This window comes from Dicentrarchus labrax, unplaced genomic scaffold (genome assembly GCF_905237075.1).
Source record: "Dicentrarchus labrax unplaced genomic scaffold, dlabrax2021, whole genome shotgun sequence".
NCBI lineage: Eukaryota > Metazoa > Chordata > Actinopteri > Moronidae > Dicentrarchus > Dicentrarchus labrax.
Genome location: NW_026136711.1, coordinates 25,499,747 through 25,642,456, shown reverse-complemented (window position 1 = coordinate 25,642,456; position 142,710 = coordinate 25,499,747). Strand labels below are relative to the sequence as shown.

At 40.0% G+C, this 142,710-nt stretch overlaps 10 protein-coding genes across 20 annotated transcripts; 3 read left to right on the top strand and 7 right to left on the bottom strand.

The window, feature by feature from the left end:
• Positions 1-8,233: 8,233 nt before the first annotated feature.
• LOC127371549 (ras-related protein Rap-1A) lies at positions 8,234-30,656 on the bottom strand. Of its 9 annotated transcripts, none has more exons than XM_051414412.1 (8): positions 30,513-30,656; positions 23,720-23,808; positions 22,685-22,753; positions 22,278-22,334; positions 21,508-21,648; positions 17,045-17,188; positions 16,552-16,683; positions 8,234-9,342 (listed from the first exon to the last, which is right to left on the bottom strand). In XM_051414412.1, exons 2-7 carry the CDS (start codon positions 23,774-23,776, stop codon positions 16,594-16,596), a joined length of 558 nt encoding a protein of 185 aa, XP_051270372.1. In that variant the 5' UTR covers positions 23,777-23,808; positions 30,513-30,656; the 3' UTR covers positions 8,234-9,342; positions 16,552-16,593. The 9 variants fall into 9 exon arrangements, with proteins under 9 accessions (XP_051270372.1, XP_051270371.1, XP_051270375.1 ...); XM_051414411.1 differs by having other exon boundaries at positions 23,720-23,813; positions 30,513-30,622; XM_051414415.1 differs by lacking the exon at positions 30,513-30,656 and adding an exon at positions 30,245-30,449 and having other exon boundaries at positions 23,720-23,813.
• Positions 30,657-32,142: 1,486 nt separating this feature from the next.
• timm17a (translocase of inner mitochondrial membrane 17 homolog A (yeast)) lies at positions 32,143-36,725 on the bottom strand. Its single transcript, XM_051414420.1, has 6 exons — positions 36,565-36,725; positions 35,185-35,284; positions 34,728-34,791; positions 33,764-33,892; positions 33,260-33,370; positions 32,143-33,087 (listed from the first exon to the last, which is right to left on the bottom strand). Exons 1-6 carry the CDS (start codon positions 36,588-36,590, stop codon positions 33,011-33,013), a joined length of 507 nt encoding a protein of 168 aa, XP_051270380.1. The 5' UTR covers positions 36,591-36,725; the 3' UTR covers positions 32,143-33,010.
• Positions 36,726-38,775: 2,050 nt separating this feature from the next.
• Positions 38,776-43,560, bottom strand: lmod1b (leiomodin 1b (smooth muscle)). The gene is made up of 3 exons (XM_051414385.1): positions 42,949-43,560; positions 40,023-41,792; positions 38,776-39,939 (listed from the first exon to the last, which is right to left on the bottom strand). Exons 1-3 carry the CDS (start codon positions 43,234-43,236, stop codon positions 39,913-39,915), a joined length of 2,085 nt encoding a protein of 694 aa, XP_051270345.1. The 5' UTR covers positions 43,237-43,560; the 3' UTR covers positions 38,776-39,912.
• Positions 43,561-44,786: 1,226 nt separating this feature from the next.
• Positions 44,787-53,855, bottom strand: shisa4 (shisa family member 4). Its single transcript, XM_051414409.1, has 6 exons — positions 53,736-53,855; positions 53,502-53,597; positions 50,434-50,611; positions 48,805-48,941; positions 48,520-48,711; positions 44,787-47,509 (listed from the first exon to the last, which is right to left on the bottom strand). The coding sequence occupies exons 2-6, from the start codon at positions 53,587-53,589 to the stop codon at positions 47,469-47,471; spliced, it is 636 nt and encodes a 211-aa protein (XP_051270369.1). The 5' UTR covers positions 53,590-53,597; positions 53,736-53,855; the 3' UTR covers positions 44,787-47,468.
• A 2,521-nt stretch (positions 53,856-56,376) lies between these two features.
• On the bottom strand, positions 56,377-72,673 carry ipo9 (importin 9). Its single transcript, XM_051414384.1, has 24 exons — positions 72,397-72,673; positions 70,161-70,222; positions 69,973-70,059; positions 69,618-69,819; positions 68,800-68,888; positions 68,480-68,566; positions 68,108-68,227; positions 67,782-67,882; positions 67,225-67,283; positions 66,983-67,134; positions 66,762-66,860; positions 66,054-66,160; positions 65,759-65,898; positions 65,241-65,403; positions 64,061-64,287; positions 63,621-63,769; positions 62,619-62,747; positions 62,208-62,483; positions 61,944-62,110; positions 60,554-60,687; positions 60,229-60,348; positions 59,540-59,653; positions 59,378-59,454; positions 56,377-57,301 (listed from the first exon to the last, which is right to left on the bottom strand). The coding sequence occupies exons 1-24, from the start codon at positions 72,554-72,556 to the stop codon at positions 57,191-57,193; spliced, it is 3,132 nt and encodes a 1,043-aa protein (XP_051270344.1). The 5' UTR covers positions 72,557-72,673; the 3' UTR covers positions 56,377-57,190.
• Positions 72,674-75,143: 2,470 nt separating this feature from the next.
• LOC127371544 (guanine nucleotide-binding protein G(s) subunit alpha) lies at positions 75,144-109,099 on the bottom strand. Of its 3 annotated transcripts, XM_051414406.1 has the most exons (14): positions 107,531-109,099; positions 107,135-107,323; positions 105,161-105,233; positions 101,760-101,814; positions 101,166-101,285; positions 100,223-100,348; positions 95,367-95,464; positions 83,144-83,198; positions 82,617-82,690; positions 82,292-82,350; positions 82,019-82,139; positions 80,328-80,458; positions 79,327-79,394; positions 75,144-78,421 (listed from the first exon to the last, which is right to left on the bottom strand). In XM_051414406.1, the coding sequence occupies exons 2-14, from the start codon at positions 107,271-107,273 to the stop codon at positions 78,275-78,277; spliced, it is 1,266 nt and encodes a 421-aa protein (XP_051270366.1). In that variant the 5' UTR covers positions 107,274-107,323; positions 107,531-109,099; the 3' UTR covers positions 75,144-78,274. The 3 variants fall into 3 exon arrangements, with proteins under 3 accessions (XP_051270366.1, XP_051270365.1, XP_051270367.1); XM_051414405.1 differs by having other exon boundaries at positions 107,135-109,099; XM_051414407.1 differs by lacking the exon at positions 100,223-100,348 and having other exon boundaries at positions 107,135-109,098.
• Positions 109,100-116,206: 7,107 nt separating this feature from the next.
• On the top strand, positions 116,207-120,103 carry tubb1 (tubulin, beta 1 class VI). Its single transcript, XM_051414401.1, has 4 exons — positions 116,207-116,336; positions 117,278-117,386; positions 117,570-117,680; positions 118,503-120,103. The coding sequence occupies exons 1-4, from the start codon at positions 116,280-116,282 to the stop codon at positions 119,639-119,641; spliced, it is 1,416 nt and encodes a 471-aa protein (XP_051270361.1). The 5' UTR covers positions 116,207-116,279; the 3' UTR covers positions 119,642-120,103.
• A 1,256-nt stretch (positions 120,104-121,359) lies between these two features.
• Positions 121,360-127,362, top strand: prelid3b (PRELI domain containing 3). Its single transcript, XM_051414410.1, has 6 exons — positions 121,360-121,528; positions 122,687-122,855; positions 124,543-124,632; positions 125,039-125,109; positions 125,210-125,312; positions 125,844-127,362. Exons 1-6 carry the CDS (start codon positions 121,497-121,499, stop codon positions 125,958-125,960), a joined length of 582 nt encoding a protein of 193 aa, XP_051270370.1. The 5' UTR covers positions 121,360-121,496; the 3' UTR covers positions 125,961-127,362.
• Positions 127,363-128,743: 1,381 nt separating this feature from the next.
• On the top strand, positions 128,744-133,806 carry aurka (aurora kinase A). The gene is made up of 9 exons (XM_051414404.1): positions 128,744-129,064; positions 129,483-129,548; positions 129,902-130,235; positions 130,323-130,365; positions 130,456-130,647; positions 131,344-131,482; positions 132,015-132,163; positions 132,443-132,617; positions 132,980-133,806. The coding sequence occupies exons 2-9, from the start codon at positions 129,486-129,488 to the stop codon at positions 133,160-133,162; spliced, it is 1,278 nt and encodes a 425-aa protein (XP_051270364.1). The 5' UTR covers positions 128,744-129,064; positions 129,483-129,485; the 3' UTR covers positions 133,163-133,806.
• Positions 133,807-135,397: 1,591 nt separating this feature from the next.
• slc32a1 (solute carrier family 32 member 1) lies at positions 135,398-140,122 on the bottom strand. The gene is made up of 2 exons (XM_051414399.1): positions 139,163-140,122; positions 135,398-137,979 (listed from the first exon to the last, which is right to left on the bottom strand). Exons 1-2 carry the CDS (start codon positions 139,553-139,555, stop codon positions 136,792-136,794), a joined length of 1,581 nt encoding a protein of 526 aa, XP_051270359.1. The 5' UTR covers positions 139,556-140,122; the 3' UTR covers positions 135,398-136,791.
• Between the last annotated feature and the right edge of the window lie 2,588 nt (positions 140,123-142,710).

The window sequence follows — 142,710 nt, the reverse complement described above, 5'->3', positions numbered from 1 at the left end:
CACAGTGTATCACCAAGTCTCGTTTTTTTAAACATGGAATAAATAACTTCCAACGTCACAAAAACAAAAATACACACAGACTTATGGATGACCAACCAACAGCTAATGATCCTTTTTTACCCCTTTTGTTGCTTTCTTTACAGATCTGATCCCAATTCATCCCACTGACTAGTAAAGATACAACCATTTTTAAAAGAAAGAAAAAGAAAAGAAAAACACTACTGATTAAATCTCTGAATAAATGTGGTGACAGAGGATCTAGATTAAGGTTCCTCACCCCTTCCTCCACCACCATCATGAATAACTATGCAGGCCAATGACCTGCTACTATATCACAGAGGACAAGGTTAGATTGGCAAAGAGGAGGAGCAGCAGAGAGTCAGGCCTTGAATTGATATTGAAACATCAGTAACCCCACTGCAGCCATCAACTCCTCTCTAATGAGCACGCACATAGACACACACACACACTCACACACACACACACACACACACACACACACACACACACACAATCATTGTGGTGTGTGACAGACATGTGGGAGTTAGTGACCAGGAGGGAGAATGAGGTAATGATGAAAAAAGCCTGTAGCAGACACACAGACAACGAGTGAGGAGAGCCTCTTCTAATGAGCTATCGACATTTTTGGAGGAGTTGGAGGAGACATGCTTAGCTGATGGATTGAAAAAACCTCATGTCTCATCTGCTAGAGAAAGATTTGCATTTAAAACTAAACTGCATTTAAAAGAGGCTCCAAACATTGCCATGCAATAACAGCAGAAAAAATCTGATTAGGTTTTACCTGACAAAAGAAGGTAGGACGTCACAGACGAACCAGGGAGATGAGAGATTAAAAAGATCACAGTGGAAAACAAAAGCAGGAGATCAGGTTGCAATAATCCAATGATGGATGAAGAAATAATTTAATCATGCATCATGAAGGAGGAAAGGCTTGATCAGATGTGATTTGAAATGCTTCAAAACATCCGAAATAACTGCACAGGGTTTAGAATTCCCGCAAAGACATTTTTTATGCCTCTATAATACCCTTATTGTAATGTCTTGAATAACCATACAAAACACTGTGCGTGCTGTATAATCAATCAATGATGTTGTTTGAAGTCCTCTTATTTAATGCTGAAGAAGAAAGAGCTCTGCGCTCTGTGTGTATTACGGAGTGAGAGCTGCTGGTAACTGCTGAATGTCAATAATACTATCAGCGAAAACATTTTAATTATTAGTACAATTTGTGTTGTTAATGCCTGATCACCAACATTAGAGACATTAGTAATACATTGATTTGCTTTCTTTCTTTAAGCCATCGGAGAAGTCTGTTGAGTTGCTCAGCAATAGATGTTGTTTGTGGCAATGTTAATGTCAGGTTTTTGGTCATATACTGGTTTTATATATGGTTTTGTGGTCATGCTAGCAGTGTGGCTCTAGGGATGGCAGGTCTGTTCGTCCACTTTGGTCCAGACTTGAAGTATCTCAACAATTACTTGATAAATTGCCATGAAACTGAGATATTCATGGTCCCAGAGGATAACTTAAAGGTCCAGTGTGTAACATTTAGGAGGATCTATTGGCAGAAATGTTTTCATTCATGTTTTTGTTACCTTAGAATGAGACATTTTCATCTACAGGGTCCTCTTCTACGGAATCCGCCATGTTGGACTGACATGTTTCTACAGTAGCCCAGAACAGACAAACCAAACACTTTTTTAATTTTTTTAGAGTTTTATGGCCACCATTTCTGCTACGCATTTGGAAGGCGAGCAGTATGCACTTGGTTGCAATCCTCAACTTCACCACTAGATGCCACTAAATCTTACACACTGGTCCTTTAAGTGATCCCTTGACTTTTAATCTAGCTGCATAATCAGGTCAATTTATTTTTGTGTCTAATACGTTGGTTTAGGACCAAATACCTGCTCTACCGTCAGCCTCAGTTGCACTGTATTTAGTGCAAATTGGCTAATGTTATAATGCTACATACTAAACTCAGATGGTGAAACATAGTAAACATTATACTTGCTAAACATCATGTTAGTATGCTGACATTCATTAATATTTAGCTTAAAAAGCACGGCTGCTCTTAAGTACAGCCTCACAGAGATGGTAGTGTGGCTGTGTCTTTTATTCTTGTTATGGGTTGAGCATGTAGTCATTACCACAGACATTTGTGGTTAGTTTTTTTTTTTTCTGTTCAGTGCTGTAATTTAATCTTTTGGTCTTTTCTCAGAATAACCATCTGGAAATGTTTCCTAACTCAAGTTTCAATTAGCCCTACTTGCTTTTTCCAGAGCTTTACATCACATGATGGCCTTCATCAATCTTAGAAGTCTCAAACCAAAATTAATTTCAAAAAGTCCTAAAAAAGTGTTATGGATGAAATCATGACAGTTAAAGAACAGCAGATACAAGTGAGCAAACTCCATCAGCTGATAAAGACTGTGTGATATGATTAAAAGCTTTGTAAAAAAAAAAAAAGCTAATACATGATATATGTACTCGATACAATACAAGATCAAGAATGAACTCTTGCTTGTCAAAATTACCTTATTACAGAAATATCACATTATTATTATTACAGTCATATAGGTGGAAGGAAGCTATAGGGATACACATGTTAAGGTATGAGTGAGAGGGTTGTTAAGATAGTGTTAAAGACTTAATTCAAAACACAGCAGGTATACATATATATACATATATACACATGCATACATGCATACATACATACATACATACATGTATGTACATTTTGATGGACTTCAGTCTGCTTGTTGACTATCTCTACAAAACACATAGTCTTGAAATATTCATGGGGTGGATATTCTGATATTTGTTTTGTCTCAACTGAACACACTCTTTTTAAAATGGCCTTCTCCATAAACAATAACTGCATCTGTCTGTCTGATGAATGTGATGAAGCCTCTCCACGAAGGTGAGATGATGGGAGCCATTTTTCATTCACTGTCATTCACATTCAGAGGCTGTGATGCATTAGTTCAGTCTCTAGACAGACTCGCAGTGATGCTGAGATATATCGCTAAGAGTAATTGACTGGAACTCAAGCCAACAGACACAGGATGATCCCTGAATAGTGGCTGCCACTTTGGTTCTTAAACACATTACCACTGATTTTTGTGTGTTCTCTTGTCATCACACACTGTACAGGCCATAGATCAGGAAGCCATACTGGATCAGCTTCCTGTACAAAGACAGGCGAAATACTATCTAAAAGACTACTTCAGGTGGGTATCATTTCAAATAGTAAAGGTTTCTGACCAAATTATCACTAAGGAGTACAATAATAATGAGCACTTATTATTATATAGTATACTTTTATTTAATTTAGTAGTCTCACTGACATGAAGATCTCTTTTTTTTATAGAAGACCTGAGAGCAAGAAACATTCATAATCACCAAATCACAACCAACCCACACACCCAACACAACATCATTTCTTGTACAGAGTACCTGAAACCAGTTTTGCCAAGGTCAGAACATGCAAGGTTTGGATCATGTACTGTACTTACAGGACTTAAATGAGAGAAGAGATGGTAGTTAGAAGTTTTAACAGTAGAGTTTTATAGTTAAATATCTAAAGATGATTATTCATTCTTGTCATTTAATAAGTCCAATAATAAGTTTAATAAGTAATGAGTCTGAAATTTGTCAAAGCAAATTGAAGTAATAACAGGGTGACAATTCAGATTATGTAAAAATCAAGTACAGATATAATAATCTTTATGGTTTAGAAAACAGACAGGCTTTTATGTTATACATACAATATTTTTTATTTTGGGTAAAATGCTGAATAAGACTCTTGAATCATCATCTGCTTTCAAGCCTTATTCCTGAGTATTTGTATGACTCTAAGATGATGGGTACTAAGCAGATGTTGAGAACACCACAGTTTAGTTTTATTGGCAAGTAAGTCTATGATTAAAAAGGGATATCTGGAAATCATCAAAGGATGACAGATGATGAGTCAGAACAAAATTTGGACTTTGAGGTAGGAAGAATATTTTTATTTGCGTAAAATGTAAACAATAATGGAACAAGAATAGATCCTTGCGGTACTCCATTACTGATGGAGAGTTTGATTCAGCAGCATCAGCCACGACAGTGTCAGTCCTCCCTAAATACTGTAGTTTGTTAAGAAGAAATTTAATAATATCAAATGCAGCAATAAAGACAGCAGCACAACACTTCTTCAGCCAGTGTAGACAATGACAAAACTACAGCTGTTATAATTCATTACTACATAAAAGCCTGTTGACTGACAACAGACTATCAAGACTGAACTGCAGTGCCTCCAATTTTCTGCCGTGGACTAAAAGTCCAAAAGAGGCTGTCAAAAATAGTCTCACTGCTGTCTAAACAGTCAAGCCACAGCCATATATGTGAGTGTAAACAAAGACACAGACTGTGCTGCATGGCTGCCTGTGTAAATAAAGGTGGAATTTGCTGTGGAGAAATTGCCTCTTGTTTTCTTAAGTAAACATAAAGAAATACGAGACAGGAAAACATCATCCATTTTCAATTAGGTGCCTCTAATGAGAACTTAAGCCCTTCAGTTTAATTACAAAACTGTGCAATCACAATTGAAGGTAATATTACAGCCATGTACACAAAAATCAACACTAGAAAAGGCACGAATTAAAGAGAATGTAAGAAATACACTGTGCAGCAAACATATATAAAGTAGGAATCTGAAATTCCTGCTAGCAAAGACGAAACCTATGGAAAATTAAAGAATTACCTGTGCATCAATACAGTATCAGTGTACATCACAAAAATAAATAAATTACAGACAGGAAATGGCAGATGATGAATCCTCTGAGGGCAAACGTAACCTTGCACTCCAAACTGTCAATATTCCCCCGACAGTGAAGCTCATGTTCACTCCCTCTCCAGAAAATGCATTAGACACAGATGATATCCTGGGCCCGGACCTTCAATCTATCCCACACAACCACTAATCTGTTAATTGATCTGGCGAGGGAAAGGAGAGAAAGGGTGTATGTGTGTGTGTGTGTGTGTGTGTAGGGGGGTAAAAGATGGAGGGATGACATTACTGAAGAAATATATAATCTTTTATAATGAGTTCAGGGACCTTGAGTGGATGAAAGTGTACAGTTGTTTGGAGGCCCTCTTTAAGAATTCATCCCAGTTTATTGTCTGCAATCTCTGACAGTGTCTTATGCTGTTCTTGTACAATTAAGATCTGAAACTGTGTTGAACCTGTAATTTAGCGGCTTAAATGGGGCATTTTTTGACAGATAATACCCAGAAAATGTTAATATTCAAACAAAAGTTGATTTGTATGATTTAAAGTTATCAATCAAATAATAATTATGTACAGGACTGTGTTAGATCGGATATTTTACACAAAAAAATCAAATTCAGAAAGTTCACAACCATGATAGTGGCTCTGTACTTAGGCACACAGGTGGTTTGAGCTAAAAGCTAATGTTAATAGCATATATAATGTTTACTATGTCCACCAACCTGATTTAGCGAGTTAGGATGCTAACATTTGCTGATTAGCCCAACACAAAGTGCAGCTGAGGCTGATGGTAACGCCATTATTGTGTCAAGTATTGGACAAATTTAAATTTTCATCCTGAGGGGGACAAGAATATTCTATCCAACAGCTGTTGAGACATTTCACTCTGTATAATGTTGGGTTGTTCTTTAAGATTTATCCTCTTGGAACCATGAATGTCTTTCCATGGTTAACCATCCAATAGTTGTTGAGATAATTCATACATGTATGTGATTGATGAACATCTCATTCCAAAACCACAGACATAAATATGCAATTATGACAGCCTCCATTCTTCTGGGAATCTCGGGGCCTGACACGAGGCTCATGGTAGGCGTCCCAGTTCTTCCCAAAGGTGTTTGATGGGCTTGAGGTCAGGGTTCTGTGGAGGCCAGTCAGCAGATAGAAGTGTCAGGAAACAACAACCAGTACACACCAGCTGATCGCTCAGTATTTACTTTACTGAATTATTTCTGCGCTTTTGTGTATTTGCCCATTGATGAGTGTTTTTCCCATGATGATGTCTGTTAGAACAAGGTTGGTGGCCTTTATGAGCTGTTGTTTCTTGACACATCTGCCTGCTCCAGATGAGGGTTTAAAACTAAAAACAAAAGCTTCAAACTGCAACAATAACTCTACTGTTACAGTTTAGCCCTTCTGTTTGTCTATGAAACTCTCTTTGTGCATTGTCTACCAGGTAGCAGTCTCACCCAAACTGTTGCCACAACACTGGAAGAGCACTGTTGTCTAAAATATGATTTGCTGTAGCAGTAAGATTTCTAAGGAGCTGGCCCAAATCCTGAAGAATAGCCTGACACTTAAAACACACAAAGGTTTGATGTCAGTGATGTCCACTTACTTTTGGCCATTTTAAGTAACCCACTGTTTAAAAGAGCAACATATAAGCTCATTGTACCCTGTTTATAGTAAAGGAGGATCACATTTTGTAAGACTCAGAAAAAAAGAGAGCTTTGATTTGACTCAAGCCCACCTGGTACCAAACAGTCTTCCCACTTTTCCGAGGGGACCTGAAGAAACCTCAGACCGGGGGAGTCTGGAGGATGACAGCAGGCATTATTTCACAGAAAGGATAATGAATGCAAAAGTGTTTTGGTATTACTCTGCTTCCCAACCACTAAAGGGATTAAGGGCCCGATCAAGGCTGCAGTGTAGGTGATAAGAGTGAAAAACAAGAAGAAGAAGTGAGTCACTTGCTCTAATCCTTTCCCCACCGTTCTCACCAGTAGACATTTAGCATCCTCCTCTGCTTGACGCGTTCCTCCTCTGAGACATAAGGAGCTTAGATGATCCAGCATTTTTTTTTTCTCTCACTCCAGTAGAAAATGTGAACTACTTGTGGTCAAGTCCTGCCTGGCGACTCTGACTCCTGACCAAGCAGAATGTAACATGTGGTAGGGTTGTTACGATATATAGAGTTAATACTAAGGAAGCTATCACTTTAATATCTACAGCTGTATAATATTATTGGGGGCAAAGTTATGAATCAATGAGCACTGTGGTACTGCTTTTCTATATTTTGTATTAATACTTTTTTGTATTAAAGGTATTTGATTTGCTAGATCAGCAAAAAAAAAAGTATTCTTGTTTGTTTTTTCATCCATAAACAGATTTTCAATTGATTTGACAATATAAGAGCTGAAAACAATTGTTGATTTAGGAATTATTTTGATAATCGACAAATTATTTAAGTCATTTTTGAAAGCTAAAATGCTGTTTCAGCTTCTAAATAGTGAGGATTTCCATTACCGTAAGGTCATACCAGTAAGGCTGTAGCAGCAAACCTCGGAGTGGATACAAGTGATTTACTGCTTATCAACTGGATTTTCATTTGTAAGAGGAACTATATTTTTTATCTTCTTTCATTGGTTACAAGTCTAATCACATTTGCACCTCCTGTTAAGGTGTGTTAAGTAATTATGTAATATAACACTCATAATAACAATGTATTTTCAACATGCAGCTTAAGATGACATTAAATCCATCACTGGTCACTGATGTTTATGCGGAACAAGCGAATTCATTTATTTAAATCTGCTATTTCACCAAATAAAAATCATGTTTCATTCACTTCATATTCAATGTAGCTTTCAACCTTTCATCTATTGCTATTTTTAAATCCTTCAACTTTCCTTTGCATCAGTGAGAGAAGATTACAGAAAATCCTGTCTTTTAGGTGAGAAACTAGAATTAATCCAGGCTGTGGGTGCTCAGTGTGCAAAGGTACCAGAAACACTGTGAGGTTTTCAGCACATATACAAGACCCACAGTGTTTTTGTAAAAAAGCATTATCATGGAAAATATGCACTATTTCGTGACTGATTGTCGCATTAAGCCACATTATATAATTTACTGCAGGGAGGAAGGATTTGAATCAGTACACTGTGACAGCTTCTCTCTGAAACTGTGAAACATTTCTGTTCATATACTGACACCTAGTGGTCAATAAAAGTAGGGCAAATATAACTACAGGTCCTCTCTATGCTATCTACTGATCAATGAGCAGATTGGGTTCACTGCATTGAATAAATACTTAATTAACTAGAGCTCATGAAAATGTCCACATGCAATTCTGATTTTTGTTCCATGTAAAGTTTCCAAGCCTTTAAAAAAAAAAAAAACACCTTTTAATTTCACTCTTCTCAAATAAGTCAAATCCACTTTGGATAAAAGTTTAATTCACAAAAATACATTGACCAATATAATGAAAATGTACTAAAATGTACTTTAATAATCCATAAAAGCTGGAACATCATTGACAGAAAAACACAAGAAGCATTATTAGAGTTGGTTTAGTATAATATATTTCAGCTTCAAGAGACATAGAAATCAATCCTTATTTTTCCCCATATTTCTTCTATAAAAGACCCATTTTTTCTGAAGCATTATTATGCAAAAAATGGCATTAGAATATATTATGGGAGCTATGAAATCCCAGTGACTGAGTATAAAATTAAGTCACATCAGAGAGAGATATTTGCAGAAGAGAAGTCCATGATGAACAACAGGGCGAACAAAGAAAAAAATATAATAAAAATAATAATACATATTATAGACCTTGATCTATCATCACTGACATGACAGGCATGGAGAATAGGTGTATGGCTATAAAAGAATTCTCACTTTTCCACTTGATTTCACTTGAAAACATCTACACTTAACTGATGCATTTTTTTCATGCTCATTTTTGAAGAATATTTATAATCATACAACTAAAAAGAGGTCAACTTCCATGTCTTTCAAATACAATATTGATATTGAAAAAGATGTAAAATACTGAATCCAAGTTCTAACTTTGTTTTCCTTCTTTAACGCTGTTATTTTTCTTTTTGTTAAACTGTCAAAAACTAAAAAATAAGGGGGGGTGCTCTCTGGCCGTGTAGGTGGCTCATGGACACTTTTTTTATACGCTCAGAGGCTTTTATCATCATCAACATAAGTTTGTGGTGTTGTTTGTTGGTGCAGAAATGGAGACTGTCCATTCAGGGTTCACACACTGAAACTGAGACACAGAGGAAGGTCCTCGGAGGCGAGAGACCAGAGTTCTCTCTCTCTCACTACTCTCTCTCTCTCTCTACTCTCTCTCTCTCTCTCTCTCTCTCTCTACTCTCTCCATCTCTCTCTCTCTCTCGTGTAGATCATCCTGGTCTTTGATAGGAGCAGTTCAGTCAGCTGATTCACCATTTATGGCTGATGGAGGGAGGGGAGGGTGGGGCTGTTGGAATGCTGGCACGTTCCAATCAGGGCAACAGTTCTTCATTACAGCATTTCTGCAAGACAGCACAGTGGTTAAAGAGGTCATATTATGCTCATTTTCATACTTATATTGAGGGAAGGGGGTCTATTATAAGAGCTTTTACTGTTCACAGTTTAAAAAAAAAAAAACACACATTATTTTCCTAATACTGGCCATTTCAGCAGCACCTCTATTCACTCTCTGTCTGACATACTCTGTTTTCTTTAAGCCCCCCGCCCCCCTCCCAAGAAGCCCAGTCTGCTATGATTAAGATAAGATAAGATGTTTCTTTATTGATCTCCCGTAGGGGAAATTCAAATTGGGCAGAGCAGCACAGGGGAATGTAGTGCAAAGACAGAAGAAATAATACAAAAAATACAAAATTTTAATATTTACACTATATGCAATAAAGTGGAATATGATAAGTGAAAATATTTAAGACTGTACATGCGAAATTTTTCAAGGTATTTGAGCCCCCCCCAAAAAAAAGAGTTGTGGTCATAGGTTAATAGTTTACAGTCAACAGTCTCAATCAGCAGAGGTGGGAGGTACTAGGTGCTGTGGCGTTGTGGAGTCGGATGGCTGATGATTAGTCAGGTACCCATTATTTGAGAAGAAAGCTGTGGAGATTCACTGGGTTTAAGTGGGTGGGACTGGTCACCTAGCCTATAGGTACTGTCTGTTATGTGATGTAATGTTGTAATGGGACAAAAGGCTAAATACAACAAGGTGTGTCAGGTAGCACAGTGTGTTTTCTGTGGGAGACAGACACTCTCTTTGGCGTGGACTTTTGGGTTTTGTTACTTTTACAAGCAAACAAATATATATAAACACAGTAAAGAACAGGGAAAACTCCAAAAAGCATAGTATGGCCTCTTTAACTCCTATTACATATCTGGATTAGTTTCCATAACACCATATACAAGTTGTCAGTGCCCTCTAGTGGCAGGTCAGTGACATTACATGTGTAGGAAGAAAAGAAAAGGAAAAAACAGAAATCAGGGTCATTATATATAAAGTTATATCGAATAATGCCATAATTTCTTATAACAATGATGCATTTTTGCTCTTATTCCTAGAATTAAGATTGAGTGTCATGCATAAATGTAAAGCCTTGGTCTCAGCAGGGGTCTCCTGAGTCAACTGCCAGCAGAGGTAGCTGTATCCCCTCCATATTTCTGTCAGTCCCAAATACCCACACTACCTATACAACATTAAAAAGTTAATGACATGATGGATTCAGCATGTATACATATTAGTTTGTTTAAATTACTGTATTAGCTGCACATATGAGAATTCATAAAAATAACTGATTAAACTGATTTTAAACACATAAACTGTTTTTAAAGAAAATGCACCAATAGTTCCCTCTTTTGGTGAAAAACATAATCCACCAAACATGAACTCAATACCAACATTTTAAAAAGGACCTCCACAGATGAGAGTCACTTTAAATGTTTACTTAACCCTTCAACTCATTTAATTTTTTCATTAATAATATCCCAAACAGCATATATTGATATTGTCAACATAAACGTGACCTTATATAAGCTTTCCTCTTGCATATTTCAATACATTGAAGAATTTAAGCATTGAATAAAATGAGTAATAGTCTTTATCATCACAAGGGGTGTATAAAACTATGTTGATGACTGAAGTGCTGCCACCCTGACACAGTAACCTTATTACTCACTGCAGTCAACATTTAAAAATCATTGTTAAAGGTTATTCTGAGTATTTATATACCAAGCACCATGTCCTACTTAAGCTTCAGCTCAGAAGTCAAGCTTTAGGACCTATTTTAAGACCATTTCTTAGAGGTTTTATACATAACAACCTTGAAAACAGATCTAATGTTTGATTTTTCTTCTATTTCATTCTAAATGCTGCTTCCCCATTTCTCACCAACTGCCTCTTACTGTCTAGTCTGAGAACAGAAAGTGTGGCCAGCAGTGAATGGAGGAGACAAGAATGGGGGAGAAACCCTGTCCTGTGTTATTTTGCTCATAACTTCTGACCTGCTGCATTGGGTCATAGTCCATGCATCCCTCCCTCTGACTATTTTTTTAAAAAAGCCATACGAGGCGGTGTGCTGATTATTGCTGTGTACAGGTGCAACGGCGGAAGATATCTGTCTGGTTCTTTTGTGGAAGTTCAGTCAGGTCTCACGGTTGCGACTTCCTGCTCTGTGGTTTATTCTGTGCTTACGCTCACATCGTACAGGATAGATGGTAAAGATTGCATTTCAACAACTCATCATACGAAGCATCAGTATACTTGTAGGATTACACAGTTTGCCATGTGAGGATTTTAATACTGTCCACAGACAATATAACATCATATCCATTTAATTTGGGTTTGATTACATTAATTAACAGTCTCTGGCTGATGTAGGAAGGAGTACTTCCCTATTAGTAAGTCCCAAGAGGAATATACTATGAATACAATATGAACATGGCTTTAGCTCAGCTACTGCTGCTGCCCTCTTTGTTCAGATTGACAGACCTGTGCTGCTTTAAGCTGGAATTAAAACAATGTTTGTGTGCTTGGACATTGAGAGCCCGAATAGTTCTGTGTTGTCTGGTCAAACCAGCCTCAAGTTTTAACAAAAGCAAGGCTGAGGGCAGAGCACAGGCAAAATAGAAATAGAAGAGAGCACACACATAGTCCTGTAAATGCATGCCCAGCTGGCCTGCCATCCAGCTGGACGGTGAGAGCAGTTGAATGGTCTCAGTGGGGAGCCTAGTAGGGGTAGACCTTTTTCACAGCAGATATTTGACTGATACTTACAGAACACTGATGTTATAAACCAGATTAACTATGGCTCCATTCCATTTAGATGTTCCAGGTCCAGGTCTATGCTATTATGCATGCTACTGCAACTCACTGTCATTTAAATGCAATGTAGCCATCGTTAATGTCAATGTTTATGTGCTTTTGCTAATGTGATGTGTCAAAATGTCTCCTTTGCTCATTGTGAAGTCTGTTAGACACAAAACTCCCAGCTGGAGTCACATTCAGGTTAACATCTAGATTTCGTAAAGGTTTAAAAGACAACCCAAAGCTCAATTACCAAGTCTATAAACTCTATTGGCAAAGTTGGTAAAACAACATGTGGGCACATCTGACTCAACACTGTGCAGAGTTAAACACTGAGGGGAAAAAAGGTCACCTGTGGCTTACACCTGCCCAAAAGAATCTGAAAAAAAATAAGGTCTGTCCAAACGTCTCTGAAATGCAAAGTTACACTTAGTACTGTATGTAACTATGTCCTGCAGTGCGGGTTTTAAGGAATTTAACCCAAATTATTGAAAAAAATGCAAATACTAATTCCTTCAGAATCAATTCACCATCATAACAGGTCTCCGCTTCCTGCCACTTCCTGTCCCAGTAAAATCACAGACGGGTGGATCATGAGGTCAGCAAACTGGAAAACGGCCATGTTGTACAAAGTGAAATGTCCGATTAACTCTCTCTGTCTTGTCTGAGGCTGGCACTGTTCTCTCTCTCTCTCTCTCTCTCTCTCTCTCTCTCTCTCTCTCTCTCTCTCTCTCTCTCTCTCTCTCTCTCTCTCTCTCTCTCTCTCTCTCTCTCTCTCTCTCTCTCTCTCTCTCTCTCTCTCTCTCTCTCTCTCTCTCTCTCTCTCTCTCTCTCTCTCTCTCTCTCTCTCTCTCGCAGTGTATGAGCTGGTGTGTTGTGAACAGTGGAACAGTGGGGCTGTAATCCCATTAGTGCTGGTTCATTGGGCTGGCCAGCGTGTGAAAGGGGGGAGTGGGGGGCAGACACCGCCCTGGGGCATGCTGACAGAGGTCTCACTCTCACACACACACACTGGAGCACAAACTGACCAACACAGATGGATTCAGACGAGGAACGCGGTGGGTGGTTTAGCGACCCTGATGTCTGGGCTGGGCACAATGGCACTGTCTGTATCGCTAATCCAGTGTTATCGGTAATATCACAGTTTTGTGAAAATGTGTTAACAGTCACTGTAAGGCCTTCTGAAAAACTCTTGTAAACTGCGGGTTGTCCAGCTACACCCATTTTAATTTCCAAACAACAAAGAGTTCCTACTATTGACACCAGACATGCACTTTTTATGTTACATCTGTACAGTTTTAATGAGTACAATAACGTCTGCATATTTGACTGCACTAACTCTCAGTGCAACTACACTGTTGTATTCTTGCACAATGTCATTTTGCAGTTTTATTTTGCTCATTCTTCAATGCTAGCCGACAGCACAAAGATCCCACAGTCCAGCAGAGAATTTTATTATTCATCTGTTTTGATATGATCTGCCCTGGATGCTGTATGGATGCTGATGCAAGATCTTAGGGGATGAATAAAGTGATCACACCAGAGGCAATAGTTTCTCTCCTGCAGTAGTAACTAAGTTCTGATCCTGATACATCATGATTGGATGCTGGAAGGACAAAGTCTCCCTACTCATTTTGCCACCCTGCTGCAAGAGTGAGAGAGTTCAGGCAGCGTCATGCTCCTGAATCATCAACAAACTGACAAAATAAAGTGTTGAAGCCTTAGCTACAATATTTGTAACTTTCCAAAAGAAAATCCAAAATTCACACCCTCCAGGCACAAACTTCTTCAATCTCTTTTCTTTAATGCTAAAAAACAACTACTTACTGCTCGTAGTGTGTACATAGGAGTGCAAAACCATGAATGCCTTTGAGGAGACACTGTCCAGTCTTTTATAGTGGCCATGGGGAACAGCTATGAACACGTGCCTAAAGACGTGTTTAGACGACATCCAACAACTTGGTATGTTCATAGCACAGTGAACTCTTTATTCTTTATTCTTGGATGCCCATTAGCCGCCACCACGGTAGCAGCTACTCTTCAGGCCTATATCTTCAAAGTTTAGGGTTATACCTTCATGTTTGGAAACACTGAGGCCCTACTTAGTAATCTCCATGTGAGGCTGGATGCATATCATGAGATCTCACAAGATTTGCTCAACTGACTGAACCTCAACTCATCTTTCAAAGGAAACTTTCCACATCAGGGTGGAAACATATTTACTGTGGACTTTGTAAGTCAGTGACGGATGGGTTATCGAGGGTTAAATCTTATCTGGAGCTCATACTGACCTGACGTACGGTGGGGTCAATTAGTAGCTACAATTAGAAGTCGGTACTATGATAATGTATACTGTGAGATGATAGAGCTTCGTCTCCCTGCGGAGATTTTGCTTCACCACTTATACCAAGGTTGCTCTGCCTTTACTATTTCTGGCTGCTTAAAAAGGCCATTACCGGCATGGATGCAAATCAATAAGCATGACTGCTTTGTGGTAATTTTGCACACTGTGTGGACACGCTGCCTACCTCTACCTGTGCGTGACGGCTACCTTGTTGAACTGCTGCGGCTCGCACACATGTGCCATTCACACAGAGCGCTGCTGCTGCTGCCAGCCCTATCTTTCCATATTGAGTTTGCCTTTGATAAATACAATACAATTAAAGCATTTAATTGTACGCTACAGGGCATTTGAACTGAAAATATTTATATCTTTTCATGTCTGTGAGATATTCTGCAGATATAAACAATGAAACTGTGGTGAAAGGGGTAACATTGCTGGTATGACTCAACACTATCAACACTGTCTATTTTTGTACAGCATATGTCACAAAATAGGCAATAGGCAGAATATTATTTATTCTTGATATTTACCATATGTGATGCAATAAAGGGTACTGTGAAATGAATAGACTAGCTTTTCAAATTAGAAGGACTGACAGTAATAATAAGCAGTCTGGTTTACTGTGCGTGTCTGTTTTCAGACTTCCTCATTACCAGTATCCGGCCAAACTGTTAAAAAACTGAAAAAATTAAAAAAGAAGAAGCGATTCTGCTTTTCCTGGGAAACAACGTTTTGAGATGAGGATTTCCTCCTTTAACCAGCTGCTGCAGTGTGCTGAGTATCAAATTTAAATCTAGCCATCATACAGTGACTCACTCACTCATTCATTCAGCAGCAGTAAAGATAAAAAAAAGAAAACGCTAATGAAAAAAACTTCACAATTTTTAAGGCTGACTCAGAGGATGTTGGCCTGTCCAGAAACATTTACTGGATCTGGAATTCAGCAGTATCAAAGAAAAGTTATTACTGTCACAGGATATCAACTGCAGTCACTTAATGAAAGTGACAAGACACAAATAAACCTGAAAGAAACTGATCTGTTGTCACGACTAGGCTCTTAATCCAGGATACAGATGAATTACGTTAAACTGGACTGGACTACTTACAAAAAACCCAATTCATTCATTCAAGATAACGTAAGTTTCCATAGAGAGTTAATTTTATTGGGGTTTTTTTTGTAATTTCCCCACTTATAGTATCTGTTGCACCCCCATCTAGTGCTGGGCGGCATTACTGAATCCAGTACACTGGTTTTCATTTGCCGTATGATACGAGTTTTGCATACACCGCCATACTGAAACAACTGCAGCCATATGGTTTTTACTGAAGAGTGCTACAGTCGGGGAGAGCTCTGTAGTGTGTATGGAGACGTAAGCCCTGTTAACTGAGTACCCTTCTTACTAACGGCTACAACTTTAAAACACAACAATTATTAACCCACAACTAACTCTTTAACAGGAAAAAAAAACATGACACACAACATTCCTTGTTTCGTACTTCAGAAATCAGAGGTAAATCTATCTTTGAATAATTAAAAACTACTGAGTATTTGTGTTATTTTAACTATTTTAAAATATGTTGTTTTGAAAAGTAAGCAATGCTGAAGTTGCGGGAACATCTTTTCTGTCTTTTTCTATGTTGCAGTATGCACAATAAAAGTTGACATTCCTCAACTGTTTCCTGCGTTCGGATTCCTTAATCTAAAAAGTAATCAAAGACTTCACTACACATGATATCTTTAAAATATTTTTATATTCTATGGATTGCTGACAGCAGAATAAGTCACTATGAACCTATATAAAAAGGTCCATGCATGCAAAAAAAAAGAAAGTACTGTTGATAAGATGTAATATTAAATGTGACTTGACTTCGCTGCAGGCAAACAAACTCAAACTATGATGAATGACAAACTACACCTGATGAAAGCTAAGATGACATAGAAAGATATTATGTAACGCTGATTAACCTTACAGCCTTCCTATGCATCATGACCTCATGAATATGTCAGCAACTGGGCCTTTATGACTAACATGTTATGAAATTTTAGACACAGACAGACAGAGACACACACACACACACCTGGCTCAGAGCTGCTGCAGGGGCTGGAGGGGGTGGGGGTCTTTAAAGCAGGACACAGTTGGATTTCTTTTTCGCCTTCTTCTTTTCCACTGGCGTTTTCCTATTTATCTGTCTGACCAGGTCATAGAAGATCTAAGAAAGACACAAAACAAAATCCGTCAGTGATTGAAAAGCGGTCTTTCATATGAGGCAGATCCTAACACAATGTATAAGCAATCACTAAATGGATTGATGTCGCAGTTTACACACAGTAGGTTTAACCTAGGGTGTAGCGATGAGTAGCAAGTATAATCCAGCTGAGCAAATTACTACCGGGATACAAGATAAACCATACTGGATCCTTGTTAACACAAAATAAAACTGATGAGGTTACTCTTACAATTAGAGCTGATTGCCCCGAGAGACAAATGTAATATTGTGGCTGGTCTTTGCAGATTAGTTGTTGACTATATGGCCAGGCTCCCCAGTGGTTTGCTTCTGTGTGTGTACTCACATCGAGGACGTTGATCTTTGACTTAGCAGAGGACTCTAAAAAGGCACAGTGGTTCCACTGTCTGGCCAGGTTCTGGCCCTGCTCTTTCCCCACCACACGCTCATCCTCCAAGTCGCACTTATTCCCCACCAGGATCATCGGCACCTGACGAGAAGGAAAACAAAGTAAGAATGAATCCTTTTGAAGCAAGTTTGTGATTGTGTTATAAAATAATAGACATTAGATCATACATTCAACCAAAATAAAGCATTCTCTCTTTTAAAATATTTAATTTTATATAATATTGTGGCAAAATTAATACATCAATACAAATTTGTCAGCACCTAAAGAAAGAAAACAGTTTTGAAGCGCTAAAAATTTTAAATCAAACACAGATGTGTGTGACATTTATTTTAAGTGGTAAGTCCATAGGTTCTTAACTAAGCCCATGAAAATAAATGAAAAAAGAGAGAGAAGAGGAGACGAGTAGAGAGGAAAATCTGTGAAAAGAAGAAAATGGAAGAAAGGAGAATAAAGAAAAGTAGAGGGTTTAGAACGGAAAGTGAAATAGAAGATGAAATCCAAGAGATGAGAACAATATTAGTGGGACAGTGCGAGTTATACAACACCCAAGTTTCAGTAGGAAATTCAAAGTCATACTTTTTAGAAATACATTAAACATATGAAAAAAGTATTTTTCTTTTATCAAAATTGAGTTGAAATGCCAGGAATTCAGGATAAAGCTTGGATATCGCAAAACCTGTAATACTTGGCTGGGATGGACAAGGTGGTATATCAAAGATGAGATGCAATACAAGACTGATGGAAACAGACTTCAATAAACCGACTTCTGTAGACAAAAAGCATCAAGTACCTTCAAAGTACAACACTGTATATAACCCTGTAGGCCCAGCCCTACTAAGTCTGTGAGGGTCCAGTGCTGAGGGTGGACATTGGGACTGGGAGGTAGCGAGAGCAAGAGCAGGATGATATCTTTCAACAAATGCTGAATTTGTGTGCATTCTCAAAGTACAAGTGTTGAGACATGAGTATTAACAGTTAAGCAGTCTGTTCATTTCGGTTTAAAGCCTGGATTAGGAGGGTCACAAAGACATTCAAGAAAATCAATCCAACCCTGTGGGAAGGCAAAAATCATTTAGGTTACACAACAGTGACAAAATAGATAAAATAATTGGAAAGGGAACTAAGAACGAATGCGGTTTCTTTTGGTTTTACTTATTTAGAAAGGTAATCATTGAGTGATATTCACAGCCATTGACATGAAATGCAGCTGCTTCTGGAATCTCCCAGATATCAAACACTTCTTCTTTTGTGCCCTGAGTCAGATGTTTTAACGACCAAGGTCAAAAAAACAAAAATTCTCTGAGGAAGAGAGAATATTCTGGGCAAAACTTCAACCCCAACTGTCACAGTGGGCAGAGCCGGGGCAGTCAGGGTGTCGGGATGCGTCTCATCCTGCCTGCTGTTTCCTGACCGGCTATCTAGGGAGCACGCTGGCCCGGAGGAAACCATGGCAGCCCCGCCCAGCCGGGATAACATCGCTTTCCTTCCTGAATGTTTTCAACATTTTAGCTGGATTCCATGCTCTGGCTGCTCTCTGGAATTACATGATAGCGTAAGACTGTTTGTGTATGCGCTTGCGGCATGCAGTGTAATTTCACATTTAATCTTGCTGTTACTATACCTCCCACTGTACAACTGACAAGAGAAAAGGGCTCAGGACTCAGGTTTGGGGTCTAGCGTTCAGTACTTTGTCTCAGGTTCACAGGATATTTGTGTTTATGTATCTTGCTTGCTAAGCTGTACCACAATCAACTAGTGGAAAATTTTGCATGCGGCACAACAGGCGCCAATAATAAATCCGCTGGGGAAATCTATTTGTGGTGGGCCTGCAACAAATAAATCCATGCATGGGAAATCCTGCAGTCGCTCCCCTCTCCTGGTCCAGAAACGGCCCCCAGACGTGTTGTCTTGTGAATGTGGAAAAACTGGATATTTGTATGCAATATGGTAGTACCCTGACATGCTCTAACTTGCTCCAACTTCCCTTTCCAACCCACCAGTCTACAGTTCAGAGGTCTTTTTGACAGCGGTATGGCCACGTTCCTCCAGAAAATGTAACACTTTGGTAGGCATGAGATGAATATACCAGGCCCCTTCTTTCTTTTCTCTCTCTCTCTGGACTGTGAGGCAGACGACAGGAAACTGCGATGTTTAGATTAACTCCATGGAGGTTGCTGCTTGATGTTTGATATCCAAACAAGCCCCTCGCACTGGACTGCTGAACGACATTTCTCCCAAGGGGTCCTGGGAGAACCAGTGGTATGCCCTCCTAACACAAACTTTGAGCCAAGCCTGGTATGAAAAGGATGGAGAGAGGGATGGTAGGATGGAGGTATGCAGGGAAGAAAAAATGTTCAGTGTCAGCAGCACACAAGGCAACATTAGCCTAGTTGAAGAATCCACACAGCCCACAGAGAATCTGTTCAGACGCTGTTAACATGCTACAGACAGGTCCTGTCCCGCCCACATTGGCATGCTAGACTCTGGATTGTGGGGAACACAGAACAGGGGAGTATAGAGTGGCTTAAATGAATGGAGCCAGTCGTTCCAAATGGAGTGGTGAGTCACAAGCATGGAGTCAGGCATTAGTACCGTCCGAGTCACACAAGCAGAGACGGAGATGGCCCGGAAAAGTCATAAGACCTCTCTTACATAAGAACTGTGGAAGGAAGTAAGGGAAGTGAGCTTTTAATACACTGGTGACTGCTCACTTACTTTATTCTCCACTCCTAACAACTTTTTTGAAGAGGTGGAATTTGGCCCTACTGTGTTCAATGTACAGTCATTAAAAGGCTTTTTAATTGAGCTTGGCAATATTAAAGGCGTGTGTACATTTTGCCAGCTTTGTGGTAAATGGTGCGTGGAAGAGCTGAGAATGAGAACAGCTGTAGCAGCAACTAGAATGTCTGCTTTAGCTCCCTAATAGCTTGAAAGCTTTCTCCAAATAAGAAATCTGTCCTCACGGATAAAAAAAACTGAAACTGAAAACACGTTAAACATTTCCTTTGGTTGTGCATTTCTGCAAGGGGCAAAGAAAGATAAACAGATGTCACGGCCATCATAGGTAAAAGGCTTAAATTACCAGTGGACTGATAGCTGACAGAGTGGCCATAATAACCAGATAAGCACAAATATTTAGACTGGGGAAATAGTCAGAAGGAGCACAGTTTGGAAAGAAAAGGGACCTAAACTGTTTTCTTGCACGTTGAGGAGCCACTGATCCTGCAATCCATCTGTTAGCCTGAGGCTAACCTCAGTTCCTCAACCACAGAGGCTCTAATGAAGCACCACAGCCTCACGATCCAGTGTGTTTTTGATGAGCTGAGGCTTTCCTTGCACATCATCCCTGACAGTCCAATCACCCGCACAGAGTGCCAGACCACAGTAAGACCACAAGGCAGACCATAGAGAAGAGGAGGGAGCACAAAGCAACAGGCACTGAAAAAGGCCAGTCAAAACAAAAAGCACAGGGGTACACTGGCACAGATATAGAGGAAGGGGAGCAAGAGAAGGATTAATAGAACATGTTACAGAATATGAATAAAACTTCTGCACCAGGCTGCACAGAGGCTTTTCAGATGGTTGACAGGGAACATAGAGAGAGAGAGAAGGAAAGAGTGAGAGAGTGGGTTATGGTAACATTCATCCCCTCCAGAGATCACCAAAAAAGGGCATCTCAGATCCTGCTGACGCATTATCTGCCCCACCAGAGAGGGGATGGAGGGCTTACTCACTAAACAGCTTCACAATTTACCAGAGATACAGAAAAATGGAAATGTGCTTCTAACAGACAATAATGAGATGACACATCATCTTTTTAGTTGCACTGTTAGAGATCCAAGCTGAGGAGCAGACATGGAGGGGGAAAAAAAACACATTGTGCAAAAAGCAAAGCTAAGGGCTGAACTTTCCCTATTGGGACAAAAAGACATTCCCTAACTTTTTACTGGACTCTTAGCTAAGTGGGGACTATGGGTCTGTGTCCATGTTAAACACAGATGATGTAATCAAACCACAGGGACCTGCATGACGCTAATATTAGCTAATGCGAGGCCAAATTAAGTACACTAAAGTGCTTTCTTATTGTTTTCACTCTACAGACAACACAGAAATAACCCTGACACCACCTGCATTATGTCAAGGTAATATAAATTTGTAATTATTGGCATAAGATGTAGTGATTACAGTGTTGAAGGGTATCCATAGCAACACTGCAATCTGGTTCAGCACAATGTAGGCGGGTGAGAACAGGGAAGTGGGGCGCTTATAACCTGTACTATTGTCCACTTTGTGTTTCTACATTCAACCATGATACAACATAAAATATCAGTTCTGTGGAAATATGGAAGAGCTGATGTAAACATGCTTCTAAGACTTAAGTTTGCACGCTGTATGCTTACATCCTCTGTGTCCTTTACTCGTAGAATCTGTTCTCTCAGGTCCTGGAGGTCATTGAAGGTGGACTGTGCTGTGATGGAGTATACCAGGGCGAAGCCTTGGCCGTTCTTCATGTACAAGTCCCTCATTGCTGTGAACTGCTCCTAGACAGCAAGAAAAATAAATAAAGGAATGAGCTCTGTCATACGTTCTCTGGCTTTTTATATGCCGTCATACATACATCGCTGGGACCCTGTTCTGAGATTCAGTACATGCTGGATCTCTGTCAAGTTTTTCAACAGCACACTCACACCATTGTGCAGTGTGGCCAGACCCTTTGCACCTTTTTCCACTAGAAACAAGCACGGACATGCATGTTGCTTATATACAGTCAACAATCATATATACAATTACATTCTTCTGGCATACTTGTGCTGTACAAAAAAAAAAAAAAAGGAGGGGGGTGTCATTCCTACATAAATAAGACTTCCAGTCTACAGCCATGCTGACGGATCTGAGAGGCTGTGCTTTGAGCTAAATGCATCAGTATGCTAGCATGCTCATAATGACGCTAAGGATCAATAAAGTCAGTAGGATTCTTTCTTCTGGGGACAATGAATGACTTAAACATTCATCTACATCCATCCAATAGTTGTTGAGGTATTTCAGACTGGACCAAAGTGTTGGCCCAACCACCTGGCCATTTAAATGTCAGTGTTCAATACAGCGACCAAGGTCATATAGAGCAATACCGGGTATTGACAGAGATTTCAGTGGTGTGGAGATTACTTACTGTGCCTGCTGTGTCGAGAATTTCAAGCATACATTGCTGCCCATCTACCTCCACTTGCTGTAAGAGAAAGACAAACAGCAACCGTCTCAGATTATGTAAAGCTTAATTTCAGGTCAATGAGCACATCGTATTACATATTCCAACCCTACATACAATAAAAACCAAGAGAGAGAGCTAACACAGAGGAAGACATGAGATAGTAGGAAGATATGATAATACGTGGAAAGGCAGAGAAGGAAAGAAAAAGAAAAAAGAAAAACAGGAGAAAGAGAGAGATGACGGGAGTTAGATGAGAGAGAGAAAAAGAGCACAATATCATGACGTGAACCTGCAGAGCAGCTGCTAACAATCAGCTCATTCCAATCCAGCACTGTGCCTCTCCCTCTCCCCCCTCAAGGGACACTCACCTTTCTGTACGAGTCTTCTATTGTAGGGTCATATTTTTCCACAAAGATTCCCTGTACAAACTGAACTGTCTGTAAGAGAAGACACAGAGCAAGCCAACGTCAGATCGATGTGACCTCCCGGCCACGAGAACAAAACATCCGGAGTGGCAAATATGGCCGAAGCGCAGTGTCTCCTTGCCGTGTTTATCACAACAACTCAGTAGGACATTGACGAAAAGGATGTTCGTGATGTGCATGAGGTTGTCAGCAAACTTAAGCCTGGGATTAATTTTATGGACACATGTGACTGACATATGCAAATAAAGAGTCTAAATTTAGCACTGTGCTACATTAAGCACTGTGCATAACAGTAGGTTTACATTAGGGGTAGACCGAGTTCACCTGATAAAGTCTTAAGGTCTAAACATGTCAGCCTGCCAGTTTGAGGGATTAACCCGACTTCGACACCTGGTCGAAGTTAGCTCAGCGGGTCATGCAACATTTCACAGACGTTCAGATAGCCTCCTGACAACCTTGTAATGACAACGAAATACATAAAACTTCAGTATTTTGTGTCTGTTCTTCATCAAACCAAGGAATTGTGTTGAAGTATTTAATCTGTCCAATGGAGTTATTTTACTATAAACAGGCAATTTTCACATCTAGAAACAATGGCAAGCCTAGAATCTGTCATCCCTTGAAAAAAAAAAAAAAAAAAACATCATACACATAGCACACATGGAGGGGAACTGCAGATTAACAAGCCTGCAGCAACTATAGCTATTACTTTATCTATACTGTATAAAAGTGGGCTGTAAGACAGACGTAAAACACAAAAATGTCGCCTAAAAATATTTAAAGCAAAAAATGAGGAATCTGTGGTCTTGTGGCTCCAGATGACAAAACCACCAAAACTTTGTTAAGAACACAGTTTTCTACAAAAACTTAAAACTAAATGTATTTTTTTTGCTGTTTAAATGACTTAAGGAAACACGCTGCAGAGGTGTTAGATGTGGGGGGGGGCGGCAGGAAGGAGGTTCAGGAGGGAATACTCACCAGAGCGGACTTGCCCACACCTCCAGAGCCTAACACCACTAGCTTGTATTCACGCATGGCGGGTTTGCTTCACCAGACAGCCCAACAATCTGCACTGGACAAATGGGGGAAAAGCAAAATGGGACAGAAATTGAGAAAGCTGCAAAAAAAAAAAAGGAAAAAAAAAACAAGATCTAACTTTCTTTTAACACAAAACAAAGGAATTTTCCCAGTCTGGTCTCCCAGTTTTTCCACTCCAGAAAGGAAGGATTCTAGTCATTCCTGGAGGTTATGGACAAGAAGCAGCACAACAATGGAGGGAACACCCATAAGTGGAGCTGCTTCAGGGTGGAGGAGGTGAACAGTATGTGACCCCTCTCTAACACAAACCAGCTGTGGTGTGTATGAGCGTAGGGGGATGATACATGGATCTGGCTGATATTCCTCCTAATGACACAATCATCTGGCCTTCACACACCAAAACACACCCTGCTGTCAGATTTTTTAGTCACTCACTCATTCTTTGATATTGTAAAACAGCAACGTAGTGTCAGTCTTTCTCAGCTAATGACAGAAAACAGCTGAGGGAAGTGGAAACTGTGATGGGGAGGAAATTGTGAAATCACTGGAATATCCCTTTAAGGGACACAAAGGCTTCGAATCATTGGCACACATTGTGGCGTAAAGTCAGTTGGGTTAGCCAACTGGGTCACTACAAGTTGGGCTACAGAGATGGAGAGACTGCTACACTGAGCTTTAGTTGTGGCTGGCAGGGTGATGTGGGGGATTTCTGATTCCTTGTCTACTTTCTGGCTTAATATTAAATTATATTTTTGTAGAAGTTGATGTCCAACTGTTGGCAAAAGATTAGGGTCAAACTACAACACAATGCTTAGCTGGAATCAACTTTTCAAGCGCTAAGAAACACAGCCCTACTCTGACATTGCATTTTTCAAGTTCTTGAATGATTTATTTTAAGAAGTGTTCTCAACACATTAAGAAATCCTTCACTTTAGTGCTGTAAAGATTGGTCAATTAATCAATTAGTTGACTGATGAATTGTTTTGAGCTAGAGTTTAAGGAAAAGTTACAATATTCTCTGGTTCCAGCTTCTGAAATGTGAATATTATATTGGATGTATTTAGTCCTCTATGTCTGTCAACTGTATATCTTTAGGGTTTGGAATATTGGTCGGACAAAAAAAATACTTGAAGATGAAGATTGTGAAATGACATAATCCATATCAATTGTACGGTTTTCAGCGAAGAAAAGGGTCATGCATTTCTTTTAAAATGTGTGATCATTTTCCCTTTGTTACTATAAATAACTTCAGTATTAGAGATAGATATATTTTTACCTTTTTCTGTACCTGTCCCTACACTTAAAGTAAAGAAGCTGATCAAAATCTTAACAAAGTGTAATACTAAATCACAAAGTAGACTAAGGTAAGATGACACCGTTGTTTCAGGAGCTGTCGTCATCCTTCTGTCAAACTGTACCACATTTATCTAATTACTTATAAAAGATGGCACTGTGGCTGTGCCCCAATCTTCTGAGGGGAAAAACACAGTATAACATCAGGTTTCATTGACTGCACATCAGAGGACTGCAAAACAGAAACCAGAGGATTCAACTTTTCGGTCATGGGTTGAAAAGTGCAGCGTGGTGGCATCAAGGCTGCGCTACGAAAGTGGCTTATGTTAAAATCAGGTCACAAGGAAGACGGTATAGCCTCGCTTGATGATCAACCCTTTTTTTTTTTTTGCAAACCACCAAAAGCTAATGCCAGCCATTCTGGGAAGCAGATGATCCCCTCCTACACTGTTCTTTTTACAGCACACTCCATCGAAATACTCAGTGGGGTGGACAAAGGACTAAGGACCTCCAACTTCAATCACAAGCAGTGACCATGTGGGATATGAAGGCCGGACTGTGAATAATTCATACCCACTAATCCTCTACGCACAAAGAAGTTCTCCTTGCACGATTAGGGAGGAGCCATTGGGAGGAAAAGAAAAAATGACAGAGCGCTATGCAAACGATCTCTGCTGCACTCTCATGTAAACATTCAAGTACAGAGTCAAGCACACGCACAGTGTCACATATACGATGTCACGCTGACAACGTCTCACTTAGATTTAGGCTACGCCTCACTTGTCAGCTATCCACACGTCATGTTTCTTATGTATGGACACTGTGGACTGACCCCTGCTAAGACAGATGATGTCAGGAACCCGCTCTGTGACAGTGGCTGTTATGATTATGATGTGACTGCTTCAGAGGTCGTTATGGAGGACGTCTGCTCCTCCAAAGAGCGTACAGTCGAATTGTATCTGTTCCCTCCCTTAAAAATCCTTGAAGGATGAGAAAAACGTATTTCACAGGCGTCAAAAAAGTAGTGTTATTTGCTGGTGCTGTTCACATAAACTGAAAATAAATAAGTCTAATAGAAGTCTCTAAGAGAAACATAGTCACAGATGTACCTAGTTATAAAACAAAATTAGAAAATGGGAATAAAAGACGAATGTGCATGTTCGTCACATACTAGAATTATTGTGTTTTCATTCAAGTTGTGTGTAAACAGTGTGTAAGATTTAGTGGCATCTGGTAATTTAGTTGCAGATTGCAACCCCCTCGCTTTATACTCCCCTTCAACGCACAAAGGAGAAACTATGGTGGCTGCAAAACGCACAAATGAGGCCCATTCTGAGGTATCAAAAAGATAAGGATTCTTATTTACAGGGGATTTTACACTAATATTACTCATTTCTCCACACACAACCAACCACCAGACTAAAAAGAGAAGTAATACCGGACTAAAAAGAGAACTAATATAGATTTTAATTATGCAATTATGGACGCTTACCACAAGCAAACATGGTAATATGAAAAAGAATATTGGCCACACAGCCACCCAAGTAGTAAGCACATGCATAACATGAACTCACTGGCTTTCCTCTGCAAATTCTCACTAATTCGAGGGCAATGCTCATTTGGGAAATGATCATCCGCCCCAAAAGTGCAAATTTGAGTTCATATGACTGAGTTTAAACACCAGCAGCCGGCAACAGTTGCTCTCTATTTCACCACCCTCGGGATGGATAAAGTTCCATCTCATCTTAAAAATGACTAATGTTTTAGCAATGTCTGCAGCGTTGATTCGGTTACTTCAACGTTGGTTGTTTTTCCCGTTAACTTTTACACAGCCATGTCATCCCTTGTAGTCATAAAATGGTATAAAGATTGGGAGGTAAGCTGATGATGAATCTCAATGTATGCCTACAAATAAAGACAGACAATCAAGTTTTGAAGTTAAAACACATAATTAAGCATTAAACTACTTATAACGACAAGATTGTAAGCATGTCTGAGCTCGAGTAGGACTGAAAGACTTCTCAGCTTCAGTGTGTTAATTTCTGTTCTCAAAAATGGCAACGTGGTTGTGCCGAGATATAAATACCACCCTCTCCAACTCAAATGACCTTAGAGATCAAAGCTCAAACTAATTCTGCGTAATATTCAATTAGTGAACAATACCGGTTTCCTTTGAACGTCTTTGTTATTGAGGTTCCCACTCATAAGTGCAGCCTTTTCTACAGAAGGCTAAACAAAATGAGGGGCATGACTGAAAAGGATGCTCTCCCTCCGACACCTTTCTCTACACACCTTCATACCAGGAAAACTACACATAATGCTGCACTCTTTCAAACGTCTGCCTACACACTCACGATGCACACAAACACACACACACACAACGCCATTTAAGGACATCTCCCTTTAAAACCCAAAGCTCTCCCTCTTTCCACTGCCCTCAACTACACACTGTCATTCCCAACAAAACAAACACACCGCTGCCGTTACTCTGCTCTCGTAGTAACCCCAGCAAATAAGGAGCGAGGGAAAGCCACATGCCACAGAAAACATGCTCCACCATGACATCACTGCATCACTCACCCTCTACGGCCAAAGGTATGTCTCCATCTAAGGCTGGAAGTTGGACAAGCTAGCATCTAGCGAGAACATGCAGCGAATGTGTCTGTATACACTACGTCTATCACAAACTAGAGCTGAAATGGGAGAGCGAGAGGCTTCGCAGCTACAACTACAACACTGAGGATCCACTTTTTCCTGGTGTAGTGAGGCTAATCCGACAGCAATGAAGGTGTCACAGTGCCTGGCTCAGCAGGGCAGTATGATTGACAGCTGGCCTCTCTATCTTCCACCCAGTGCGGATGGCAGAAACGCACACATCCGTTGGTTAAGCTCGATACAGACTCATGTGACATCGTCTTATTTGGTTGCTTGTTGACCCACAAGACAATTAAAGGAGCTAGGCTGATAAGAGAAAATATTCGTGTGAGGGTTAGGAGTAGGAAAAAGAAAAAACAGGGAGAGATAACAGTCGTTCTGGGAGAGTGTTTCTTAATGTTGATGAGCTTCTGGTTACTCATTATCTACACCAAAACCACAGTTCACTTGTTCACTCTGAGATCAGCATAAGAAAACCCACAAACCTTAGGGGAATAACCCAGAAACTATTGAGAGCAGAAAACCTGTCAAAGACACGGCTTAAAGTAAAGACGACAGTGCGGTTACGCTTCTCTTATTATATACAGCCAACTTATTTTATAATAAAATCCTAATAATGTCTTAGAAGGGACTTTTGTTTGGTACTAAATATAGGTGGAAAAAGTTATGACAGTAATTAGTTGTGTTGAGTTTAAAAACAGCTGTTAATACTGCTCAATTTAAAATGTATTTATTATTTATTTCAATGTATTTTATTACTTGAATCTTTATTCTTCGTACATGTTAAAGTGTATTTCTGCATGTTCAGCTGGCCTGCTGTGCCCCAGCTAAAAAGACTAGCTAGCTTAGGAGTTAATTAGAATTAATTAATTGGAAGTATACCAATTGAACCATGTCTCTGCTTTAACCTGTAATTAGTGCCAAATTACATAGTTCTTTCTAGGAAACTTCCTCGGAAATTAGGAGTTTACGAGCCTGTAAAATAAACCAGTACCACCTGAGCTTTAAAAACATAAATGCGTTCACAGAGGCAACTACTGTAATGTTTGTGGACTTTTTAAAAGAATTTCTCATATGATAAATAACACTGTAATAGCTCAATTCTAGAAATCAAGAGGTATGAATAAGGAGGGCGTGCAGAAACATTTTTCCATCTTTGTGAAGCCGGTGTCAAACTTCCAACAGCAATCTTCTCTAAAATTACACCTAAAGATATAAAACAAAAAGAAAGGACTTAAAAGAAAAGCCTCAGCTGCATAATTCTTGCACCTCTTCTCAGGTTCACTACAACCCCAAATGCCCCCATGAGTCAGAGCAAAACTTTGCTATGACTTACGACAAAGATCTTTAACTGACAAAACACCATCCGTCGAATGCATCTGTGTCGCTGGGGTTTTGACCCGTAACCACATCCTCTTTCCAGAGCACAAGAAGGCTTCATGCTGATAGGATGGAAAAGGAGTAGCTACCTACTAAAATAGTCTCCTCCAGTCTCTGTTCCTGTTCAAGACTCCAGACAAGCAGGCTTGCTTAAGAAGAGGAGGAGGAGGAGGGAGGAGGAAGGTGGCAGTTTTATAGCCTGTATCTCATCATCAAACCTGGGCTATGAAGAGATTTGGGGCACAGGATGAGGCAGATGTATCATTTCAGTTAACACAAGGAGAGGAAAACAAATGCACCTTTGAGACAGCTAGCCTCCTTGTAGAAACGTCTGCAGCAACTGCAATGACCTGTTATCAATAAAAAAAAATGTGTTTATAGTTTATAGAGGATGGAGTACACACCTTTCCTGTTTCACATCACTCTCCCTGCAGCACAAATAACCTGCAACAGGCTGGCACAAAGCTTGGACCCCAGACAAGAGAAAGTCAATTGAGCTCTTGGGGAGAGGGGGGGGGTTGTTATCTCACTGTGAGTTTACCTAATTTGCTTACGGCAGTAGCATATGCTTATCACTCCAGGTCATGCTAAGTCCCTGCAATCTGTGGCTGTGACAATCTCCACAGAGCAGCAACCAGCACTCCGTCGATGAATGATTATATTACAACCTCAGCTCCCATAACATTAATCACACTGCGTTCACAAACATAAACCCGCTTACGTATAAACCCTCAAAACACCATAATCTTTAATCCAGACAAATAAGACCAGCATCTGCCCGCAAAACAGTGTAGTTTCACACCAGCAGCGACACTAAGTCCCGTTATAAAGCTCGTTAGCAAAACGCCGCTAACTAGCTACGTTAGCTCCGACGGGCCGCCGACACTTCACAACCGCTAGCAACGGCTCGTTAGCAAAGCGAGCTAGCTAGCCGACACATTCCTACCCTCGCTGTGCCTCCAAAACACAACCAGGCTGCCAGAAGACGCGCTGCAATCAAAGGCAACTCACGGCTCAAACATCCACCGCACCCGGCAGGTTGTTAAAATCCACCCACAGCACGGTGGATTCGCTCGGAGACAGAAGAGGGGAGAGAGAGGAGAAAGAGAAAAAGACACCGCCGTGCGCTAACGTTACCTGCCCTTCCGCCTGGCCTTGACTAAAATGGGAGTGCACACACTCTTCGCTCTGTACTTGCAGGACAAATTCTCTCCCATCTATCCCGACATGTATCTAACGCACTCCGACCGCGGTTTGTGCGGCGTATCCCCGCAAGAGTCGACGTCGGCGTGCTCCCACGTAAAAAAAAAAAAAAAAAGAAAAGAGCAATTCGACCGCGTTTAGGATCTGGTAAAGTTTTTTTTTTTGTGTGTGTGTGGGGGGGGGGGAGGCATTTCGTACTCACCCGTTTCTCGCTCGCTGTCTCTCGCCGCTCCGCAAGTGTCAGTTCGCCTCCGGCCTCTGTGTGTGTGTGTGTGTGTGTGTGTGTGTGTGTGTGTGTGTGTGTGTGCGCAGCAGACGTCACTCCAGACTATTTCTCATTTTTCTTAAAAGGGCATGACACATGGGCCATGATAACGGGCTGCACGGTATGATGAGGGTCAGCAGAAATATATATATGTTTATAAATACACACACACACACACACACACACACCCTGTTTTGTTTTTTTTCTTTCTTTATTCATTGTTTGTAATCAGTTACACATATTTCCAGGGGGTTTTTTTATTATTTAAGTGTTGCACATTCTTGAGGGATGAGCTTATATTTAGTGGTTGTGAAATTAGTCAAGTGGGTGTCAAAAAATGCAACAACAACAAAAAAAAAGGATTACTACAGGAAAAGGGTGTTTTTGAGTGAGGTAATATTACTAGTCATGTTATTTCCATTAGTTAGAGCTATTTTGTGTCATAAGTAACTTTATGATCAATTTTCACATTTTCCTTTAAAATCTGTTAATTTTTTATTTCTTTTTTTGGTCCTCATTAGAGATTAAAAGTTTGGTCCATTAATAAAAATGAATAGACTTTGATATACTTTTTTTTAAACAAGGCTCCAGCCTCTTAAATATGAATATTTGCTGGTTTTTTTAATAGCATACTATCATTATTGTCTTATTTTGGGGTTTGGACGAAATTAATTCATTAATTCAAGTTCAAGTGAATCCACAAATCTTCATAAGCAACTTTAAAGTCTTCACATAAGGACTCTGACCACTAGAATCATTTTCAAAGCTGTTATAATACCTGAGAGTCCTTTCAATGTATGGATCTACTTGGAACTGAAACAATCAACTAGTGTATCAGTAGAAGATTTAACTTGCAACAACTTTAATCAGTGATCGTTTCCTGGTTTCAGTTTCTCAAATGCAAATATATGCTGGTCCTGTAAGTCTTCTACGACAGCATGTTGGATGGATAGCACACGCACTTTAAATATGCCAAAATTTGAAGACTATGATGTGGATTTTTCGGAGTCTTCTGCCTTTTTATAGCTCAAAGAATTACCGGATTAATAAAGTCTTATAAGTTGCTTGCAGCTGTAGACCTAATAATCAAATATCCAAAAAAAATTGGATTTGTGTTACTTTTTGTGGTTAAGCGTACAGCTCTGCCACGAAATGAACAATCCCTGACCCCACATATCAAACCAGTGACGACAAAGTTGCATCAAGGTCCCCTTCACCATCCAGTGTCCTTCACCTGTAGCTGCACAGAACAGCTCTAAAACAGATAACAGGCAATGATGACACAAACATATGAGAATGAGAGACGAAAGTGTTCCCTTATGTGGCTTTTTGTAAACACACAAGTCAGTTACACAATATCGTCCAGACATAAAAAGAGGAACACTGGTCTGGATGTGTTTGCGAGGACTACCCTCTAGTGGGGAATGAGCAATCCTGCCCAAGCAAAATGCATTATGGGCAATGGTAGCAAAAGTAAAGGAACTCTCACTCTCACTTGTAATCTAAATATTTCACACCCCAGACCACAACTGATGGCATAAATGTGTTCATAAGACTACAACAGGCGTACTTTACAACTTATGTCTTTATTGTACCATAGTACAATCTGTCATACAGATTTAATACAGTATGCATCAATCCCTTGCTTGAGTTTATCCAATTTGTACTGCCTATGCCATCCTTAGCAGTCTTTTTCATACCTTTGTGTCGAATGAAAAATCACTGTCACATAAAAGAGAACAATCTGCTACAATTCTTTAGAATCTAAAATAAATTAAAAAAAAAAAAAATCACTTTAAAAACAAACTAACATCCCATGAATAGCACTGTATCAGACAGGTGTTTGCCCTTCATAGCTCAAATAAAAATTAAATTAAAAAAAGGGCCAGCCAAATGACAATGGCCAGCCCAAGCAGGTGACATTTAAGGCAAATAAAGACTACCATAAGTGAATACAAGTAGAAAGCCTTTACTTTATATACACATAAGTATACCATACTTATATAGAATTCATGACGTTCCATGTGTGACGTGTTTTTGCTTAATTCAACACCATCCAGAGCTAGTCAATCTCTGTTTGTTGGGCCACATGCAGTACATATGAACCATTACAGAAAAACACACCGTGTCCCCACAAGCTCTCGAACATCAAACAACAATCTCTCGCCACTTGTCTTGTATTTAACCAATGTTAGGTGAAACAGGTGCACATGACATGGCTGAGAATGGCAAAAAAAAAGGCAGATCTGTACATGGCTCTTGAAAGAAGGAAAATGAAGATGTGTTTTGTCCTTCACTTTTCTGACACAGTCCATAAAAAGGTGGTTGCAGTTGCTTATTGTTTGACGTGTTGTATATTGCATCTCCATTTCTTCTTTTGTAACTTCAGCAAGGAATTCAAAAAAGGCCTAGTGGATAAGAAGTAGGGAGTCCTCTCACTGATATTGTCTGTAGTCTCCAAAGGAAGGGGAGGGCATGGCAGCAGGGGCGGGTTCCTCTGCATACTGGGGCCCTGAGGAGAGGAAAAAAAGGTAAATTTAAGAGTAACATGACAGCCACAGGCGTAAAGGTAGATTTATAGCACGACTGTATGTCAAACTGTCTTCTTTGTCTATGCAATATCCTTCACGTCCCCCATTATTTATTAAATGACACAAACATTCAGTATCAGAAGCGTTACTCACCAGTTGGGAACTGTGAAGAGGCAAACCTAGTAAGAAGGATTCCTGCGCCCTCTATCAACGCCAGCAGGATACCTCCCATGGCTGCTGAGCCTACCATGGCTACTGGTCCGTCTACAGAGGAACAGGGATTGTTAATATACTGCGTGCATACTGTACAGTAGTCACATAAAAAGTAGATTACACAGGGAGGTACTGTATGTCAGACTCACTGTTTCATTTTTCATTACTCTGTTTTTAAACAAAAAGGTTTAGGAAAATACAGAAAAATGTCCATGTTCTTTATGATATTAACATAACTTAATATAACTACTACGTACAAGCATACAGGTGAGTTCACTTAGTTCAGGTTTAATGTAATTTTGTGACCTTTAATTTTGATAGTGAGGTAGATTTTAATTTTAAACTCTGTTCAGTGTACAACCACGTCACTGTTTGCCTTTTCTATGAGGCATGTATGTGATATCTGTTGACTGTTAGCTGCCAGCTTCTTCTAAGCTTACTCACTTCTTGCAGCAAGGATAGCTCCGGTCATCGCCCCACTTGTGATTGAGTTCCAGGGATCCTCCTTCCCTCGTACTTTTACTAAACCACAGTCGATCATGGAGAAGAGGCCTCCCCAGACTGCAAAGCTTCCTGTAACCCAAAAAAGATTCACTTAAGTTCAAAGGAAATTGTTAAATTAATAATAATAATATTTTGCCATCATTGGAAGTACTCGACACAAAAATTATTCAGTATCAAACACAGGCTCAAACTGTGGCTGCATTTGTCATTTCCTCCTGAATGAAGAATAGTTGGCTTGGATTTATGTCTACTATGCCACTTATAGTAAATCATTGATGCACCCTGATCCAGACGAGAGTCTTTTTAACATCAGTATCTGCTAACAGCAAGTCAGATCTAATGCTTATATTTACTTGAACATTGATTAAGCACATTTTTACGAGCTACTTAATCCAAATCTTAGAGTTCCCTGTTCAAACATATTAAGCTTAAATTATTAATATATGAATTAAAAATTAACTGAGAGAAGTGGCTCTGGAGAGAAGACATTATGTTGGAGTTGCTGGAACAAAACAAATAATCAACTTGCCAGTGTTGCAGAGCGAAACCTCTTCCCTCCAAACTATTTTTGACAAGTACAAACTGTGGTTTGCACAGAGCACTTTAACCTGACAACAGCCAAGTTTATTTTTGTCATTTCAACTAGCCAAAGCAAATTTTGCCAACCTCCTTGTCTGAAGTCAGAGTCATTAACAGATGAGACCAAATATTTAATACTTAAGAGATATTATATAGATGAATTTATCAAAATTGTAATTGTACGCACTGTGAGTAATATAAACAACATGATACCAAGCTGACTACAGCCGCTGACCTTTCCAGCCTACAGAGAGTGAGAATTTGATACTAAAGATAATGCATCACTTTAAGGAAGATAACATTTAAATTCAGCAGGTAGTCTTACCTCCAAGCTGTGGGGCTCTGGTTTTAATGGCAGTCATGCTACCTCTCATTCTGTGGCTCATCCCCTAAAAGAGAGAACAGCAGCAAACAGATCAATGGAAAATCCTTGTTAACTCAGGATAGACTGTATCTTCCTGATGAAGTCAAAATGACAAAGTTGCATATTATGTTAACTGAGTTCCCTTGTACTGTCACTGAAATTACTGAAAAGCATTTTCACTCACCACTTGTTGTTGGTACTGAACCTATTATTCTATGTTTTACTATATTTCTCAGTGTGTGGCGGACGGGCAGACAATGTGCCAACAACAGAGGGTGATTTAAGTGTTGACTCACAATAACAAAACCTGCATGCTCTGACCAGTCTTACATTGCAGGTGATATGATTTGTACAAGGATATTTTAATTGATGTATTTGACTGAGGCAATACAGTGTTAAGCTATATGACTGTACTTACTGAGGGTGCGTTTCTGAACCCTTTTACTGCCTGGAATATTCCTCCTCCAATGGCTCCCATGGTGAAGGCTCCCCCACAGTCGTCCACGATCCTCCATGGGCTAAAATCATATAACAGCCATTAGCGAAGGTCATTGTTATATTAATGTACACGTGCCAATATCTTAAGCTGTCTTGAGTATGGACTGGAAGCCAAAGGTGATTGTAGAGGAACAAGAACTCTTTAATATTGTTAACATGGAAATTAAACAAACCTAATCATAACAAGAAAGAACTAGTTTACATTTAGTGTTTAATTTGGAACTTTTTATAAATACAAACTTATTTAGATGATCATATAATCATATTACAATTACACTGAAAGTAAATAAACAAACAGATGTCCTTTTTTTGCCAAGCAAATTATGTGCTCCATCTATCGCCCATTACAAAATAGGCTAAATGATCACCTACATATCTGACCTCACTGTTAACTTCAAGGGCATCTTCACTTTAACAGTAAATCTAAATGTGTCTAAATGACCTTCAACGTGTCTTGTGTCACCCACACACAGTAAACAACACAACAATTAAAAAACAAAGTAAATATTTTATTTCAAAAGCTACTTTTTACAGCAAAACTGCCAGCTAGATAAAAACAGTGCATGAATCCATTTCTAGACCACTAGAATTTCAACTTATAGCCTGGTTATTACCATACACTGCATAATTAAAAAAGGTTATAACACTATTTAGCACTGGGTCTGGTGATAGCCAAACCTGCACTACACCCTACAAACAACATAAACATAATACTACTACTAAACAGTGGCTAAATGAGCATCACATAACTCCACATCGACACTATTTATTTAAGTTGCTGCGTTTTTCGTGTCTTGGTAGCCTCCTCCAGCTGTTGTGTAATCCTCAGGCTGCCCCCCAACATATAAAGTTAGCACACAGGTGGCTAACTCGACTAGCTCACCAATATGCTGAAGAAAACCACCTTAACTGAGCTAATTTCGCCTGAACAGCTAAAAAATATCGCCTGACATTCACCGTAGATCATATATCAGCTTGTATAAACTCACCGACTGGACTCAGTTACCTAGATATAATGACATGTGGGTGAGTTAACCGACAAGGTCACTAACAACGTGATGTAACGTTAGCCACGGCGGTCTAATGCTAGTACGAACTACCATTACAATTCTATGTAAGGTTAGCATTGGTGCTAACGCAAGGTAACTACCCGGGTTTTAAGATGTTTCGGGTCGTGCCACGTGTTGTACCCTTAAACTAACTATACACACTTAACGTGGCAGCTACCTCAAGTGCGGTCTTGCAGGTGACTCAGTAAAACGCAGCTTATAAACGTATTTTATTTGGTTATAAGACTCACCATGGTTCTCTGGCATATTCCTCCATTTTGTTCTTTCGCTGTTCCCTCTGACGTGATGCTTAACGACAGGCTGACGTAACCACACGACGTCACTTCTTAAAGGAGCATTACGTGTGTTTTTAAAGCGTTACTCAGGTTGGCTTGGTGGGAGTAAATGTTTGAACAGGTTATTTATTGTCTGGTAGGAAAATTAACTTGTTATTACGGTAAACGGATCAACACAAATTTGTTTGTTTGTTTTGTTTTGTTATCCTGTATGTAACATATGTGGGACTTCAAGAAAGGCTTTTTTTCTTTTCTGTATTCCTATTTTAAACTTTCTTTAACAATATCCTTAATGTTACTTAACCCAGAACTGCTGAATAATAGGAACAACACATATGTTTGGTCTTATTATATCAACCACTTTTTTTGGCGTGAATTTTGGCATGGTGGATAGGTCTAAACACTACAATACCCATGAGCCTCTATGAGCATGGCGTGGAAAAGGGGTCAGTCAGAGGCGCAATCAAATCTCAGTGCGTCTTGGGTGCATTCACACCTGTACTTGGAGAACACTTGTTCATGCCAGGTGTAAACACGGCCTTGGAGCGGTAGTGAATTCTGCACATAGTGTATATATTTTTAATTATAGTCTTTATATTTTCTATTTTCTATTATATCTTTATAATATTTTTACTTAGTAATCTTTATTGTAATTGTTTTTTTAAATTTCTTGGATTCAAACATCTTATCTTATTTTATCTTAACTCAAAACAATTTGCCATTACAGTTGCAAAGCGTGGCCCCACAGAGGCCTGAACAAGAATTGATTTAAGCCACACACAGTGTTTTTAGTTTTCTCAGCACCGTCATCTTTAGTTTCCATTTGCTGTTAGCCGTGCACATCCCTAAATTCAATGCTCGGTGATTGGATGTTTCTTGTCGTAATTAACGTCTAACTAAAAGTGTATGTTTGCACAAGCTTGTAATGTACCTTTGACTTTTAATTTTTTTAATCCAATTTAATCTCACTTTGCATCTGGTAGCACATTATCAACGGCAGCTATTGGTCTTTTACCTGATTGTGGTTCTTGTGTAAAAATCTAGTTTTAAGGGCTTTATTATATTAGCTGATACAGTGCTTACAAGTTACATATTCCAAGATAAATTAGTTTTGAATCAGGTTGCCACACAGCAAATATGGAGTCATGTTGTATTCCAGGAAAGGGGGCGTCAACAGGGGCCCACCAGCTCATTTTTGCCCTGGGGCCCCTAACAGGTTATTCCGGTCATGCTACAGAGAAAAGAGAACCTAAATGTAAAGTTAATTTGAAGACTAAACTAAACTGCGTACCCGATGTCAAAAACAAACAAGAAACAAGGATACATCAGAATGTCCGCTGAATTACTTTCTCCATACAAATGATTATAAAGTTCTCCTTAGATCCCGTTTGTTGGTGCAGAACAATCCGTAATCTCAACATTTTCATTCTTTCTCCTCTTTTTCCTCCATCTGAGATCAGCGCTGTTGGTCAGGGGAGCAGCTACAGCCGAGAGACAGCCCGCTGGCCTGCAGCCCGTTATTAGGAACAAGAAAGGAATGAATCGCAAAGCAAGCTTTCATTGAGAAATGCCCAAATATAGGCATTTCATGGATGCAGAGGCTGAGGCAGAGAGATGCAGACATAAACTGGCCTGCTGCTGGTGGTGCTGTTTTCTCCTCTGAACACTCAGGATGATGGTGGGTAGACGCCACTAGACAACAGCTCCCACTGTTCCCCCCGCAGCTAATGTAAAGAGTAACAGAAGTCTAAATGTTCTTGATATCTTGTTGCAGTGGTTGAAATTCTCCAAATTTACTTAAGTATCTCAGTTCACACGCAGTACTAGAGGAGTGTGAATCCTTTAAATGTAGTTAGATATATAATTTACACTGCAGGTTGGTTGTTGGTCGTGGACACATATCTATATATGGCTCTGTAGATATTGTGTATGTCCTCAGTAACAGCTAGAGGAAGAGGAATGTACACAGTGGAAATACCTAAATATATTATTAACAGTCTATGATTTCATGTAGATCATAAACCAGCTGAAATCAATGACAGCTCAACAGATATTAAGACATACATACCTTGATTTATCATACTGAAACATATTGCAAAAGTCAGTTATATTTCATTTTACATAACGATATCAGCCAGGCATAACATTACACTTGTGACTTGTCAATGCAAACATACCAGAATCTTTTATTGAAGACATACAGGCTCTGTAAGAAAGGCATGTGTAATCAGATATGACAGAGAGTCCTTCGTTACACAGTACACATATGAGTGCCACTCAGATTTTTGTTCATCACATTAAATTCCTCTGGAAAATGACATTCACTTAAAAGTATGGCCTAAATCAACAGGAGGGTTGACGTAAGCCAGTAATGGTTTTCCAAATCCCCCCTAAGGTTAAGACATGTCGATGTTATTACGTTACAAGTTATGTAAGGTATTCAAACACCCAGGCTACAATGATTCTGTACAAAATATAACATCGGATACTGACGGGCAGCCATTTGCACTTCCTGATAAAAATGCATTATGTAATTATTTCCATGCTAAAACTCTTCCGTCATGCACCAGGATCCCACTGGGCTGCTTTCCAATCTATTAAACCCTGCCTGAGATGTCTTGAGATTTGGCAATGAGACACACAATCAAAGACCACCTTGACCTTTTTTTTTTTCTTTTCTTACCCAGATTTTCTTAAGTCAGGCCGCCATGTTTGTTAATTCCCTGATATTTCCACCATTTCAGAATTCCCAGTTTGAACAGATTTACAACTTAACAACAAGTATACGATGGATTCCCACAAACTCCACAAATAAATAAATGGTCAAACTAATGTCCACTATATCGCTGATAAACTTTTGTATATTAGAATTTTATAGAGTTATTTGAATCTCTTATTATGCTCTTCGCACACTCCGACCACACTCACATTCAGATGCATACACAAGCCAACATGTTTATATGATCAGCTTCATATTATCTAGTGCAAATAACCAGCGAAGCGTCAATATGAACTGAAGACAAAACAACCACAAAACTCATGGCGCTCTCTGCAGTCGGCAAATAGAGAGTCCCACATCACTCATTCTCCACAGAGTCCTTTTGGTCCAGTGTTTGAGGGGAGAACTCATAGTGAGGGCTATTCATCCAACCGGTGGGCCATCTCATGTTTCTCTATCCGTCCCACAGCACAGTTCTTCGACTGCATCCCTGGGAATATAGAGTTTATCTCCTTGAAAACCTGTGGTGAGATGTCTGTTCTCTCCCCTCTCTTCTTTTTCATTTTATATTCCAACAGGAAATATTACTGCAGCCACTTTGGCACCGGCACCTGTGGGGGGAAAGAAATTAAATGTCAGTATGTGAGAATATATTGTGGCTGAGCTAAGCTATCCATAAACCCATCTTACGTACCTTCTTGAGTTGTTTAAGATCGCTTCCTCTGATCGAGGCGAGCAGTTGGTCCCTTGAGTTCTTACTACCGCCGGGGCTTTTTCCATCCAGCTTCCTCTGCGACACCGGAGTCAGAGAGTTCCTCAGGGAGTCTACATCCAGCATAGGAGGCGGAGGAGGAGGAGGTCCACCCCCTGGAGGAGGTGGAGGTGGCGGTGGAGTCGGACCTCCACCGGCTCCTCTTTTAGGAGTCAGCTTTGGTGATGGCATGGGTGAAGGTATGGGAGAAGGTTTGGGGGAAGCTTTGGGTGAGCTTCTCAGAGATCCTCCACCACCCATCTTGGGCACCTCCAGCGTTCCCTTCTTCTCCCCGTTGGCCTGGGCTTGCTTCTGCTCCTGCAGGCGCTTCTGCCTCTGTCGGTCCATGTTTCGACTCAGTATGTTTGTTGTGGTCATTCTGGGTCCAGCTAACTCAAAGTGGTAGCCCAGTTTGAGAAGGGTGGTGTTTTCTTTCAGGATCTTGGTCATCTCCATCTCGGTCTTCCCGCCACAGATGTGTCGCTGGTTCTGAAAGCGAAGCTCGGTCAGCGTGGAGTTGTGCGGCAGAGCCTGGATCAGAGACAGGATGCCCTTGCCAGTGAGGTGGTTGGAGTCCAGGTTGATGCTGGTGATAGTCTTGTTGTTGCGTAGCGTGCCCGCGATGGCGTAAGCCACGTGGTCGTCTGCACGGCAGTTGGCCAAAGCAAACTTCTTAACATTGGTGTTGTTGCGCAAAGCCTCCGCAAACTCAATCAGCGTTTTCGTCTTGATGACTTCTGAGTTGTTGACGTTGAGTTCAGCGAGGGAGGGGTCGTTGCTTCGAACCTGCTCCATCAGTTCATCAAACATGCTTGAGTCTTCATCCTCTTCCTCTTCCTCTTTCCCCTTGCTGTTTGGGGTGGTTTTGGCCACGCAGTTACCAACTTTCTCAGTTTCTTCAGCTTTTTTAGCTTTTCCTTTAACATCTTCTTTTTCCTTTGTCTCCCCTACTTTCTTCTCTGTGCTAGTCTTCTTCTCCTTCTCTTTCACGTGGTCACTGTGGTTAACCAGCTCTTCTCTGTCTGTTCTTTTTTCCGCCTTGTCATGTTTCACCTGCACCTCGCCCCTCTCAGATGGTTGTCGCTCAAGTTTGACATCAGGCTTGTTTCTATCTTCAGCTTTTTTCTCCTCTGCTTTAGGCTTCTTCTCTTCTGGTTTACTCTCCGGAGCCTGGCTCTCCTGTGCCTTGCTCTGCTTCTCCAACATTTTAGAGACGAGTCCTTGCGTCCTGAAACTCTCAGATTTCCTCTCCTTTTCCTTGCCGACATCCTTTTCGTGTTTTTCTCGCAGCTTTGAGATAATGTCTTTGGTTTTGCTTTCATCTTTTCTCCTTAAGTCTTCTTTCCTCTCCTCTCTGCTGTCATCCTTTTTTTCCTGTAACTTAGAGATCATATCCTTTGTTTTGCTACCCGTGCTCTCTCTGGTTTCTCTTTTGTCTCTTACCTTATTGTCCTCACGTCTCTCTCTCTCTTTGGTCTCATCTTTCACGTCACTCTCTCTGCTTTCCTGCTTCCTGTATCTACTCGAAAGCCGACTTCGCTCCTCTTTTGAACTTTCAGGACCTTTGCTGTTTCTGTTGTCCACTTTAATATCTCCTTCACTTGAGACACTAGCTTGTCTTCGTAGCCCTACTTTCATGTCGTCGTTCCCCTCCTGGCTCAGGCCCCTCTTCCTCAGATATTCCTGCTTCCGGCTCTCCTTCTTTTGCTCACCCTGCAGGAGGACAATTATGAGGAGTATGATGTGGACAATGATATTAGCGTTATGTAAGAAAGTAAAGCAGTTTAATATATGCCAATACCAAAAACAAACAATTACAGGGTTTAATCAAACTTCCTCGTGCAGGAGCGTGTCAAAGGGTGTAGGGCTTTGTGCCAAAATAAATCACAATAGATACTCATAATTTAAAGTATTTATTGACTATACAGTACAGATGTACAGTACATAATGCATGACATGTACAGTATCATATAACACCTAACCGTGCAAATACTGTGTTCAAACAGCTCCTCGTCCATCTGCTCACTGTAAACACACACACACACTCTCCCTGAGACAATATGGCATTTGTGTTTACAGTCAGCAAAAGGACAAGGATCCATTTTTCATAGAGCAGGGATACATTTGCAGCGAGTAGCTTGCAAAGTGTTTGATTTGTGAGTCTCCATCTGTTTTGCTGTGTGAGGCCGTGGCCCTGGCAGATGTATCCTTAAAAGGCAGTGAGTGTAGGAGCAATCAACCAAGGAATTCCATCAGGCCCCGGGATTAAGATGCTCTGCAGGGCCGCCGCTCCATCGACTGAAGTGCCTCGGCTTTAAACACACAAACTGCAAGAAATCTGGCTCCCCAACACTCAACCGGGGAGGGCTCGAAAAATGTTTTAGAGCATGTCAAAGAAATAAAATAAATAGTTTGGTGTTTTTCTGAGACTACTTCACCGCTTGTGAGAAGATGATTGAGAATGTGAAGTGGATGTAAGCAAGTCTCTGAGGGGAAAACAATGTTTTTCCTGGCACAGAAGCCAACTCTACACTATTTATGAGCTGATGGACTCAGGGTGCATGGGGTCCAGTTGGTGGTTTGCTTCGAGCACATGAAAGCTATCATTAGAATACCTCTGGGGCAGTGGATGTTACATAATGCTGTAATCTATCAGTCATAAGTACAAACAGTTGTTTAATTTAATAAACTCTTATAAAGGTCACCCATCTGGAGGTGATATTTTTTATTAAAAACTGCTGTTAGGGGCTCAAATACAAACATTTTAAGAGACTAAAGGATCTTAAAGAATATGTAGATCACACTTAAACACTTAAAAACCCAACATGTTACTATACCAAATAAGGAATCAAGTCATGCATTCACAAACCTCAAATGACTGTTCCCTCTGACTGAGCCTCCCTTTAGGATCACCCTCCCGTTTGCTGTCCTGTTTAGCGTCTCGGACGTTGTTACTCGTAGGTGGCTGCCCAGGTTGGCTCTCCCCATGGACGATGATCTTCCCATCCTCTGGCTTGATGTCTGGCACTTTCATCATGTCCTTCTCCAGCTCCTCCACCTCCTCGGGGGAGAGGGTGGACAGCAGGTTGTCCAGGTCAGGGTCCTCGCTGACCTGGCGTCCCGTACGGGTCAGGCCTCTCACTTTTCTCCTGGACATGGTTGCCTAAAAAGCTACGCCCGTGGAGACAATCAGAGAAATCTGGTTTCTTTAGCGGGGCTGATGTTAGTACAGTAAATCCCTTTATTCAAAATCTGATTTTTGTGTGATTTCTCTCCTATGGTGAGCAGCTGAGTATTCCCATCGGCCAAAGATGTTGTCCTGCTGTCCCGTCACGTCCCGCTCACCAAAAAGCCACCAGAGGCATCAATCCTGGGGGAAAGAGGCTGGACTCGCAGTCCTGCAGTGAGGGGTACCAGTGATGAACTGCAAGAGCCTCGCATCATCAAAGTGGACTGTGAGGCTGGGACATTCTTCGAAATCCTGTGAAAGTGCATGTCCATATTTAGTTCAGGGTATACACTCCTTTAAAGGTAATGGGAAGGGCTGAAGTTTACAGAGATGTCAGAGCAGAGTTACACAGACTTCCTATTACACAATTCATGTTTATACTGAGACCAGTTCATGAATTTTTTGTTTAGTAATGACTCTAATTTTAACGGTTGAGTAGTTCTGACACGTGTTTCTTTTAGGAGCTTTTCTTATTAGTTGAAAAGTTAAAAATATTGTTTTGTCTACAGGAGCTCCATATAACACCAGCAGGCCTGTGATTTAGGGGGAAACAGATGAAGTATGTGTTCGATTCACATGGTCAATAAATAAGTGCAGTGAACTGTAGGGTGACGTAGTCTTGAGGCTGTGCTAAGCCTCCTGCTGCAATACAATTCAGAAACTTGGTAGATTTCAAAACATGTATGTATTAAGTTAAATACTAATTCCTACTTTAAAGTATTCAAAAGTTGTTTAAAATAAAATAAAGTCAATATAACATGAGAAGAATATTCTCTACAGTTTTAGTGAGGAACTGAAAATCTGCAGCACAAGAAAAAGAAATGTTTTAAAATAATTGAATGGACAAAGATTTAAATGTGTGATCAGAATAACATGTTGACATTATTGTACAAAGGATAGTTTAATTCTTTTATGAGGCTACTTTTGATGTCAAATGTTTTATGGAAATTGTTATTTATTATACAGTCTATAATAAAAAGCTAGTGTAGAAAGAAATCTGTTGCATTATTCTCTACTGTTTTCTTTTATCCCTATTGTTAATATTGATTTTGAAATTATTTACAGACCACAATAAAATTTCAACAAAATAAATACATAAAAAAGAAAAAGCAGAGAAAGGGTAAAAATTTGCATTAGAAAAATAAATATCTAAGTCTAAAAAGTATTAAAATGCTAAACGTATATTGTCCTGATATGCATGTGGGCTGTATACAAATATAACATGCATGTCACAGTTGTAAGGTAAACTATAATATAACTAATAATAACCTGTTTGAGTGCAAATATGCAACTTAAAAATAACCTTTTATAACAACAATCTGTGTTTTCAGGGACAAACATTACCTTTGTATTAGTTCCTTGAGGTGACAGTGCGACAGATTTAATACAGTTTGGAGGTTAATATGGACATCTAGTGGTCAAAATGATGAAAACCCTTACTGATTATATTTCCTGGAGACAAAAAGACACAGCAGACATTTGTATTTTACATTCCAAAGTTAAATTTTATGTTAATAGAAATAAAAACTTTCCACTAACTTTATATTACAATGTCGTACCATCCATATGACGACAGACAAAAAAAGCCACCGAGTTATTTTGCCGTAACAGATGTCACTTTCATTAAACACACTCATGGAGTTGGTTTTAGAAGCACAAATAAACAGAAACATCATTGAGCAAATGTTATGTCAAACTACATATGAAAGCATCTTACAAAGAAAAGTCCAGTGTTCTCTTTGTGCTTTTCAAAAGTCTCAGATAATCTGTACACGTGGACGTCGCCGTCATAGGAAACCTTTCATGCTGTAAACGAGCAGTAATGGGTCTTGTCTGATTCATTGCGTGGTTTAAACACTGAGACAAGATACAGCATTGAGTCTTAAGGAGAAGTTTGGCCAGGCTTCTCTTTTTAATGTGTTTCATTTGACTTTAAGTTTGAGAGAAATTCCACCTGAATCAAGATAATCTGGCCATCAGCTATCAATCGTCAAACAGCAAACTGTACAACACATGCTTGAGACATCATGTTCTACAGTTCATAGATTTTTTTTTTTTTTACAAGGAGCACAGATTAATTACACGTTACAGGCCGTGACCTCACTGGAGCCCAAATCTGAGGGTGGGAATTTAAAGGAACAGTTTGACATTTTAGGAAATACACCAGGCGTAGACTATCTGCTTTCTTGTCAAGTTAATACCAAATGAGGAGATTGATACCACTCACATCAGGGGGGGTAAACTAGATGTATGTTAGCTAACTGGTCCAGCCACAGCCAGTTAGCTCAGTGTAGCACAAAGTCTCAAAACAGCTGGCCTGGCCCGGTCCAAAGGGGACAAAATCCCCCTACCAGCGCCCCCAAAAGCCCATTAATTATCATGTGGATGTATACAGATGTACAGACGTCCGCTCTCAGCAAAGAAATAGACTCTTCTGCCATATAACATCCCATAAAACAGCAAATTGTTTGACATTTAGGTTTCTATGGGGATTAAACAAACAAACAATAATTGCTTTATAGAGCTTTTTGTCGCCTTTAGATGCAGCCAGGCAAGCTGTTTCCCCATTATCTCAGTCGGTTGCTAAGCTACGCTGAACGGCTGCAGCTTAGCTAGCGACATAGTTACCTTACAGACATGAGATTGGTACCGACATTCTCATCGTAACTACAGGCAGGACAGCAAATCAGAACATCCCCCAAAATGTTGAACTATGGGAGCGGAGGTCAACAGTAGTGATTTTTGGCTTTGCAGCTTGTCCAAAAAGTGAGAACCCATTCACAGTAAAAGGTAACTGCAATAATAATAATAATAATAATAATAATAATAATAAATACCCAATGGAAAGATGCCAAAATGCTCAAACGTCATATCGTATGTTACAATAACAATACATTAGGTCTAAAATAACTTGTTACAATATCATAAAATATTTAGCTGAAGAACAGATTTACAAAATATGTATTTAAATAGTTAATCTCTTTTTTTCTTCTTCTCGTGGTTAATTATTGTAAGGCAGGACATTTTGTTTTAATCAAGCAGCATGACCTGCAACTCCCCTGACCTGATATGTTACAAGGAAAAACAAAAATAAACAGTTAACATGAATTTTCACTGTAAAACATCCTAACTGGCATTATGGGTTTAATCTAAAGACTCATTTTCTAATTCATTTAAAACCAGAAAAGAAGCATTAGAGGACAGATGACTTTGACTTGGGGTAGCATGCTGATGTTGAGATGTTACATCACAATGGTGCAGCTAATACACTACCATGAAGTAAATTAGTCGAGTCAGACACAAAAACAAAAAGAAGACAAACTAACAGGTGACTAAAAGCTTCTCACACAGAATTAGGAGAACCTTAAAATCCATTAGGCCATCTGAGAACATTTAAGAGAGTACTGCACTGCCTTTGAGCCACAAGTGTCACCTCTTTAATCAAACATGCGATTTGTTTGTTTTTTTACCCGATACTACATTACAAAACAAAAAAAAAGCCCCCAAACCATCAAATACAGAGATAAAGACATCATGATCACATTTGGAGAAAGACCAAGATGACGTGGAATGTAGACTTAGGCAGGTATCAATTCATTCAAATTTTACTAAAAGGGAAGAAGTAAAAGCATTTCACCCCCCCTTAAATACCAAGAAGAGGGAGAGCATTATCATTTATGTAAATCCCTCCTGGCCCCCTCTCCCGTTAGGTAATGAGCCCTGTCGTTAAGTGACAACCTGTCATTGAGGTGAGGGTGTCAGAGCAGGAGGGGGCAGTGCAGAGTTCAGCCGTATGACCTCCTCACTTTTGGGGGATGGTGTGACGCCCTCTGCGAAAACCCGCCGGGAGCAATCAGGCGCCATGTTGCAGAACACAATTTCACTTACGTAAATACTTCAGAAAAGTAGGACAATGTTGTAAATAAACAAACAAACAAACAAAAAAAAAACCTTAAAGTGCCTCCTGTTCTCTTTAAAACAGGCAAACCACTGCTAGTCAAGCTGTAGTGTTTGAGTGTATGTGTGTCTGTTTGAGTGTGTGAGAGAGCGTTGCTGCCTTCTCCTTTTGAAACAGTCATTTTTCTTTCAGCTGCGGTTGTTTCCCACTGTCTGTCTGTCTGTCTGTCTGTGTGTGTGTGTGTGTGCGTAGACGAGCCCCATCAATGACCAGGATACTGAGGTGGAGAGTAAGGTGGAGGGGCTGAAAAATAAGGAGGTGGAAACATGAAAGAAAGTCAGATCTTTATTTATATACTATCACGATTACATTAAGAATCAATTACAATCACCAACTTCAGTAGGGTTCATCTTCAAATTCACCAATAGTTGACCAAAGTGACTGACACTGACATCCCTACAGCGACTAAAAATGTAAAATGTGTCCTTAAGATGGCACTAGAGGAGAGACCATGCATGGAGTCATTAGAATTAAAAAAGGTTTATGCCCTTGGAAGCAGGAAATGTGAAAATTGCACCACATTTTATGGCAATTCTGCCCTCTAAATATAGATATCATGCATCAAAGTTCACCTTTTCAACTGGCGCTGGTGCAAAAGGACAGTATGAGGGAGCGTGAATATGATCAGTAAATCTTGTAGCAATTTGCCAATTAGTTTCTTGTGTTTCGTGTGAAGATTGTGGCCTGATGTTAGTGCTGCTCGAGAGATCGGGGGGTCACCCACACATCCTGTGGACCATAAATACCTCCCACAGTTTTCATAGCAATCTAGTTAGTGGATGTTAAAATATCTTGTTCAAATGACCTAAAACCAGCAACACTATCTTTATTCAGCTTGCAGACGTTTTCATTCAAGGACCCCCACAATAAATGCACATTAGACTATGGAACTCTAATTTTAGAGGATCTTGTCTTGAGGAATCCCCTCTTAGCAATGTTTTTATTTTTAGGTTTGAAGATAATATGCCTTCATAGTCAATCATTGATCCAACTGTATCACTATAAATTACAATCAATAAAAAGAGCGAACGCTGTTTCATCTCTTGTAGTTCAAACTTTCAAAAAGAGGGACCCCCTATAACATACTCAAGGACCCCTGTTGGTCACCAGACGTCAGTTTGAAAACCACTATATTAGCACATTATTTGTTTGCATTCATTTAACGTTTTAAAAATATATTTTAGACTCATTTTTTTTGTCAGAGCGAAAGAACAACGGATGATGAACATGTGGAGACCTAATGCTACTCTTACCCTGGCTGTACGCAGGATCCATCAGGTGTGGTGGATAAGGTCCAGGCTGCATCATCGGGTACTGTGGAGGCATGCCAGGGTACTGGGGCGCCATTGGATAACCCCCATGTGGATACTCAGAAGGTCCCAGTGGTTTTCCATAAGCGTCATACATAGGCTCCACTGGGTAGTTGGACATGGGGATCTGCTGGGCTGTGGGTTGAAAAAGTACAGACTGATGTAAAGGAAAACTATAACCTTATGGTTGTCTGCACAAGCATGGACGTAAAGAGCAGAGGATCTCACCATCGTAAGGTGTCCTACCCCTCTGCTGCCTTCTCTGGTAGAGGTAACAGCAGGAGCACATGAAGCAGCAGACCATGGTCGCGATGATGGCCACAAACAGGAGGATGGAGGAGGCGATGCCAGCCAAAGTGGTGGGGCTGAGAAGAGAAAAAAAGAAGAGTACTTAAGTTACAAAGGATTTTCTTTCTTACTTTGATCATCCAGCCTCACGTTGTTTCCTGCCCCTCTATCTCGCTCATTGCGGCTCACTACGGAGAGGATTAAAGCGGAGATGGCTGTGATGTGAAGCTTTTCAAAACACAGTTTGCCACAGACTGACCCTGAATTCACATCTGAAGTTAATGACGTACAACCCTGAGTCTCTCAGTCTCTCCGCCAGATTCCACCGTCTCATAGTCTCAGTAGAGCAACAAAGCCCTCCATTACAGCTCAGCCTCCGCCACCCACTGATCTGATCTCCTATCGGGCTTAATAAGCTGCAGGTTGTCTGCTCACTACTGGATCGTGATGGATGGTTTCCAGCGCTGTGGAGGAAAACTGCCATGTTGCAGTCTCTTAGGTACAAGCTTGCTTATTCCAGCATTATCACGATCCCTCACGGGGGACAGGGCATTAAACACCACTGATAGTGCAGGTAGCTGATGTAATAGAACGACTAATGAGAACATATTACACTGCGGGGACCAAAGTAGGGACATTAAGTCAAATGGAGCCAAATGGACATGGGAACAGGCCTGTTTAAGGGTGTCTAGACTTTTAGAAATTGCTGACAGAATGAAGATCTGTACATAATAAGGTACTTCAACCCATCACCAGATTCCTTCACTTCAAGTGCAATTTTAGTGTTGTATGTTTGTAAGATCTCCATCCTGGTTGCGACACCTGTGGTTACTGGTGGTAAGAGCAGCAACACTCTCCTCCAACTCTGTCAGAAATTACTACAAAATAAGAGCAAGTGGTGATATTTGTTTACGGTGCAGCCAAATGAAGAAGTCAGGGAGGTCCATCGTTCTGTGAACAACCGTGATCTGATTTTATGCTGCATGAGTCTGCGAAGGGGAGGGCGCAGAGAAAGGAGCCGGGGACCTGGCTGAGAAGTCGCAGTTGCTCAGCCTATTGCCTGTAGCTCTTTATCTAACCGCTCACTACGACTGCCCTTTCCTGTTTTATTACTCCCTACAATATTTCGAACTGATCCACTGTCCCAAAAAAATGCTGGAATTGCATTGGCAGTTAATCCAGCACTTTTTTACGGGTCCACACGGACCCATAGTTTGTAAAACTACAAATGCGAGGGCTTTGATCAGTGGGTCACAGGCTCGATCACCATTATGTTACCTCGTTCTGCGATAGATAGTGACTTAAGAGACATTGCATGCAACTTCCTTATCTCCTCCTCATAGATATTTGAGGAAGCATCTACCAGGGATTGGATTTTTTTGTGCAGACTGTGGCAACAAATTTCCTCAAGCGGGACGTGAAAGTATCTGTCTGCCTTCAGGCAACGAAGGATACGCAATCCTGCAGCGATAGCCTTGAATAGTAAACACAAACACTGACTCTCGGTGTCGAGTAAATTTAATAAATAAGTAATTAAATTAAAATCCTGTTGCTGCCGCCGAACCCCACCTGAACTGGAAGAGCATGCAGCGTTTCTGCTCCCTCTCTGTGATCATCTTGAAGGCGTCCAGGCAGCAGTAGCGCCGGTGGCAGTTCCCACAGCAGAAGGTGATGAGAGGGCAGTCGAAGCCATTGTGCCAGGTGCCGTTTTTATCCACGTACCACAGACAGTCCTCATTCCCACTGACTGCAACACAAATATAATACAAAGTGTGAGGCGGGATTGACGCTACAGGGAAGATAAAGGGGGAAAAGAAAAGAAGGAAGCAGCAGGCCCGACAGTTTGTTCTCTAAAAGAATTCCCTTCTTACGATCTCGGTTTTTACAGACGTGCTGTCGTTTCTGCTAAATGACACAGTTTTAAAAAAAAGTCAGATATCGCTTTGTTCTGCCTTCTGGAGAGTTTAAATATGTATTTTGAACATGTATTGGTTCTTCTTTCTTTGCATCTTTCTTTAGTCAGGCCAAACACAGTCAGAATGCATTATTCAATGGCTCCTCGTAGCAGAGGTTGAAAACTGATTAAGGCTCAAGTAAGGTACTCGGGAGATTTAAAGGGACTTGTGCGTCTGAAATATAAAGTATATTTATTAATTCTAGGACTAAAACTAAGGATTATTTCCATTCAATTGGTCTTTTTTCGCCCTAATACTCAACTAATCTCTTAAAACAAGGATGCACCAATCTGATATTAATATCAGTCCAATAGTAACCCAAATATCTGAATTTCAACAAAATAATTAATTTACTATAATGTTAGAGAAGGCAAAGCAGCCTCATTCTCATTTGATTTCTAATTCTATTATTATTAATATTATTATTTCTATTTGAGAACCCGTACATATCAATGTTGCTTGAAAAATTACCAAAATTTGCACAACTTCCAGTTATCTAGTTGGGGATTACTTTTATATAGCTTAACTAATTGTTGCAGCTGGTTTATTTGTATAGTGCAGAATCAAACTGATCTAAAGTTATCTCAGGACACTTTTCTTATAGAGCAGGTCTAGACCGAGCTCATAAAATGATTTACAGACGCAACAGTTCCCTAGATGAATTAAAATGTTGTTTGTTTTTTGCCACTGACAGTAAAAGGACAATCTAATCAACACTTTAACACATGATCAACTATTTTCAAACAAAAGTGGAGACATGACGTGATGATCTGTGGTGTTATAGTTCTGTGGTCTCTTGGGAGACATCATAAGGTATACTGTCTTTCAGAAGAATAAATACACAGTAAGTACTAAATCAGGTTGCGAGGAGCTGGTGTGATTATGTTTTTTCACAACGTAGAATTTACGGCTCACTAAATTACAGCCCTGTCACAACAGCCAAATGTGTCACAACCACTGACACATACAGTACCTTTGACAATACAAATACTGTACGTAAACACCACATGTATCCTGCTCTTCCATGTCGGGCTGAGGATTTTTCGAAGTGTATTAAACTGATGGAAACTCCATTAGAGGATCTCTGCAGTACAGTGTTGAGCCAAGGTCTATCACAGACTTGGCTCCTGGAGCAGTTTAGACTAATTTTGGATGCTGACCTTTGAGTGCTGGCACAGAGAATACTTATTCTGCCATTTGATATGAACCTTGGTATTACTACATCCATTATTCTGTGTACTATTAGTATTATTTGGTTGTTTACACGACTGTATGCACACAATGCTACCTTTGTGAAGTCCCTCTCCACTCAGAAATACACACTTCTTGTTGTTGTTCCTACAGTTGGATGATCTTCATTGTGCAGGACGATGTGTGGAAAGTTTCTCTGTGCGCTGATTTTTTTTTTTAAGGGCCGGGGCCTACGAGCATGATCTGTGCCATCACAAATAGTTTAGGAGTCAACCCTGGTCCCGTCTGCAACTTATACAAGTGTGAAGCTTCAAGTGCACAAACACTGCGAATGAACAGTGAAGTATGAGACATCTTGAACACGTCACACACAATATTGTTTCAGCATATTTTCATATGTCTCTTAACACATGTTCCGGAGAGGATATTTAGCTTATTGAAAAGTTAAATAAAAGCAGGATAACGACAACAAGTCACATGTAGATCACTCTGAATGGCAACGACCTGTATAAACTGTGTTGTACAAATAAAGTTTGACTGATATGTCTCTAATTATATAAACTAAGCTGTAACTTAGCTGTAAACTACCTACTGTGTTGGATAATAAATACCTTTTTGCATTGCTAGATATATGTTAAAAACCCCAAAATAAATAGTACATTTAACTGAGAAGCTCACTGCCAGGCTAATGTAACGTTAAATGATATCCTATTAATGTAGGAGGATCTATTGGCAGAAACTGAATATAATATTAATAGGTATGTTTTCATTAGTGTATAATCACCACATTATGAGAATTATTGTGTCTTCGTGAGCTTAGATTGAGACATTTTTAATCTACAGACACCACGGGTTGCCTTCCATGTTGGACTGCCATGTTTTCTACCTCAGAACAAGTTAATAACTGGCATAGTCAAACATACTTAATAGGCTTCTTTTTTTGGACAAATTCAGTGTTTCAAATGCTGAGATAAAGGCATAATATGTACATTTTTCAAGTTTTCTTACACCCATTAAAATCAAGAAGGCTTTCACTACACCCGGTGAAGCTTTGGCGACCCCTAGTGGAGGTCCCGATCCCCGCAGGTTGACACCACCGCTAACAAACCTACTCATCCTATTTAAACAAAAACCTAACGTCAAACACAACAATGTAAACAAACACACAGAAACCGGTGAGACTAGTTCACATTAGACTGAACAAACGCTAAAAAAAAAAGAAAAGAAAGAAGCGGTCGGACATTAAAACTGTGTCCAGTAACGGTTCTCCAGGCCTGAAAACAAACACCGAGGTAAACAGCAGGAGCTCGTGATGACCGGCCGATGGTCAGGTGTAACGGTTGGAACACACAAGCGGCCACGCGCACAGCCGTTAGACCGTGGATGTATAAGAAGAGAACGCTAACCGTTATTTTTATTTATTTATTTTTAAATGAAAAACCCGTTAGCTACAGCGGCGCGCGGCCTGGATGGAGAGCCATATAATCTTACCCGGAGAAGTGCAGAGGACGACGGTGAGCAGCGCCAAAGTCAGCGCGATGACAGACATGTTGCCCGTCGGAGAGATCATCTCCCTCATCCCGATTCCTTGGGAAAAAAAAAAAACAAAACAAGCGAGGTTTTCTTTCTTTTTCTTATTTTTTTTTTTAAAGAGGAGTCCGCCTTTTCATCGGTGTAAACGTAACAAAGAAAGTAGTCGGACTAGCGGGCGTCCTCACGCATTACCCGGGCTCGGCGGCGGGCAGGCAGCAGGGAGACGGGACGGCTTTGTCGGTCGGTAGTTTATCCGTCGAAATGACACATCGCGGCTGCTGTGACGCCGTTCAACCGGGACGAGGAGGATGATGCGTTCAAGTGCTGCCGGAAACGTCGGAAATGATCTCCATCGGTTCACAATAGACGAGCTGCGGGGACCGAGAACGCAACAGTTTGAACACCATAGTTATCTTATAATACTTATTGTACTTTTTTTATTTTATATGCCTACCCCTGACTAAGTGGCATATGTTATTGATATTTCACATTATATTCAATGTTTAACAATATAAGTGCAGAACTGTACAATGAACCCAAACAGTGAACAAAACAACTGCATCAGAAATTAGTTTTTCTGGTATTTTTTAGTAAAGTTTTACACAATTCTCGGTCTGTATTATGTTTTTATTTTATTTTTTAACTATCATACATACTTAATAGGCTTCTTTCTTGATAAATATTGTTTTCTTCTCCCTGGTACTATTATCTGTGTGCTTAGTTTTCTAATGCAGGATGAGGCTGTTTATCAGAGAGTGAAGACCCTGTAAATATACCTAGTGTTCAGCTCTTTAAAGTTAAAGTTTAGATCTTAAATAACAACAGAAACTTTATAAATAACACTTTTATTTAGTTTAGTTAAGCTTCGGTGACCCCCAGGATGAGAGCGACTGTGTTAAAGCATTAGTGATAATAATCCTATACAACACCATGAAATGGGCAATTCTCTATAGTAAGTTGTTTTTACTTTTAATAGCCTACTTTAAAGTATATTTTACAAAAATAATACTTATGTACTTTAATAAAACTTTTATTCTTGTGTGTATGTATATAAGTGTATTTTTTATTTTTAAAAATAACCTGCATACTTACACTTTACATACATATATTAAACAACAGATTTAGGTGTAACACGGTTGTTAGTAATTAAAATCGGGGTGGTTATCGGTTAGAAACTCACTCCATTACTTCATAGCAGCTGACATTTACGAGCAGCACTGAATGCACCATGAGAGGTCACTCCGCCCCGCCCTGGTGAAAGAGATTTGCCATCGTCTGGATTCTACCATGCACCTGATAAAGACAACTCCTCCTCACGATGTTACACAGAGAGCAGAGAGAGAGTGAAGGCATTTCTTTATATATTATCGAGGAGAACAAACAAACAATTTGTTTCAGGTTAAAAATTAAAAATAAATGTGCTGTATAGTTATAGTTGGGGCATCATGGGCACAAGTTTTAGTGGTTAGACTGTAAAAAAAAAAAAAACATACACACAAGCAAACTTTCAGTGAGGGTTGCAGGCAATGTGAGGCTGGTGCAGAAATCAGTTCATCTCTGTGTTTAAGATCAATGATGAATGCAAAGAAGAGCTAACAGCTAACAGCTCCCCCTTGTGGAAAATCTGCAGTCTGCTGGATGTCAGAGGCAACCTGCTTCTAAAAATGGAAAACTGTACAATCAAAAACTACTATCAGGAGGTAAAGCACAAATAAACACTTTTGCCTGATTACTGTGTGAGCATGTGCAGACTTGTTGCACCTTTATCACATTTTTATCCGTCATATTTAGAGAAGCACAGGCGTTACAATTTATATTTTTCTGTCTCTGTTGTATTGAAGCGTCCCAGTGAGGCCGCATGCACAAACCAGGACCCTGAGTGGATTTCAGCCATCATTTATTTCATCATTTACACCTGTGCTGACCCCACGGGTCCAAGTATCTCTCCTGTGGAAGAGGCCACAGCTCCTCCAACTTCAACCTGATCTGACGTCTAATTACACAGAATAAGTGAAAACACCTGTGTGGGTGTTCGGGGACTTTAACCTGCTGGTTTTAATCCTTTTGAATTTTCTATCAGATCAAGACGGATGAGGTTTTGCTTTGGCTTACAATTCGTTTTGGGTATATCGGTGTAAGTTGCATTACACAGTAAATAATAATATCAGTAAATAATGTAGTTTAAAACAGAAGTATCTCAATTTATTCTATTCTGATGAATTATTCAACACTTCAAGTCCCCTTTAGCATTTATAAGCAGTATATAAACATTTAATAAACACTTTTATCTGCTTACAACTTCATTATAGTGTATTATATTTATTAAATGCTCGTATACTGTTTATACATGCTAAATAATGGGACTTAAAAACCAAGTTAAACATTAGAATTAAATCATAATTGACTGAATTAAATGCAGTTTATGTGGCTTTACACTAAAAATTGCACACATCTCACTCCATTTCTTTCTCTAAGTTAAGATTGATTGTTTATTTCTGTCAAATTATTCTATTTGAGCTGTAACATTTGTAGGTTACTGATAAAAATGTAATGAAACCAACTTATATTGTACAATGAATTTATAATAAGTGCAGATCTGTAAACCAAGACACCTTTAACGTCTTAATTTTCCTTAAAAAAGGTTAAAAAAAAAAAAAAATGAAGGTACGCAGTGCAGCAAGATGCCAGTCTGAAGCAGCGTGACGAGCGACAGTTTCCCCCAGTGGAAATATTGTGTATTCAGTTTTAAATGTCAGATTTTATTAATAAAAATGTGATTAAAGACCAGTGTGTATTATTCCCAGCTCAGGGAGACAACAGAGGAATCTAGAAATCAATCTGGAAATGTTGTCCCTCCAGGACTTTTATTTAGAAATTTTTTTCCATCCCAAATCTCAGTGGGTACAAGGACAAGGCTGTGAATCACCATGGCAACAGTGTGAATTCCCGAATACCCACCGTACCCTGAGACATGACAGCCGGTCGAAGAGCTTTTCATTTCCTGTCAGAAAACGAGCGGCGGTTTCAGGAACGTAAGGCCGCCAAAACGTTTCTCTCCCTCTCCAAACATCGGGAAGTTTTATTTTAGTTTGAAACTTTTTCCTTCAATCAATGTAAAGTCTCTTGCAAGTGTTTTCCCATGTCGCATTTTTACTCTGTTTACACAAGAAACACAAAAATAACGGGCTAAGTTACAACTCGGACACGGCAAAGTCATCTGTTCATATTTTTCACGGTTCACCTGTCCCACTGCGAAGACTCAACCTTTTTCTTTTTTTAAATTCATCCTCTCGTCCAGTCTGAAATTAACTCTAAAAACGGTGAGTCCTCTGACCTTCTTCAAGAACAGACCCCGAGGCAGTCCTCTCACCTCTTCATCTTCCTCAGAGTAACATCTGCAAAGTCCTTCATCCCATCACAAGTATGTAGAAACGGGAGTTACGGGTAAGTGCATGGTCCATCTCTTTTAACCCCTGTCCCCCTTTTTTCCTCTGCCCGGCCCATCAGCCCACGTTTCTTTCCTCCCTTTTCTTTACTATGTTGTAAATTCATCATGAGAGCAGGAGTGATGGGGGGTTGGGTGGGGGGCAATAGAAGAGAGGGCATTTTAAGTGGAAGAAGATGTGTTGGAGCGGCAGACGGCGGGGCTAGAGGCCTATAGACTGCAGGGTTTGTCTCTCGGTGTTGTTGAGGTGTCCTGAGAACATGCTGTAACATGGCTGCTGGGCGAACTGCGTCAGGAAGTCTGTCAGGTAAGCCTGGGAAAAGACAGGTGATACAGAACAGGTTAATTATTGATAGACTGATCACTGATTAGGTCGACCAGAGCACAGGGAGAGAGAGCCTGGAGCTAGTGCACATTCAGCCTCAGATTAGGGCGGTACAATTCATACATTATATTACATTACATACATTATTGCATATTTAAAGAGTTTTTAATAAAAAAAAAAAAAAAAAAAAGGTAAAATGTGCGACAAAACAGTGTCATGATGAAGTACTGTAGTGCTGCAGAGACACCCTGGCCTGAAAAAGTCTTAATAGTTTTTGTTTCAGTGAATCAATCCCACTAATCGTGAATCATATTTGTCAACACAATCGACTGTTTTTTTTTTTATCGTATCGTGCCGTCCTAGTTCAGATTTACTAAAGTGTGTAAATAAAACAGGTAGGAGACCACCGTCCACAAAAGAGGGAGGGGATCTAGGCGCAATTAAAAACCTCTTGTAGATTTTAGACAATTAATCTAAAGCGTTTATATGAGTAATCAGAATTTTTGTATGGTGCCTAAAATATCAACATTTTAAACAAAGTTGTTTCCGTCTCTTCCTCTCAGGTAGTAAACGGCCGTTACAGTATCTGCAGATATCAGCCTGATGTGTGGCCAGGAGACAGCAGGAGATAAATTGGTGTGTGGACTTTTCTGTTCTATCTGCTGACAAAGATTGTGTCTCTGCTTAGTTGAAGAATCCGTTTCTGACCGTCCAAAAACGTGCTTACTTGCAAAACATGTTTGTGCTTACTCCTAAAAATAGGTTTCTTGCTGCATTTAGTAGAACACAACTCGATTAAAATGGTGATTTGGCCCCAGGCTACGTGTTGACAATGACGAGAAGCTGTCAGGTGGATTGTGGGACGTGTTTGACCTTCTCGTTCTGGATCTGTGGTAAAGGTGCTCCTATAGCTTCTGTGTAAATAGCTATTTTGAGCTTGTAAATATTTAAGTGGCTTGTTTGATCTTCTCTCTTCTTTTGTATATTTTTTTACTACAAATACACAATGTGCCTGTAGGGAGTTTGTGATAAATAATTATAACGTTTATTGTAAATTTCAAGTTTCAAAACAAGTTTGCAGTGTTGCATTTATTGATCCAACAGTTAGAAATAAACAGCAAACAGTAACTTGTGATGAGAGTGAGACTGAAACAAAGTTATGAAACTATACTATATCTATATATATTTATATTTTATTATACATTATAATACAACATTTAATTTCGAGCCCTGGATTTGATACTCCAGGACAGAGAACACTCTCTTAAAACTGGCGATGATGGCTGGATCTGGATCATTTTGAAGGGTCAGTTCTTACTGGAAACCATTTATAGTGACTACATAGATATCAGATGTTCAACAACACCACAAGCAATGTAGAGATTTAAAGTTTCTCTAAAGAGGGGCACATACTTGATTTTACATCCCTTATAATTTACTATGTTTGCAAAAAATAAGATTTAAATGCGTTTTTATGCACATGACAGACTAAAAGTCTTTATATTCTTTGGCCAGCAAACGTGTATATTATATTCAGTGTCCAAAGATACTGACTAGCATGGTTTTATAATATCTCTGGGTGTAGTAGTGCAGCAGTTCTCAAAAGGTTTTTGGTCTTAAAGGCTCCCCAAATTGATTTCAAGGTGCAGACCTGTATTTGATAAGATGTGGTCTCAGGGATCGCTGTCAGGTAAGATTTAGTTATTTTATAACTATCTATACTAGACTGGCAGATTAACAGTAAGTCAATGAAATAATAGTCACATTAAATTAATAGTGGGCAATGCTTCTAGGTGATTAAGTACCTCAATTTGTCAGGATATTCACATGTACTTACTTTATCTAGAAACTGTTAATTTTCCTGTAAACTGACCATCACAATACATTTTGATGTCACAAAATAAAATTAAACATATACTGATAGAAGATTTTCACCATCACACGCTTTCCTACGGACAAATCTTTAGATCTTCCTGCTGAAGGACCGACCCTCCCCACCCCATTGCTACCTGCCTAATACAAATATCTGAAATGAGACACATGAAACCACAAGTTTAGAGTTACCTGCAGGTCAATCAGATATATGGGGTCTTTCAAGGCATCTGGATCATCCTCCTCATCATCCTCGTAATAATCGTCATCTGCAGGACAGAAACGGTTAACAGTGTAAGTGAGAAGCGTGCAGAATAGAAGACAAACTAAAGGGAAAAGCTGAGACACTAGTACCGTATTTATTCGAGGCGATGAGATCAGAAAGCAGCTGGCCTGCAAGCCCTTCATCTTCCTCATCATCATCTTCCCCCTCTTCCGCCTCATTGTCCTCCCACATACCGGTGGAATCTGAGACAAACAACAGCTGGTGATGTCTGCTGTCCTGTTCTTTAGCTTACAGGCAAGGGAAGTAAACAACTCTGCAACCTTTCAACAAGTCAAGGGCAGTAGGTCGCCACACCTGCACCTCTATAGTTCCCCACTGAGGATTAACAAAGCATATCTTCATCTTCAGTGTGGATATATTGTAAGACGCAATAATGGTTCTCAAAGGTTTATTGAAACCAGTGCAGTTGATGGTGTTTGACCTTGAGAACTTGGTGATAAACTGCCAAAGGATAATCACAATCAGAAATCAGATCAGAAATACTTTAATAATCCCAGGGGGAAATTACTTAAAACTGTGTCCAAACTAAATAGCAAGTTAAAATCTTTAAGATTTGGTTGAGAGTTCCACCAAATAGAAAGAATAAGAAAGCAGAACAGAGGTTTACATTTATGCTGACTTATTGTTTCCTCCCAATTACAACAACAAGGTCACACAGCAGAAAGTTTGAATCCCTCAATAGTGTTCATGTACCTAAAAAACCCACTTGCCCTATCAAAAACAGCCAAACAGAAGCATTTGTATTATTTGTATTCACCTTGGGTCCAGTCTGCTGCGTTCGCCCTGCTGGCGTTCGCCTCCACTACTGTCGACAGCTCGTTTATGATCAATTTAAAGATCTTCACTAGCAAAGGAATGTTGGTCCATCGCTCTGGGTCTGTGGAGGAAAAGACACGGAGCTCAGTGTTAACACAAAGTCCAGCAGTACGTCTCCTAATATCTCCTGTATGGAAGCAATGTGATTGTTGCAACCTAAGCAGCCTTGTTAAAAATAAAGAAAATGCAGACAGCTATATCTATTAGGTATTTATGGTCCTACATTTACAGATTAAACTGTCATTAGGTCAGTAAGGAGCCCTTACTCTTTGCAGATTTGGAGCGTGTGCGGATGCCGTCTTCAGGACTGTAGATCTCCTCTCCCTTCACCACAATGTCCTGGAGACGTTTGTCGTCAGTGTTGAGACCGTGCTGCAGCAGCTTGCAGAGAGCCACCGTGCTGCAGGAGGTAGGCGAGGGTGGAGAAAAGAGAAAAGGAAAGTTTTTTTTATGACAAACCCGGGAACTGAGCCATTTCTCGCCATAAGCACAACTCTGTTTTCATATGAGTTATACTGGAAGCAGAAATTCATTATTTCAGTCATTAAATGTGAAAGATTAAACTAAAAAACAACAAACGTAACACTGATGCCAAGTACCCCAAACCAGGCGTCAGTATCATGTATTGCAGAGTTAGATGGGCTGAATAATGAATTATGCTAAAAAAATAACTTGTTTGTACAACGTCAGAAGGAAAACGTTTATTTAGTATTTTAGTTTATAGCTCCTGATAGCGGGGTAATAAAACTGGCCATGATAAAGACGGGGGTTAATTGTTTAAATTTCAGGATAATGGTGCACATTTTCAGTCTCTCCTGGAGGGTATTTATAGTGCTGCACTCATATTTATTTGGACAAAAGTGACAGAAATTGTTGTGTAAAGAATGAAAGAAGAGCTGGAGAGAAGCTCAAACCCTACTTACACACAGCTGACCAATCACTGCATGAAGTGGGTGTGATTCACAGGAAAAAGTTTCTAAAATTTCCACAGCTTTTGCTTTCTTTGCCTACAGGTGGCAACATTGAACATGGGTCCAAACTGCAGACGCTGTTGCTTTCTTTTCCTTATTGGTGGTTCAAGTTAGCATTTGTAGCTCGGTTGAGATAGCAAGCTACTGATTTACAGTTTATATCTCAAGGCCCCATTATGTAACTTCTCTGGATTAAAATAACAGCTTCAAAATCTTTAATGCTACACTGACTTGTAATAAGGTGAATGGTGCCTCTGTGACTTCTGGCTCCGGGTCAGAACAGGTAATATTTTATGGAGAAAATGTTTTGTGGTTTTCCCTTTAATGTCCTCTGGCTACTCCGCCTCAACTCTTGGTGATTTACAGAGTTTCCTGAGCAGGAAGTTGCTGGATGAGCGTTAATCTGGGACTGGCTTTTAATCATTAGCGAGAAGGCAAGCTGGCCTTCTGTTGTTGGACTAGTAAGCAACATAAGCTGGCTTGATGTTGGCTGTGTTAGCAAGGTTGGCCATTGGCCAGGTTTTGGTCATAAGTGATATACTGATAAGAAATGCACCTGTAGAGCTGTTTATTTTTACATCAGTGGTATTGCAACAAATACCAAATCTTACATAGTGTTGCTTTAAAATGTTGTAAAAAAATTATTACTTGTAGATATAAATGATGAATGAAAATGTTGTCTGACCTGACTTTACCCTCGTACTGTCCGTAGAAGAGATGCTGCCTGCTCATCCACTCCGTCATGACGAACTCCAGGGCAGGTTTCCCCGTTGGGCCGGGCAGACTGCACAAGAACTCCAACAGAGGCTCCAGCTGGGAGTGAACCAGGTGAGCAAACACCATGATCAGAGACTGTGGACAGAAGAAGAGGAGGTGGACGTAGTGAAGGTAACCGCAGCACAGGGTTATCAAACACATCAAGAACGGGTTTGATGCTCTGGCCCCATACCTGCATGACACTCAGAGTCTCGGCTTGCTGCATCTTGCTCAGAATCGCTCGGAGGATCTGGTCCAGCTGTTCCCCGAGCTCGGTTCCTGCCCGAGAGATCAGGGTGGACACCAACCTGCCCACGAAGGCAGCTGTGAACTCAGAGGTCCGGGGGTCCAGCAGCTGGTTGACCACCTGCATAACGTACCAGAGGCCGCTCTTCCCCTGCTCGTCCCTCCACTGAGCGACCTGCTCGAGGGCGACGGAGACATACGCGCGCAGACACTCGCCGCCGTTCTGGAGAGGGGAGGGAAGTGAAGAATGAGTAGAAGTAACAGGAGAGTGGTTTTAAGACTATTGAAGAGGCCAGCAGTAGTACATCACATCAATACAGCACCAATGTGATATTTCTTTATATTGTTTTTGGTTTACCTGCATTATCGTGTTGTCATCAGTGCGTAAGGTGCACTGTGCGACCACAGGGAAGGCCTGGCACACCAGCATCTCTGAGAGAGGGGGTTTGGTGTTTCGGACGACTGTGGTCAGGATGTCTATAGACGTCTGTGGTACGGACAAAGTGAAGAAAAGTGGTAAGATTCTGTCACAAAACTCAAAAAACAAAAAACAATGACATCAAAATGCAAAAATGATTGTATCGGCTTGGTCCTGCAACATTTTTATTCTGTCATATGTAGACAAATTGAAATTGCAGAGTCATTCATTTACAGGATTAGAGTGAAACGCTGGGTGAGGAGGACATTAGGAAATGGGTGACGGCTGATTGCTCATCTGGTTGCTGAGTGAAATAATTTAACCAGATTACTTCTAACAATAGATACATACAGCATGAGCAAATTAATTTGAGTGAATTTGGAATTTTTTCCTTTCAACAACACCTAGTGTCCAGTATATTAAACTCACTACAGTGACTGTAAAATGCAGAACTTCTGAAATAAACTGACCAGATGGAGGACATGCCGACGCTACTGTGGGAAGGGGAATTGTTGGGTCTAAAAACTAAATTGAACTAACTGTCTGTAAATTATGCTTAGATGAGGAGTGAAGAACTGGTGAAGACATTTAGTGGGGGCTAATATTACAGTTTATATCAACTTTCATGGCAATCTTGCCAGTAGGTAGAGATATATTGTTGTGATGTTTACATGCACAAAATATTGGAGTTTTATTCTGATAAAGACAATTTTCCTATTAAGCTGTTTACATGGCTATGAAAATGAATATACCTCTAATATTCCTGTTTAAATGCAGTCCAAGTTTTCCACTGGTTGGCGTATTTGTTGGATCGTGCAAACACAGCATTCTTCTTTCATTTGTTCAACCACCTTTATAAAAAGCTTTCGATGGGAAATATTGCCTCTGAAAGGTGCGGCTTTCTATACGTCCGTGTGTCTTTTTGTGCCACTGTCTACTTACAGCACAGAGTCCGGAGGGAATCTTGTCGGGGGGAGCCTGCATGATGCTGACCAGCGTGGGGATGAGGCGCATCTGCATGGGGCCCTGGCAGCCTTCGATCTGTGCCAGTTCCTTAAAGATGTCCTGAGCCAGGGACGCCACCACAGGGTCTGAGGAGAACAGAGGAGACAGGGCCTGAGAAAAGATAAGAGACAAATCATATCTACGTGTCTCTTAACTTAACATTTCAATGTCCCAAAACTTTGTTTTCCTCACTGATTCCAGCTTATCCATGTCAAAGAATTAGAGACAAGTTGGAAAATTTAAAGTCCCAAATCTTGGGTCCTCTATTTAACCTTTAAAAGACAAATTACAAATTAAGAGAGAAAGCATAAAAGAAAGAAACAGTGTGAATGTAGCGTGACAGTCTGAGGGTGTGGTTAGAGGAGCTATATCAGTACCATTGTTATATTTAAGGAAAATAGCAATGGTGAGGGGGCAGATCTTGTTCTCGGCACTGGTGGTGAAGGCCGGGTCTACGGTGCAGACGATGCACAGAGTCTCCATGACGAGGGTGAGCACCTCTGAGCTGAACTGAGCGGCCAGTTGGACCAGACCCTCGAGGATGCTGGGGAGGAAGGGCTGAAGGACGTGTGTGCTCTCCGACAGCTTCAGCTGATCACAATACCTGGAGAATGACACCGATACGAGTTTAATAGAAGTAGTATGACCAGACAGTATTACCCCAACGATTTTATATCCTTATGATCATTAAGTGAACTCCTACTGGAAGTTTTAAACCTAAGTTTTATATCTCTGGTGAATCCTATTTGAGACCTAACAAATTTCCATTCTAACTGAGGTTTACAGAATAAAAGTTCATGTCAAACATCTCCTCTAGATGGAAAGCCAAAAACAGCATTAAACAGGTCAACAGTTCCTATTTTAAGCAATAGTTCAACATTTCGGTTAATACACTTTGTCCCTTCCTTGCCAAGAATTAGATGAGAAGATTGATACCGCTCTCTGTCTGCAAAGCAAAGGCTGTAGCCAGCAGCTGGTTAGCTTATCTCAGCATTAAGTGGAAACAGCATCTTGCATCTTGTTTGTTTAATGTGTGCCAAAACCAAAGTGTAAAAACAAACAAGAAGTAGTTTTACACTGAATTATGTGCCGGTTCTTAGCTGTGCACAGTCACGTCCTGGAGTAAACGGTACCCAGCAAAGAACTACAAATGAGACATGGTTAGTTAAGAGTTAATTATCTTTAGAGGTGTTGGCAGATTTTGTTACCTTTAGACTGAACCAGGCTAACTGTTTCCACCCGTTTCCAGTCTTTGTGCTGAGCTAAATGGCTCTAGCTTCACATTTACCAAGAAAGTTGTATCTTCTCATAAAACTTGGATTTTGCTTTAAGCTGTGTATGTGTACATCAGTGGAAACATAATATTTGTCTATTGAATATACATTAGTATCAGTATAACTCTGCCACTGTGCTGATGAGCTAATATAGTTCCCCAGACTACAGCCTGTGCTGTGGTTTCTGGCTTCGAGATACAGTTGTTCATGCTTGTTGTGTTGGATCAGAAAAATAACACTCCGTGTTTCAGCAGCAGCACAGTTAGAAACACAGCTCGCTCACCCCCAGATAGCCCTGACCGCCGAGATGCGGACGGAGGGCGGCTGGCTGTCGTGGAGGCCGCTGACGGTGGCCTGGAGGAACTGCTGGATGAGCTCAGGAGACATGGCTGCTGTGAAGCGACTGGCCGCCCACAGAGCTCGGCCGAGGAGGAACGGAGACGCCGCTGGTTGAGAGAAAACAAAAACAAGAGACACAAGAAGACAAGTCAGAGAGAGAAACAACAGTGAGGCATTTATTTAGTAGTCATTATAATTCAATAATTTCATTTTCTTTCAATCTCATGTTTTCCTTATGAAGAATTAATGAACTTTCAAATAATTCCAGAGTAACTAGACAATATTATAATATTCTTCATACAATAGTACACCTGTAAGTGCCTTGATAAGTACCATTTCATTTTAAACAGGAATTGATCACTTGATACACTTCAGATAGTTGGTACATCTTGGTGCTGTTCATGCCGTGTTCACTGATCTTCTATAAAACTCTTCTATAAAAAGGATCAGTTTAGGACTCACCTGCCAAGTTGAGGTCAGCGAGGATGACACTGGCCAGGAAACCGTGCATGTCAAACTGGATACGGCCGTTCTTTACGTTCTCTGTGATGATGGTTTTAACAGAGCCAAGGGCCAACATGCAGGCCTCATGGATCTTCCACCTGATATTAAAAAAAACCCAAAACAGATATTACTTCTCCGACTTTTGCACCGATGAAATCAAACACAGTAAAACCAGGATGGCAGTCCTCAATTACTGCAGGAATGTGGCTCAGAGTCGACAAAGCTTCAGTGTTAGTGTAGAGTCTCTCCTCACCAGTGCTCATTGCCACTGTTTTTGGCCTGCTCTGCCTCCTGGAGATGTCTGGTCGCTGCCGCTGCTAGCGCTGCAGCACTCTCGTTCTGAAACTCTGCAGCAACAGCCTGCAAACAGAGGTCAAAGGTTACAGTCATTATAAAAACTCTCAGGGCGGGCCAGAGGCCGCAAACTGAGCTGATGAGCACAGAGTTGCTATGAAACGACTGCAAACTATATAAATGTATATTTCTGACCCCTGTTTTACACATGACAGCACCGCTCAGCATCCTTATGATTCAACACTGCATAGACAATCTCTGTTCTTAAGCAAACAACCATTTCCAGTCCTTTTCAAGGGCCGGAGCAACATGGTTTGACAGATGCCTCGAGTGTTTGCGGAGGCTGTATGTGTAGGAGAAGTAAAAAAGAAAGCAAGGAGGCGTGTTTCTTCGAGGACTATGTGTGGAAATAGATGTCTAGCAGGCATGAATGTCCTCCCATCCTCTGCAGACAGGACTGAGCAAAATATAACGCAAAAGATTTAATTTTACCAACTTGCGTTTTACTTGGAAATTAAATGCGCTAAAACATACAGAATTAAACAGGCAAACACTTCAGAGTTTCACTGAACAGAACAGGTTAGGTGTAAAAAGCACCCTCAGATTTCCTTTTAGTGCTAGACGAGATTTGTTGTGAATTGTTAAGAATTGTAGGTTTGTATCTCACCAGCAGCAGGTCCTGAGCAGAGATCCTGACAGAGTAGGAGAATGTGTCATCATCCTCATCCTCTACAAACTGCTGGGGGTTAGCCGTCCACACTTTGATCTGAAGAAACAAGAGGGCAAACACCATCAGGCCCAACACCAGTGAATCACAATAATTATACACGATGCATTTACTCGTCTGACACCAGCACAAATTCATCGTGTTAAAAGGTCATTCCTCACCTGGTCCTCAGTGATTTGCATGTAGAGGATGACATAATAGATGAGTTCAGGCAGCGCTTTCTTCACTGTGCTCTTGAACTTGTTGTTCTCCAGCAGCGTGTGGACAAACTCAAAGATGCTGAACACCAGATTCTCGAAACCCAAAACCTCACCTGCAAATAATGGGACAATAAGATCAGAAACAAACAAACAAACAAACAAAAAAGGAAAAAAGGATGGTGGTTAGGATGATGTGAGCTCACCATCTGAGTCTATAGGGTCGTCCACTTCCTCTGTGTAGTTGACTTCTGTTCGCACATAAGTGAATATATGATTAAGGAATACTAAACATCAGCAAAAAAAATAAAATAAATTTCCATTCCTTTTTAGGTCTTGTTTGTACTCATCTCACAGGACTTCTTGCTTAAAAAAAGGTCCAGATTTCAGTCTTATTATTTGCTTCAGTCAGACAAAATGTATGTCAGAAGTAGAATTTACTGTCTCTCCAAGTCTTTTTCTCAACATGAAAGTGTTTTGTCCTTGCTGAGTAAGGAGGTGACTTCCATGTAACAGCATTAGCTTCTGCAGTGAGGTGGATTAGTGGTTTAAAAAGGATGTTCTGTAACCAAAAAGGCCACCAACACCAATCTCACAAGTGTTCAACAAAATGCCCACGAGGAAGTAAAATCTCTGCTTATATCATGTTTTTTTTCACCCCAAAAGGGATTTTAACTCACGGGTCTAATCAATGCGTCTACACCACAGACAGCAGTAGTTATCCCAGCAACAAATGAGCCAATACACAGTAGTTAAAGGATATAAAGCTGCACTTTCAGTCAGCGTATTCCACACAATGGGTAATATCTGCTGCATGGACGACACCATGGGTTTGGGGAAGTTCTTCACCAACGCTGTCACTGCCTGATGAAAAAGAAGAAATACAGATTTAAACCCTTAATTGCAGATACTATACAAGTTCATCTTTAAAAAAAATCACTACCCTTTTCTTGAGTTAATGAATATAATATCACTAACTTTACCATACAGTTTCAAAAACATTAAAAAAAGGACATCATTAAAGGTCTAAAAATTAGTTGAGACACTAAGCAACTACTCGCTGACTCTTTGGTCTGTGCAGTCTCACACCTTGAGGACTTCCATCTTGAGACCGCTATCAGATGAGGGTCCATCAGGCATCTGCAGAGCCTGCACAAATGCTTCTGTGAACTGCTGCACTACAGGGAAGATCAGCGCTTTGGCTGCACCCTAAAAGACACAAACACAGTATTGTAAAATACTGAAATAAAGAAGTGTTACTGGAGCAACCAGGACAACATGAGGTCAATTTCACAAACACTGATTTAAATACATCCCACAACAGTCTTTCCTCTGTTGTATCTTATTGAAAAATTATCTCTATCTCAACTTTTCCACGGCAGAAGAGATAATCCATTATGTAAGTTTTCATTAAAAAATCCTGAAAGAAAATCCTCGTATGTTTTGTGGTGACCGTCTCACCTTCTCAAGCTCTTCAATAGCACAGATCAGGTTAGCGCAGGTGGTGAAAATCTCCACTGCTCTGGATCGGGTGCGAATACTGTACACCTGTAATATTTAAGGAACATTAAAAAGGTGGCCAAAACGTCGTATCAGACAAACACAGTGCAGATATTAACAGTAACATAAAATAGTACATTTCCTATCAGTATGTGACAAAATCAGTGCATCTAGAAAAAAGTTAAAATGCTAGAAAATACAGTGAATTTATTCCTTTTTAGGCAGGAAAAAGGTGCGTAAACATTTTAGGTTTCAATATAGTATAAGAGTTGTAGGAATACCTCGGCCATGGTGAAGATCTTGTACATTTCGGGTAAGATGACTGGAGCCACCAGCGGCATCTGTGTATCTGTCACCTCCCGAGTAAACTCTGGACATAACAGACAACACGTTGTTACATAAACAAACAGACATTTAAAATACACACTTTTTCTCCTAAAGTTATTATTTTCACAAGGGGGATGATTTCTACCTGAAGTTTTAACTTCTCGTGAAGTCAGAATTTAGAAAAGATGCAAAAGGTGGTTAATGGTAGACAACATGATAGTTTGGGGTATCTTATCAACAGTAACACACAGAAGTGACCCCACTGTAATGACAGAGAGGCACTGATCCCACGTTTTCTCTCCTGATACTTCAGGTTAAAATCCCTGTGTAGAGGTGATTGGTATCATTCTTCTATGTAGTATAAATTAAAGGTCACTTAACTGTATTGAGAGATGTAAATACATTAACATTGTCTATAGGCTGTGCAGTTTTTATTTATACTGGACTGGAAAACTTAAAATATTGTGTTGTGCTATAACAACAAAATCAGGAATGAATGCAGGAAAATTATGTTTAAAGAGTCTAAATTTGGGTCTTTAATGAAATAAATGTGTGTGTACTTGTGTGTAAAGAACTAGAGACAGTTAGAGCTCTGAAACCTTGTGCTGTCCTGTGCACTTAAGAGTTAAAATGTATAAATTATTCATGTTCAATATTAAAATGTTAAAAAATGAGTTAATGAATGCTCTACTATCACTGCTGCAAATCTTATTCTGAAATTCCTGTTTACTGTGTCTGGCATCGTGTGTTCATGCATTTCCTCATTACATACCTGTGAGGACCCTCATGGCCCCGTGCACAGCATTGACATCCCCGCTGACCAGCATCTCCATCAGCAGGGTGAACAGCTGCGGCCAGGCCTCAGGCCAGTCCCAGTGGGCGATGGCCGACACGGCATACGCAACACTGGAGCGGACTTTGCTGATCGCCTCCCGCAGGCCGCTTGGCAGCAGCTCCCGGATGGCGGCTTTCGCCTGGAGGGACACAACAACAGGAGTCTGACAACATTCGGCTCAAGAAGCCCTCTGAGGTCAAATTAAAACTGTGTGCGAGAATAGTTTTGAGAGGTAGAAGTTTTGCCAGTAGCAGACAAAATACATGTATTTAAAAGGTGAAGAATGGTTCACCTGATCTGTGGTTTCAGGAGGCCTGAACTTCTCTGACTGGGAGCACCAGTGAGTCTCCACATACTGCTTCAGGATGACTGATGCTAACTGCAAACACAGACAACACACACGATCAATAATGTCACAATAACTGTATACGACCCTTTGCTCCCCTTTAAATATCTGTTGTTCTTTTATTGGATGCTCACCTGACGGATGGCGAGCGCTCCTTGAGGATCAACTGTGAGTTCTGCCAGGTGGACGCCAAACTCTACAACATGAACATATCAACAAAAATGTATTAATTACTAATAAAAAACACAAACATGTCTCTTAGCTGTAGGCTTGACAGATGTTGAGGTACAGTATGTTGTTGTGAACCCTGTACTACAATAAATGAACACACCATTTGCCCACGCATCGTAGCCCACGAGCTCTAAAGCGAACAGAGCGCACTGGTTTGAACCTGGCCCCGACAGGCATGCAGAGAGATTATAACACACAGTTCGGGATCAGCATCAACCTCAGCTCTGAACCCGCTCTCTCTCACTGGGTTTTACTAAGGGTGACATCAGGCGCCAGAAGACAATGTTAGTGCTGACAATCCTGCAAAATGGGTGCCTTAGAGAGGGGCCAGCGGAAAGGGTCGGCCTCGCTGCGACGGTGCGGCACAGCCGACAGACAGTGTGCACAATTAGCCTTTCACCAGGGGCACGAGGATCGCGGGGCACAGACAATAGGGAGTCTGGTGGAGTATAATCTACGGCCACTAGGTACTGTATCCGTCTGTCCCATCTGAGTTCTTTATCAAAACAGAATACAAAAGGTTTGTTGTTATTACTCCCCCAAAACACAAAAGTTCAAGTTCATGTCCGAGGTGCTAGTGACGCCCATCATCTATACTTTGAGACATTTAAAGATCATTTTAATGCCAATTTGAACAGAAAATAGACCAAATATTGTAACTTCAGCTGTGTATTTGCCTACAAGAGGTCAGAGTGCATAACTGGTTTAATTCACAATTCAAGCCTTAATGTGATTTCAGACTCCTTCATAACACTTCCATAGGTTTTTTTTAAATAATAATAAACCTGACACACAAGGGGGGGTCTCTATGCTGGTATCCTTCTACATCCGCTGACTTTATACAGAACAAAAGATGGACGTATGTCTTTCTGGTGGATTATGTTTTTTAACTCAATCAGCACCGCTTGGATTAGAGGAGCAAAGAAAGAGCTCATTGTGTGCCGTTACTGTACACAGTCAAACAATGGCACTAATGAGTTCAATAAGAGTACTTTATATGGAGTAATATGCACTTTATTGTGTGCAGGGGGACTGAGGATTACTTTTTCTTTGCCCTCCAGAAACAAGAAACACAAAGCTGGCCCTGTCTGTCCTCCTGTCTGTCTCTCTCATGTGTCTCCTGATGCTGCTGCTGCTGATGATGATGATGATGATGATGCAGGAAGCTGGCAGCCTGTCAGGCGGGATCCGCGGGGAGAAGCCCCCCCCCCCCACCATTCCCAAGGGAGACATCTTCGCGGGAAAATCTGTCAACGGGCATTGGGTGGTTGCCATAGCGACCGCGTAATAAATCGATAAGACTCCTGTTTTGGGGAGTAACATCACTTTTTTTGGTGGAAACCAACTGGAAGCCGACTGGCATCTGTACACACACACACACACACACACACACACACACACACACACACGGTTTAAATACACGACAGTTTGTTCAGGGCAGCTAACGGTTGAGGGACAACGGTTGGTCTGTCGCTGTCACTAACCCCCGTTTCCAACTGACGTTATTTGATTCCAGTGCGCTCGAGAGCAGGAGCGCTGTGAATGTGGCTACGTTAGCTTCACAAGTATGACACCGTGTTAAAAGTTAACGTTAACACACACACACACACACACAACGGACAACTGACCGTTAACTGGTCCGTTAGTACCGTTAGTACCGAGCCAGGAGGGTACACCAGTGTCCGCCCGGTTGCCGTGCTGTCTGGGGCCGGGTTTACACAAACAGCCCCCCCTCCATGTGCTTAATGTAACTTAGTAGCTAAAGCTAACAGCATCAGTTGAGACAGTTAGCTGGTGCGATCGCGTCTGTTTGAGGCAGCAACCGACCTCCTCCCGTTCAACCGAGGGTGAAGAACATGTTTTAATCCCAGGAGCTTTAAAGCAAACTTAAATCACCACTAACTTCTGGGGAATATGGCCTAACGTTAGCTACCGGGAGCCGACAGTTCCCCGGCAGCTAACGTTGAGCTACTTCTCCGCTTTAGCGAGTACAGTGAAAGTTAGCGGCGGTTCAAAGACACACACACAGCGGGAGACCGCCGCGGCCCGGCCCCGAGCTCGGCTCCGAAGAGGCCGTTAACGAGTGAGGACACCCGGGTTCACTCCCTCCAACGGTCGGACACCGGGGCTACCACTCACCCTCTGTCACTTCCAGCACTTTGATCTGCTCCTCCGCGGCGGCGCGCACTTCTTGAACCGGGGACAGGATGGCCGTCAGCGTCTCGATCAGAGCCTCTTTCAGTCCCTGCTGGACGGGGCCGGCGGCCGGACCGGACCGAGCACTACCCGCCGCACTCATGCCTGCTTGTGTTTTCACCCGCAGCCCGCTACAGTCAGTCCACCACCACCACCACCACCACCCGGGGAGGAGCAGAGAGCCACAGAGGCGAAGCGCGCCAATGCATGGAAACGTGGAGGCGGGGTTTTGCGGGAGGAAGCACTTTGTCGTCCGGTTCGGCCCACGTGTTTTTTTTTGTTTTTTTTTTTATTTATTTGGGTACTGTTTTTGTTTTTAAAACTCTGGCTCCCTCTTGTGGAGCGGGGGAAAATAATACATTAAACACTGCTGCTGTCTGGAAGCGTTTATCTGATCAACTATAGAAGCAAATGATTGAGTTTAATACAGTTTTTGAAATTCAAATTGAGATCATCTGAATCCATTTATATGGTTTTCAAAATCAAAGTCATAAATGTAGTGGTGTTTGAATCTCAACAGGTATAGTGACTACATTTCAAAATGAGTTATTCGCTTGCCTATAAAATTCAAATATTTATGGCCATTATTTGCTTCCATGCCTGTATATAAATATAAATACCATTATATTTCACCTGCAGTAACTGTAAGAGACACACTGTTTGTAAGTGTGTAAGTAAACATTAATGTGCGGTCTTCAGGCTTTGAATAAATATATAGTATATAAATGAAGTTGCAGGGTAAAGTTGGAAATCCACATCAAACCACAAGTTAAAAATCTGCTGCTGCACTCCTCTATGGATCACATTTACAGGCATGGTGCAGTTGTGGCCACCACTTAGTAAGTACTTTGACACCCCTATTCACAAACTTCTGGGATGTTTTTCATAGTTTGGAGGATGCCCCTTTAGTTCCCATTAAGGGAAATCTCAATGCTACCACACATAATGGGTTTTTAGACAAAGGTGGTCTTCCAACTTTGTGGCACCAGTTTGGAGAAATGCTCATCCCACTTTTGACCCACACAAACAAATTCCTACAGCCAGGCTCCACAATCTTGTGGAAAGCCGCCCCTGAAGAGTGGAGGCTGTTATAAACTCATATCACATATAGATGAAATGTTCAGGTGTCCACATACCTTTGTCCACCTGACGCACAGAGGCAGTTTTCTAACCTGTGTCATTTAGGTCCTGATTTACCCTTTGGGAGTAAGTTTCGTCACTTTGGTTGAAATATCTACCCAGTTACACCTAGACACAGTGGGCGGTGCAGATTAACTACCTGCAACCTTGTTTTAGCTGCAGCAGACTGTGACACCTCCCTACATCGTCTGTTGAGTCTCACCTGAGCTTTAAGACAGACTCCTCACTTCTAGAGTAACGTTAAACCAATGTGAGGTGAAACAATGGTGGTGTGACTGTAACTCTGGAAGTGGCTGTGGGTCTCCTGTTACTGAAACCGAGGAATTACCAGCTTCACCTCATAATCCTGTTGCTCCAACAAGCAAACAGGTGGGGTATCAGCAAGGTTTCCACCAACGTGAGACAAACATGTCATCAACTGTTTCTGTCCTCTTGAACTTCCACGATTTAAGGTTTCTCTGGATGGACGATCTTCTGCTGTCTGCTGCAAATACGTTCTTGTTTCTTACATTTTAATCTTCCAGAGGACGAGCTTCAGTCTTCTCCGGGTGCTAAATGTCTTCATTCAGGGAGCTCGTCTTAAGATCGTTGCATAGTTTAGATGGATTTTGAAAAAACATATTACATCACATTACCCCCTTTTGAAATAGACCAGTGTGCCATCAACAATAAGCAGGGCATGTACAGACCTGGCTGCAAGTAAAGACTTTTGTCTCCTAGATATCTTAAAGACACCAGCCAATAAGAACCAACTTTAGATTCAACTGTATCCAAAAATGTATGATAACTATGTGCCTGTGAGTCAGAATTGTCTTTAACTCAGTGCTTCATGCTGATTTTAAAACTCTAGTTCAAATCTTTTGCACAAAATGTACAAGAAAAAGCGATAAAAATGGGAAAACCATCACATACCAGATGGGGTTTCTTCTTTTCGAGCTAAAATTAAACTCACTTATTGCTGCAGCCTGTGTGGCATTAAGAGGAACACAGGTGAGGAGGTGTTTGACATAAAAATAAACAGTGAATGTAATCTCTTCTCTCACATTATCACTGCTGCAGATCTGGAAGGATTAAAACCAAGAGAAGTAAACCTGGGTGACTCAAATCGCTCTGAAAAAGAAGTCAAATAATGATATATTTGAATATTACAATAATAACATGTTCCAGGAAAAGCCATTAAATGTGTTTCTGGGATACAGTGTTGTTGTATATAAAGCTGGTGTACAACCTCATGTATCCTCTGTGGCCCCAAAGAGACCTGAAACTTACTGCTTTACTCTTTGGTTATGTCCCCTCTCCTCGCCTGGTTTCTTTATTGTATCAAGACCTACAATACCCAGACTATTATAAACAATAAGTCATTACAATCCAACTCTGTGAGACTTGAGAAATGAGGAGGCTGATGTCATCTGCATAGCAAGGCCAGGATGGAGACCATATTTGTACCTTTGACTGAAAGTTGTCAGTTTAGGAAACAGCAGAATCAGAAATGGTGGAAATTTCTGCCCCGTTTTCTGTGCGCTCCAATAAAATACATCCCATTTAGTAAGTGAGTTATGACATTGGCACGTTTTTAAGGTGAAACAGTGATATTCCTCAAGAGTGACGGGTTTCAGAAACACAGATTAACTTACACTCAGTTGTCAGTTTATAGGTACGTGTAGCTACAACTAATGCAGTCGAATACAACAGGGCGGCAATAAATCCTCCTTTCATGAAGATTATAATGATTTTTGAGGTTTGTGGAGCTGTTGAACATCTTTTAAATCACTTTCTTCTATTAGTTTATTTAATGTGGGTATTTGCTTACATGTGTTTATGTATGCAGATTTGTTTATGAATTTACATAATTCATATATAACATGTTTACTTGTATTAATTGAGCTCCATTTTTACAGTCTACTTGTATTTGTATGACTTTGTATGTGTGTTTTCTCCTTTTTCCCCGTGTAAAGTACTTTGTAATCTACAATCCACATACAATATAAATCAACTTTATCATTATTAATTGTATTATTTTACAGAAAGGAGAGTCTCATGTTTATATTTTGTGTCTAATAACACCTCTCACAGAACATATAACCCTCATGAAGGTAGGATTCATTGCAGGAAGTGTCATTATCAGGCTGCCCGTTAGATAGATGTAACTAATAATAAGACAACTGAGAGCGTGTGATGTGGACCTCGTAGTGAGAGGAGCTAGTGGAATGAACCAAACACTAATACAACCATTTCTTCTTGTTTAAGCAAAAAGAATTTGGTTTATGTAGAAACAAGCAATGTTTTGCAACTGGATATTTCCCTCTCCTTCAAAAGAGTTAAAGCTAAAATAAAAAAGAAAAGAAATGAATACCCATCCCGTTGCACCCAGAATCGCCACCTTCTGAAAATGTATGCAGGTGTTACGGACAGAAAGCAAAAGGAAACCTGGGGGTCAGCTCACAAGGGACATAGATATAAGTGTACAGTACATATATATAAAATATAAAATCTGAAATATATTTTATATATATTAAATCGTGTTAGGGTTCAGTATCTTTCACTACACAGCATTAAGGTGGTGTGTCTTGATTATCTTTTTTTTTCTTCTTTGTTTTTTAGAAATCCTATCATATAAACCAGAGGAGGGTCAAAAGCAAAACAAATTAATCAACGAACAAACAAATGTGGGGGGGGGGTGGGGAAAAATGGAAACTAAGCAACAGACGAAAGGCCTCCGCCCCGATCCGATGCCCGTCCCCTGCCAGCCTCCACGCGGAGGGGTGAGCTAGCTCGGACGAGGTGGGACAGACCCGTCCAGCTGTACAGCGCAGTGAAACATAACTTACATATTAGCTCATTTTTACACGTACAGTCGTGATCAAGGCACAGGGATCTTCTACAAGTTATTTTTTTTTCTTCAATAAAGTTGTACAAAATAATACATTTTACAGTCTGTACAAGAATAATAGTCCAGCAGTAAAATAAAGACAGACGTACTTAAAGCCGGAAAGGGGGGGGGAGGGAGTGGGACCGGGAGAGGTGAGAGAATAAGACGAAAGGTGGTGGGTGGGGGAGGACATTGTGAGGAAAGAGAGGGGACTGATGAGGGCTGGAGCATGTGTGTGTGTGTGTGTGTGTGTGTGTGTGTGTGTGTGTGTGTGTGTGTGTGTGTGTGTGTGTGTGTGTGTGTGTGTGGTGTTAGTTTGTATTCCCAGGTAAAAATGTTGCGTCCAGTCTTGATAAGTCATTTCCTTTACTTCATGCTTTCCTTTTGCATTGTTTTTTTCCTTATTAAATAAAACCTCTCCTTTATTTTCCATATGTTGAATAGTTGTCAAATAGCAGCAGGGGCAGGGTGGGGGGAGGATGTATATGTGTGTGTGTGTGTGTGTGTGTGTGTGTGTGTGTGTGTGTGTGTGTGTGTGTGTGTGTGTGTGTGTGTGTGTGTGTGTGTGTGTGTGTGTGTGTGTGTGTGTGTGTGTGTGTGTGTGTGTGTGTTTGCGTGTATATATATATGTGTGTGTTTGTGTGTGTGTGTGTGTGTGTGTAGGAAGGAGGGTTTAAATGGTGCACAAAGGCAGATCACACACACAGTGTACACCAAACACACAACATGGGGTAAAAACTAACAAAAACTTAAAAGTTGAATTGTGTTATTACAGGAATATATAATATTTATATTTATATATATACATATTTATATACACACATATATAAATATCTATATATATAGCTTGGATTTTTTGCACTGCATGAAGTTCACTGGTATGCATGAATTTATGCATTGTATGGTATTTTTCTTGTTTTTTTTTTCTTCCATTTTCTTTTTTTGTCGTTTGTCTGCCGTCACTCCTCGATCCGTTTCTTGAAGAGCAGGGTCATGTGAGCAGTGTGGTCTTATGTTCAAGTCACGCTCACGTCCACAGGCAGCCGTTAATCAATTAGTGCGTCTGTTCGGGCACAAAAAAGGCTCACAGCCCTCCTCTGTATCAGTTTGCCACCCTCCATGTCCATCGTTCTCCTCTCCTCCCTCCTCCTCCTCCTCCTCCTTTGTCTTCAGCACGCGGTGAATAAACTCTCTCTCAGAATGCATTATTCAATTCAGCCTCTGCCAACTCTTAAAAGCAGGAGGACTTGTTTTAAAAGGGTCTGTGTGTGTGTGTGTGTTTAGAGAGACGGTGATATGAGACATTAAAACCTATCTAAGGCTTCTCAATGTCTTATGTTGTAGTGTGTGTGTACCTGCGAGTGTGTGTGTGTGTGTGTGTGTTCATATATCTGAGAGAGAGAGAGAAAGAGAGCTAAAAGGAGGGATAGCCTGCACTGAGGGATTCCAGTCCTGACCCTCTATCCTGGGTCAAAGTGTAGCTGAGTACAGCAGTCAGTCCTGGCTAATAGTTGATGAAACTGTGGTTGGTGTATCCTTAACTGTGTTTCCTTTTTAAAAAAAACAAACAAAACAAAAAAAGTCTTTCCACTGTTCCATTTTTCTGAAATCGTGTTACCGGGAGAAGTGGGAGTTGTATCGGGATGGAAGGGAGGGAGGGAGGGAGGGCAGGCGGTCAGTCGCTCAATCGGTCGTTTGGTGAAATTGGTGGAAGTGGAGGAGGTGATTGGCTAACTGGTCGTGGGGGTGGTGGTGGTGGGGGGTAGATTGGTAGGTTGGTAGGTAGATAAGTAGACTGGATGCCGCTGCCAATCACAAGAGCTCGTACTGCCGTAGGTGCATCCTCTGTATGATGTCGCGACAGTCATTGAAGACGCGGCGGATGTTTTCTGTGTCGACTGCGCAGGTGAAGTGGGGGTAGCAGTAATGCCGTCCGTCCCCGCTGGCTGTGCTAATCCTCTGTAAACAGACACACAAAGGTACGGACAAGTTAGTGTCATAAATCAGGGGTTCCCAGCCTTGTTTGACTGATGTGTCCCCACAGCCCTGTCAGATTTTTATTCTTCATCTGTTAATGTTTAAGTCGGTATGGTCATGTTTGTATTCCAGTGTCAGAAGCTGGACAGTTCGGCATGTATCAGTTTCTTTTAGCTATTTCCGCCATTTATTGATCACTTTAAGCTAACTATTTCAACCATGTATCCATTACTTTTAGTTACATATTTGTTTCAAATTGCATCCATGACTTTTATCTTTTCCACCATTTATTAAATACTTCTAGTTAACAACTGTTGATCCATTAGTATCCCCCAACCAACTATATCTGTATGTGTGGATGCACATATATACCCCCTGTTGGGACACCTTCAACTGAAATGTACTTTTTAAAAGACAAGTCCTGTGTGCACACTGTTTGGTGGAACATTTAGTGGCCATCTGTGAGATTTTGTTTTGATTTTGGTGATATCTTTGGTGCTAAGCTGTCACTGGTGTGGTTTTGCACAGCATGTTCAAGAAAAAAACATTTGCGAGTTTGGATGAAACTGTGATGTCTCTTACTTTCTGTTCACTGCTGTTGCTGCTTCTTAAAACAAACCACTTTATCTATATCAGTTATTAAGAACAGGAAATGTATCAGTGATACTGTGATCTGTGGTGGCAAATATGTATAATGGAACAAATACTGATCAAAAGACTAAAATAGATTTCTGGTAGACAATATGTTTCATACAGATTTACCAAACCAAACATCTTCATTTACTGCGGTTTCTATTTTTATCACACCTTCATATTCGGTAAACCAAACAGGTAAAACTATAAATATGATCAAATTCAAACAGGTAACACACGAGATTTGAACATACCAGAAACTCATCCCGAATGAAGTACTTTGCCCTTGTGACACGGGGATCTTCACCTGGCTCTGGTATTGCTGTTGGAGAAGAAGAAATCTAGTCACAATAAAGTAATTTAAACAATCTGCAGCATCAACCTGAGGAGCTCCAACTGGTCAAAGCTGGCAAGGAAGATAATTAGTTAATTAATCTGCTAGTGACAACAAGTCAAAATGTATAAATTATGGGCAGCCACTCTGCTCACACACTGTAGTCTGTGCAGGATTGCTGAATTTGCTTGATTTTGTCATATGGTAAATAATAATACTACATTCTTTGGGTCCAGTAGTGGTAACCACGGAAGAATAAACACTATTCAAAGCAATTCATCATTAAAACTCATCCAGACCAGCAACTCTAAGTCATATTCTAATCTTAAAGTCAGGGGGCCAAAGCCATTTAAAGGACATTTGTGGTTTATAAACAGGCTGAATGTTATTTTCATAGCTCTGACCATCGTGTCGATCAGTTATGATGACATTATAATAACCAAAGTAATTACTGACATTTGAGAAATATGATGAAGTCTAACCGGTCCAGAAACAAAAGCAGACAGATAATAATGGACATTTGTTGTAAACAAAGAAGAGGTTTTAGGCAGATTATCTAAAACATTTTATTTGTAGGAAAACTTAAAGTGATTGCAACCATAATGTAAGTAATGAAAAAGAAAACAGCTACAGCAATTACGTTGGTCTGTAAAATGTTTTATTTATTTTCTCTGCCAAATAAGTTTGACTTCAGATTTTGTTTAAAACCTATAAGATTGTCTGACAGCCCGGGTTTCTTGCCCTGTCTCTACATTCAGAGATCTAAGTAATAAAGTTGGTGGTAAACCTGTTGTAATACGTTGTCATAAAGCAGAATTATCTTTTAAGATGACTGTATACGTCTTCTTACCGCAGAAAAAAACAGATATGTTTGTTACAGTATGTATTGGACACCCACAGATCTCAGTGTGAACCTCTTACCATCATCAGGTGTAGTGTAGCGTGCAAACTCCGGGAAGTACTCCTCAATTTTAGATTTCCCTGCCAAAACCTTCTCAGCGAGCAGGTCCTGCTTGTTCAGGAAGAGGATTACCGAAATGGTCCGTAGCCACCTGTGGAGGGAAATGAAGAACGAGTTCAGTGCCAGATTTCTTTGGACTTTCATTTAGGACCCAGAATACGTTACAAGTCTGTACTTTTAAAGTGGCATTATGTTTTAATAGGCTTTGGCTGAAGAACAAGGGAATAATTTATTCTCTGGAGTTCTGGGCTGAAAAGGTCTTAGAGCTCCTGCCATAAACAGTCCATATGCTCCCACAGGGAGAGAAGAGTCAAGGAGCGGCTCTGTATCCAATTAACGTCTCCTCCTACTGTATATGAACCCTGAGCAGGGACGTTTTATTCTTTCAATTCTCAACCCTGTTTGTACACAGTTCTTGTTTAAGGCGTCCCTTAAATTCAGTCTTTTACTGACGAACAACAACAAACAGTTTCTACATTTCATCTGTTGTTGTTGCCACAGATTGAACTTGTACAGACTTTCCAACATGTTTTTTGCAGCATCTTAGATATGGTCTTATCATTAGATGTATTGATTCAAAGTTTAATCTTTACCTGCATACATGTCTGTGAAGGAAAAGATCTCAATTGTCGTCATTGTCTAGGATTCCTCTTTTATGTGTCCCTCACCTCCCAGATTACTGACACAAACACAAACTAAGGTCTGCTCGGCACAAAGTCACATAAAGTGGAGAACATTGAAGGTTGCTTTTTTACGTAATGTTTAATCAGTAGTTTGTGAGTGCTGACACAGCGAGTAAGAAGTGGCAGAGGTGATGTCAAGTGATTTTATTAGCTTTCAGGAGGGCTGCACAATTAATCAAAGTATTATCAAAATCACAATATGTCCAATATGTAAGTGCAATATACGAATCACAGAAGCTTTAATGAAGGTAAAATGTGTGACAAAACAGCATTATATTGAAGTATTGTAGTGCTGCAGAGATGACCTACAATGTCACATCATCATGATTTTAATAGTTCTTTCAGTGAAAATGAAAACTGCGATGAATCAATGATCATCCCCACAAATCGTGAATCATATCGCAATCGTAAAATCCGTCAAAAATGATCGCAATATGACCATGCAGCCCTAGCATCCAGTAGGTCTTTGTTGATCTACACTCGGCAGAGTAAAACACCAGCGATACATTCTCTGCTTTACTGTCTATGGTGGACAATTCAATAACCAAATATCCCTGCAGTTGTTCTGTGTGTGTAAGAGTGTAAGTATAGAGTTTATGTTTATGAATATCATCTGAGGCTTTATAACCAGAAAAAAAGCTTCCATTTCTTGCACATTTTATCTTTAAATAGCGGGAGAACATGGCTGCAGCCACTGGGTCATAGGACACAGTGGAGATGGGTGTAGACTTTGGCATTGTATAGATGTTAAAAATTCAAATAAAATGTGGGGTCGTTTCATCCTATTCAGTTCCAGGGCGCAAGTGCATGCACATTTGTTTGTGTATTAATGAAAGTGTATACACTATAGGTACTTTTATGCTAAATGTGTTTTTTGAATACTCTTCGTCTCCCCACTTTGACTTTGAGTAAAGTGTGACTAGTTTCATGTCTGACGGTTACGTTTGATGAAGAACTCGGGTGCTGACCTGTTGTTCCAAATGTTCTTGAAAAGGTTGAGGGCTTCCTGTAGTCTGTTGGTCTGATTGTCTTCTCTGATCACCATGTTGTAGCTGCTACTCGCCACTACAAAGATGATAGCTGTCACATCTGTATCACACACACAAAAACACCAGAGACAAGGATTAACACACCAAAGATTGATTAAAAACTACCAAACACTCGTGCACACTTGCTTACATTCATAAATTATCCAGATATTCATCACTACAATAAAGCCGTCCAAGCTACAAACTACATACCGTTAAAACACTGGATCCATTTTCGACGTTCATCCCTCTGACCTCCAACATCGAACATACTGTGAGACAGAGGAAGTTAAAAGTTTAATTTACATTGGGAAAGCAGAGTAAAGACTTTAAATACTGAACCAGTTAAAAGGATTGTGGATCAAAACAGTATCAATAAAAAACAGATGACATTTGTAAACCAGGGAATTCAAGTTTCTTATTTACTCTTTGAATGTTTTGCTAGCAGAGAACGTGGTTCTTCTTTAAAGTCTGAGGATTAATGTTCTGTATTGTGGAAATGTGAGGGGAAAATTCAGCTTTTTTTGTGGTAACTCACTGGAAATTGACTTTGTCTATTTGAAATCTTGTCTCGAAGATCCCGGATGTCAGTACTCTGCATCTCAACAGGTCCTGAAAAATACAAAAGGAACAGGAGGATGTTAGAAAGTTAAAGAAAATATGTAGAAATGGAAAGGGATACAGACACAGAAGAAATAGAAGAGAGTGCAATGTGATATGTTGGACAGATGGATGTAAGAGTCATGACAGTGTGACTGTGAGCCAGCATGTAAAACACCAGGACCCTGATACTGAAGCAACTAAATGAAATTTAGCCATCATTAATTTTATTATTTACACATTTGTGCTATTTGTGCTGCAATGTGTGTATTAAAAAACTCTTTCTTTGGTATTTTGTCTTGATAGATTAATTAAATCATGAATCACTTATACACATTTCTAACGTTTCATATTCTGTCCGTCAACTTATCAATTAATTGACTAATTGTTTTAGCGTTACAGATGACAGATGCAGGCAGAGTGCTTGTATAACAGACGATAGCAAGTGTTTGTGTGTAATCTCACCTGATCAGTGGGTGTGTAGTCATTCTGCCTGACCACCTCAATCCTGTCTAAGAAGCTGCAGAAAGGACAGAAACAAACAGTTGGTTAGAGCTTAATAACATAATATAATGACAATATAATAACACAATATTATATATACACATAATAACACAGTAAAACATGTCAACATTTCCATTTTCCACTGGCCAATTTCAGTAATCATCAAAATAAATGCAAGTTAGCAATGTATTTACCAGCTGTGAATCCAATCATGCAGACCATTTCTTAAATCCAACCATTCTGACTAACTAATCATAATGTGCTGATGTATAATGAGAACAGTAGGGAACCACAACACACACACACACACACACACACACACACACACACACACACACACACACACACACACACACACACACACACACACACACACACACACACACACACACACACACACACACACACACACAGCGGTACATCCCAGTACATTAGTGGGAGCAGGAGAAAGATGGAGGACATTGTTCCCTGAACGGCCACCAGGGGGCGTGTGTTTTAATTCATACTGAGATCAGAGGCAGCCAGTCTGAGTCACCAGCAGCCGTTTGCTCTGTCAGGCCAGAGAAGGCTCGTCAATGGAGCTGCTGTAGTAGTACTTGCACAAGAGGAGAGGTGTGTGTGTGTGTGTGTGTGTGTGTTGTGTGTGTGTGTGTGTGTGTGTGTGTGTGTGTGTGTGGGTATGCAGGCCTACGGTCTTCAGATTTACGGAGCGACTACACAAACGCATGTTAATTGTTTCGATGAACTGGCCTACATTGCTGCTGCTTTTCAAGGTGTGTGAGCTGCCCTGATGTTTTCATGATGACTGTATCAGGGTCACCTGCTGGAGGTATCTGATGCAACAAGTCAGGACTTAAAACAGGCTTAAAGAAAGACTCCTGATACTTTTACAAGAGCATCTGTCAAGGAAACAAAACAAAATGTGTCTTTTGTATCCCACGCTGAAGATGTTTAAGTGTCTGTGTTAAACAGAGGATAAAACCTCCCTCCTCATGTGTAGTATGTGTCCTATAATACATGTGAACATGAGGTAAATGTGAGGCCTCGGACAAGCAGACGAGTTACTGGATGATATTATAGGACTTGCACACATACTGACAAAAACAATACTTTCAGATGTATTGAAGAAACATTATGTAGGAAGAAGAACAGGAGCTCTGCTGCGACAGTGGAAAGAGGAGTGGGCTGAACTCAATGCTGCTTCACTGGGAGGAATTTGGTGATCATCTTAAAGCTAAAGGGGCAACTATTGTAATTGTTTCCCACCAGCCTGCATGCATCAGACACAAGTACTGCAGGTTTTTCCCAGGACGTCAACTACAGCTACGACTGTAAGCATACTGAGAAGGACTGAACTAACTTTCTGTCTGCAGCCAACAACACATGATAGTCTTTACAAACTCATAAGGCAATCTTTGAAAATGTTTTATAGGGTTTATACCATTCACTGCATTTTAGAAACATCCTGTCACTAATTGACTCCTGCTAAAAATTCATAAAAACATTTAGAGAGAAAGACCCTGAATTCAGTTTGGTCCAATGTTAACACATGTGCCCAACATTCGCCATAGGAAGTCCCCTAAAAACTATTTCACTGTCTACTGTAGTCGATTTTATTTCTCAGACGATACATTTGCTAAATACAACAATAAAAACATTAACAATAACAAGAAACAAGTGCTACTAATATGTAAACTTTCTGCCTGGCTGCATTTTTAATTCCATCGTGGTTAAAGGTGCCATTTCAAGTCAGTTTGGGGATAAAGAGGAACATAAAGTATGCAGCATACATACAGTAGGCAGGAGGGAGGTGGCCCAGGTGGATTGTTGAGTATCTATTTAATGGTTGTTTTTGTTGATTGGTTCATTTAAGACTCATACTTTCTGTAATAAATATAGCTTTCAGGCAAGGTTTCCTGCAGTGTTGTAGTGGAGGTACACCATCTCCCCTGAAATTTTGACATTTTTATGAAAGATAAACCAAGCCAAAGTGCTAACAGGCCCTAAATTTGCACAGAATGATATGATAGGTAATAAGTGAGGTGATTGTTAACACGATCAAAGACTAAACTAAATTGATAACAAGGCAAGATTCATCGGGGCAGCGCTTACCACCGCTACTTATTAATCTCCCATGTAAACTGTGTAAGGGTTTGCAAGCTAAAAAAGTTGGTCAGAGTGATGGTTGATTACCTGCAACAGTGGCTTCTAATGTAGACAAACGTACTGATTTCCCAGCGTGTTTGATTCCTGCACGGCTGTCTGTTTTGACTGATCATCTGCCCACCTTTCCTACAACTAGAAAGGCAAGATGCTTGCTAGTAGCTGCCTCTCAGGGCAAAGGTATGTAACCCCCTCTGAGATAACTAGGAATGTGGCACGCAGGGGTGAAATGTGACAGGAGGGCTGCAGGTAACACACTGAAAGGAACAGGGGGGTGGGTCTGTGGAAGCAACAGTACTGGACAGACGGACAGACAGGGGGAAGAGACTGTGAGTCAGGAAGCAGAGAGAGTCAGTGTGAGACTGGAAGAGAAACAGAACAGGAAAAACTGTTTGGGGAACAAAGAGACGCCCGTGTGCATATCTCTGCACAAACGCACACTGACAGATATTCATATAAAACACACGGAGGCAATTAAGCAGCCAACCAGTCCGGTACCGTCGGCTCTCTGCAGGGGCAGAGTGGCTCAGCTGTTCCCACACCACAGAGCCGCCGCTGTGCCAGCACACCCAGAGCCCTCGGTGGATAACTGTTCAGCCAAGCTGCCTGTTACTGCCCCGTATCCACAGCTCAGACCCTGCAAGCGTCTAACTTCATCCTCTCATAACATCCCCAATGCTGAGCCCTCCAAACACATAAATAACCTGGATGTGACAGACTCTAAAACCCCTAATGATGACAGAGTTAACATGGCTGCCGCCGACATCTGCCGAGCCCAAACTCTTGTTTATCTACAGCTCTGGTCTGAGGCGTCGACACGCCCAGGACAAACACACTGCTCAATTTTTAGCAGTTCTCCCTATTAATAGGAGAAGTGCCAATAATAACCGTGCCTAGTAAGTTGAACTAAATAATAGTGGCTGCCCCAGTAACAGAGAGGTCTGCGGTGTTATGTATAACTTGTCAGGGTTATTCTGGGGTGGCAGACGAGCTGACTTAAATTCTGGAAATACACACAGGACTCTTGTCTGGTGACTGAAAATAACTCAGTATTTACAATAAAAGATAAAGTACGTTTTTAGCTTTGGTATCTTTTTTGCTCTCTTGCAGGTACAGAAATAGTTGGGGGTTAAATGTAGGACGAACAAAAATAGAGGGGGAATATTTATATACTTAAAATGTTTCTATTTAATATATTTTTAAATTATTGCTATATACAGACAGAACAACCCTGGACACTTACATTTTATCAAAACTTAACACAAATACAGCCATTTAGACTTGAAGAAAAAAGATGTTAAACTAAACAGTTTCCAAAAATAAAGCTTACAAAATGTACTTCTAAAATATTTTTATCTTCCTATTTATTGATATAAAATCTAAAGCTTCTTCCAAGAATTGACTGCTCTGAAAATATTCCCAGTACTGCCACAAACAGCAACATGTTTAAACTGTGTATCTCCTTTGCACACTAAAAATCTAAAATTAAAAGTATGTAACAAGTGCAACAACAGCAACGATAAGTTAATATAAGTTTTTATTATTATCATTATTATTATTATTATATATTTCTATGGCAAGAATTCCCCTACAATCAGCAATCAAACTGAGATCTTCCCATGCTGGAAGCACACAGGAGGCTGCAGCATCAACAGCGGCGTGCTGGCCCAACAAAGCTGATAACACTCCCATAATGCATTCATCTTGTTAAAGTGGCAGTATTAGGACAAAGGATTACCCAGATTATGAGCTAGTATACATCTTCAGCTCTACACGGGATTAGGCTACTCTGAGCTGCACAGCGGTGTTTAACTCGTCTGGCCTGCACACGTACAGCTCGACTGGAAAAATGGCTGAATTATTCACTTCATTTACTTGGATAAAAAAAACCTCATAAACTTAATAAATAAGATAACGTGAGCATGTTTAAGGGGAGTGTTTCAGGTTACTGATTCAACATTTCTGGTTACATTTTGAAATCATGATGTCTTAATTTAATATTCACTTCAAAAAAAGTGATTGGCAACGTCTCTCCTCTATTTAAAAACAGACAGCTTTTATCTTTAAAGAAGAAAATAACTGTAATAACAAACTTAACAGCATATACTGTAAGTATGTTTCTTGACAGGGTTTATGGTTTAATACACACAACATCTGGGGACCTTTACTCTGCATCCGAGCAGCTCTGATCGGCTGTGTGAAACACACCACCACACACACACACACACACACACACACACACACACACACACACACATACGCACACGCACACACACACACACACATACGCACACACACACACACACATACGCACACACACACATATACGAGCTGGTCGGCAGGATTAAGTCCCTAAAAAGTGCCTCTTTCCACATATGCCAAAATCCAAGTTCAACAACCAATTTATTTTCAAGCTCACGTCACCTCCTTTCAAAAGAATACTAAAATCCTCTCAAACAAAAGCTTATTCATTAACAAAGAAAACTTATTTAATAATTCTGGCAAACTGAGAACGTAGAAAAATTGGTTCAGTGCAATTGTTCATGACACATAAATAAAACTCAATAAAGCAACAGGTAGGAAGGTTAAAATATATGCTAAGTTACTATTAAATTAAAAAAACTATTAATGTTACTAATATTTATTTAATATTTAGTTAAAATGTGGGTACAAAATACATTAATTTCATAAAGCCTCTTGCTAAAAAAGTACCAAAATGTACAAGCAAAACAAAACAACAAACGTGTGACAAAATGCCCTAAAAAGAGCAGCTTTTACCAGATTATTTACCATTAAAATTCACCATTATCATGAAGTATTCAAGCTAAATTGCACAACTTGCAAATATTCCAGTCTTAAGCGCTGCAAAACTGAGAGCAAACACCGACTTTGAAAAACACTTGAATTTGTCATTTCAGGATACTGAAATAAATCTCTGCACAAGAGAAAAACTGGAGCTTCACAAGCCTCCGAAAAACAACAAGTCGAGTCAGAAAATGGTCTCAGCGCTTCCTCAGGGGGGGAAAAGATCGTGCACGGCCCGCCGAGCAGAACGATTCGAAGGGGCTTACTGCTTCTTTGTACGTTTAACGCTTTCACATTGCCAGCCGACCAAACCAAAGGCTTCACCAGCCGATCCTTAATCAAACACACACACACACACACACACACACACACACACACACACACACACACCACATCCAGAGAGAGAGAGAGAAAGGGGAGGAAAGAAAAGAGAGAGAAGGCTGTGTCTGACATTACAGCGCTGCTCCAAAAATAGCTCCCTGGCGCCCTGGCCTCCAGCTTGGTTGTCATGGCGACAGAACCACAGGCGCTATAAATAGACAATCGGCTCCAAATCTTGTGCGACTGGAGTGAGGCCAGAGAGAGGGAGAGACAGACAGGGAGAGACAAGAAAAAGAAAGGAAGAGAGAAAATAAAAGAAAGAAATAAAAGAAGGAACGATAGAAAAGAAACAAAAAGAAAAGAAAGAATGAGAGAAGGGGGGGGAAACGGCGAGCAACAAAGAGACACAGAGAGAGAGAAATGCAGGGAATGGAGTGGGTTAGAGAGAGAGCGGAGGAAGAAGTGCAAGAAAGAAGAAAAAAGGAACAAAGAACAAATTAAAGAAGTTAAGAATTAACAAAAGGAACACGAGGAAAAGAAACAGAAAAAAACAGAAAAAGAATCAAAGATTTTGCAAAAGAAGAACAGCAAGAAAGAAAAGACAAGAAGAGACAGAAAGAAGGAAGAACAGAATGAAAGAGAAATACAAGAGACAGAAAGAAAGAAGAACAAAATGAAAGAGAAAGACAAGAAGGGACAGGCAGAAAGAAGAACAGCAAGAAAGAAAAGACAAGAAGAGACAGAAAGAAGGAAGAACAGAGTGAAAGAGAAATACAAGAAGGGACAGACAGAAAGAAGAACAGATTGAAAGAGAAAGACAAGAAGAGAAAGAATGAAATAAACTATAGAGAAAAGAAAGAAAAGACTTTAAAATGTCAAGAATAAATGAAGAATGCAAGACCAAAAGGAAATTTAAAGACAAAAAATAAGGGGACATAATATAAAAAAAGCCAAAATATGACAAATGAAGAACTTAATTAACAAAGAAACACAAAACCAGAGAAAATAGAAAAGAAAAGAAAAAGAGACAAATAAAGAAAGAACAGAATAGCAAAGAAATACAGAAAAGGGTAAACCTCGCACTGGGAACACGGGGAGCTGAACGTTGGGAGCGGCACAATCACTGAACACACACAGCATTCAGAGAATCACAATACAGTGAGATTGCAGCAGCAGTTTCCCAAAGACATCTCCCAATGAGCTCGCCTTAAACACTGTAAAACGTACCCGACTTATGCAAAGAGCATGTTTAAAATCGGCTGCACACACACATCCAAACATATTCAGAATAACCCCACACTGAAAGTATTGACACTACAAAACCGCCCCAAAAAAAATCAGTTTGTCTTTATTCATCCCTTATTCTACCCTCTCTCTCTCTCTCTCTCTCTCTCTCTCTCGCTCTCTGCGATGAGTCAGAGGCTCAATCCGAGCCATTTTCTGTCCCTGCAGAAACACCACTACACATCACAAAGAGAGAGAGAGTGAGCGCAAAAGAGGGAGGAGGGGGGAGGAGGAGGAGGAAGGAGAGAGGGGAGAGGAGGAAGAAGAGGCTCAGGGGAGGATGTCGGAGAAGTAAATCAGGGGGACTCCGGCACATGATCGCTGGGACAAGACTTCAGAGAATCAACAGATAATAAACACGGCAGTAACCTAACAGACAGACAGACAGCTAACAGACAGACAGACAGACACCTAACAGACACAGAAACTGAATGTATGGAGATGTCCAGTCACACTCCTCCTCCTCTCTCTTCACATCGTTCCTGTCTAAAAACTTGGTGCAAAGCCTAAAAAGTACAATCCAAGAAAGGAAATGCTGGGTTTATAATTAGAGTTAAAGAAGCGTGTAAATAATCAATTACTTTTTCAAATAACTGATGAATCATTTACTCCATAAAATGTCACAATATAACATGTTTCCACGATGAGGTCTTTACATTAGTTGTGTTCTGGGTTTCTGGGTTTTAGAACTAATCAATGTTTTGGCATTTTTTTAGATTAATTACTCGTCCATTGTGGATTGATAGACTATAACAATATATATTTGTCTACTATTCTACTATTGTGTGCAGTGTTTTAAATCTATGAACAAAAAAACTGCTTTGTGGCAGCAATATCACATTTTTATTTTGGCATCATAATGATGAAGTACCTTAATGTGTCAGGCACAGTTACTGCTGGATTAGCAAAAAACTTTTTCCGCCATCTCAAATCAAATGTCAAATCGAGCGACTCATTTTTTCAGACCTTAATTATTCTTACAATAACTACTTTTCTGGTTCCTTGGAGGGACATATCATCATCTTCTATGCTGATAACTGCAAACTTATTAGTAAACAGCGGCTTATGTACACATACAGCACCTGTCCACCTGATAGATGTTAAGTCCGATATTAACTCTCCTTTTAGCTCCGTTTTTGGTCTCCACCAGCTCCTGAGGGAAATATCTGGCTGTGTGAAAAGTTAGTTTAAAGTTAGTTTAAGTGTTTAGGAGAAGACCCGCTCCCTCTGTAGATAAAGAGAGCACAGTCAAAGGTAACAAAGACACAATGAAAACATATCTATGAATATTATATTCCATTTCAGCCTAAAGATGCTCCTAAATGTTACACTCTTTAAATAATATGTCACCAAAGCGGACAGAAGTCCACATCTGCTACAAAGACATTAAACATGCTAGTGAAGCTAAACAACTCCCAACTTCATATAATCAAATGCAATATTAACTGCTGATCTTAAATATTATGTATACTCTGCATGATAAAACATACCACAGGCAGACAATTCAAAGGGCAAAAAAACATGTTGCATTTGCTCTTATCACAGCTCTGTGAACAGGCTCCTTTCATACAGTTTTTTCCAAATACATAATCGCCTGCAACTGGTCAGCAGCGTCTCAGGATTCTCTGGGCCACGTGTTTGCATTTATTTTCTTTGTGTATGCCACATTCCACCCAACAACTCTTTCCTCGTCTCATTTAATGGAATAGTTAGCATAAAGACTGAAACAGGGGGGAACAGCTAGCCTGGCTCTCTACCTCTGAAGGGGACATTAAAGTACATATATTTGTCAACCAGGTCAGATTCTTTATCATCCCTCCAAAGCCGTACGAGAGCCACAAATGTTTCATAGTAAATATTCAATCACTAAGTGCATTTTTGGAAACTACAGCTCTACGGTATGTCTTTGTTTGTAAACTAGCAGTAATAAACGGTGTATTTAATCACTTAATGAAAAATAATTAGGGATAAAATATCCCATAACATATTAAAACATAATAAAATTCCAAGAAGAAAAGTTTGTGAGACTTTTTTAAAATCTTTGTCTTATGGACGACTCTTTGAAAAGGCACCATTTCCTCTCAGGGTCTCAGAAGTGATTTACGGTCGGGAGAAAGTGCCGGAATATTTCAGGACAAAGTTTACAACTCTATGATCGCTGTATGGATTAATAAAACAACAGAAACCTGACAGACAGACAGACACAACAAACCCTTAGCCTCGGTTCTGTAAGGGGACACAGTCACGCTTGTTTGGACTTTGTATGTGAATTGCCTGCAGTTAGAGCAACATAACCAACATCCACGTGTAATCAAGGACAACAACATCCTCGCAAACAAAGTGTGTGACCATATTAAGAGTCAGGAAGTGTTAACAAAAACAACAACAAAAACACATCATAGAGGAGCATGACGGAGCAAAAACACAGTCAGGGAAGCTTCAGTGACTACCGTCTCGTCCGACAGAGACAACAAAGCATCACCGCCCCGTCAACTTCTTCTTCCCCTTTTTTTGATTTTTACCATGACATGAATTGGATGATATCATTTGTGTGGTTTTTTTTTAAAAAAAAGAAGAGTGTATGGGGTGGCCCTGACTTTTCCTGTGCTGATCCAGGGTTGACATTTTCATTTAATGCTAACAACCTTCATCAATAATGCTGAAGTTGTCTCTCTCCTAACACACTCGCTCATTCTTTCTCCTTCTGCAGCCTGCCTGGGTTAAAAATAGCTCTCCCCTCTCTCATTCTCTGCCTCTCCGTTTACATAAGCACACAGAGGGGGGAGGGGAGCACTTCCGGTCTGGCCACCCAGCCCAGCATCTGATCCATAACACTGGGGCTGCTGGGTGTGGGAGAGGAGACGAGAGAGGAGGAGAGGAGAGAGGAGAGGAGAGAGGAGAGGAGAGATCCCGCAATGCAGGGAAGCCCTCTCTTTCTCTATTTCAATCTGTCTCTTCAATCCTTTCTCTTTTTCATCATTCGGCGTCTCCGTTAGCTTCTCGAGAGCCTCCACTGACACCACACCTCCCCACAAAAAACATACAGTATCACACACAACAAAACACCTGTGGCCATAAATGCAGTTTAAGTGACAGGACACACACACACACACACACACACACACACACACACACACACACACACACACACACACACACACACACACACACACACACACACACAGAAGGTCAGTGGTGCAAAGTACATTTACTCAAGTACATATTACTTTACGTGAGTTATATTTCCTGCTACTTTATACTACAACTCCACCACATTTTAGAGCAAAATTGTCTACTTTTTAATTCCACTTCATTTATCTGACAGCTATAGTTTCTAGTTAGTTTTCAAATTAAGATTAAACCTGAAAAAAAGCACACATAATAAGTCTATAACAGGCCATATATTGTCCCCAACCTTTTAACTTGTGGTCTCTTACAAAAAAGCAGTGTGTAGTGTTCATCAAAGAGTGAGATTTCCTTTCTAAACGTCTCAGATAGTTTCATTTAAATTATTGTTTGAGGCTGAAAGTGCTAAAACTCTCCAATATTTCCCACATACAAAAAAAAAATACTAGAGAAAAGTCCAAAATATGGAAACAAATTTGTGTAGCAGAACTTTGTTTGCTCATTTTTCCAAACCTTAATAATCATTATTAATCAAAACACATTAATCATTCACTTAGAGGAGCCTAACCCCAAGGTTGGGAGCAGCTCAACTAAATTACCTAACTTCATATGAAGTAGTCAAAACCAGCTCTACCTCGACTAGCTACATGTAATGTTACTTACAAATTAATAGATCAGTATGACGATTTTATAATGTAATAATATGTCAGTCACGGGAGCCATGTTTCTATATTTTCTGTACTTCGAGTAAATTTTGCTGTTAATGTTCATGTACTTTCACTTAAGTAGGAGTTTGAATGCAGGACTTTAACTTGTAATGGATACTTTTTACTAAAGATCAGAAAACTTCTTCCGCCACTGAATAAAGTTACATATACAAAAAAACATACGACAACTACTTCACACATGCATGTCGATGCACCAGCACATCCTTTACACAAACACACACATACAAGAGAGTCGGCAAGCCTCCGCCCTCCGAAGAACTCTGGCTTCATGTGACCGCTGCATGCCTTATAACAGAGGCAGGCTTGATCAAAAGGCAGATAAGAAAAAAAATACCAGAAAAGAAAGAAAGAAAGAGTTTGGAACAGGGGAGGGAGAGTCGGGCAGAGGAAGGTTTGGAAAGCTGAAGATTTTTTGGGGGGGGAAAAACAATTCACCAGTCAGTGACAAATAATTTCGATACGCCAAACACCGGCAATTCAGCATTCAAGAGTCAGCAGGGCTAGGACGCGATCTCAGTCGCCGTCACCAACCATACACCAATGTACAACTTTGTAACTGCTCAATACACGAAAGAACAATCTGCAATCAAGCACGACAAAATATTAAAGGCTAAATCTGGTGATAATCTGTGTTGTTCTTATCGTCAATAAATGCCATGAAAAGACAAAAACCAACACCAACAATGAACTGATCCTACTATCAAGTATTGCTTGTGTAAACAAAAGCCTGATATGGCGTCACTCTGTGCCATAGACCTCAATTTTAGCAGCCAGTCATGTTGGACTGCTAGCTAAATGCCAACATCAGCATGATAACATGCTCACAATCACACTGTTAACATACTGATGTTCGGTTATACGTTTATGCTACCAAAGTAATGGACAATTTGAAATTTTGACCTGATGAAGGTGCTGGATGAAAACTCAGAGGATCACCAAAGATATCACAAACGTATCTTGAGGGGGACTTGAACCTGTGTACCAAATTTAATGGCAAGCCATTTTATATTTATTGAGACAGTTTGGTCAAAGCCACAAATGTGAATCATTAGGATCCAACCACAGGGCACCACGAATGTCTAAATGTCATGGAACTCCATCTAATAGTTGTTGAAATATTTCATTCTGGAAAAGTGACGGATCGACCAACATTGCCATCACCAGAGCCACACTGTGCTCGACACAATGAGCCACACTGTTGCACTGGGTGACATGTTTCTACATTACAATGGACATGGAAACTGTAGTTTATTCTCAGTTAATCCCACATCACTGCTGTAAATACTCACTACGCACTAAATCTGCATCTAAAAATAGTTTCCAAAAGCAACATCTACCTCTGTTTGTATAAAACTAAATAAAATATTACCAACCAACTCAAGTTGTATTACTCATTCTGATGTCTTACTAAACCAGAAACTGATTCTGATGAGGTCTATTCATAAGAAATTCCTATCTACCTACTATCAATACGCACTAGAACAAACACACTGTCATTGGAGGCAGCGCAGCATTCATTGTCACCTCATGAACTTTGACACCTTGCACTTACACGGCACAACACCCAAACGCTGCACAGTGTATAAGCTGAATGGTATGTTGTGAGTACATATGTGTGTGAACTAAAGAGTCACAGAGAGAAAAAGGAAGCATGTCTTTGTATCCGCCTGCATATATATGTATATATATGTACCTTTAACTGTTGGTGTACGTATAGGGGTGAAAAAAAGGAAGGGGAATATAAAAGAGAGACTTACTACTGTGCACAGTCGATGAGTTGATATTCGTTGGACCTTTCCCAGCAGGCCCGAACACCCTCGTCCTGCCAGAGAATCTTTGCATGGTCATAAAACTCCTGGAAAGAGAAAAAAAAAGGGGGGGGTCTTGATCAACGACATACCGCAGCTAGAAATAACTGCAAGTCAGGTTCTTGCTTTAAGGCAGACGATCCCTGAAATAAAGATATATTACAAAAAGACCTCAAGGAAAAGTGTATTAGCTCATATATTTATCTGAGTTTTCAAGGGAAGAAAAGGGAGAAGGAAAGCAGCACTGTTACAGTGAAGACCCTCTGAACACAAGGTGAAGTTCGCCCCCAATAATTTTTTTAATGCAAATGAGGGTGACAGTCGCCTGGCAGCCATTTTTTGTGTTATTTTAAGTGTTTTGCTTAAAAAAAACTGACAACAAATGAGCAATGCAGTGGTACCTGCATTGTTACAATAGTTTGTTTTAAGCAAAAAGGCCAAACACATTTTCTTTTTCCAGCTTCTTAAATGCAAGGATTTGATGCTTTTATTTGCCTGGCATGACTTGCATTTTTCAATATTTTTGGAGATTTTATTAGATATAGATACACTAATAAGGAAAATAATCATTAGTTGCAGCTCTAAAAAGCAGAGAAGAAAACAGAAGTAGTGTTAAAAAAAAGTTAGGATATAAACTATACAAAAACAAGTAATGCAGGGAGAAGTTCGGTATCTTCGGACGAGCCTATTTCTCGTCTGCATCTCCATGGGTGAAAACGTTTAAGGGCAGATGGAAGGAGGCAGTGATACTCCCTAGTGCTAGTTTGTAGTTTAGGGCCAGCTTGGAGAGGAACAGTAGATGAGCGGGCCCCGACAGAGGCAGGAAACAGAACAGTTCACTGAGTTCATGAAGAAATGGAGAGCTTTGTACTGACACAAGGCTTGGCTGTCATTACACAGGGGCCTATCTCCTCACTACGATCTTCAGTTGGTCACATACAATGCAGTCAAGCACAAATAAGCCATTATCAGCCATAGGGTTATACTGTACTGTGTATACCCTTTGAAATACTTAACTGAGAGTGACCACCATGTTGCTGACGGATAAAGAGGAGTATGGGAATGTAGACGGGACGGGGGGAGGTGGGTACACGGGACGAGGTGACACTTGAGGTCTGTTTAAAACTAGCGGTGTTGTTTTTCTTACCACAATATAAAATTGTCAAACATGTATAATTGCCTTCTATCACTGCTACTGTTAAGTACCTTAATTTGTCATTTATCTTCAGTGTCTGTAACAAGCACACGAGATAGAAGTAAAACATACGGGGGAACTGGGTTTTATTTTACAGACAGAGCTCTACTTGTCTTTATGCTGCAGGCAATAACACAGAGCAGCATAACTCAGTGTTAAGTAAAGGGAATGCAAGTTGATTTATTTAGTAAATATATATATATATATATAAGTTGTCCTTTGCTCTTAACTGTTTATTTAAAACTTTAAGTTAAAGCTAAAACTAACAATTATTTTCATTATCTGCCAATTTATTCCTCCATATATTATTTAATCAAAAAATGTTAGAAAATAGTCAAAAACGCCTTTAAAAATGTCCTAAAGCCCAAAGTGACTTTTTCAAATTCCTTTCTTTGTCCGACTGACAGTCTACAAGTATTTAGGTTAAAACTCCATAATGAAATACAGCAAATCAGCGCAACCGAGAAGCTGGAGGCAATGAATGTTTACCATCTCTGCTAAACGATTAATCGATTACCAAAATACTTGCAGATTAGTTTTTTTAAATCGATAAACTAATCAAGTATTCGGTTTCATTTGAACCATTTTGCTGCTTTTCTTTGTTTTATCACAATAAATTCAATATCTTTCATTTTGTTGGTAATTTGAAGCTCTGGGTGCTAGCATTTAAAATATAAAGTGTTATCTATTTAACAGTAGCTTTATAAAATAATGACAACATTGCTGGGGATAAAAGGGAGTCTAAATGTTTCCTGTGCAGCTTTAAAGAGTGAAACTTTTTTGTCAAGAGCTAATCAACAATATACAGAATAAGGGTTAAGTGCACTAAGATGATCCCAGGACTAAGACAAACAAATTACAAGGGCTTAACTGAAGGGCTTTAAATGTCTGATTTAGCATGTAACCATAGACTCGCTTGCAATTTTCTTTATCATCTTATCGGAAAAAGAAACCATTTAACTACTCATCAACCAAAAATGGACTGATATACAGTAGGCAGGGAATTTTCAGTCGCGGAGGTCAACAAGGTCGACTAAAGGGTATCAATCAGTTTCTCTTTGTAACTTCTTCAATTTTGGAAGTGGAAGTGTTTTCAAAATCATAAAGTTTATTCATGGCTACGTGTAAAATTCAGAGAGTTTAACTGAAGAAGAAAAAGGCTATTTCATGATGCCTCTCATGGTTGTTGTGCCGCTCTGTGAAGAGTTTAAGAATAGTTATGGCTGTGACCTCAGTGCAGGCCCACTTTGAAATCCTGTGTGAGAAACAGGTATTGCTCTAAAGACATGCTGCAGGATTATATATGAACTACTTTAAATTCAACTGCATATTTTGAGTAATCTACCAGTTGACATATTAGAGGTATACAGTCACACTATATGTGAAGGGATTTATTAAAATGTAAAAAAGAAATTAACATTTTTTCTGAGAATTTCATCAGTTTTGGAGGCAAATCTCCCTGTTTTCAACTCTCTAAGACCTCAGAACTAGAATCAAATGAAAGTCATGTTCAAGATTTTAAAATCTACGCTACAAAATTAATCTTTTTCCTTTTACAACATCTACTTTGTTTGCGTGGAAGAAGTATGTCTCCTTTGTTTCTCTTAATGAGGAACCACCGTTTTTTTCTGTTAAATGATTTTGTAAAATTTCTCCTTATTCAAATCAAGAAATTTCTAAGAACAGAAGTTGTTGTAAGAATTGCAAAACCCTGTGAGGCCAATTTGTGATTTTGAGCTATTTACAGTAAATAAAACTGACATGACTAACTTGAGTACAATGACGTGTCACTGTACTGTATTGCGCTGGGAGCAAGGGAGCTCAGGACAGGTGGGCATGGCAGTAATCAGTGTGCAGGGAATTAAAAGGCCTGAGTAAATAACGTCAGTAACGATTTTTTATCTTACATAAAGGCGTGGTCCTTTTTATTATTAGCATTTTAGGAGAATGTGAATAATAACTACGAGGATTACTGGTTAGAAACAAAGCTCAAAAAGGAAATCAAGACCTGAGTATGGAGATTCAATCCTTGTGCTTATTTTCTCTCTCTCCCTCTTCCTCCTCTGCTGAAGGCAGAGTCAACCAGTCAAACTGGTTTCCAGTAGGCCCGAAGGCCAGGCGAGGGGGGAGCGGGCTGAGGAGGAGGAGGAGGAGGAGGAGGAGGAGGAGGAGGAGGAGGAGGAGGTGGAGGAGTTGGAGGATAGGCTGAGTCTATCAGATACTTTGTACCGTGTTCCCTTTCCTGAACAAGCACCCATTCACTTCAACGAGCAAAATCAGTTAACTTTTTGCTTCTGGGAACTGATGTTGTAATTAAACGTCGCTTTAGTAACCAGCTGTCATTGTGCTGCTATCACTATTTAAAATAACAGATATATTCTTGACGACTCCAAAACCCTCCACACCCCACATGGAAAAGACCAAAGAGATCAGATCCAAGTGTGGGTGCTGGTCTTTCCCTCCAACAAGACCCCACAGGTCCAACAGTGGAAGTCTAGTCCAGCCCGAGGGACGGGTCAGCTTGAGACAGGCCCGCATAATAAATTTGCCATGAAAAAACACAGACAATATCAGGAGACTTCCTTTTGCTTACACACAAATACACACACTCTTCACTGGAAACGCAGCTGCTGTGTACAAATCTACACAGTGGAAACAACCAGTTCAAACACTGAAAACTGTGAAGACACAGTGTTCTTATTCCTCTATACATAATCTTTCTCATATTAAAAAACAGTTGAAATGCTATTTTGTAGCTTCAGTTAGATTTTTCACAGTTTAGTTTCTCTAAATGTTTGTTCCACTGATTGATTAAAGCTACATATTGCTCTTTAAATTTGTGAAACACTTCAATCTGCAAACACACTTCATTTAAAATTTATATCAAATTCAAAAATCCAGATGTATTTTGCATGATTTTTAACAAATTTCCCAGTAAATCAGAATAAATCTTTGAAAAGTAGAATTGAATATTTAAAATTAAGTGTGATTTATGTGCTTGTTCACATAACCTGAGTTGATCGCAATAGGCCTGAAAATGGGTATGAAGGGTTTAAGAGATTAAAAACATCAGCATTATATTTGATGATTTATTTTCGAAAAATAGGACTGCAACTAATGATTTTCATTATCCATCAATCTGCTTTCATTAATTGATTTATGTCTACAAGACGTCAGAAAATAGAGAAAAACACTACATGGCGTAATCAAATGGCCTCTTTTGTTTGACCTGTAGTCCAAAACCACAAAATGTTCAATATGTAGTTATATAAAACAGAGAAAAGTAGTAAATCCTCACATTTAGAAAACTGTAAATAGAGAGTTTTTAGCATTTCTGCTTCAAAAAAGCTTCAAAACAATGTTGATAATTATTCAACTCATCGTTTCAGCTGAATTAATTTTATGACTAGCATTACATGTACATCGAGCGGCATATTTTTCACTGTAACAGGGCTCGGTTATGGTTACCATTTTGGACAACGGACCAATGACAGTTAATTGAAAGGCATAATCATCTGAGGGAAGGAATGCCGTACAGGAGCAGCATACTCAAAAGAGAACGAAAACCTGATTTTTATGCCCATTCTCTAGTCACTGAAGTATACTGGACCTCCTTGAGTAGTGAGTCACGTGCAAGACCATGACCTGCAGTGGCTCCCTTCCAGGCCGCCAGGAGTAGACTGCAGCTCAGGGGGAAATCCCTCTGAGTCTCTGTGTTTCTGGAGAACAGGTCCCTCTGGACACATTTAGGGTTATTACAGACAATCAGTGTTAATAGGCGGTGTGGATCTCTCAGGTGAGAGGCTCATTCAATTGACAGCCTCCCTAGCGGAAGCACACCTGCTAATTACTGAATCACTGCGCAAACACACCAGACTGCCGTGTGAGGTACCTTACTCACCTACAGCACACCTCGCCAGGGGAGCTGAGGGACTCAGCAGGCTTGAGCTAATACTCTACAACATTTAGTAGTTATAATAAGACGTTGAGACCAATTTTAACACAAAACAGTAAAACATTTAAGTTGATTTCCTTTTTCAGCTTGATTACTATTGGCCACTGTGTAAAGTCTTGATTTTAGGGCTGCAACTAATTAACGGTTATTTTCATGATTACACCCATAAAATGTCAGAAAATGGAGAAAAATACACAATTTCCAAATTCAGTTCAATATCATAGAAGAAAAAACAATTAATATTCACATATTAAGAAGCTGGAACCAGAGATGTGCTTTTTTTAACTATTACTTAAATAATTAATTGAGAATCCGAATCTCTGTCGAATCCTTTCCTGTCGATCAACAGATTTGTTGTTTCAGCTGTAATTAAGTTAAAGGAAAAAATACTGGGGTACCTAAATGGTACCTTATTGAAGAACGTTATATATTGTTGGTACGATTCATTATGAACTGCCACCGATAGTAAGATGTAACACTTTTGATGATACAACCACTTTCATGGACCTTCAGATGACACAGAGGCAAAGAGACAGTTGAAACAAACTAGTGCAGAAACCAGAGTCAGTACGTCCCCACGAGGTACGGTGCAACTTACCGAAGGAAACTCAAAATCCTTCTGGTTTACTTGGTTCAGGACATATTCGATTCGGCATTGGTTTGCAGGACTGGCTAACTGGCATGGCGGTGTGAGTGTGTTCATGGCAGCCACAATCGTCTGGATGGAGAGAACAAAAGAAGAAAACTAAATACAACAATTCACTAGAAAAAAACACAGTGCAAAAGAGTTAAAAATCAACCTGTTTTTAGTTTACATTGTCTTAATGCTTCTTTACATTTACACAGCACAGGGAGTTTCATTTCAGTGGGTTACATATTCATTTTGAAGCATTCAGAAACTTGTTGTCAGGTGTTGAGCAAAGTTCTTTTATTGCCTACATATGTAGATTTTTGTGCTCAGATATAAAATAGATAATTTATTAATTCTGACACTCTTACACAAACATACACAAAAACTTTCAGAGGCAAACAGACTGCACTGTGGTGCTAATAATGCATTTCCCTTTTTCTTGTTAAGCTTTAAAAATGAGCAAATCTCTCGTCATAATATGGTCGGAAAAGTGCTATGAACTGTTCGAGAATCACACATTTCACACTGTATCCTTCAAAATGGGCCAAAAGATCAATTTACCTCTATAGCTTCTTTAATGTTGTTTTTAATATCGTGAATTTTCTGCTTTTTCTCCCTGTGAGGAACAAAGCAAAAATTACAAGAATTAAGCATCAACTTGAGTCATGAAGTTCAACAGTGAATACCACCATCACATTGCTTAAATCTTAATAACAACTTGATTATTTCAAGTTTCTACATCAGCTGTAAATTCAAATATGGATTAAAGTAAAATGTATTTTTTTATTTAAAATCTAAACAAAACAACTTGAAAACAATAATCCTAAAGAAATGTTTTTCAGTAGGTTTTCGTAGGAATTTGCTGTGTAACATAAACTTCTCCAGGATCTCTTTGTCAGCCTGGAGGTAAATTACATCCAGCATCAGTATTATGGCTGCTCCAGATGCACTGATACCTTCATTTTGCTGACCAAGTGCAATTCCTGAATTTTGTGTACTTGCTGATACCAAATGAGAGCAGCAGAAGTTGCCTTAATTCTAGCAATGACATTTATTAAACAGAAAACAGCAGAGTAGAGGTTGTGGTTGTGGAGGACAGCACAGACTGTTACTGTACATTTCAAGTCCCAGTTCAACTAAAACCCACCATGAGCACAAAGTATAATCCAAAGCATTCGCAAATACAATGATATGCTCCGTATTTTGTCCATTTATTGTTGTAAAGACAAACATCACGGCACAATCTGTGGACTGATACCAGTAGTAAAGGTCTCTTTCAGAATCGAGGCCTGTCAAAACTTTGACAATTGAAAGTCACATTTGATAATGAAATTCCCAGAAAGAAACGACCTTAAAGCTGCTTACACAATCAGGTAACTGCAATGGTGAGATTTCTTCTGAATGACCCAAGGCGAATTATCTCAGTTTAACAGAGCAATACTAAGCATTAGCATAGCTGTGTGCGTTAACATTTGAGTGCACTGTGCAGTATATCGACATTACAGCAGCAGCCCGTCCTGTCAAGACCACTGAATGGAGCCTGTAATACTGATGTCGAGCAGAAGGATTTCAAATGAATACCATGCATGAATGTGTTTTGGTAATGAATGTGCTTTAAGTGACTTTGGTGAAAAAGTAACACCACCACTACACGATGCTATAATCAAAACTCAACCCTGACTAAGGATGTTATTGAGGACAACATAGTCTCAGCCTTGAAATGGTGTTTTTATTTTCTAGGGAGAATTCTCTCTGTGTAATTGAACATGATAACTATCTGTTATTACTGGGTGATAGTGAAAAAGTGGAATATCTCAATATTTATAACCTAATAACTCAACATCAGTCGTGTAAAAATCTTTCTGGGATTCATACTGGTGCTTTCGTTCATTTCACTGAGCTTAAAAGTCATACTGTATATGCTTAGAAAATAAACCTGAATTAACCCACATATCTCAGATTTGTTTAGTGATTAAAAAAGTTCTGGCTTTGCACTCATCGATGGCTGTTTCCACAGTCAATCAGACTATTGCAGGCGGGAATGACATATTTCTGTGCCGGAGCCAGAAAAATTGCCTTGAAAATGGTGACAAGCGTAGATGAGATCAACACAGTCGGACAGATTGTTGAGTCAACTTACAGAAAAAAGCAACTCTTGTATCTACATATTTCCTCCGCTGACGTGAAAATTGTTAACCGCTCCCAATAATCGCTTTCACGGCTTTCATGTTGAAATGTTATCAGCAGGACAGAGAGGTCACAGGCTTATGATTGATTAAAGCAAAACAAAAGTAACGTCCATTCGCAAACAGAAAATGGCCAACACGACCGTAATATGAAACAGAATATTAATGTGAAAAAAAATGAGAATTCAGTCCGATTGTCAGGAAAATCTCACATTTGTATCAATTCTAATACCGCCCTAAAAACCAAGCCATAGGATTATTTTAATACAATCAAAATACTGGCGGTTATTTGGTGCGTCTGTAAATGTATTATATTATCACATGTCATCCTGCTTTAGCCGTTACTACCAGATACAAGAGAGAGAAATTCAGTGAAACTAACATGGAGACTAACTCCGAAACGAAGTCGGAAAAACCCCGGACCTGTGATGATTATCCAAAGATAAAGGGAACAGGGCTTGTTGAACTAATTGTACTGCTGCAGTGTTTTGGGATAAATGTCAGACAGCTGATTTTAAACAATAGATTTGAAAAGATTTGTTGATTGGTAAACTAAACTAAACAACAGATCTGAAGACACCTTAGGGTCTTTCACTGTTTTTATCAATACTGAAAATAGCTGTTAGCTGTATCCCTGTATCACGGTTTACATTTTCTTGGGCCTTGATTCTCTGGTTTCTAGCAACTAAGATTAAGTTTTTGGCTAACACTAACTCAAAAGTTCTCCAACTTGTGATCCCAATTGATTGATTTACAAAACAAAAAAGCAGAGAAACGTCATCAGTTTGATTATTTCCTCAAAGGAGATGTTTGAACTTTGTAAGCGTGGCCTCAGAGAGCTTTATTTCACTCAGAGCGACCGCAGTATGACAAAGAGAGACAGACTACATTCCTCACACTAGGACTTCCAACAAAAAAAAAAAACCACCCACTTTGAAATGAACTACCATACCAGTCTCTTCTCACCTCAGCCGTACTGCCCCTCTCACCCTCCTCTTATATTACTGTGTCACTCCCCATCATCTCCTCCTGTCCTCATCCTCCCAGCACCTTGCACTGACTGGTACTGCCACTGCAGCATGAAGGGAAACCCGGCAAGGTGAAACCCTCCGGCCCAAAAAGGAGCAACAAACCCGGGAATCAAACTAGACTGGGGAGTGACAGCCGATCGTGGATTTGTCATTAGCGTCTGCGTCTGTGAGGAGCGTCTGTTCGACGTGACCCAAAAATAAGCACATGATGATGCTTCTGCCCCAAAACCCCTTTCTAGGAACCGGATGATTAAGAACAGAAAAATGTGACTTTTGTTTCCATTGCATCAATTTGGGGGTTGGGTTTTAGGAAAATTCACAAGACAGGGGGGCTTGAAAAAACCCAGGGCAATGTTTCCATGAAAACCCGAAACAGATAAAGCACTCTTCTTGTGTCACACAAACTCTGAGTATTTACTCCAAAACAAAATTACACAAAAATCTGCCCAAAACATTTCACTTTATTTTCTTCATTAGACCATGTTGGATGCACCAATAGCCCTCCCCAAATGATTAACACACTATCTAGGTATTTGGTCAACAAATATCTCCGTCTCTGATCTCGTCAGTATCACCCAATACCATTCATTAGTTTTTCACCTGTGTTCTGTCTGTAAACCACCAAAACTGTCGTGGTTTGTGATTAAATGTGCTGCCGGAGTGTGTGTGTGTGTGTTTGTGTGTGTGTGTGTGTGTGATTAACAACCGAGATACAGAACAAAACATGAAGGAAACAAACACTTACTCTGCGTTGAAGCCATTTACGTGCAATATTCGCATCTGTTTGACTATCGTGCTTTTCCCAGATTCACCGGCCCCTAAAAGCAGAAATCAGAAAAAAAAGAAGAAAAACATAAGTCAGACAGTGTTTATTAAAAACTGTACAAAAGTCCTTCAAAAAAGACGCTGACAAAAATATCCAGAGAGGGGATCCATCTGAAACTAGTGGATGATGGTTTAAAGCTTGTCACTGAATACTGGATCCAGGAAAGTATCTTTGATAAGGATAAGATAAGGCCGGTTAAAGATGAAGGGAAAGAGCTACAGATGTAATGCCCAAAGATTTTATCCATTATAAGTTAATTTAAAGTTTGTGTCTCTGCACTGCCTCAATACTGAGGACACTGTCCCTACGTCTGCGCCACCTATACTTTTCATTCCTACACGGTGCTCACGCAAAAGCAACACCACTGGAACCGAACAAGATAGCAAGACCCCAGAATAATGCATCATTATAGATTAAACCAACACTTTCCGACCATTTTAGCTTTACCTTAGAAAAGAGGTGTCTAGTTTGGGGTCCCCTGTCTTGTTACTGCAGTGGTTCCACTCCACCAAAAAAAGACATTTCCCCTCTTTAAAGAGGCCAAAAAGAGTCCAAGTATCTCACAAAAAAGCAAAACCATATGAAAAAATGAAAACTAGCTCCACCTCCACCTACTACAACACTGTAATGCGACTTGCACTGTTAAAGATAATACATCTGTACTTTTACTTAGATAGGAGGTTGAAAGCAGACTTCTACTTGAGTATTTTTACACTGTTGTATTAACACTTTTCCTGAAGTAAATTATCTGAGTACTTCCTCCACCACTGCTTCCAGATGTGAGGAGGACTCTCAGAATCAGGGACGAGGACAGGGAGAACGGTTAGGCCCCTGATAAATACTTTTAAGAATCAAGAAAATGTCATTCTCCATAATTCTGGCATTATAAAATACATTTCACACGGGAAAAGAGAAAGCGTCCCATTTGTGGCCTAGCAAACTGAATATGAAAGAAGCCCGGTCATAACAGCTCCTAACCTGGACATAAGGGGCTCGTCTACAGGCCTGCTATTGAGAGCCTACGTGTAAATGTACAAAATAGGATCAATTTCAGATTAGAATGAACGGGACAGTTGTTCAATGGAAGCCAGTAATCCTAATAGTAATCCTAATTTGCTCTCTGTACTCCAAGAGGCTTAGCAGGATACTAGCCCTGGCCTTGAGGTTCAGACTGTATCATGACATGGAGGCCTGGATGATAAAGCCAGAAATAGCTTTATCAAATTAAAAATAGTAGCCTTTTTTTAGTTATTTTTTTAACTACTGATTAGAGGGAATATCCATCTCCAGTGTAGCTGGTGTGGAGAGGATTGTGCACAGGTGAGCATTGAGTCTGAAAAACAGCATCAAACATGGAGTCCGTGGGCCTAAATAACTCAAGGTGAAGGCATCCTGGATCACACCACATCACAAATGTTTGCCGTGTGCCGTCCCGTGAGGAGAAAAAGACACAACCGTGCAAAACGCCTATTGGTGGCCTTCCCAGCCTCTGCACGCTGCCTTCACACAAACAGTGTCTGTCTGTCTGTCTGTCTGTCTGTCTGTCTGTCCACTGTCTCTCACATGTTCTGTAATCATGCTCCATAATAAAACCCATGAATGCAGGAGACAGGGCCTGCTTTTCAACTGTCTCGTGTGAAGACGCCGTAAAACCGGCGGTGTAGTGACATCATGTCATTGCATCACGTGCTTGTCACTGTTTAAAGCCTGTAAAACGTATATTTTTTAACATGTACAATCTGAAACAACAGCTGGTACGTTTAAAAAAAAAACAGGTGAAAATACACTTATATTGTTTATGTGGGTGCAACAATTCCACACAAAAAATGGACCTTCAGGCCTAAACTGAACACACGCACACACATATTGATGATACATTTCACAAAAACCTACCTAATAGTAGTAGCCGGTGAGTCGCCCTGTATATCTGTTTGTCTTTTTGGAGCTGCTTCTCTATCTTTTTGTTGGCTTCCCTCTGTGCCTTCTCCTCATTTCGTTGGTCTTCGGTCTTACTATTGCCAAGACAGCCCATCTTCCCAAAAAACCCAGTGATAGGTTCAGGAGGGGAGGCAGGGTGGGTGGCTGGTTGGGTGGGTAGGTAGGTAGGTAGGTGGGTGGGTGGTTTGTTAAGGAGGGCAGGGAGGAAGGAAGGAAGGAAGGAGGGAGGGTGTTGATCAGAAGAAAATCAATCAATCCTAAATTCCTAGACTGGCCCAGCAGAGGAACACCTGGCTCAAAATGGGTGACATTTATGATGCCAGATGCAGATGAAACAGATGTTTTAAAAACCTTGTCAGGTAGTAGACGGTGGGCTCTCCTCAACCAGGCTTTGGGCACAGTATGTATGGCTGGATGTGGCTATTTACTGGCAATGTATCAACAAGAGATCACTCAAAAAAAAAAACAAAAAAACAAAACAAATAGCAGCAGCAGAGCAACGATGCCTCCCTCTCAGACGCTTGATTCTTGTGTTTTTCACTGTAAATCCGCAATGAAGTCATCAACATTGATAGGAGAGTGGATGTGAAATTTCCAGCCTTTTGGCAATGTACATGAATGAACGTCGGTGGTCCTGTTTCCTTAATAGGTGGGTTTTTCCTTTTATCTTTTTCTTTAAAAAATATATGTATATTTGCACTGCTATTATGTTTTAATTTTCTTAGCAAATGTCTCCTCCGGAGCCCATCTTCGGCAGATATCTCACACTGCCATTCAATTCATTTCCACTCACAACCCCCGCCCCCCCCAAAAAAAAAAAAAAAAACACCTATTTTTTCTTCCTTTTCTTTCCTCCCTTTCTTTAAAAATAGATATTTTTAAGGTTATTATTTTAAGGGGGTTTGGGGAGGGGGGGAGGTTGTTTGCAATCCGTTCTCCACCTAACCAAAGCACATCAGAGGGCGGGTGAAAAAAATTAAAAAATAAATTAAAAAATAAATATTTCCTCTTAAAATGACGGCATGTGAATCATCAGGCTTTTTCTTTTTTTTTTTTTTTTTTTAACACCGGGGCTTCTTTTTTCTATCACAACCGTCTTTTAAAAAATAAAAATAAAAAATAAAATTTAAAAAAAATCCGTCACATTATATACACCGTTTTCTGGAGGTGGTCGTTGATGATCGCAACCTTATCAATAATATCCTGCTTTTTTTTTTTTTTTTTTTTTTTTAGCCGATGTCAAAATTATTTCCTCTCCTCGTCAACAGATGCTGGTGCTTGCTTTCTTTCTTTTTTCTTTTTTCTGTCGGAGGGTTTGGACCAGACTCTCCCCCTAAGAAAGGCCCTTTCTCCGTCCTTTTTCTGTGTGTAACGTTAATTTATATTTCTCCTCACATCGGGAAGCTTCTCCGTGAGACCAACCGTTGGCTTTTGGTCGTTGGCAGTTGGATGTCCTTGAATATAACGCAATATCCAGGTGATATATATATTTATATATATATATATAAATAAATATATATATATATATATAACGTGAAAAAATCCTCCCGTTATTTTCCCGTTTGGCGCAGGTACAGCCCGCTGTCAGGTCTCTCCTCGGCTTTTTGTACTCCCTTTGAATCCGTATGGTAGATTATGGTTACATGTGCATGATACATGAACATACCGCGGTGTCTTCAATCACTGGTCCAACGGCGAGACGTGCATTTCGTTCGCCGCCCAAAAAAAAGAGAGAGAGAGAGAGGCCCGCGGTCTGCTCCGGTGAACCGGTCGGGGAGATGAGAGTCGTTTCTTTTTGCGGTGTTACTCTGAATTATTTTTGCCCCCTTTTTGCTCTGAGAATTGTACATTGAGATAGATAGCGTTGAAGAGGTGGGGTGGGGCAAACGGCTCTCACGGAACCCTGGGAACGAAAACGGTGGTCAAGCGTCTCGTGACGAGGATTTCGACTTCCGGTTGAAACCTTCACAATAAAACCCCCGCCCGTGTTCGAGCTTCGTGTAATTCAGTGAGGGTGGTTTGAGGCATGAGGCTGTATGGGACGGTATAGTGACTATATAGGGTTGAATTTTCGCTACTAGAAAAAGACAAACTTCATCGTGGTCTTGTGTTTAGATTTACAATTACTTGGTATATAGGCTCTTATTATTTTATTATATCTCTTAGGCTCTTATTATATTTCTATTTTCCATTTTTATGTTTACTTTTTACCAAATGTATACACCTATACATTCATTTCTATTCTATATATTGTGTGTGTGTGTGTATATATGTATATGTAATAAAGTATTTCTGATTCTGATTCTGTGTTTATGTCATATTTCTATGTTTGGGAATTGGGTTGTTTTATTTTGTCCCACAGTTTAGTTGGATGGGGCCACATGATTCTGGGGAGATCTGACTCTGCTAAAAGGCTTTGCTAATGTTGAAAATGATCAGCCTTTTATGGCCCTTGTACTCTAGATGAATGATTTCCAACCCAGTAGGGTCAGTTTGCACAAAAAGCCTATGCCACACTTCAAATGGGTAGTTAAAATCTTCAGCATTTACAGAAATGTATCATGTGTTGGGCCATTTTTTGTTTTTATTTATGGCAAGAAAGCTTGCCAAGTAAGTTTTCACATACAAGGGATTTGCCTTGGTAAGTTGGTGCACAATAAATAAACATAGAAAAATATAAATAAAGATATAGACACAACAAAAAGAGCCAATATGTAGAAATATAAAAACTGAATATAAACAAGTGAAGAGCTTTACAGAAATGTGAAAAAATAAATAAATAAATTGACCTGAGAATCTGCATGTTAGCAGTGTGACGTATATAAGGATATTTGTAATGTGGAATGTGCAAAGATAAAATTCAACAAGCTGCTCATCAAACGTAATCATCAGCTTAAAGCACCTCATGGTTCAATGTTTCTTTTCTTATAGTAGTTTTTCTTTTTTACTTTTTATTTAGTGTTTGTTTTCTTCGTCTGAGTAACAAAACTACATCTTTGCTATCAAGTTTGCCAAGGAAGGGTTTGGCTGTAGCTCAGTCAAATACAAGAAAGACTAAAATGGCTGAAATTAGGATAGTTTATTGCAGTATTTAAGAAGGATGTTAAAGATTTACGGTGGTCTGATGCTCTTTTGAAGATTAGTGAACACTGAGCTGCATTGATTAAAACAAGCAGGTAAATACAATCAGGTTGCACAAAATTGTTGGTAAATAAACTAATGAAATAAGAAATGTTTAGGGAAGAAATTGGGCAGCACTGATTGAAACAGATTGAACCAGGTTAGGTTAGTCTTAATAATTTGAGCAGAACTACTATGTGCTGGATAGCTTTAGCTCTATGAGAAAAAATATGTTTGTAATACAGAAAAAGGTCAAGTTATATTTTGGAAAAGTTGTGGGATTTATTTGTGGACTTTCTGACTGTAGTGGAAAAATCTGAATCAGGTTTATTGCTAAGTAAGTTTTCAAATAGGAGTTTGCTTTAGTATGTTGGTGCACATTCTATATCTTGGTGTTATATTATAAATATACAATTAAAAAATGTAATACAAAATATGAAAAATATATATTTTAAAAAGAAAGAGCTACAGTAGGCCTATTTGAAATCAATATTTTATATAATAATAAATAAGATGTGCATATATTGTCATAGGACTGTAAAATGTTCACAGTAAGTATAAAGAATATGTGTAATTTGCAGAGATAATTATCCCAAAAATAGCTCCCTGATCCTTTATTTAGGAAGAGTAAAACTTACAAAACAATGTAAAATTCCCTTAAAAGTTAAAGTTAAAGTTAAGGTACCTGAGTAAATTTAAATAGATACATTTGGATTTTCTTGTTGTACTACACACATTAGTAGGCTAGATGTATAAAATCCTACTTATGTAATAATAATATCAGCAAAATGTCCCTGAGTATTAAAAGTAATTGTTATACAGAAAAATGGCTCTGGTTACTGTACTACTGTACTATACTGTGACTACCTGTAGTATAGTCTAATGGTTCCTAATCTTGGGGTCAGGTCCCCTCCAAAAAAACAAATAAAATATAACTGATATCATTAAAATGCTAATCCAGGACACTGTAAATCAGGACTACACTTTGACCTGGAGCCATAGTTTAAAACATAAAAACACTTTATTATGGCATTTTCTTTGCAAACTTATTTTTGTTCCTGTCACAACAGACACTTATAATGTAAAATGCAGTGCATATTTATATATCAAGGCAAAAATAAAAACAAATCCACAATCAAAAGGATTTTACCTCAGAAACGTCGTGCTTTTAGTTTGAAGTTCAGATTAAAGTCTTTCTGGTTTCCTCCTCGCTGCCGCTTGACGCATCTGGAATGAAGCAGGGTTAGATCACATGATTGCCCGGAGCCTCATGAAGCAGAGGTACAGAAGGGGAGAGGCGCCCTCTTTGAAGCAAAATGATTATCACCATACCCACCCAAAGGGCATTAACCAATTACACTGAAAACCTGTAAGTTAAGTTATAAAAATGATCCATAGTCGGTAAAATAAAGTAAAAACAAAAACAGTAAATTCCATCACATAAATGTTTTTTTTTATTTACCAAACCTTGTCAGTGAAGTTGTTGCAGAGGTGGGACAAAGGGTTTGTTTAAGTCTCAAGTCTATGGCTGTTACAACCTGTGTCAAGTCCCAAGTCAGGACCACAAGTCCTAAACGCACTCTTTGCCCCAATTTTTTAAAAACTGAATAACAAGTGGTAAAGTCAATTTACAGAAATAATGGAGGCTTTTTAACTGTTCTCATTTATTACTTTTAAATAAGTTTTATAGTGAAGCAAAATAATCAGGTGTACTTTGGTATATTATTTCTGTGAGTTTCAGTAGCATTTTATCAAATCTAAATCTGGTTTTGAATCAGTTTGTTTAAAAAAAAAGCTAAAACCCATGTTTTATGTGATATGGACTTGCTGTTTTATAACATACATTTTAATATTTAGTCTTGGGGAGGATATAACGTCAAAAATTACTGATGTTGGTTCGGTTGTGAGTCTTTTTTGATTGTGTCAATAAAAGTCTAAGCTGACTTGAGTCCAATTCAGGTCCAAGTCATGTGAGTCCACACCTCTGGGGCCTGGATAGGTCAACACTTGATCACCCCTCTAGCTTTAGTTATGTGAGAATAAGGCCGAAATGAATAAAAAGAATAATAAAAATAGGTGAGTTGTGCTATCTTGTTTGAATCTGATTTTATAAACTGTAAATGGAAAAGCCACAGTGAGAGAAGTGAAGTTAAAAAGTGGGATAATCAGGGTAAACAGGTAACTCATTAAAAGAAAACCCTAAATAAAACAAAATACAGGACACAAAGAGAGGCTTAATGGTTTGATGAAACTGATGATCCACATCAGTTGCCCTCACAGATCTCAACCCTTAAAGGAGATTTGGACTAGTAGAGTTCAGAGACTTGGAGAATCTATGCAAAGGAGCATTTAAGCTGTTCTGGAGGTTCACAGTGGCACAACACTACACCAAGTCACATTATGTTGGTTTTTCCTTTAATCTACAAACCCAAAGTGGGTCAGGAATCACAAATGTTTCGTTTGTGACCTGTTAACATATCTGACTGGCCAACAAGAACCTTAACCGTCCAATAAAAGGAAGGATTTTAGAAATATTGGGACATACCCACATTACAACAGCCATTAAGTAATTAGGTTCTTCTTATGTCTCAAAAGCTTGTTTTATGCTATATGTAAGGACAAACTGCAATACTATTTACTATTTAATGTACATTATATAACACCAAATATACTGTTATCACTTGCATGACAGAAACTCCATATAGGACATGTGTTAACAAACTAAACCACCTCCATTGTGTCCAAAAATATCTTTGGATAGTGATCAAGTTTAGTCCTGCTAATCTTTGGCATTATAGTAGAGTATACTTATTCTTATTTGGGTTTAAAAGACTGGAGAGTTTCCATAAACTTCTTTCAACCCCCACAGCAAGACTGTTACCTTTATTGATCGATACAGTTTGAAAAACATTTAGTATGCAATCCGGATGTTCTGTCAGCTTAACTCACCTATAATAGTGATCTGAATGTGTAAACAACTCCCTGCCTTTTTCCCATTTTATCTCTATGTGTGGAAACAGTATGCATCACAAATCAGATACAGAAACAGATCACTGGCCTGGAAAAGGGTTCGCTAAATGGCAGAAGTTTTGCCCCTTTAGCCATAATATTACTGAACAAACACCTTGGTGGCCGTTGTGTATAAATGTGCTGTTTTGGACATCTATCTTGTGTTTGTGTTGTGTTTGTATGTATATATACGGGTATGTACAGATCTATACACCCACTACTGCATGGAGCAGACAAATAGGCTGACATTCACACACTCACACACAAACACCTCCCTCACCAAATACTTCAAAAGGCAAGGGAAAAGAAGCTCAGGGCAAAACACATAAAGGTCATCAATGACAACTAAATGCTACTGTGGCGCTCTAATGAACCCCCAACAGACAACAGAAGAAGGATTTACAACTTATAAGCAAGTTAAAGGCAAAGTCCAAAATCTCTCAGAACAACAAACGCTCACACCTCTGTGACCTCATCCTGTACCTCTGTGTCTGTTAACAAACTTTATATATTCCAGGAAGTCAGTCTTCTTTTCTAAAGGCCTACAGTATCTGGTAAAATACTCAAACAGTTTTATACAGTGGTGGAAAGTAATGAAGTACATTTACTCAAGTACTGTACTTAACTGTAATGTTGTAGATGTTGTACTTTCCATTTAATGCTACTTTATACTTCTACTCCACTACAGTTTACGTCATTTTATTCTTCTGCATGTACCTGAAATTTGCAATTACTTTTCAGATTCATATTTAACAAATGTATAAGTTTATGAAACACAATGTACTGTGTAAGATTAGTGGTTCCCAATGTTTAAGGCTTATGACCTAGTACAAAACAACATTGTCTAGCTGGGGCCCTTTGTCAGTTCCACAAAAGAGACATTTACCCTCTAAACTTTATATTTATTTTTAATTATTGTTAGAGGCCCAAAGTGGTGAAACTCACTAATATTTCACAAAAAAAAGCAAAGAGAAAAGTCCAAAGCTGAAAACGAATTTGTGTATCGGACCTTTGTTTTATTCTTCCCCACCATATTAATCATATTTATCTTCATATTTATCTTAGGAACCACTGGACTAAACTCGCTAACTGTATAAAGTACTTAAAACAAGTTCAAAAAGTACATTTTGGTGTTTCTGTACTTTCAGTAGGATTTTAAATGCAGTCTTTTTACATTGTAGTATTGGTACTTTTACTTAAGTAAAATACCTGAGTACTTCTCCCACCACTGCTGAACACTGAACCTTTGTGCATTTGTTCCTTCCTACTCAAAGAGGTTTACGGTGGAAAATACTAACCATAGCAGCAAATGACAAGTATTTACCTGGCATTTCTGTATGTGTGAGTAAAGGAGTTTTCCAGGTCTGTTATCATATTCCTGTGTTAAGTATTGTAATACTTAAACAGGTTTAAAACTGGTGACCTTTTGAACCTCTTATAATAATAAATAGTTCATCACACATAAACATAGATGACGAACATGTAAAGCAAAAACAAACATCTATATACAGTTTGTGGATCCCCGTCCAAATTTTTCTTAAAAATAATCTACCCATAATACAAAACAGCCTTTTATGCATTTGGGTTTTCTCTGATGTCAATAGATAAACTTACAACTTTGTCATGGTAACAGACCTGCCAGTCTATTACACGGAAAACACAAAGAGAGAAACACATTCACACATAAAGGGATTTTCTGTGAGGTCAACCTGAACAATGTAGCGTGTGGGAGGAACCTGGAGCTGATGGAGGAAACCTGTGCAAACATTTGGAGAACATGAACATCCCCTGAACCCAGCACAGAAATGGTTACTAAGTGTTACTCTATGTTGCTAATAACATAAATAATGGCTCAGTTGTATTCAACAATACTAAGACCCATAAAATAGAGAATAAAGCAGCTAAATGGAATTCAAAGATCACTCGTTTTATTATTTATACATGTGTAAGATGTAAGAACAACAATGCTGCTTTGAACTGAGTTATATTCATCCCATTAAAGTTCATTTATATTCGTAATACTTGATCTAAAATATAACAATTTTAACTACATGCAGAAGCATTAATGTGATTATCAGGCAGTAAATATCCAGCTATTTATTCACGTGTTGGATCTAAAAGAGAAAAAGAGGGCTGGAGTCTGAATTCCTGATGAATCACTGAAGATCCAGACAGAAGATGCTAAAATTTACAATTTAAATCAACTTGCCTCTCCATGAAACAATAATCGATGTCATGTTATGCTGTGATTGCCCTCTAGATGGTAGCATTTCTTATCCATAACAACTGCTGCACATTTTACTCCATTTTTTTTATCAGTGAATTGACTCAATAGCTCAAAGTGGAAAACTGTTTATTTTGTAACATTTGGATCATTTAAGGAAGGAAAATGGGGATGTGATATCAAAATTATGTGGTGAAAAGGCAACAAGTTGTCATATTACTATCTTTTAAACAAATATTTCTGCAATTTTGTCACTTAAAACTAGTCCTTCCTATCAGACACAGTGTGTGTGTGTGCAGTATAATCATATTAATATACCCAAGTTAATCAAATTGGTGTTATCTAGCATGGACCAGAGAAACACACTACTTTCATTCAACCTTCCTTCCTGTTTTTTGGTCGGTAGTGTTGTTTTTTTGTGCATCGTTGCATCAACTGTTTTATTTTGCATCAGTCGATAATTATTTTATTCATGATATATTAGCAAAATAAATGTTTTACACAGTATAACTATATAAATATGGAAAACTCCCTCATATATAAAAAAAAAATCATAAATACATTCTTTATTTCCTCTTCTTCTACGAGTTTTCTGAGTATTAGAGGCCCCTCATATATGTGTCATTAACTGGGATGACCTCCTGACATCACAGATGACATCATTTCTGGTACGGTATAAAAGACCGGTTAGATGACTGAAACCTATCAGAGACCCCCAGCTGCTCTGTGTACTGTACCCCGATCATCATGCGTGAAATTGTACACCTGCAAATTGGACAATGTGGCAACCAGATCGGCTCAAAGGTAATAAAATAAAATCTTAATTCCACTGTTAGAGATATAATGTTTATTAAGTCTGACTTTGTTGAAAATGTTGAGACTATGATATAATATGCCCTCTATCTCCATGGCACACATTAAAACTACTTATGTCATTTTAAGAAGAATCTTAATAACGCATCTGTTGAATAATAAGCTGAAATCAACAGTTTAAAAGAAAATTTATTAACTATTGAGATAAAATGAGAAAATGTTTAAACTCAAATATTTAAGTGACATTGAATGTGTGAATTTAAAAAAAAATCACATATATTATTTAACTTTTTTTAAATTATGATACATATTTTGACATGTACTGTTCCTCTGCATGGTGCCACCCACAGTTGTGAGTGACACAGGGTGTTCCCTGTCAAGCATTCAGGGAAAAGATAAGAGCCAAAGCGAGACTGGCATGGGTGGGACATTTTTTATCATGGCCAACATGAAACAAGAGAGAAGAACTACAAGATAGTACAGCTAAAGGCACACATAATGCTTTTTAAAATTGGAGAACCTGGCTGTCTAAGAATAAAGCAGTTACTTCAGTTAATATTATCTTTACTATCTTTAGATTTATTAATTTATATTTATCTGGTCCACACAAGATCATAAATTGCTACATGGCTACTTTTGTGTTTCAACTCAGAGATTAATAATGCATTTTAACATGTCAGAGTATGCATAGATTTGGCAAAAAATAATAATAATACTTGTGCCCAAATGCATTAAAATCTCCACAGATGTCTCATGAGAAAGCAACCATATAAAGACCTGGAGGTGAAAGATATTGGATGAAAATATTGTCTGTGTATTAAAAGATCTGAGGAATCTTATTAATAACTAATATAATGTGTGTCTTACAGTAAACACGTTGAGTTCTGTTGACATTACAATGATGATTTCCTTCTTTGGCTCTGTCTCTCTAGTTTTGGGAAGTGATCAGTGAAGAACATGGGCTCAATGCAACAGGCCTCTACGAGGGAGATAGCGACCTCCAACTGGAGAGGGTCAACGTCTACTTCAATGAGGCACATGGTAATAAAGCAGCTACTGCGTATAGACCTTAAGAACTACATTTTACTTTCTTATTCAGTTAATTTCATGAGCATAATTACTAATTATTTTTAAATATATATATATTATTGTTCTCAAAGTGAGGGCATATTTAAGTTGCCCATTTCTGGTTATATTAGTAATACGTTTCCATCCTGTTTGCAGGTGGTAAATATGTCCCCAGGGCCCTGCTTGTTGACCTGGAGCCTGGTACAATGGACAGTGTAAGAGGAAGCCGCATCGGGGCTCTTTTTAGGCCAGACAACTTCATCCATGGTGAGACAAACAGTGATACTGGGGAATACCTGCCAAGACTGTCCTGCTGTTATGTGGTTATATAAGGCAATTTTTTATTATTATGTGGAAAAGGGAAGACGCTCATAGTACTTCAGTATCTGGTGCTTTGGATACAAATGCCTCCCAACTGGTGTATGAATAAATCCAACATAATAAATCCAACATCTGGAGTTGTATCGTGTTAATGTTGGGTAAAATTTTTGTATATATATATATATATATATATATATATATAACATTTCAACCTTCTAGTAAGAAAAAACACCTTGCATTTTTCAATGGCATCAAAAATTTTTTCATAACCTGAGAATAAGATGTAATACATCACACTGAAAACAAAAACATCACTTGAATTGGAGTTGCAAGTATTTAACCAAAGAAAAGTGGAAACATGTTTATTGTCAGTTCCATTTATAAAGAAGTGGCACAACATGTTTTACATTTTAACTAGAGTGTGCAGACCTTCGCCAAAGTGTTTTGTTTGTTCTGTGAGGTTTGCAGTGGCTTTAATTATGAGAAGTTTGTGCATGCATGACAAATTCAGTTAATTAGTGATTCGGATCCACTCCAAATTTGAATGAGTTCTTCCCAGGCCCCATGCTTCACACTTTCACCAAGTTTCATGAAAATCGGGCCAGTGGTTTTCCCGTAATCCTGCTGACAGACAAGCAAACACCCCTGAATACATAATCTCCTTGGTGGAGGTAATTACTGCAAGAGATGTTCCATGTTTCCCTCCACTAATATCTATTGACAAGTGATAGAATTAGATTAACCTACACCTTTATTTCGGTGTTACAGGCAACTCTGGAGCTGGGAATAACTGGGCGAAGGGCCACTACACAGAGGGGGCAGAGCTGGTGGAGCAGGTGATTGACAGAGTAAGGAATGAGTGTGAAAGCTGTGATTGCCTGCAGGGTTTCCAGCTGATTCACTCATTGGGGGGCGGCACTGGCTCTGGCATGGGAACCCTCATCATCAACAAGATCCGAGAGGAGTATCCCGACCGCATCATGAACAGCTTCAGCATCATGCCTTCCCCTAAAGTCTCTGACACAGTGGTGGAGCCCTACAACGCCACCCTGTCAGTCCACCAGCTCCTGGAGAACACAGACGAGACCTTCTGTATCGACAACGAGGCCCTCTACGACATCTGTTTCCGCACGCTTAAACTGACCACGCCGACTTACGGGGACCTCAACCACTTGGTCTGCATGACCATGAGCGGGGTCACGACCTCATTGAGATTCCCCGGACAGCTCAACGCAGACCTGAGGAAGCTGGCTGTCAACATGGTGCCTTTCCCACGCCTCCACTTCTTCATGCCGGGCTTTGCCCCCCTGACGGCCCGTGGCAGCCAACAGTACCGAGCCCTCACAGTGCCTGAGCTCACCCAGCAGATGTTTGATGCTCGCAACATGATGACGGCATGCGACCCAAAGCGAGGGCGCTACCTCACAGTTGCTGGCATGTTCCGGGGCAAGATGTCTACTAAAGAGGTAGACGAACAGATGCTGGCAATGCAGCAGAAAAACAGCAACTACTTTGTGGACTGGATCCCCCATAACGTCAAGGTTGCCGTGTGCGACATCCCACCCCGAGGCCTCAAAATGGCTGCCACCTTCATCGGCAATAACACGGCCATTCAGGAGATATTCAGGCGTGTGGGCGAGCAGTTCTCCCTGATGTTCAGACGCAAGGCTTTCCTCCATTGGTATACAGGGGAAGGTATGGATGAAATGGAGTTCACTGAGGCGGAGAGCAACCTCAACGACCTGGTGTCGGAGTATCAGCAGTACCAAGACGCCACTGCTGATCTAGGTTGGGAGGAGGACGAAGAAGAGGCCGGACCCTCGCCTGCCACGACACAAGTGCAGTCTCAAGTGGAAGTTAAACTGAAAACAGTGATGGAAACAAGCCAAGACACTGTAGATGAGTAGAAGACATAGGGCGTATAGCTCTCTTGTTGAGAGGATGCTGAAAACAGATGTTGGATTGTTGGTTTGAAAAGGAACTAATTAATTTATCCCTCTGGTTGATTTAGAGTTTAGACTTTACTTGATAAAAGGTGCTGCGGCGTTTAAACAATAGTGCTTATTGTCTTTTATGTATTCTTCAAATGATTTGTAGGCTTGTTTACTTTTTTCTTCTTCAAGTTTTCTTTTATAGTATATATTTTAAAATTATGGAAATTGTGCATGTATATATGCAAAATTGTATTTTATGCTAGCGCTATATAATCCACAGCCATTGTGATGCTAACACCGTTTATGAATTATTATTTTTTCCAGACCTAAAGTAAATGTTGAATTGAGTGTTTTATATCTAATTTATGACGGTAATTAAAAACAGTAAAACCAAAGAGTGATTATTTCTAACAACACAATAAAAATACCAAAATATTTTCTCCTTTTTTTTATTTTTTTAATTCTTATAAACTTAAAATGGACTAATTAAACTGAGCTGCAGTGATGGACAGTTCCCTGACAGCACAGTGATAGTGATACCGTTCAAGGCTGCCACACAGTTTCCTGCTGTTATGAGTCTGGGACACGGAGATTACACATAACTTGGCCACAGTGTCTGCACTCTGAGATAAGCACACATGTGACGTGGAGATGACCCCGCACTACCGCAACACAGTCAACCAGACTCATTTACAGGGATGAAGGAGATCGTACTGCATGTAACCTACATGTGAATATAGGTAATGGTGACAGTATTGCCTCATAGAGGTCAATCTGCTTAAAGGTACAAGGTGGCGTTGAGTTCAAGAAGCCAGCACTCACTCAACAGACAGCTTTCAGTAGACCAGTGGTTCCAAAACTTAAATTAATTAAGCAATGTCTACTTATCAGCCCCCGTCACAAGTTGCATAATGTTTTTTGATTGTGACCTGTTTAATCACTCCAAAAAAAGAAGATTTTTAGAGTTTTGAGTAAGTATATTTTTGTAGAAAAAAAGCAATAATTGGCTTTAAGAAGGTCTGAAAAATAAACATAACTTTATTTAGCAGGAATACGTTTATTTTTTCTGTTTTTCCTACCCTGGGAATAATCTTCAGATTCGTGGTCCTGACCTCCACTGCAGTTGATAATGTTCTAAAATAAATAAACAATCAAAGCTGGTTTCTGTAACTTAAAGATTATACTCTCCTCTGGCAGTTAACAGCTGCAGCAAATAAAATATGTATATAAAAAGTCCATCAAATATCAGAATCAGAATTAGAAATACTATATTAATCCCAGGGGGAAATTATTGCCCCTATAAGACATATTTTAGAGGACTAGCTATGACTTTTGAGTTTGTGTGTACAGCACGCCATCTCTCATTCTTCCAAGGTTGCAGAGAACTTTCAACCTTCACTGAGCTGAATTGTGCAACTTCAATGGCTGACACACACACACACGTATAAATATATAAATAAATATATATATATCCCCATACTGTGGGTTAGATAGCTCAATGAGAAACATACTGCAAACTATAAAGTTAAATTTAAGAGGCTTTATTGATACAGGTTTCTATTTTCATTCATTCAGTTTAAATACATAAGATTTCTCATTGATCTGTCTTCACTGTCAGAGGACTCCTGCGGCATTGACAGCGGCGGAAGTGCGTCACTAATCCCGACCACGTGACTTGCTGTGGCACAGTGGGAGGGGACCTGCGGTTGTCTTTGTACGCGGTTCACCGGCTGCGGTCAGTGTGTCTGTGCACATCCACCGGTTAGCCCACTCCGTGTCTCCCCGGCAACACCGACATCACCGACATCGGTTCAACCAGTTTAAAACCATGAAGATCTGGACATCAGAGCACGTATTCAAGTAAGTGTTGATGTTTTTATTTTATTTTATTTTATTTTATTTTATTTTATCAACCGCCAGTTGGCTTCGTATTTAATACGGTGAACGGTACACACACAGTGTACACTTTATGACGGATACTTACTGAAAGAAAAGCTGCCGTATTATAACTTTAGTGTTACTAACTAGTCGCTGTAGTAGTAATAGTAGCAGCTGGTAACGTTACATAGGCAGATTTCCCTCCGTGTATTTTATTGATACCCCTCGCTGCAGGAGGCCACGCACAGCTCATACATTTAAAACAGCACGTACAAATTATTAAAAGCTAAATAAAAGACTAAAAGTGTTTAGTTGCAGAAAAAACAAAACAAAAAAAAAACAAAACCTGTCAAATTGCGTAATGTGCCGGTCAGCCCCCAGCGCGCGACCTTTCCCCTACATTTTAACGTGCCTGTTGCGTCACTGGATTACGGCGCGCGTTCACGTGTCTCCCTGGCAACCATCCTCCTCCACTACGTTCGACCGCACTACTCCAAAGACCACCATCTTTACTCTCCAGTGCTGTTCCTACATCACAATCAGACCGATATTAATCACAATTAATGGCATTTCGTTTCACTGCTGTTTATTCTGCGTGAAGCTCTGTAAAGTGCTGGAGTTGTGGACGGTAATTCAGGTGACTGGAAGCAGGCTATATTGTTTCAACGCGTCAGTTTGAGCTTTAATTTAACAAGTTTAACAAAGTATTCAAAGTACTCGTACAAGGAGCACATACAATAGCCTATACTTTGAAAATAGATACATACTCCAAGATGAATGTCCTGCATTGAAATGTTTATGCAAGTAAAAGTATGTATTATTAGTAAAATGTCCTCAAGTATCAAAAGTAAAGACTGGCCTCCTGTAAGTGGTATGCTATGTCTAACTAGCATTTTACTGTTGTAGTTGGTCAGCGTGGAGCTTATTTTAACTATAGTTGAGTAAATATTTTGTTTGTGAAGTAACTAATAACTACAACTGATAAATGTGAAAACAAAGTACAAATTCCTCTCTGAAATGTGCTGGAGAAGAAGTGCATATTTCTAAAGACGTGGGTTTACAAAAGTTGTGACTGAGTTAGTATGACTTTTTACTGCAGTGTTATAATAATATTTTCCTATGTTGGCTCTCCTTCAATAGCCATCCTTGGGAGACGGTGACCAAGGCCGCCATGCAGAAGTACCCCAACCCCATGAATCCCGGTGTGATCGGAGTCGATGTTTTGGACCGAGGCGTAGACAAACAGGGACGCCTCCACAGTAAAAGACTTCTCAGCACAGAGTGGGGTCTTCCATCCATAGTGAAATCTGTGAGTTTTAAAACCCAAACTGTGTCAGCAGTACTGGTCTACAGTCTAGCATTGTTCTTACTGCAGCAACCTTGTAGTTTAACTACTTTGATCAAATGTACACATGACTCTGCATGGAAAAACACATGACCTGACGTGCCAGTTTGTGCTCGTGGTCCGGATGTTTGTCTTTGACGGTTAATCAAAGTGGTATGACACTTGATGAAAAAAGTATTGGAACATGACTGACAAGTCACAATCTTCTCATATTGTGGTGATGAAGTGGTGATGAAATGGCTTGAAATTACTTCAGACCATAGGACACAGAACAGTAATCCAGTTATAGCCCGAGTACCGCACCGGAGATGGGTTAATGCTTTCCAGCCAGTGAGCGTGACCTTAACCCTTCTAGGCTATTTCTATCCAGGGGTAGCAGCAGCAGACCTGGCTGCTGACTAGAGCCAGAGCGCGTTTGTGGCTGTGTGCCACGGCTCGTGTTGTACAGGACACGGTAGTGCCATTTCTGTCATGCCTGAGCTGTAACCCCTGACAGCATGTGATGTAACTTTCCATCTCTGTCAGCACGGTTAAAACTAGAGGTCACTAGAATACAAAGCAGTGACGGAGGCAGCCTCTGGATTTCTGCTACATGTCATTTGAACTTTTGTTTCTTTGACTGTCTGAACTCGGTAATGATAAGACTGGAGAGAGATAATATCCCGCGTCTCAGTCATGTTTTAGCCTGTGTAAACATTGGCCAATCCGCTGCTGTTCTTCACTGCTGACCCTTGCTTAGATGTCTGAGCACAGGGTTGTAGTCGGCGACAACGTCTATGAATAGCCCCTTTTTAATTCCAAGGGCAGTCTCTGACACAGACTGTCCCAGTGATTGATAGCATATTAACGTAGCCCTTAATCAGATTTGTCTTAAAGCGAATCGCTCCTGAGCCTCAGTGTATGCGTGTAAACTGGATGTATCATGAAAATGCCTTCCTCTCGGTTTATCTCTGTACTTTAATAAAATAAAACGGGACATCAAAGCTTCCATTTTTATTTAACCTGACAATTATACACGTGAATGTGTAGTATTATTATTATTATTATTATTATTATTATTATTCCATGAAATCTGTGCTTTCAGGGCCTCATAGGAGGCATAGTTGTAAAATGCTAAGATGCTAAAATAACAGCCACCGTCAGATTCAAACAGAATCCATTCAATCTTTACTTTGATAAAATTCCTAAAAATATTTTAGGTTAAACTACACTTCCCAAGAAACTTCTTGTCCCCAAAGGTCTGCCCGTAGAACCTAAATGTGAATTATGCTAAAATGTACTTTTAGATTGAAGAAATAAATGAAAATTTAGTCAGTCAAGAAAGTTGTCGTTCGGTGTGAGCATGACATGTTCAGATTTACTGCGTATAATTCAACTAATCTTAGCTGGTGTGTTTTCAGTGAAAACACAGATTAAGTAACTTTTTTTAATGTGAAATTGTAACTTTAGCTAAATTAAGTAACTTAAATTAAGCCGTCAACAGATGATTTGTGTATTGATCGCAAACAGGATATAAAGCTTTTTGTGCTTAATGTATTTTGGGGGGAAAATGAATACGTCTGCACAAGTAAGAATATAGTAACGTCTGCTAGAAAGCAGTTAAGCTGTTCAGTTTATTTGTATTAAAGTGTGTTTCTATCTTTGTCCTCAGATCATCGGTAACGCACGAACATACACGTATGTTCAGGAGCACTCGCTTGTGGATCCCAAAGACAAGGTTTTCGAACTTCAGTCCACAAATGTGAGTACTAATGACATAACAACCCCTCTGCTGTGGTGATGAGATTTCTCACTCAGGGATAACCTGTGTGTCAAAACATATATTACTATGTAAGGCATCAGCTGAAATGGGTTACTACCCCAGGACATAAAGAATTAAGATTTGTACCAGAACATATTCTCATGAAATCTCTTCATCTGTTTACAAAACATATTCTGTTTTCAATGTGTCATCCACAAACATCTGTCTTGACACTTTAATGTGTTAAACAGTCGGGAATGAAGTCTTGCTTGTTCTACAAGTTGACAGCTCACATTTCAACAATGAACCCTCCTTAATGCTGCGTTCACACGCTCTGACTGCAGGCTGTGATATAAGACATTTCCTAGCATTATTTAATTTGTCTCTTGTTATATCTCCTCTACAGATCACTTTCACAAACATGGTCTCTGTGGATGAAAAGTTAACATATAAACCACACCCTGAGGATAAAGAGAAGTACGTTTTTACATAGCAAGGATTTTAAAATAACTCATGAATATCTGAAATATTCAGGGCTTTTGACCAATGATATTTTTTAACCCCTTTTCAACTTTAGAACAATACTTACTCAGGAGGCTATCATCTCAGTGAAAGGAGTCAGTCTCAGCAGTTACTTGGAGGGAGTTTTGGCGAGCACCATCTCTGCTAATGCTGGCAAGGTAAGAGATCCCTTATGACTTTGTCTTTCAGGTAGTTAGATAAGATAAAATGTTCCTTTATTGATCCCCCTTAGGAGAAATTAAAGATTGACACAGCACCATAGGGCAAAGTAGTAACATTAGTTCCCAATGTGACAAATGTTCAAATCCACATCTGAATATTTTTTAGGTCCTGCACTTAATGAAAACATGTGTTAGGACATGCACATATACATATGCCCAATTATCAAATGCAGCTTATAATATAGCCTTTTTTAAAATATTTTTACTACTTAATAAAACTGTGCTTTAGACTATTTCAGTGGTTTCCAACCTTTTTTAGGAAGTGAAAATCAAGTATTGTCTACTTGTGGCCCTTGAGTGTGGTAATACATTATAAGCAGTTCAGCCGAAAAGTAACTCATCCACATCTGTGTCAGATTATTTCATTTGATGCATTTTTAGAGGCCCCAAAACTATGAAAGTATTCAATATACTTAAAAAAAAAAACTCCCTCCAATGGACTAATGCTTTGTTTTTTTTCTTGATCAGGGCCGTGAAGCCATGGAGTGGGTAATCAGGCGATTGAATGCAGAAATCGAGGAGCTGGCAGCCACAGCACGAGGGACCATACGCACCCCGATGGCTGCTGCGGTCACTGAGAAATGACACCTGCCTCTTTTTTTCCAAGGAATGAGAGAAGCAGCACGCCAGTACAGCCTCCCTTTATGATGTTTTGGTGCTCTGGAGTTTGTATTACTTGAGGGTACAATTTATCCTTTTCATATGCTTTTACTGTCTACATTAGATATATTTTTAACACCAAGCAGCAACATGAAGGGATTCTGTGAAGTGTTTTCAGGGGATGCTGCCTGGCAGGGACCGCAGTGATCTGGGGGGACCTGGGGAAGAAATGTGGGTGGTTACGCTCAGGAACAAGTTTAAACACTATTTTTATCTGTGTGTTTTGGAAACATGTAGCACTGGCAAAAAAAAAAAAAAGAAAAGTACCACAGGCACTGGATGAACTGAAAACACAAGAAAAGTGCCAAAGCACACGCACCGCTTTTTGTCCAGCCTCTTGAAAGCACCAGCGTGGGCAAAAAAGACCTCAGAATACCAGCAAGTCTCCTCTGACGTGAACTCTGTTTACAGCGACACAGCTATAAGTAATACAGTTAAGAACATGGCTGTGACATGATGGTATAAAACAATGCCTTGTTGAGGAGGGGGTCAAGTGCAATGCATATCAAGGGTACGAGAAAGTGGTTCGAATGTCAGAGAGTGGATGGTTGGGTAAAGACGCAGCCATCAACAGTGACATGTTAACACCGCCATCAACAGTGACATGTTACTGAAATGTTTCACCGTCTGGTTCATTTGTGTAAAAGAGCCATCTCCTCAACAACGTTTTCTTGCAGGGACCTCAGTAATAACAAGACACACTGTACCAAGTGACGTATGTAAGCCTGCATTTTGTTGTTATGTGATAACTAATATTGTTATTAAGGTATTTAAGTGAAACGAAGGGATCAAGATACTTGCCATATTTATATTTAGTAGAAGATCTTCTCAAATGCTGCGTTTAGTATAACTTCAATGTGAATCAGTATGAACTCAAACAGTTTTATCAGCACTACTGTTCCTCAGTTTAAACACGATCCTCTCAGTATAAAGGCTGAGACCGTCATACTGACTTCTTTGCACTTACAGAATAATATATTTTAAGCTGCTACACATGCTGAGGGTGCTCTAATCTAAATATTTTGGTATTACTGTTTGAGAGATTAAATGTGGTTACAATTTGCATTTGAGAAGGTCTTCATATAACGGACAGCAGTGTGATGATGGTGGAAGCTTTAGTATCTTTTAATAGCTTATATATTTTTTTTTACCTGTAACAGGAATATTTATTTATAGAAACATTTGGTTTGGAAGTAGTTGTGATGTCATATGCTAAGTAAGAAACTGTAATTTGTGAATTTTGTGCCTCTGAAGAAAACAAAAAAAGGTTTTACCATTACTTATGAATGTGATAGTAAAATAAAATATTTTAACCTGTTTACTAGAACATGTTTGCCAGTAATTCTTTAAATTAAGAACACCAGCTTTATAATAATAAAAAAAACTTCTGGTTGGAATGGAAACTGAATTTAGTTAGCACTGGATATAAATTAGACCATATTGAACATGTAGTGGATGAAAACAGGATGTCCAGTGCATATGAATCTGCAAAAATAGTGGCTCGATTGCCTTTTGAGACACAAACCAAACATACTTTCCAAAACTTATTGTTAGCTAAAAGGTTATGATGGTATATTCATGCAGTTCTCCTCTAAATGATCTACACACTGACACACCTGCAGTAGGTGTGGGCCAGAACAACTGCATTCTTCTAACATTGATCATGTGTTGATGTTACATGTCTGAAATGGAAGAGCCATGTGCGTTTGTGACATAACAGGCGGTAAATTCCCATGTAAGGCTGTTGACAATTAGAAAAAAAAACAGAACCTAATCTGAGGAAAAGTTAGATTTTCATCAAACTAAGACAATGATTCCTCCTGTAAGTATAATATCTGACCACAAAGTGGCAGCACTGAGCACAATGTGGCCTGCTCATTGGATTTGTATTGTGTTGTATTGACTTTAATGGAAAATAACCTGCATTCTTTTGAAAATTAGTTATTTTAAACACACCTGACATTGTAATTTTACTCCTAAATTGGCCACTGAGGCATTAATTCATCCCTTTAGTGAGTTTGTAGTATAAACATTGTGTAAAAAACTTGCTTTAAATTGCATTTGATTGGGGTGGACATACGCTGGGTGGAGGATGAGCTCTGTAAAGGTCCAGTGTGTAACATTTAGGGGGGGGGATCTATATATGTTTGTTCAAACATTGCTTCAAATTTAGAAGAAGAAACATAAAAGCTTGAACACATGCCAGAAAATTAAAGACTAGACACAGAAATAAAATGTGGCTTGATTTAACAACATGGAACAAAATCATTTAAAAATTGACAAGGCAGAAAAAGTCAGTGCATCTAGAATATAAGGATCTATTACTTATAGTATTCTTACACATTTGATCTTGTAAGAAAAGTCTTTGTCTCCTGTAGCTATTAGCATATATATACATTGTTTTCAGCCATTATTTAAGCTGTATTTACTGTTTTCTACACCTCTTTTCATTCTATTGTTGCTATCATGGCTGTATAAAGAGAAAGCCGATACATGCAGACCGTGTAGAGTTTAATATAGGCGGTTTTACTGCTGTGATATCTCTGAGAGCAGGGAGCCGAGGGCCCGTCACACATGCTGCTGTCGCCCTCTGCTGTTTGGGAAGACTTCCGTCCTGACGTCACAGGCCTCGGTGGCTTGAATTTCGCTTCAGCCAATGGCGAGCGAGCATAGAGCATTCCCTCAGCCAATCGGAACCGCTGGTGTATTTAAAGGTTTTGACCAGAGGGACGTTTGAAATCAAACCACAGTGTTAGCTAGCCGCGTTAGAGTCTGCGTTCGCCTGCTTACAAGTTGGTTTTTAATCCTTAGTTTTCCCCGCATTTACCTTTTCACACAACATCGAAACGGCGTTTGAAAGTACCGCGGAAGCGCTGCCATAAAATATAAAACTGTGTAACGTTACAGCGGATGTTTATGTAGCCACAAACATCAGCTCTCGTTAACTGGCCGACGCATGTTAGCTTCTGCTTGAGAGCTACTCTAGGTTTTAATTCGGGTTGTCGGTCGTTGTGCAATAACATATTTGGGTAAGTTACATTATAAGTTAACGTAATACTCGTCAGTAGTGTCATGTTGTATCTGCTGGTTCTGCTGTGGTCAAAGTTACCGTAAAGCTAACGTTAGCTGTGACCTTACCGTTCATGTAACGTTATAACCGGTAACGTTGGCAACGCGACGGAGATTTCTAACGTTTAATCTCATTTTAAGGTCGACAGCTTATAGTTTTCTGATTTTATTCGGTTTCTTTAATGTTATAAAGGTTCAAAGGAGCATCAATGCTCCGTTACAGCAACGTTACAGCTTAATATTAAGACAATGGCCGGAGATAATTAACCTAGAGGGTATTTTGTTAGAGGTTAAGACCTTTTTTTTTATTTATTTATTTATATTTTATGATTTGTTTAAAACTTAAAGATGCCACCTCCATTTCTCACTTTCCGACAGAATATGGACTCTGCTGCCAGGCTCAAGCTGACAAAGGACATGAAACTTCAAAGGCCCGAAGTGAAGGTAAGTTAATACACGATGTCCTGACCATACACTGCTGTCACAGGTTGTGGGGCTCACATTGTCATACTGTTGTTTACTGATGTGTTAAACTTCAGTTTATTTGTAGTTTATTGAGTCTCAGAACAGTGACAACAATAAGTAGGCACACACAGCTGAGAATGTGAATATAACAGGCAGGATTGAGGGTAACAATAACGGAATAAAGATAATAATTTGTCAAAGTACCGATCAGTTGAATGTTTACCCAGGCAGTCAAATAGTGGGAGGCCTAATCACATAAAAAGATGGAGTCTTCATGTTCTCAGATCTGAAAGCAAATTTATTCAATGTTTGGTGATTTCCTTTGATTACAGTCAAATGGTTACGGTCCAAAGCGGATTCCTGTGTCACAGTCACAGATGGCGGTAGTTACACCAACTCAGCATCAGCGTGTCCTTGGTATGTCGAATGGACCTCAGCGCATTCAGCGGCCTGTGAGCCACCAGAAACCAGTATCCCATGTCTCCGTTGCTGTCAAGTCCACACACCCAGTTGATCAAAATGTGAACCCTGCTACTCAGAAAGGGAATCCTGTGCCACAGTCCAAATGTGTTTCCCAGCAAAACCAGTCAAAGACAAATGTGCCCAAGGTTAACCCCGAGCCGGCCAAACCGACTTCAGAACTGGCGAAGCCGGAGAAGCCACAGAGTAAGCATAATTCAAAGTTGGACAAACTAATCGAAAGAGTGTTTGTGTTTTGAATACTAAAAGATATCATCTTCCCCTTTTTTGTAGACAAACCTGCCAAGAATGATTCTGCAAGCGATTCTGCATCAAAGTATGTCTGATAAGTGTGATTCATTATACTAATATATTTCATATAATCTATGGTACGATTATAAAACTGTACATATTTTTACTCACACAGCAAGCGATGGAGCCTGGAAAATTTTGACATCGGACGTCCCTTAGGAAAGGGTAAATTTGGCAATGTCTACCTTGCCAGAGAGCGCCAAAGTAAATTCATCTTGGCCCTGAAGGTGCTCTTTAAGAAGCAGCTGGAGAAGGCCGGTGTGGAGCACCAGCTGAGGAGAGAAGTGGAGATCCAGTCTCACCTCAGGTAATGTGGTGTTCAGATTATTGGGTATAATGTCAGATATGAGTACTGATGGAGTTGGGACAACCAGAGGCAGTTTGACACAGTGGTCTTCTTAATTCATTTCCAACGGTTCAGAGATTTCAATTGCTGCTCACCGTCTACCAATTTCTGTAATGTCACATAGTTTGAATGGAACAGTAACACAAATTCCAATGACCAGTCAGGTTTAAGCTAAAGAGGAACAAACAAACATAAAGGTCTGGAAGTTAACTTGCATAACAGCAGCCACTGTTGCATACTAGAAGACATCTTGTATAAACAGTAGCCTGGACAGGTGCCACATGGAGTCGAAGCTGAGCTTCAATATTTAAAAAACTGCTTCTAACTCCTCTTTCAAAAGACAGGGATCTAGAGAGTGCACTGGCTCAAGTGACTGTTAACGGTGATAACAAGGAATGGAGCTTCAGGAAAAGCAAAATAATTGCTTGGTTCATGTTTCTATTTCTTCTGTCTTGAGTTACAATCTGATCTGTTTTGAAAGTTTTGACCAGACATAATGCATAGACGTTAGGCATGAGCTCAGACCATGGACCTCTACAAAGCAGCTGCTGAGGCATTGGCTAGTGCCAGTGTTCATTTGGTTCTGCTGCTGTTTGCTCTCTTCAAATATTTGCTGGGTGTTTCAACTAAACACTTCTCTGCATGGACATCCCACAGGCACCCCAATATCCTGCGTCTCTACGGTTACTTCCATGACTCCTCTCGTGTGTATCTCATCCTTGAGTTTGCGCCCAAGGGTGAACTGTACAGTGAACTGCAGCGCTGTGGAAGTTTTCCTGAGGACAGAAGTGCCACAGTAAGTTTGACACTTCGTCGTCATTATGAAGTAAATGTTGATTGCACAGTGTAATGGCTATAGAATTACACCATCTGTGTTTTAGATTAGTTTCCTATATGCCTTGCTCTCTCTATGCCGTTCTATTGGCTAGGTCAAGTATTTCCTGGGAAAATAAAGTCTATTTATGTGTGTGTGTGTAGGCTAAATGAATTATCAGACACCTTTTTTATCCTGATGTTTTTCTTCTAATGTTAACGTTACTCCCCCCTCCATCCTGATTTCATTCCCAACTGTAGTTACTTGTTTATGCAACGCGATAGTGTTATGAAACCATGGTACTACCATGCAGTGCTTATTATTACAGTATATCTGCCTGTTCCCAAATTCAGTATAATGAGACAGTTTCAATTTACCCCTTCAGTGAACATGCTGCTTCTCATATGTTGGTGTTCTGTGTCCTTTCTTGAGTTTATTGAATATTTAAAAATTAAGAGAATGCTGTCAATCAGTATGCGTGTTGTATTCACCATGGCTTTATGTGCTGTACTAGTACATCATGGAGCTGGCAGATGCCCTCAACTATTGCCACTCCAAGAAGGTGATCCACAGAGACATCAAACCAGAGAACCTGTTACTGGGGGCCAATGGGGAGCTGAAGATTGCAGATTTTGGCTGGTCTGTTCATACACCCTCCTCTAGGTAATACACGTACGCTTTTGTACAAACGGCACCTTTTCTTTTTATTGAACTAATTTATCTGTAAAGCCTTTTTTAACTATGGTATTATAATGTTCGAGGAATAATAACAATAATTTGGGTTGCATTTGCAATTGACTTGTTTGGCTTCAGTGTCTGTGCTCTGGTCAGGAATTATTCTTGGGTCTTTACATTTTTGAACTTCTTGTGTATTCTACTTTTTGTCCCACTATAACAGAGAGACTACAAACTAACTTTATCTACTCTTCTTTCCTTGTTCAGGAGATCCACTCTGTGTGGAACACTGGATTACCTGCCTCCAGAGATGATTGAGGGAAAAACTCATGACGAAAAGGTGGACCTGTGGAGTCTGGGTGTCCTTTGCTACGAGTTCCTGGTTGGAAAACCCCCCTTCGAAGCAAAAACTCATGAGGAGACCTACCGCAGGATATCAAGGGTAAGCACAGGATGGATAACTACAACAGCTAGCAGACATTATAGAGCTGTCTATTTTTTTTTTTTTTTTTTTTGACGACATTTTAATGCAGAATCAAATGAGTACTTGTTATGTAGCTAACAATTCATAGTGAAATAAATATACTCATTAAGTGTAATTTACTGCAAAAGCTATCTAGTTAAAGGACAACCTGTAAATCAGAGTGGTGGCTTATAAGTAAGTGAAAAAAGAAGCACTTGATAGAGGATGCTTGGATGGTTTCAGAGCTGTCGCCTTTATCATCCCCCTGGAGTTTGCAGTTTACAGTGTAATTTATAATTGCTGTTTAATGTTTGTGCTGGTTTTCTGTCTCTACCTTCCAGGTGGAGTATACTTACCCTGCACAAGCAAACACCAGCGCTGGAGCCAAAGACTTGGTTGCCAGGCTGCTGAAGCACAACCCTATGCACAGACTGCCCATCCAGGGAGTCCTGTCCCACCCCTGGGTGGTCGAGTCCTCCTCCAAGAAGCCCACAACCCTGAACAACGAAGAGCCCAGCAAATGAGGCCTTGTGTTCCCCTCCACCTGACATCTGATGGCTGAACATGAGGGTGGATTAGTGCCGAACACAACCTACACAAAGGTGTGAAACACGAACACCAGTGCATACTTGTACTACTTTATTGACTACGAAATCACTTCACATGGATGTTTGTCTGCAGGCATCTTGAGCCACTTGGTTTATCTTTTTCTTACACTTTTTTTTTATCTTCTTACCCTTTTTGAGTTTCCTTGTCTTACCCGATGGCATCCTATTGCCTGTAAATATTTCACTGTATTTGTATAATTATGAAATTTTTATCGAGCTTCTCTAAAATGCCATTACTTGAAATAAAAAATAAATTATCTTTCATTGGAATTAAGCAGTATATGTCTGTCAGTGAAAAGTATTTTATGTTTATCATCTGTGCATTTCAATCTCAAGTACTTGGTAAACAAGACTTTGCACTAGAAGTGAGCGAGATGCTTCCAATAATAAAGTACTGTTTCATCAGAACCAGCAGGGGGCGCCAGTACACCACTAGAACTGAATTGGGAGCATGTACAGATTGTAGGTTGTATTAATTCACTGTCTTTGTTAATAATTTGTTAATAAACGTGTTCATCACAGTGAATTGCTGTTACAATAAAATGCTGAAAAGTGAAGAAGTTAGTGGTTTTCGTGGGTTACGTGTTGTAGCTAAAAGGGTTGTATCATGTTTTTGGCTATATTTAAAAATTAAAAGGATTTGTTTCCAGAAGGTTAAGTGTAGACTGAAATTGATCTTTTTAAATTTGACGAGTATAAATATATGTATAAATAAACCCTTCCATATTATGGAAATCAACGTTTATGGAGTTATGAGAGTACCTTTTCTAGATAAAACCAAGAACTTCCTAAAATGTGAAACCGGATTCTCTCTGTGACGTTGACCAGATAATTTGGTAATCCTGGCTTTTAAAGACTGCTCCAAAAAGTGTCTGTTTAGGCGGCATGAAGAGTAGGTGTCACCCAACTCTGTTCAATTAGAGAAATGGACCCTAAGTTTATGCCATAAAGACACTGCTCAGGTCTGTGGAATACAATATTGTGCAATACTTTTATTAGCTGTTTCCCTGGCGGCAGTAAAACGTCTAATTTCATCCATCAAGCATTAAATAGTTAAAACCCCTAAATAATATTCCTTCATGTTACACAGTGCTGTAATTTCTCTGTTTTTAAGCAGTCACGCTCCTGTCCGCTAGGTGGCTCCCCAGCCATGATAATATCCAGTGTCCGGGAGCTCATTACAGGAGGAACATCGTCTTATTGTTTGTTATTGTTAAAAATCCTTCATTTAGTTCGTAATTGTACTTGTGCGTAAAGCTGTTTTCTTTTTCTCTAAGTTTATTCCGCTGTGTCTCAGTTGTTGGATTTCCCATCAAATACCGACGTGTTGATGCTTGTCCTCTGGATAATGCCAGTATTCTCTCAGCTTTATCTCGCCTATTGAACTAGGATGAATCCAGGACTTATAACCAATGTATCCATTACGTTGACCTCGGTGCAGTGAGATGTCTGTAGCACGTCTGCCTGTTTTTTATCCAGTGACCACATTAGACATTATTTCACCACGTTTTCCTCCTCACTGCAGCTTTGTTACATGTGAACTTACCCCCCCCCTCCTATTTTAAGTTGCTAATAGTTTTAGATGGACTCCGCTATGAGGTAAATCCGTGCACTCGTATGCACCAGGTAGCTTTGATGGTTCAACAGCTGGAGATTAGCCCACTCAGAGAATAAACGGTTCGTCCAGATGTTGTCTACGCAGGGAGATCGGCTCAGTGGATGAGCAGGTCGATCATAAGGCCTGATTCCCTGCCTGCCTGCCTGCAGCAGAAAATCTGTCGACATGCGCTTCATTTGAGCATGCAGGAGTCCCGGCGGAGAAACACGCACGTCTTTCACTTTCTCTATTATAGGCAACAGTCGAGAATATATAGATGTAGAGAAATATATTTGTAGTAGACAGAGTGGGTCTGTATCGACCTTCATTCCACTCACTCAAACCCTGAGACACACACATTATATGGTTATTTCTTTTTTAGGCCTTTTGCAGCCTTTAAACGGTGTCAATTAACCTAAATTTCGATTAAAAAAATAAATATGAATGCGACTTTTTTTCTCCATCATTTTCTGTCTTTTATTATAGAGAGAAAAAAAAATACATGTTCTGACCGCGTTTTCGTTTTACATAAAACCACACACATTTTTACAATATAATTTCACTTATTTCTTTATTCTTTAATATTAATTTCACGATATATGATAACGACTTTGAGATATACATTCCATCTTTTTGAAACCACAATTACACACTACACATACGGTTTTATAACATTTCCACAGGACCCATTGGATTGCACAGAATGAAAAATGTCTGTATGCACATTTTCCTCTTTAATGACCTCTGAAAAATATTTTTCAGACACCGAATTTTCGAGACGGGAATCTTTCAAATTAATTTCATAACAGGCCATTTTGTTTTCAAATGTAATGACAAGCATTATGGTGAACCGAGTGTGCAGGATTTCAATTTGGAGTCCCCATCTAGATGAAATTTAGGCCAGGATGTATGGGGCCGGGGGGGGTTCGGACATTTTACTAGGTCAGGTGAATTTGAGTTATTGCCTATTTAAAAGCGCAATAAATTAAAGGTTAATATTGGAAAGAATACCAAAGCATTAACACTTTCACGCAGAAGAATTTAAATTTGCAGGATCTTTTCTTTCTTTTCTTTTTTTAATATTTCTACTTTTCATTGTGTTTTATGTGTCTGAAATATCATACATTCAATGCATAGTTTGTATAGCTGCTGTGTACTTTGATATTTTGCATTTCCAGTATTTTAAACTGCTCGGGGGTGGGGGTGGGGGGGAAGGTCCAATTTCCTCATTTCTAACGGAACATATGTTTCTATATGCATTCATGTGTTTCTACTGCTGGTTATTGCCATTGTGTGTTGGGGGTTTTTTTCCGTCCCAGAGGCTTTTTTCTGGATTAAACACCACATTCACTGCCCCATAATCATATTGCAAATTACCTATAGAAGAAAGTGGTTTAACTTTATTTATTTTTTCCTTCTTCTTTTAAAATAAACTTATCTTGATCATCATTGAATCACATTATGCCGTCGAATATCTGTCCATCACAAACTGGAGCGTTACATGAAGTGAAGTCTCATGTGGGGGAAGCACCACAAGAGCGACTAAAAGACAAACTGCCCTTTTTGCAAATTTATTTAAGGTCAATATTGTAAACGTTCACTCCACTGGAAAATATGTATATGTACGTTTGTTCGCATATTTATACAACATGTATTGTCCATATAGTGTGTTGTGGATGCATTGGATTCCCTCGGCTCCTAGAGTGTGTGTGTGTGTGTGTGTGTGTGTGTGTGTGTGTGTGTGTGTGTGTGTGTGTGTGTGCGTGTGTGTGCGCGTTACTTCTGAACTGATGCAAGAGTGAGTGCGAAAATGTCCGCGTGTGTTCTGTGCGCGCGCTTTTTACGCATGAGTTAAGCAGAAGGGCCGCGCTTGCCGGGAACTCGTGTGTTTTATTATTTTTTCACTAAATGGGGATTTGCAGTTAACATCTAGTTCCAGCAATGCAATCTACTCTTCTATGTTATATTTGAAAGCCTCTACTAGCCCCTCTACTGAGTGGATAAAACCAGATACACTGCATATACCTCCTATTACAAAGATGGCCACGTCAAAGAAAACCTGGTGCCATAGCAGCTTTCTCCATAAAAGCTTAAGGTGGAAGAGACTGGGAAGCAGAAAGCACAGGCCTGCGCCTGTCAGGCTGCCGGTGAGACCCATGAGGAGGGCGAAATGTGGCACATAGATCGCCATGAGCAAGGTGAACACAACAAGGATACATCGGAGAGAGAGTCCCCAGGATTTGAGGCGTCCGTCGCCTCCGTAGCAATCTGGAAAGTACGCACGAGCCCCATCATTAAAAAACGATTTCTCTAAAACCTCGACGGCGGCGAAAAACGGCAGCGGATACGACAGCAAAGCTTTGGCCACTAGGAAGATATTGACGACGGCTCGGATGGTTGGGGGCAGGTTGTCTGTGATGACCTCCTTGGTTTCGTCAGCCCAGGTCAAGTAGGCCACCAGGGCGAACAGGCCCTTGAGGATACAGGCAGCGATGTGAGTCCAGTTCATCATGCAGTGGAACTCGCTCGGTTTATACATGTTCCCCTCCAGGGACGGCAGGAAGATCTGCGAGGTGTAGCTGAACACGATAATCCCAATGGAGATGGGGAACTTCTTGACGTCGATGTAAAACTTGACCTTGTCCCAGGCCCAGTCCCTCGCTCTGGAGAGGCAGTACGCTATCACCAGGACGTTGATGACAAAGTGGGCCATTGTGCACAGCAAGCTGAACTTGGAGACGGCTTTCAGGTTCTTGAGGAAGGCGCAGGGGAGCAGAGCGGCGGTAGCGATGATGGCCCAGGACTTCTGGGAAATTGGCATGTCTGGGAAGCTGTTGTACATGAGATTACCACTGACCACCACATACAGGATGCAAGTCATCACTAACTCTATGATTTGGGCTACATTCACGATATGGCCACCTAAAGACGGGAATCTGGGCGCACAGCAGGCGTTGGCAATGTCCACATAGGAGTCCCTCACACGGACGAGCTGCCCGTCTTCGTCCTCCTCGTACAGGCATGCAATGAGGATTTTCCCCGTGTAACAGCACACCACAGCGGCGAAAATAATGAGAAAGAGTCCGAGGTATCCTCCGTGCAGGATGGCGTAGGGCAACCCAAGAACGAACATCCCCTAGGAACATAGAAAAAAGGCAAAAAAAAACAACAACACATATTGTGAATGGATTAAATTGTTAGAGTTTGATCATTAAGTATTAGGTAATTAATGCTTTGACACATTTTTATTTGAATTAACCAAAATATATTTGAATTGCATGTTGCTTTTTGGGCTTTGCCTCGGCCTGACTCCTCAATGGATGTCACTCCCTTTTTTTTTTTTTTTTTTTTTTCATGTTGTGGGTTTTCCACTTCGCTTTGAGCGCATCCGCCCGCCTCTGACGTCACCACGAGCTGGAGGAGACACACTCTGACGTCACGGTGACTTCCGTGACCACAGCCGTGATAAGGCATGACAAGGATTGCGTCTAGGGAATTTTTTTTTCTTGTTTGTCGCAGAGCCTTCACACACACACACACACACACACACACACACAAGACTAGACTCTCAGTGAGTGTGTGTCTCTGTGCGTAATTGGATATTTAATAGTAATGATTTAAAAAAAGAAAAGCAATTTATTTCTGTCTACAAATGCAATGCCAAGACAATATTGGAATATTTGTGATTCATTACACTTCAGACATCTTTGCCCATAGCTGTAATTATTACGGTGGCTTTAAACTGCCACAAAACAATCGAAAAAATATGGTAAAAAAATATGCTTAAAGTTTCTACGCCTAAAGTCTACAAAATGATGCTGTTATTCTTCATGGATTAATAAATTCCATGCGGAGTATTAGGTGGGCAGTTGTCAGTGACAGTGGACATCACTATACAGACAAAGAATGTGTGTTGAGGAGGAGGAGGAGGAGGAGGGGGGGGGGGCACAGGGCATCAACTACCTCCCTTTTTTTCAGCGCATTTTAACGCCTCTGAAATCTCTGCATTGCTCCAGTAAAAGTATATAATTAGGATAAAAATAAGTTGTGTGTTCAAGAAATCTTCTATGTCAAAGCCAAAAGTAATTTCTTTTTATTTTTTATTTTTTTAATTATTTAAAAAACAGCAACTTGACGAAGTTGCTTCAAAGGGACTGAACCTGGTGATCTTTGTTTTGTATGAATATTTTAATGCACCTTTTTTTTTATTCGGTCGCAGGTGTGAGTTTATCTCGAATTTTACACAGCTGCTCCGGAACGAGCCAATTAGACCCGAGCACCGGCACCGCCCGTTTATAATCCGTGAAGTGCGTCTTTACCTGGATTGCGTTCGTGACGTTCCAGCCCGCCTCCCAAGCGGTGATTTTTGGTCTCGCTTCAGTCAACTCGTTCGTCGGACCTCCGTCCTTTGAGGCGGAGCGCGGTGGACCGGTGCCGTCCCTCTGGTAGTGGCTGTCACCTTCCAGCGCGCCTCCGTCTCCGCTCCCCTCTCCCCCCATTTCATCGGATGTCAAAATGTCCATCTGCATGCCTTGCCGGTGGTCGTAGTCCAGGTCATCGCAGGCGACGAAGCCCAGACCCTCCTCGTCGGTGGCGGCCTGGAACCCCATTTTGGCGAACATCCCGCTCACCTTCGCCTGGGATTTGTTGGAAACAGCGGTGGCTGCATTTGACAGTTTATTAGAAAGCTTGCTTCTGATTAATGTCGCCATTTTTCGTTCCTCTCCTGAATCTCAACTGGCTGCAGCTTAATTAGGTTCTTTTTTCTCCTCCTCCAGTCAGTAAAAATGTGAGGCTACTTTGGATGGCAGCTCTTGTTTCTCTGCATTAGATAAAGCCACGGGGGGAGGGGGGGAAGCGCAAGTTTGGTTTCAAGACACCGTCGGTTTTCAGTTGCTATCTCCACTTCTTGGTCAATGTACGCCTGCTGCTCTTGATTATCCCCAGGTTCATGTCACCTTCAGACGTCGCTGCTCCGTTTCTGCATCTTGGCACTGCGCTCTGATGCTCGACGAGTTAGCGCACCTATTCAGTCTCTGAGGCAGTTTGGCGGTGTGCGCAAAAGCTTTACGCACGAAGAAAGGCGAGCCACAGGTCTCTGTAGGGCCTATAGTATCGTTTTCTTTCGGGTTATAAGGTGGCAGGCAGCGTTTCCAGGAGTTGGTTGTCGGTTTTCAGGTGCCTTTACTGATGCCAATGCGGTACCGTGGAGCCCGGGGGGGAGGCAGGGAGGAGACACGTGTTCTCATCAGCCTGCCAATGCAAAGCACGTCTCCAGCCCTCCCAGTGCCCCACCAGGAGAAAACGGGAGAGATTTGCTGCATTTCTAGGGGAGGTGCTTGTAGTACCCCCACCACCCCTTCCTCAACCCATAATCTATAATACCTCATCCTAACATCCAATGACATTTCGGGGGCCTCAAATCTTGCATAACTTTACGCGTATAAAAGGAGGATGGAATTTAACGAAAACCCAAACTCTTTGGACCAGATTATATAACATAAGAGATTAAAATAAATGATTTGTTATTTTAAAAACAAATCTCATTTCTTTTTTTAACGAGAAGAGGACGTGGAGCATCAAACTAGTAACCCAAGTTGTTTCTGGGATTACACGGATCGGGTTTAAAAAACCGTGTTGCGTTTGTTTGATGAGGAAAAAATATTTTCGTGCATTTTGTCTTTGCTAAATGATGGTAAGATATAAAACTTTAGATCGCACATATTTTAATACAGGCTTTGAAAGTTGCAACCTATTCTTTTTTTTCCCCCCATAAATTAAAAGGTAAATCTACTTTTATTGCACCGGCTGTGGTCTTCATTCAGGACGCTCATTCATTCATTCACTCACTCATTCAGTGACTTTGATTGTGTCTGTGAAGATGATTGATTCCGTTGAGAAAAATGTACACTCGAGGATTGTTTAAAAATTCTAGACAAGCCAGTCTGAAAAACAAAACAAAAATGTTGATTGTGATTATTTGTTAACTCACCTGTTTACATCCTGATTTGGTCTGGAGTCAGAATGCGTAATGCTTTTATTTTTAATTCTTTGAAAGTCGAGAAAAACTTCCTCTTTTTTTTGTCCAACCGAACGAATCAGACTCAAAATATACAGTAAGAAAAATTTCCTGCCAAATGCAAAAATGAACAACTTTTTAATATCGAGTCTGGCTGAAAAAGATTCTCAAGTAACGAGGCGCTTTCACGTTTTATTTGTCATTCATAGATAGATAGATAGAGAGAGAGAGAGATAGATGGATAGACTTTATTAATCCCCGAAGGGAAATTGGGTCGTCATAGCTTACACTATGTCTTGTTGACATAGTGTAAAATAAGTCGCAAAAAGCTTTAATTGCAGTGATTTTTGTTTTCCATTAATGTAGCCCTAAGTGCTGTCAACAGTTTGTTGACATTGCCTTGTCACTTGTACTTTGTGTTCACCATGCTCAGTGTTTCCTCAGGCTGCAGTATCAGAGTTCATCACAAAAAAAAAAATAGCCTGAACTAACACAGTTTACTGTAACACGGTCTGCTGCTGTGTAGGATATTTGCTTTGCACTTGATGAAAGAATGAATAAATTAATATGACCGATTAAAAGCTCTGGACCTGGATTCTTGAATAGGCTGTAACCTGATAAGAGCAGGGAATAACAGAAGAGCTCATCATGTGACAAACCACTTAAATCAGTGTGAGAGGCCTACTATGAATTTGTGTCAGAGATCTTTCTGAGGATAAAAACAGACACAGATAAGCATGTTTACACTGTTAATGTAAAATATTATTTTAAAAAACAGTGACTCTCAAAACGATTAACCCCTTTGGTCCGAGCTGAGGTTTGATACCACTGGCAGATGAGCATCAGACAGAGAACAAAGGGCGATAAAAAAAAGATAAACAGTTTGCTTTATTGTTCGGGGTTTTTTTACACATAATATAATGATCTTCAGCTAAATTCAGGATGAAACCAAGCTGCACCACGATGCAGTGATTTCAGGCTTAGATGTGGGGAGTACAGGCCGAGCTGCATCAGGCCTGTGTTTAATCTCAACCCTGATTCAAACGACAGGAATCTGAAATACAAGGCAAATAAACCGCTCACCGACGCGCTCCTGCTGTGCGCGTCTTGTGTATGTGTGTCTTTCTTTTTGTGTGCACATTTTTCAGCTGTGGGAACACAAATGGCTGCTTCCCCCCAACCCCCCCTCAGCCCTGAATGAAAGAGTTAATGACAGAGGCTGTTATCAGCGGGCTGCAGCCCTCCTCTGATCTGCGCTCTGCGCTGTCTGATGGAGTGTGCTGCAAGATGAAAAGAGCAGCCGTGACACCAGCAGCCAGCAGGTTACAGCAGACCTTCTCACGACCTGCTGTACAGATAATAACAACAATAATAATGCTAATGGAAAATATTTTTTGGCTTGTCATGAATGTGTAGGTATTCAGACTGAGTTTTACAACCGGATTTAGGCTTATTAGGATCATACGATGAATCCCACACATACACACAAGGGCAACATCTCTTTTAAATTCCACGCTTGAGGCCTGTGTTACACTGTCAAATGCAAGTTTTGCCCCATATTATTGTCTCATACTGATTCACTGAACAGATGTGGAGCTTTCAGACCTTCCGCACACACACAGAAGGTAACATTAAGACACACTTTCACATTTCTTTCAGGCCTTGTAACTCATTTTGCAAGTAAGTTCATCTAAGCGTCCACGCATCAGTGGTTCTCCTTCATCTGCCAAGAGGAGGAAAGTGATTTTCTCAGTTTATCACACATCCCGAGAGTCATCAGAAGGTCAGGGTGCCACGTCCCAGGAGGATCCTCATCTGTGTCGACACAGATATGAGCAATCGTAGCTC

Excerpts from the sequence above, each read along its gene's own strand:
- lmod1b (XM_051414385.1), bottom strand. The coding sequence starts at position 43,236 with ATGTCCAGGAGAAAAGTGAGAGGCCTGACCCGTACGGGACGCCAGGTC. Across the intron at positions 41,793-42,948 it reads AGAGGGAACAGTCATTTGAG|GGTGAGCAAAAGAAGGAGAG; the intron begins GTTTGTGAATGC and ends GTCCTCCTGCAG. Across the intron at positions 39,940-40,022 it reads ATCTTAAACAACTCAAGAAG|GTGCCGGTGCCAAAGTGGCT; the intron begins GTACGTAAGATG and ends TTCCCCCCACAG.
- prelid3b (XM_051414410.1), top strand. The coding sequence starts at position 121,497 with ATGAAGATCTGGACATCAGAGCACGTATTCAA. Across the intron at positions 122,856-124,542 it reads TTCCATCCATAGTGAAATCT|ATCATCGGTAACGCACGAAC; the intron begins GTGAGTTTTAAA and ends CTTTGTCCTCAG. Across the intron at positions 124,633-125,038 it reads TCGAACTTCAGTCCACAAAT|ATCACTTTCACAAACATGGT; the intron begins GTGAGTACTAAT and ends TCTCCTCTACAG.
- timm17a (XM_051414420.1), bottom strand. The coding sequence starts at position 36,590 with ATGGAGGAATATGCCAGAGAACCATG. Across the intron at positions 35,285-36,564 it reads GAATATGCCAGAGAACCATG|CCCATGGAGGATCGTGGACG; the intron begins GTGAGTCTTATA and ends ATATGATTTTAG. Across the intron at positions 34,792-35,184 it reads GGTTCAGAAACGCACCCTCA|GGGATGAGCCACAGAATGAG; the intron begins GTAAGTACAGTC and ends TCTCTCTTTTAG.
- shisa4 (XM_051414409.1), bottom strand. The coding sequence starts at position 53,589 with ATGAGGGAGATGATCTCTCCGACGGGCAACATGTCTGTCATCGCGCTG. Across the intron at positions 48,942-50,433 it reads TGCATGCTCTTCCAGTTCAG|CCCCACCACTTTGGCTGGCA; the intron begins GTGGGGTTCGGC and ends TTCTCTTCTCAG. Across the intron at positions 48,712-48,804 it reads GGGTAGGACACCTTACGATG|CCCAGCAGATCCCCATGTCC; the intron begins GTGAGATCCTCT and ends TTCAACCCACAG.
- LOC127371549 (XM_051414412.1), bottom strand. The coding sequence starts at position 23,776 with ATGCGTGAATACAAGCTAGTGGTGTTAGGCTCTGGAGGTGTGGGCAAG. Across the intron at positions 22,754-23,719 it reads GTGTGGGCAAGTCCGCTCTG|ACAGTTCAGTTTGTACAGGG; the intron begins GTGAGTATTCCC and ends CTTCTCTTACAG. Across the intron at positions 16,684-17,044 it reads CAAAGATCAACGTCCTCGAT|ATCTTCTATGACCTGGTCAG; the intron begins GTGAGTACACAC and ends TGTCTTTCTTAG.
- LOC127371544 (XM_051414405.1), bottom strand. The coding sequence starts at position 107,273 with ATGGGCTGTCTTGGCAATAGTAAGACCGAAGACCAACGAAATGAGGAG. Across the intron at positions 101,286-101,759 it reads ACATTAAAGAAGCTATAGAG|ACGATTGTGGCTGCCATGAA; the intron begins GTAAATTGATCT and ends CTCTCCATCCAG. Across the intron at positions 82,691-83,143 it reads ACTACACACCCACTGATCAG|GACCTGTTGAGATGCAGAGT; the intron begins GTGAGATTACAC and ends TGTATTTTTCAG.
- slc32a1 (XM_051414399.1), bottom strand. The coding sequence starts at position 139,555 with ATGGCGACATTAATCAGAAGCAAGCTTTCTAATAAACTGTCAAATGCA. Across the intron at positions 137,980-139,162 it reads ACGTCACGAACGCAATCCAG|GGGATGTTCGTTCTTGGGTT; the intron begins GTAAAGACGCAC and ends CTATGTTCCTAG.
- tubb1 (XM_051414401.1), top strand. The coding sequence starts at position 116,280 with ATGCGTGAAATTGTACACCTGCAAATTGGACAATGTGGCAACCAGATC. Across the intron at positions 116,337-117,277 it reads GCAACCAGATCGGCTCAAAG|TTTTGGGAAGTGATCAGTGA; the intron begins GTAATAAAATAA and ends CTGTCTCTCTAG. Across the intron at positions 117,387-117,569 it reads CTACTTCAATGAGGCACATG|GTGGTAAATATGTCCCCAGG; the intron begins GTAATAAAGCAG and ends TCCTGTTTGCAG.
- aurka (XM_051414404.1), top strand. The coding sequence starts at position 129,486 with ATGGACTCTGCTGCCAGGCTCAAGCTGACAAAGGACATGAAACTTCAA. Across the intron at positions 131,483-132,014 it reads CTGAGGACAGAAGTGCCACA|TACATCATGGAGCTGGCAGA; the intron begins GTAAGTTTGACA and ends GTGCTGTACTAG. Across the intron at positions 132,618-132,979 it reads CCTACCGCAGGATATCAAGG|GTGGAGTATACTTACCCTGC; the intron begins GTAAGCACAGGA and ends TCTACCTTCCAG.
- ipo9 (XM_051414384.1), bottom strand. The coding sequence starts at position 72,556 with ATGAGTGCGGCGGGTAGTGCTCGGTCCGGTCCGGCCGCCGGCCCCGTC. Across the intron at positions 60,349-60,553 it reads ACGCTCCAAATCTGCAAAGA|ACCCAGAGCGATGGACCAAC; the intron begins GTAAGGGCTCCT and ends TTTCCTCCACAG. Across the intron at positions 59,654-60,228 it reads CGCAGCAGACTGGACCCAAG|ATTCCACCGGTATGTGGGAG; the intron begins GTGAATACAAAT and ends TGTTTGTCTCAG.